This window comes from Hyaena hyaena, unplaced genomic scaffold (assembly GCF_003009895.1).
Source record: "Hyaena hyaena isolate Hyena2069 unplaced genomic scaffold, ASM300989v1 scaffold_17, whole genome shotgun sequence".
Classification (NCBI taxonomy): domain Eukaryota; kingdom Metazoa; phylum Chordata; class Mammalia; order Carnivora; family Hyaenidae; genus Hyaena; species Hyaena hyaena.
Genome location: NW_024080648.1, coordinates 5,917,904 through 6,062,082, shown reverse-complemented (window position 1 = coordinate 6,062,082; position 144,179 = coordinate 5,917,904). Strand labels below are relative to the sequence as shown.

General features: G+C 41.3%; 5 protein-coding genes across 6 annotated transcripts; 3 read left to right on the top strand and 2 right to left on the bottom strand.

The window, feature by feature from the left end:
* Positions 1–33,498: 33,498 nt before the first annotated feature.
* On the bottom strand, positions 33,499–57,726 carry DCTN6 (dynactin subunit 6). The gene is made up of 7 exons (XM_039220488.1): positions 57,647–57,726; positions 48,853–48,917; positions 40,768–40,873; positions 39,328–39,416; positions 37,828–37,875; positions 36,320–36,462; positions 33,499–33,765 (listed from the first exon to the last, which is right to left on the bottom strand). The coding sequence occupies exons 1-7, from the start codon at positions 57,667–57,669 to the stop codon at positions 33,667–33,669; spliced, it is 573 nt and encodes a 190-aa protein (XP_039076419.1). The 5' UTR covers positions 57,670–57,726; the 3' UTR covers positions 33,499–33,666.
* Positions 57,727–60,255: 2,529 nt separating this feature from the next.
* Positions 60,256–68,098, top strand: LOC120222634 (ghrelin O-acyltransferase-like). Its single transcript, XM_039220534.1, has 3 exons — positions 60,256–60,374; positions 64,110–64,334; positions 67,135–68,098. The coding sequence occupies exons 1-3, from the start codon at positions 60,256–60,258 to the stop codon at positions 68,096–68,098; spliced, it is 1,308 nt and encodes a 435-aa protein (XP_039076465.1).
* Positions 68,099–69,095: 997 nt separating this feature from the next.
* On the top strand, positions 69,096–71,857 carry LOC120222904 (ghrelin O-acyltransferase-like). Its single transcript, XM_039220932.1, has 2 exons — positions 69,096–69,114; positions 70,926–71,857. Exons 1-2 carry the CDS (start codon positions 69,096–69,098, stop codon positions 71,855–71,857), a joined length of 951 nt encoding a protein of 316 aa, XP_039076863.1.
* Positions 71,858–92,707: 20,850 nt separating this feature from the next.
* LEPROTL1 (leptin receptor overlapping transcript like 1) lies at positions 92,708–105,668 on the bottom strand. The gene is made up of 4 exons (XM_039220850.1): positions 105,547–105,668; positions 99,639–99,714; positions 97,945–98,131; positions 92,708–97,107 (listed from the first exon to the last, which is right to left on the bottom strand). Exons 1-4 carry the CDS (start codon positions 105,560–105,562, stop codon positions 96,991–96,993), a joined length of 396 nt encoding a protein of 131 aa, XP_039076781.1. The 5' UTR covers positions 105,563–105,668; the 3' UTR covers positions 92,708–96,990.
* A 6,284-nt stretch (positions 105,669–111,952) lies between these two features.
* SARAF (store-operated calcium entry associated regulatory factor) lies at positions 111,953–128,878 on the top strand. Of its 2 annotated transcripts, none has more exons than XM_039220967.1 (6): positions 111,953–112,213; positions 119,421–119,599; positions 122,296–122,713; positions 124,587–124,713; positions 125,394–125,488; positions 127,858–128,878. In XM_039220967.1, the coding sequence occupies exons 1-6, from the start codon at positions 112,111–112,113 to the stop codon at positions 127,881–127,883; spliced, it is 948 nt and encodes a 315-aa protein (XP_039076898.1). In that variant the 5' UTR covers positions 111,953–112,110; the 3' UTR covers positions 127,884–128,878. The 2 variants fall into 2 exon arrangements, with proteins under 2 accessions (XP_039076898.1, XP_039076889.1); XM_039220958.1 differs by having other exon boundaries at positions 111,954–112,213; positions 125,337–125,488.
* Positions 128,879–144,179: the final 15,301 nt, after the last annotated feature.

Genomic DNA, 144,179 nt, shown 5'->3' with positions numbered 1-144,179 from the left:
GATGGCCATGGAGAAGTGAGGGAGAGAGAGAGAAGATGAAGCATCAAGGCCAAGACAGCTGACCCTCTATTCCCAGAACTCACCACATGTCCTAAGATTTGAGCCTGCTCTCCTTGAAATAGAATGAGAGAGATTGAATATGGACTATATATTGGATAATATTATTGCATCAGTGTCAAATGTCCTGGCCATGACAATGGTATTGTGATTATGTAAAATGTCTTTGTTCTAAGGATCACATGCTGAAGTATTTAGGGACAAAGTTTTCTGATACCTGCAATTTTGAAGGGGTTCAGCAGAAAGAAAGGACAAGAAGTGGAAAGTTTGGAAGCAAATACGGCAAAACATTAACAATTGGTGGATCTAGGTCAAAGGTATATAGGGGTTCATTGTATTAACTTTCAGTTCTTCTGCAGACTTGAAATTTAAAAAATAATGTTAGGGGAAATGAATTACTGGTTCATGACAACATGAATGAATCAACATACTGATTAAAGATAAAACGAGACTCAAAAGAAACATACTGTATGATTCTATTTATTTGAAATCCTAGGACATGTAAAACTCTACAGTGGAAAGGTATCAGACCAATGGTTGCCTGAGTGTCTGTGTGTGTGTGTGTGTGTGTGTGTGTGTAGTGGGTGAGATGATTGGGAAGGATCATGAAGGGACTTTCTATATTTCTGTAGGGGGTTGGGTTATGCAGGAAGGAGGGAATATTCAAAACTGAGAAAATGTACACCTAAGATGTGTGCATTTAACAATATGTAAAATTCATATGAAAAAGGAAAAAATGGTTAAAAAAGAGTTGGGGGAAAACATTGAGTAAGGGTAGAGTGAGGTTTGTCTCGGAATTCTGACCTTTTGGAGATAATCCTCATCACCTTTCCCAGGTTTCCAATATGGCTGGACATATTTTGAATGCTTCGCTTTGAGGGTTCAGAAAGAATATACCATTGCTCAAATTTTGGAAGTTACCGGCATTCAAGCTCTCGGTCAGCCATGGATCCAATGATGCAGCTATATTGGTGGCTTAGCTCTGAGTACCGTGTGGCAGCCAGTCTCCAAGATGGCACCCAATGATCCTCACCACCTGGTTTTGTAGTTCTCTTATACTGAATAGGGCCAAAAGTATAATCAATAGGACACTGTGGATACAATGTGTGACTTCCGAGACTATGATGTAAAAGACACTGCAGCATCTGCCTTGCTCTCTCTTGGATCACTTTCTCTGGGCTCAGCCAACCCTATGGTGCCCGGCAAGGAACCAAGGCCTCCTGCCAACCACTAGGACCAGTACACCAGCTTTATGGGAAGCGGATCCTCCAGTCCCAGTCAGTTGTGTGCGTGATTGCAGCTCCGGTGGTTGTCTGCACTGCAACGTCACGAGAGATCCCAAGCCAGAATTATCATGGCAATTCACTCCTGAATTTCTCACCCACAGAACTCTGAGGTAATAAATGTTTACCATTGTGTTAAGCCACTAAGTTTCGAGGTTATGCACCAACAGATAACCTGCACAGGAAGTGACGCTGGGATCCTCAGAGGACACGACGGTGCCTCTAGGCAGGTGTGGCCTGCCTTCCTGTGGTGAACCATGGGAGCTTTCCCCACCGTGACCACAAACCTCCCCCTCCCTCCCGTTTTCATTCATAGCAGCCCAGAGAGAGACGGAGAAGTATTTTCTTTTGCCATTCTGACCCCACAGTTGTATTAAAAGTCATTAAACTTCTTCAAGGCTCTGCTCTCTAACACGGTCTCTCCCTCCCCCCCCCCCACCACAAGAGGAATTCATCACCTCACCTCACACTCACTTCAGGACCTCATAGTACCTCATAGCACCATCAACAATATCACCCCTTGAACCTGAAAGATCCCCAGTTCTCACAATTGAAAAGTTATTGCCGGGGCGCCTGAGTGTCTCAGTCGGTTGGGTGTCCAACTTCGGTTCAGGTCATGATCTCATGGTTTGTGGGTTCGAGCCCTGCATCGGGCTCTGCTCAGACAGCTTGGAGCCTGGAGCCTGCTTCAGATTCTGTGTCTCCCTCTCTCTGCCCCTCCCCCACTTGTATATGCACACACACTCGCGTGCTCTCTCAAGAGTAAATAAATAAACATTAAAAAAAAAGGAAAGAAAATTTATTGCCAACATCCCACCTGCATTTTCCTCACCAACCTCGAATCTCTTGTCTAAGAAGAATCTCTGCAACCACTATCAGTTTTTTTGACAGATGCAACACAAATGTTATTAATTTTATTAAAATGTTTTCTTCATAAAAGGTATATAAGGTCATTTTAGAGAAACTGTAAAATACATACAGCAATCACTGTTAAGAGGGCTGTGTGTATGTGCATGTGTGTGTTCTCAAAGCAAGTTCACAATAAATGATTTAAAAGAAATCAAGTGCTGGGATGCCTGGGTGGCTCAGTCAGTTAAGCATCCAACTCTTGATCTCAGCTCCGGTCATAACCTTGCACCTTTCAAGGTTCAAGCCTTGCATCGGGCTCTGCGCCAATGGCTGTTGGTGCAGAGCTTCCTTGGGATTCTGTCTCTCCTCTTTGCCCCTCCCTGTCTCATGCACGTGCACTTTCTCTCCCTCAAAATAAATAAATAAACTTAAAAAAACTAAAAGAAATTAAGTACTAAAGTAATTTATTTTGTCATAGCCAAAGCTTTGAAATTAAAATTAACAGATGTCAACCTGGAGGCTTTGTGTATTAAAGGCAAATTCTGGCAATCAACATCTTAAACCCTCTGGAAATAATACGGACACAGATCAAAGGCGGAGAAAGCGATCTTTGTGGTCTGCGTTCTGTCTGACCTGCCTGTCTGATTGGACTTTTGCCCATTGCCATGTACATGTGATCTTGGGGGGTATCACTGGACACCTCCTTGCCCCTCACAGCGAGAACTGCCGCCCCTTTCCGTGCACACATGCCAGGCTCTGCTCAGACCCGGCTTCCTCTGAGGCCACAGCCCACTGAATGTCGTGTACAAGGGCGGCCATAACCAAACACTGCGAACTGGGGGGCTTGAAACAACAGCAATGTGTTCTCTCACAGCTCTGGAGACGAGGAGTCCCACATCAAGGCGCTGGCAGGACTGGTTCCTTCTCAGGGACTGCGAGGGAGAGTCTGCTGCATGCCTGTCCCCCAGCGGCTGGTGGCTGCCAGCAGTCCTGGATGTTCCTTGGCTTGTAGGGGCCTTCCTCCAGTTCTCCAGTTCCTGTGTGTCTTCTCACCGCGCGCTCGCTGCGCGTCTCTCTGTCTTCTCATGGCCTTCTTACAAGGACACCCATCATTGGATTTGGGGCCCATCCTAATCTAGTATAGCCTCATTTTCCTGAATTATATCTGCAAAGACTCTGTTTTGAAATACGGTCTCATCCTAAGGTTCTGGGTGGATATGAATTTGGGGGGGACATCATTCAGTCCCATGCATGACGGTTCAAGCATTTTAGCCATCGGCAATGACAGCACCTTAGTAATCTCATGATTATAAATCATGAGAAATAAAGGCAAAGGAACAGATCAAGAAAAGAAAGGCCTTACGTTATTTATTTATTTTTTAAATGTTTTATTTATTTTTGACACAGAGAGAGAGCATGAGCAGGGGAAGGGCGGAGTGAGAGAGAGAGAGAGAGAGAATCTGAAGCAAGTCAGCACAGAGTCTGATGCGGGGCTCAAACCCACAAACCGTGAGATCACAACCTGAGCCAAAGTCAGAAGCCTAACCGGCTGAGCCACCCGGGTGCCCCTAAATGTTTTTTAAATGTTTGTTTATTTTTGAGACAGAGACAGGGCATGAGCAAGGGAGGGGCAGAGAGAGGGAGACAACAGAATCTGAAGCAGACTTCAGATGAAAGAAAGAGAAACAGAGTAAGAGTGGGGGAGGGGTAGAGATAGACACACACCGAATCCAAAGCAGGCTCCAGACTCTGAGCTGTCTGCACAGAGCCCAGTGCGTGGCTCGAACCCACGAACCATGAAATCACAAACTGAGCTAAAGTCAGACGCTTACCCAACTGAGCCACCCAGGCGCCCCAGGAAAAGAAAGGCTTTAAATTCGATTTTTGTTGAAACATTAAACACGTTTTCTGGAGGTCCCAGGAGGGCATGGGTGAAGCTATTGCTGTCTTCCTTGTTGCTTGGAGAAAGCAGAGGAGCAGTTTTCTGCAGGAGAAAACATTCTAAGACGTGGGGAACGAAAGCGAATCTTCAGGAAACATAAGGGCTAGATCACAGCTAATTTAGGCAAGAAAACAATGCATTGAATATTACAAAACCTAAAAAATTGTCTTAAGAAGAGTTCTTCAGGACACGGGGAGAGGCTCATGCTGTAAAGCTAACGAAGAGAGCCAGTATTCAAAATTGCATTGGCAGCATGAGCTCAACTATGCAATAAAGAGGAAACATTTCCAGAAAATAAGGCTGGTGCCAACTGTGAGGTGGAGAGATGGATGCAGAGGGCGATTGCTTTTTATTTTGCACAATTCTGCATTGTCTGAATTCTTTTCCCCAGTGATCATGTACTTTGTTAAAAAATAAACTTTAAATCTGAAAATAGGTTTAGATCTACATAAAAATTTCCAGGATAACACAGAATGTTCCCATAGATCCAGTATCTCATTTCCCTTGTTGTTAACATCTTATGTTCGTCACCAATAATGAACCAATACTGACACATGATTATTAACTAATGTCCGTTCTTTAATGGGATATAAAAGTAGTTTTGTAATGTCCCTTTCCTGTTCCAGGATTACATTTAGCCATCACGTCTTCTTAGGCTCCTCCAGACTGTAACATTTTGTCAGACCTGTTTTTGATGACCTTGACAGTTTTGAGGAGTTCTGGTCAGATATTTTATAGTGTCCCTCAGTTTGGGTTTGTCTGATGTTTTTCTCATTAGACTGGGGTTTTAAATTCCAGGGAACAAGAAACACACAGAAGCGAAGTGCCACATTCTCATCGCATCACATCAAGAGATATATTACTTTTTAATAAAACATACAATAAAATATACTTTCAATAAGGATTATTCCAGGGGAAAAAAACCGTGCTTAACTCTGAGTGTGGATTAGGAGGGTTTTCTTAATATTTTTCTTTATAGTCTTCCATGAAATGTACAAAATACATTTTATAATTAGAAAAAGAATGAACACAAAAAATCTGCCTGTAAATAACCAGGAAGATCTGCAGTGGCTGTGGGGACAGGGGACGGACGGAGAGGCCCAGGGCCCGTCTGGCGCGGGAACAGAGAGTGTCAGTGTGATGGGGAACACACCAGGGCCTGGCTGCGTGCTGGGAGCAGTCAAGATTACTAACGGCAGGACAGAAAGTAACAGCAACAAAAGCAAAGCGAGGGCCAGGGCTAGGAAGACAGCACTAATGAGAACATTGAGATGCATTCCAGGCGAAAGGGTAACCCAAAAATGTAAGCAAGCCTGGAGCTGAGATTAGTTATAGCCAAATAAGTCATGCAGGATTCAGAGGGTTGCAGGCAGCCGGGTGGAAACCCGGGCACCTCTACGTCTCTTGACTCCGGCAACATAATGCTTTGTATAAATACTGACTTTTTAGGGAAGACAGAGAGGAGCCTCTCTCTTTTTCCACTGCAAGGATTAAGAAAAGTTTATTGATTTTTAAACAGGCTGTTTCGAATCAGGGCTTCTTTTTTTAGATCTAATAAGGCTGTTATCATTATTTTTTTTTAATTGGGTGCAGAGAAGGGAATTCAATGTCAATATGGGTAAAGTATTTTTAATTGGTTTAGAAGCTGTTACATTGAAACTAAGATTGTAGCTCACACACGTAAGTCCCAGGGTGCTGGCCCCTTAGGGACTTTCTACAATCTGTACTTTGCCGCAGCTGTTGGTCTAGCATGAATATGGCTGGGCTTAGGGCGCCTGGCTGGCTCAACTGGTGGAGCATGCGACTCTTGATCACAGGGTTGTGAGTTTGAGTCCCGTGTTGGATGTAGAGATGGCTTAAAAATAAAATCTTTAAAAAATAATAAAGATAAATAAAATGGCTGGGCAGACGGGTTGGCATCCATATAATTGGATATATGGCCATAACTTTCAAAGAAAATCTCCCAGTCATGATTGGCAAACTTCTATTCATGTTTCCAGACCCAAATCAAGTGTTCTGTGAAGTCTTCTCAAATTCTCTCAGGCATAACAGTGACTTTGTCCTCTGTTTCCTCTATGGAATGTTGTAGTAATGTTCACCGTTGTATTTATCACACTGCACTAAATCATTAGTTTCTGCTTTCGGTCCCCTAGTAGATAGTGCTGCACAGAGAGCAGAGATGGTGACATACTCTCATTTTGTGTTATTTTCTCTTGCAAAGTAGCTCAATTACTAGAATACAGCAGGCGCTCAAATCCATTTTTGTTTTTCCTGAGTAACAGACTGGCTCTATATCTCTCTAGGTCTGGCTTGCCTCGATCCACCTTCCTATGTAACTGATTCTTGATCTACTAAACCTGTGGCAGTTGATTGTCAAGCACTTCCTATGGGCTTAAGTTCTGTCCTAGGATATAGAAGGTTATAAAAGAACTATATGATGTGTTCTTCCTGCTGTGTAGCCCTTACTCTTTAAAGAGATTCAATGGGGGGATGCGTAATTATGGGAAATTAATCCTGAGTGGCCTAATGTGCGCAGCCTCAAGATGGCTCCTGGTATGGGGGTGAGGAAGGGAAGGAAGATGGAAGGAACGAGGGAGCATGCTTCAGACTGAGAGAACAGCTGCCCGGGTCGGGTGGAACTCCAAGGAGAGCAGACAGTAAGGAGACCAGCCTGGAACTTCCCATTCGATTTCAGAGCCTTTGGAGTGAGTACACTCCTGACTCACCAAGAAAGTGCTGAAACCAGAAGCTGGGAATGAACTAAGTCAAACTGGGGTGAAGTTTGGAGCATCAGTGGGCAGGGTGGGGGTGGCCTCAGAAGCAGGATCTGGACAAACAAAGGGCATGGACCCAGGGCCATGTGCCTCTGGAGATCTGGCAGCACAAGTACCAGATCCCCTGGGAGCCATGGAATGTTATAGATTGATGTGTCCCTGCTACATTGACCTTTATTCCTGCTCTTTTCTCTAAGAGTTCTCCCTCAAATGTTTGAAGGCCCCATGCCATTCCTGATGAGTAAGAAGGAACAGTAGGAAAGGAGAAATATTTCTGAATGGTGGGAATTAAGGCAACAGTGTGCACTTGGAGAAGACTTGGATGAAAGCTACGATGCTGCTACCTGCTAGCACTGTGCCCTTTGGCAAGTTGCCTGATGTCCTGAGCCCTAATCTCATTTGTAAGACCCGATGCCCATCTGTATCTTGCAGTTGTCATTGGGGCATATAGCACATGAGGCACTTAGCGCTGCAAGAAATCCAGAGCCTGGCATTCACCTCAAGGATGTGGCGGATGGTGGCCAAGTTATTGTAAATATTTGTATGGCAACAGGAAGATGAGATCTCAGGGTGGCCCTTCCCAGCCTCATGGCAACCCAAGGGCAGACGCGGCGGGGACTCACTCCGAGAACCCGGAAGTGAGCCTGGGACCAAGAGCAGCTCTGGAGGCAGGGGCACCTCTCTGCCCACTCCAGAGTGCTTCAGTGCTTGCTTCTCTGCCGTTTCTTCACTCAGTCCCTCTTGAACACACACTGTGTGCCAGGTGCTGAGGACGCAGCTTTCCCGCACCTTGCTTGGTCTCCGTTTCTGTGCATCTTTTGGTTTCTGCCCCCTGAGTAGAGATATGTACACATTAGTCAGTATTCTTTATGTGTAAGTGACTGAAACCCAACTCAAAGTAGTTGAAGGAAAGGGAGCTTTAGTGGCTCACAGTGTAAACAAATCACAGAAAGGCAGGGAGGGGAGGGGAGGAGAGGGGAAGAAGAAGCACGCGAGGAGCTGGTCTCAGGGTTAACTGTTCAAGCTCACCAGAGAGCAGACTGGGATTTAAAAAGGGCTGCAGGGGCGCCTGGGTGGCTCAGTCGGTTAAGCGTTAGAGAGAGACAGAGAGAGGAGAGGGGGAGAGTGTGTGAACAAGTGAGGGGCAGAGAGAGAGAGAGAGAGAGAGAGAGAGAGAGAGAGAGAGATCCTAAGCAGGCTCTGTGCCGTCACCATGGAGCCCAATGCAGGGCTCTAGCTCACAAACTGTGAGATCAGGATCTGAGCTGAAACCAAGAGTCAGAGGCTTAACCGACTGAGCTACCCAGGAGCCCAGGATTCCTTTTTTCTTTTAATGTCTCTTTTCTTTTTCAGTTTTATTGAGGTGTGATTGACAAATAAAATTTGTATACATTTCAGTCGTACAATGTGATTTTTAAAGGACTACAACGTGATGATTTGATATACTGTATGGATGCTTTATGAGATTACCACAATCAAGTTAATGAACACTCCGATCACTCCCACAGTTTCCATTTTTGTGTGTGGGGTGACAACACTGAAGATTTACTTCCTTAGCGAACTGCAAGTATACAGTCCAGTATTGTTAACTATAATCCCAGTGCGGTGCTGTAGATTCCCATCTCATAACTGGAAGTTCGTAAACTGACCATCATCTCCCCATTCCCCTACCCCCGGCCACTGGTGGCCACCATTCTGCTCCCCTATTCTATGAGTTTGACTTTTCCAGATTCCACTTATAAGTGAGAGCATCCAGTACTCGTCCTTCTGTGTCTGGTTTATTTCACTTAGCAAAATGTCCTCCTGGCTCATCCCTGCTGCTGCCAGTGATGGGATTTCCTTCTTTTTATGGCTGAATAATATTCCATTGCACATATGCCACATTTTCTTTACCCATTTATCATTTGAAAAGGACTCCTTTTTCAGCTCCCAGATGTGCCACTTATTAACTGTCTGATAGCATTTATAACGTTGCTAGGGCTTCATCTGGTAAATGGGCATAACGATCACCTCCCTTTTTACCATATAAATGCCATAAAAGTGCCAGATGATATTATTATTATAAAAATATCTGCAAGTTAACAGTATGTGCCCATCTGCATGCTAAGTACCTCTGCACAAAGACTCTCATGGGAAGAAAAACATTGATCAACATTCACAATCGATAATTCAAGCTATCTGAATTCAGGATGTGTGGTTTCCATTCCATGTTCTTGACTTTCTCTACCAACTGCTCATAGCTGGGACCACTGACTTCACTGACCTCTATCCCTCAATGCAGGTTGCTGAGCCAGGGCTCAGGCAATAAGTAATTAAAGAGTTTAGGGGTGGTCACCTGGGTGGCTCAGTTGGTTGAACATCTGACTTCAGCTCAGGTAATGATCTCACAGTTCAGGAGTTCGAGCCCCATATGAGGCTCCATGTTGCCAGGGTGGAGTCTGCTTGGGATTTTCTCTCTCTGTCCTTCCCCTACTTGTGCTTTCTCTCTCTCTCTTTGAAAATAAATAAATAAACTTTAAAAAGAGAGAGAGAGAGAGATTTAGAGGTGCCTGGGTGGCTCAGTCAGTTGAGTGTCTGACTTTTGATCTCAGCTCAGGTCATGATCCTGAGGTGCTAGGATCAAGCCCCATGGAAAAAAAAATTAGCAGTCTCCCCCACCTTCCTGTGAGAAGCTGTGCTTGGTAGCCTATGGGATGGGGCAGGAGGGGTGGTCCAGAACCTCAGAGAAAGTCCAGAGCTCCATCACCTCGGAACAAGGCTTCTGAGTGGCTCTCAGTCTCTCTTCTCAGAAGCTGGAATTCTGGACAGCGCATCCAAGATCCAGACTCTGTATCCCTGGATGCCTAGATTTCTGGGCTGCTTCCTCCTTTCTATGTGGGACCCACTGCCACCTAGAACCTAAATGATGGTTGAGAGCTGACCCTCTCCGTTCGTGGCCAAACACATCTTTCCCTCTCCTGTTTCACATGGTGGGCTGAGCCTAGACCCTTTCCAACCCACCTGTCATTTAAAAAAAAAAAAGTCCCGCTTAGGTATTATCAGTCTTAGGTTTTAACATGCTGCATTACTAAGTTGTTTTTTGTCTATACCTATTTCTCCATTATACCTCGCCAAACTTCCAGGCCCACTAATATCTCAGTAGTGCTCTACTCTAACTTAGAATCTCTGCTCTCATCTCAAATTTATTGAGGACCTATATAATGATAAAAACAATAAAATAGACCACATCCGTGGGGAGTGACTCAGTTGGTGACTCAGTTGGTGGAGCATATGACTCTTGACCTTGGGGTTGTCAGTTCAAGCACCATGTTGGGTATAGAGATTACTTAAAAATAAAATCTTTAAAAAAAAATAGCGGCACCTGGGTGGCTCGGTTGAGTGTCCGACTTCAGCTCAGGTCATGATCTTAAGGTTCATGAGTTTGAGCCCTGTGTTGGGTCTGCACTGACAGCACAGAGCCTGGAGGCTGCTTCAGATTCTGAGTCTCCCTCTCACCCTGGCCGCCTCCCACTTGCACATTCTATCTCTCTCAAAAATAAATAAACATTAAAAAATTAAAAAAAAAAAAAAAGACCCACATCCCATGTGTGCAGTGCTGAGTTAAGTGCTTGACACCCATCCTATGAGGTCCCAGCTATTAATCAGGTCCCTCCTGATTAGTGAAGACACAGAGACTCAAGATGTTAACCCAGGACAGAGAGCGGTGTGTGACAGAACTGAGATTTTGACCAGAATGGCCTGATCCCATGCCTGCGCTCATAGCTCTGACGTGCCAGGTGAGTGGCCTACACAGGTATGGAGACTGCTATGGAGCAAGAGGAATCACAGCTGAGTTCTCGCTACCTCTAGGAGTAGGGTCATGTACTTTTGAAGGTTTTATTAAATTTCCGAGTTACATCTGATTTTTTTCCTCTAGGAAACCCAAAGGGCCCGTGTCCATTCTATCCCATCTTCCCCCGGGGTTTGCCATCCATACTTGAGAGCATTCTGCTAGGAAATGTGGCAAGTATAAAGGAAAACAGACATCGCTCTGCCTTCAAAGGGCTTTAGTATAGGAGACGATTGGGAGATGCAGTTAGGTGCTGAATGAGGCTTTAAGCGAGTTTCTTCCCTGTTTCCTCTTGCTGCCAGAAATGGCATGTTCAGGTGATGCTGCCCAATAGCTCAAATTGCTGAAAGGCTTCGAATTCAACAGCTAATGGATGGGTTTTAGGAATACACTTTTTATTTTTTTTATTTTTTATTTTTTTTTTAAATATTTTTATTTATTTCTAGGAGAGAGAGAGAGAGAGACAGCGTGAGCAGGGGAGGGTCAGAGAGAGAGGGAGACGCAGACTCTGAAATAGGCTCCAGGCTCTGAGCTTGCAGTTAGCACAGAGCCCGACGCGGGGCTTGAACCCACGAACCGCGAGATCATGACCTAAGCGAAAGTCGGACGCTTAACCGACTAAGCCACCCAGGCACCCCAGGAATACACTTTTTAAAAAAATGTTTATTGATTTTTTTAGAGAGAGACAGACAGAGCATGAGCAGGGGAGGGGCAGAGAGAGAGGGAGACACAGAATCTGAAGCAGGTTCTAGGCTCTGAGCTGTCAGCACAGAGCCCAACGTCGGGCTCAAACTCACAAACCACAAGATCATGACCTGAGCCGAAGTTGGATGCTTAAGTGACTGAGCCACCCAGTGCCCCAGGAATACACGATTTTTTGTGTGTTTTACAGGGCAAGGAGAAGACTTGGAGAATGGGTGACGCTGTTACCATCACTTGCCATGAAGCATTGCAATATTGTCCCGGCCCAGGGATTTAGGGGAGAATAAATTTTAAATCTGGTCACCGTAGAAGCCATTCCACTTTCTAGTCCTTCTGACTGCCTTGGAGCTATTGTTCCGTTCACTTTACCAAAACTTTATTTTTGGCCCACCAGGACCTAGATAGGATGTGAGGAAAGGCAGGGCATGGGTGTGGAGTTAAAGTTGCAAAGGGCATGGTCTCTGACCTGGAAGGATTTGTCACTGAGATAAAAGGATGGATTTGTCAGTAAAAGCTGGCTGAGCATTTTTGACCAGGCTTACTTGGTCTTTGCAGTTCCCTCAGCCCAGTTATTGCTGTCACTTTGACTTACATGCTTAGACACGTATGAGGGATTAGGCTATGACGTTAGGTGGTGGGGGTCCTGACTCTGGGAGGTTTTACAACATCATTTATTTTTTAAAGGATTTTATTTTTATTTTTTTTAATGTTTTATTTCTGAGAGAGAGAGAGAGAGAGAGAGAGACAGTGTGAGCAGGGGAGGGTCAGAGGGAGAGGGAGACACAGAATCTGAAACAGGCTCCAGGCTCTGAGCTGTCAGCAAAGAGCCTGACATGGGGCTCGAACCCACGAACCATGAGATCATGACCTGAGCTGAAGTCGGACGCTTAACCGACTGAGCCACCCAGGTGCCCCTAAAGGATTTTACTTTCAAAATAAAATTTTATTGTTAAAATCTGAGTGGCTCAAATTGGTTAAGCGTTTGATTTTGGCTCAGGTCATGATCTTGCAATTTGTGATTTCAAGCCCTCTGTCAGGCTCTGTGCTGACAGCTCAGAGCCTGGAGCCTGGTTTGGATTCTGTATCTCTCTCTGCCCCTCCTCCTCCTCCTCTCTCTCTCTCTCTCTCTCTCAAAAATAAATAAACATTTAAAATTTTTTTAAAGATTTTATTTTTAAGTAATCTCTACACACAACATAGGGCTCGGACTCACATCCCTGAGATCGAGAGTCACACGCTCCACTGACTGAGCCAGCGAGGCTCCCCACACCACTTTTTCCTTTTAATGGAAACATGTTTTCCTCCCCCGTCCCCCACCTACCCTTCCCCTGCTAGGCTCCAGGTTGTCCAGAGGAAGACCCTGTACCCACGGGATGGGAGATTCCTGTTCCTTCAGAAACAGGCTTCCTGGGAGAGTTTCCTTATAAGGGCTTATTCTTTGCTTCTAGACGTCATTTCAATAAATATCTGTCAGATTAGACTCTCATTTAAACAGTATCTGTGGTGAGGAGAGGAGTAATTAAAATGTAATGAGACTGTTAGCAAATGGATCTGAGACTTTTCAGCTTTCTTATTCTGGTGAAATCAAAACCAACAGGCAGTTTTGAGCACCTGACCTTCCAATGCATCACACAAGGGAGCGGAGCCTGTTATGCGGATGTGTAAAATAGCCCAGTCCTGTCCTCCAGGAGGAGGGTCCACAGGCTCAGGGGAGCACAGGGGAGAATGGCTGAGTGTGTCCAAGGGAGTCGGGATGCTTGTGTCTGAACTGGTTTTTTTTTTTTTTAAATGTTTCTTTTTGAGAGACAGAAAGAGATAGAGCATGAGTGGGGGAGGGGCAGAGAGCGAGGGAGACACAGAACCTGCAGCAGGCTCCAGGCTCTGAGCTGTCAGCACAAATGGGGCTTGAACCCATGAGCTTCAAGATCATGACCTGAGCCAAAGTTGGATGGTTAACCCACTGAGCCACACAGGTGCCCCCAAGCTGGGTTTTTAATTAAGCAGATGTTTGACAGGCAAAGGCAAGGACATTCAGAGCTGAAGAGATCGCTGAGGAGACAGCGTGGCCAGTAGTGGCATGGGGCATGGGAGGAGGTGGCGCTGGGACCAGCAGAAGTTAGGGTGGCTTGAGGCCTGGGTCCTTGGGGAGCCAACAGGAGAGGCAGCTGATAAGGTGGCCTGAGGGCACCAGTCGCCAGAACTGGGCAGTGCTCACAAGGAACCAGAAGTCACCAAATGTGTGCAGGCCAGACAGTTCATGTTTTAGGAAGGCAACTCAGTGAATGAGAGAGAGGAGACGATGACAATCAATCTGGAGGCTGTTAGAAGACAAAGATGATGAAAGCCACTTTAGGCAGAGGGATGGAGAGAAAGGGACTTGTCAAGAGAGGTTTCAGAGGTAGAACCGAGCTGAGCTGAACTGAGCTTTCTGAGGTAGACCTGATGGTACAGGAAGCACAAATCTGATAGAAAGCTTGCTGGTTTGGGAAAATAGGCGCCTACCATGCACTATGCTAGGGTACCTGAGGAATGCTAACGCTTTTATATAAACTGCCTTCTGGTATCATCACACGCGAATCTAAGAATGGAATCGCCTAACGACGTGGCAGAAGGCAAAAGGAAGAGCTGAGAGAGGGCATACGAAGAAATGTTTGTTCTTTGCACCCAGATGGAATCTGCCAGTTTTTCTAAGGTCTGCAATTGTGCCGTTGATGCCAACCACTGTCTGCTGTGTAAAGTGGGATTCACTCCGGACTCCCACATGAGACACTTCTGGGAGACCCATCAGATGAAAGTACATGACAAACGCAAAGCTAGAAGTACATGGCAGGGGAGCTCTCTAGAAAGCATCTGGGGCCTGGATATGGGGAGCCAGATGAGCTGGAAATCCAGGCTGCACATAATTAGCATCCAGAGGCAGTTGAAGTCACCCGAGGAGGGCCCAGGACGGACACCCCAGGAGCGTCGGCACTCAGGGGAGAGCTGAGGGTGGCGGCTGTGGAAACTGAGGCATGAAGAGAACAAGGAGAGAGCAGAGGCTAGGAATCTGCCTTGTGATGGACTAGCTGGTTACGGGCAAGTGGAGCCTGTGGGGAGAGGAAGCAGGCACAGCAGGAACAAGGGGAATATGCAGGAGGTGGTATGTGGGCCTCTATCGTGAGTCAGGCACTTACATCTGGCGAGTTGTGCTGCTGTGTACTAAGTCCAGACCCAACTTAGTTTGCTCTTGGTCCACAGCTCATGGCTCTCAGGGAGGCTGCCAACTTGACCTTTAGGGGCTCAGGCTGCTGGGATCAGAGGTCAAGAAAGAAGGGTCTCCTAACTTCCCTTCACTCGCCACTGGGCCAATGCACTCTCTCGTTTTGCACTGAGGGAAATGATCAGCGTAGATACCATGCTAAGATATTTCTGAGCGTGGCTTTGATCTTGCGGTAGCAGCATTCCAGGAGAAAAATAAGAAAAAATCTTAAGACTCGGCTGCTTGATGGCTGAGAGATTGGGTGTTGTGCTGACTGACGAACATTCCAGCACTCAGCAGTTCGGGGGAGAAAGCAGGCCTCCCCCATTAGGAGAACTGCATGTGTGTTCTCATCCTGGAGAGCCAGCGGCTATCTCCGTGGTTAAGCACCTCTAATAGTTACCATGTGTCAGCTGGAAATTCTACTTAACCAAAGTTAAGTAACCAACAATACGTCACAGCACCAGGGTTTCTGCACCTATGTGCCATCACGAGCGAATCACATGTTAGAATTCTATGTGCAAACAGATTTTTTAAAATAATTTTCTTTAAGTTTCATTATTTATTTTGAGAGAGAGAGAGAGACAGAGAGACAGAGACTGAGAGAGAATCCCAAGCAGGCTCCACACTGTCAGTGCAGAGCCCAATGTGGGACATGAACTCATGAACTATGAGGTCATGAGGTCATGACCTGAGCTGAAACCAAGAGTTGGACGCTTAACCGATTAGGCCACCTGGGCGCCCCACCTCTGAAGACTTTTAATATAGGAATGTGTTGGAACGGAGTTGAAGAACATGATGATGATGTAAAGGTTCTACAAGTCAAACTGTTCTCATAATCACACTGCAGCAATACATATATTAGTATTAATATATATATGTATTAGTATGCTGATACTTTTTTCTTTGGTTAAATAAAAATTGCAATGGACAGGAGATAGATTTTAGAAGGTTTTAACCACAAATGAAGCAAGATAGAGTAATTACTGGCCTGAGATAAATCCAAGATTACATTTGTTTTGGTGGATTGGGACCAAATGCAGATTTTTCAAGGAAATTATTTAACCCATAATTTCTCTTTTTAGAAAATTAGTGTTTTTTATTTGATTACTAATAGAAATTGGTCATGTCCACATTCCCTCCTTTCCTCTTGTCTTAGTTCAGAAAATAGAATGTATTCTGTCTGCTTTCATTCTCCGCACCCCACATCTTCTCATTCTCATTAAGGCAGAGTTGCTAAATAAAAAGTTGTTAAGAGTTTCTGACGAGAATTGGATGATTATAGAGATTGAGGAACATGCCACACACATGATCAAAGGAGGAGGCTGTGTATAGGCGAAATCTGTGAAGTCTCTGACAATTTTGACAACTTATTCCCCTTTAAAAAATTTTTTTTTCTGGCCTGAACTTGAACCATTAGGGTCATTATTATTCTGGATGTTTTTTTGTTCTTATCTATTTATGTACTAGTGCCTAAGGTCTGCAGCTGTCCTCTGGGGCCGAGCACTGCCTTATACGTGGGACTCTCACCCCAACCCCCCGCACAGATGCCATTTCTGAGAGGCTCTCGGGGACCTCACTGGGCCTTGGGCTCTACGAGTGGGCTCTTGAGAGCAGGGAATCTCAGATCCAGAAGAGGGATAATAGGAGAATCCTGTCCGGTTAGATTCTCCAGTCTCTCTTACCTGCACTAGGAGTACGTTTTGAGAGGCTTCTAGTTGACAGTGTCTACTCCATGTATGAGAACAATGTAACTTACTCTTTTTCTTACTTGTCATGGCTGCCAAGAATCACAGAGATGTTTTTCAGACCAAAATACTGGGGATCTTATTGTCTCAAAGTTTTGAGTCAGAGATGAAGGAGCTAAACATATGGCAAAAGCACATTGCTAGTTTAATCCTTCCTTTCTAATTCTTAAAACAAAAGACTCAAATGATTCTGGGTTAGAAGAGCAAGCCACACACCATCCAGTAGAGCTCGGTGCTGGAATGGATTAGAAGATTCTGATCCAGTGGCATCTTGTTACAATATGAAAGCCTTAAAAATCGATGTAGCTGCAAGCTCAGGGGGTGAGATAACATGGGTATCTGAGATATGTGAAACTATGAATTATAACATTAACCACCATTTATTAGCCCTTCTGTTGCTTCAGGTTTTCTATTTCCTGCTATGTATACCTGCTCTCAAAGTCAAATCCAATGATCAATCACGGTAGTCAGCGGTTCCTCAGGGTAGCACATCTGCTTCTCCTCAGGTCCCTGCTTGCTATGTTCTTTTCTATTTTGTTAACCTGGATACACACACATTCTTTATCTTCAGACTTCTTTTGGAAAGAAGCAGAATTCTGCAGACAGTTTTGGAATGATTAGTTTCTAAAGAGTAATTACTTGCGAAGGCTTTAGTTTATCTTAAATTCTAAATAATCAATGGATTGATTACCTGGCAGGAAGACAACAGCCATTCTTGTTAAATTATTCTGCTAACGTTTACTTTGTAAGCAGTGGTATTTTATGCAAACAAAATTGGAAAGCCTTGCTTTGGGCCCTGTACGGGCAAAGGACTTTCTTCTATTACTAAGTATCTTCTGGTAGGGCTTGCTGAGGGAGCTTTGTCATTTCCACACCTGGTTGGATGGGGACACGTGAGCTGGGTGGTCTTCTAGAATGAAGTCTGACTCTCCTTTTCAGTATAGATAATCTGTATTCATATACACATAATATTTACACTTGTACTTTGTGAACAATTTATATGCCTGCATATATAGTACATATGTGATCATTTCTCTAAGCTGTTTCGTTTCTACCTGAGTGGCCCTCCATAATTAATCCAGAATACTTTTGCACAATGACCTAATTGAAATATAAACTAAAAAAATAATTTAGATTTCTAGAGAGGAAGACAGTTGCGCATTGACAAGGACTCTAACCCTTGGCAAGCGGATTCTGAGGGAGCTGTCAAAAACCTAAGAGGGATAATGAATACCTTTACTCAAGGGCAGCAGAAGTCACGTCCAGGTGGCAGTTCACTGCCATCACCTGGCGGTGCTAAATTAGGTGGCTGCTCCCTCTGGGGCTGGGATTCCATTATTTAAAAAAAATTTTTTTAATGCTTATTTATTCTTGAGAGGGCAACAGAGCGTGAGCGGGGGAGGGGCGGAGAGAGAGGGAGACACAGAATCTGAAACAGGCTCCTGGCTCTGAGCAGTCAGCTCAGTGCCTGACATGGGGCTAGAACCCAGTAGCCACGAGATCATGACCCGAGTCGAAGTCAGATGCTTAACTGACTGAGCCACCCAGGTGCCCCTGGGATCCTATTATTTAATCCCACATACACTGCCTTTCAGAGAAGCTTTGGGCGAGTAGGGAAGAGACATCAGGTTGGGTTGTTGCTCAGAAATCAGTATTGTTGACTCCAAGATCCTCTCAAGAATTTCCAGATGAATTCAAGCATGGTTTACCTGAACTATATAACAGAGCAAGTGGTCCAGAGAATCTGAAGGGAAAGGCGGTTCTAAGTCGCTCTTTAAAAGGGGAGATTTGCTATTAAAAGAGCCCTAATCTGGTAAGCCTCTAAGGTAAAACCCACAAATTCTGATTTGATGTTTTTGTATTTTAATGTTTGCTCTGGTGAGTTACTATTTCCACCCCCTGGGGGTAAGGGTGGGTGAGGATGGGCCTTAAGACAAGGGAAGGATTTTAACTCCTTATTTTCTACCTGTATTGCCTGGAAAATGCTTTGGTTATAGTGTCAACAAAGGTGTACAAAATAAAACTAAACAGTCTTGTGTATTTACTCTGGGCTTTAGTTACACAAAAATATGGATAGGTAAAACATTAGTAGAAAATCTTAAATTAACGCACACCAGTTCTTGTCTCTTTACGTTGTGGTTGTAAAAGTTTACTTTTGCTTTTCTTTTTTCCAATTTTATGTACTAAATAAGATACATATATATAATGAAACTGAAATCTGGGGCGGGGGGGGAATCTTGGCCTCATTTTGCAATTTATACCACACATTTTTGCCAGAAAAATTCCACCAAATGTAACTAACAGACTTCAACCTTGGGGGTATGTGTCACATAGGAAGCTTTCAAATTTGTCAGGGACTGTGAGGTCTAGTAGGGGTACTGAGGCACAGTCAAGGTTGAGGACCATTGAGCTGATGGTTTCCACAGACTTTCTCAATAATCTGGGTACAACCCTCCTTTGGGGTCCACGACAAACAGAACTCTAGACTGGAATCACTGAAGCTGAAGGGACTGTCTGCAGCCACCACTATTGTGAACAGTGGGTAAGAGTGGGGCGCTCCTGTGAGCACCCATTTGAACAGGATTCCCACTGAGATTTCCATGTCATTTATTAGCTTAATGGGAACTGGAAGACAGTTAAACTTAATTCTTAATGCAATATTCATTTAAATTCATTTTTTAAAATCTCCATTTGAGAGAGATTGAAAGAGTGCACACATGCACAAGCAGGGGAGGGGCAGAGAGAGAGACAGAATCCCAAGCAGGCTCTGCGTGGTCAGAGCAGGCCCAATGTGGGGAGTGAATTCACAAACCGTGAGATCATGACCTGAGCCAAAGTCAGATGCATAACTGACCAAGCCATTCAGGCAGCCCCATTTTTCTTTTAATTGTTTATTATTTTTGAGGGGGGTGACGGGTAGAGTCGGGGAGAGATACAGAATCTGAAGCAGACTCCAGGCTCTGAGCTGTCAGCACAGAGCCCAGCGTGGGGCTTAAACTCATGAACTGTGAGATTATGACCTGAGCCAGAGTCCCATGCTTAACCAACTGAACCATCCAGGCACTCCTAAATTCATTTTTCAAAAAATGGCAGATCTCCCAGCAGGCTTGGAAATGGGAGAGGGTTTGTGAAATAAAATATATATGGGACAATAATGTTGGGATTCACCTCTTCAGATGATTGATATTAACCAATAGATCAACCATGACACCTTTCAAGCTAAATAGTGAGAAAGGCATCTATCTTTGTAGCTAATGTGTGTGGGTGGATGGATGATGGTGTGGCCATGGTAGTTAATAGTGATCAGGATCTAAAACTGTAATATGAGAAGTGACACAAATTCCACGTTTGCAATAAAGGTAAAAGACCTAAATGAACATAAGGGAGATTTCAATCTAGAAGTAAGATCGGTTTTATGTAAAGTCTTCTCTCTTAATTATCTCCATAGGAAAAGAGAGTATTTTCAGATTCTAGAGACTATAAATGAAAACCTCCTGAAATTCAGGCATACAGACAAGCAAATTCACTTTCAATGGAGTGCACTAGGAGACACAGATGGGGTGCCTCTCGGCCTCTGCTCCCCTTTCTGGGAGTTGCCTGTGGTCACACCCAGCGGCCGCACTCACACTTGCCTTCCTGCCTGTGTATGACGAGATCAGCAGTGGGTCTAGCAGAGTCTCCGTCCTGAGAGTTCTGAATGGGGCACTGTGAGATGCTGCGTCGTCATTTCCATGTGAAACCATTTCCTGGTTCACTGGGCCAGTGAACCAGGGGACGTGTAAACCACGGAGTGAGGGCAACCGCGGTGGGCCAGGCCACATGCACGTAAAAGCAGTGATTGCTGTTCTGCTGAGAAACCAACACAGGGAACAATGTGAGAGAAAACTGGAGTGAGGGAAGCTGACTGCCGGCTTCCTGGTTCAGTCCTCTGTGGGCCCCAGCTCTGCTTGATGCCCTTGGATTTCATTAACCATGTCAAGAACCTTCCATAAAGGCCTTTTGCTTAAATTAGTTTTAAGACTTTACCTTGTGAGCCAAAAGTCTTGACTAGAAAATATGGTAACCAAAGCAAACTGTGTAATGTAACCAGTAATTAACATTGAGAAAGAAATGTAAATAGAAGCAAAATTAGGAATGTATTAGTCATTTTTCCCTGCTGAAAATTTTAGAGCAGTCATTCTTAGCTTTTTTTGGGGGTAGTGACAGAATTCTTTAAGAAACTGATGGAAGTTATAGACACATTTTTAGGAGAAAAACACTTTTTGCATATAAGCCATGCACCACTGGATAAGTACTTAGGTAATTAGTGTTTTTGTATATTTTTTTAAATCTTTATTTTTGAGAGAGAGACAGAGTACAAACAAGGGAGAAGCAGAAAGAAAGGGAGACACAGAATCTGAAGCAGGCTCTAGGCGCTGAGCTGTCAGCACAGAGCTTGACATGGGGTTTGAGCTCATAAACTGTGAGATCATGACCTGAGCTGAAGTCGGACGCTTAACCGACTTAGCCACTCAAGTACCCTGATTAGTGTTTTGATTTGAGCCTTAATAAATGTACGTCTATATCTGTCATTCTCATTGTGCCACCCATTTAGGTTACAAGCTTCTTTCTGAAGGATAAAACCAGTTTTCTCTGTAAATTTACTTCAGTTCCTTTAACTTGATGGCTCAATCAGAATTATTCAATTGTGTTGAATATACTATCTATTAAATTATGGGATATACATTGTACCAAAATACTTTTTTTTAAAGTTTATTTATTTTTTTGAGGGGGGGGGGGAGAAGGGCAGAGAGAGAGGGAGAGAGAGAATCCCAAGCAGGCTTCATGCTATCAGCACAGAGTCTGATGCAGAGCTCAATCTCACAAACCATGAGATTATGCATAACCTGAGCTGAAATCAAAAGTCAGACACTTAATCAACCAAGCCACCCTATTAAAACAGGTTTTCATAATATTTAAAATACTTTTTGAATGCAAATCCTGATCTGTGCCCCAAACATAAATGTCTTATTAAAGTAGATTAGATATACTTCACTTTGAAATTGAATGCCCTCTTTGTAGGCTACGCTTTTCTTCCCTGTGTTAAACTTGTAATTTATCAAAGGGTCCAGGTAGCTATTAAGTCAGACGGTCTGTATTTGAATCTAGTCTCTGCTACTTACTATATAACCTTGGGCAAATTATTTAGCCCTTTGAGACTAAATTTCCTCATTGGCAAATGAGGTCAACAGTGGTACCTAATCATAACATTTTTGGTAGGTTTTAGTAAAACCAATTTAGGGCACTTAGCAGAGCCTAACATGAGGCAAGTAAAAAATAAATATTAATTTCTTATCTAGATGAATTGACATAGAAACTTAGTCATGATATACTGTTAACTTGCTTCTCTTAAAGGCCTTTTCTCCTGATTTGTCCTGCATACCTACACTGAGAGAGTAAGTATCTAGGCCAGGATTGAATCAGGTTCAAGGTCCATTCAAGGCTTTCTTCCTCTGGGAACCTCCCTCCCTCTTCTAGACAGAACGAGTGACCTGTTCAGGCTTCCCTGGGTAGTCCTCCACACTGAAATGGACTCAGCTGTGTAGCTGGGCTCTGCCTCCAGACTCTGGGATGGAAACTGTGTTACTCTCCTCCTCTGTATGCCATGACACATTTTGTTGAAAAGATACAGGAGTTATGAAGCAGAGATTCCTGCCTTTCCCTCTCATTGATCAGATCCCGAGGGAGAGCCTGGAAGAGGTTACAGAAGTGGAAGAGGTTGGGGCGCCTGGGTGGCTTAGTTGGTTAAGCGTCCGACTTTCACTTGGGTCATGATCTCGCGGTTCGTGGGTTCGAGCCCCGCGTCGGGCTCTGTGCTGACTGCCAGCTCGGAGCCTGGAGCCTGTTTCAGTCTGTGACTCCCTCTCTCTCTGACCCTCCCCTGCTCACACTGTCTCTCTCTCTCCTGGAAATAAATTAAAAAAATATATATAAAAAAAAAAAAAGAAGTGGAAGAGGTTGCTAGGAGAAAAAGAAGGATCCTATCACCTTAGGGAAAGATGGATTGTTCTGTAGCCATGGTAACAAGGAGCCACTAGAGCTGGTTTTAAATCTCTTCAATCTATCAGCGACAACTAGCTGAAGTGAACACACTTCTGCAAACCAACCAGTGTTTGCTCTTGCAGGAAAGTCAGGCAATAAATAAGAATGTCGGACCCGCTCTGGTTAAAAATGCTCCTGAGCACCTGCAAATCAGTATGTCTCACCTGAGCAACCACACTTCCACAGATGACGTCAACCCATTCACACTTCTGAAAGGCCACCAATCCATGAATTCCACACTTCCCAAGAACCCTACGTGAGATCAGCAGTCTGCTCTGCTACTGGAGACCATGCCTGACAAGCAGTTCTCCCTTATCAGAGACTGCCATAAATTCAGTTTTGTCCTTTAGTATCAGTTATGGGGAAATAGTCTCATCATCCTTTCCCATTTCTGAAACAGAAGATTTTTATATCTAGATAAATTTCATGTAACATAATTCACCACCTTAAACATTTTAGAGTGTACATACAGTTCAGTGATTTTTAGTATATTAGCAATATTGTGCAACCATCATCCCTATTTATTTCTAGAATACTTCCTTTAACCTAAAAGGAAACTCTGTAGTTCCCAATTGCCCTTCTCTGTACCACCCATCAACTACTTATCTACTTTTTGTCTTTGTAGGTTTGCCTATTCTTGATGGATCATATGAATGGAACCATACACTGTATGGCCTTTTGGGTCTGGCTTCTTTTACTCAGCATGTTTCAAGTTCATCCATGTTGTAGGATGGATCCATATTTCATTCCTTTTTATCACCAAATAATATTCCACTATATGGGCATACTACATATTTTTTATCCATTCTTTTTTTTTTGACATTTATTTATTTTTGATAGACTGAGAGTGAGCAGGGGAGGGCAGAGAGAGAGGGAGACACAGAATCTGAAGCAGGCTCTAGGCTCTGAGCTGTCAGCACAGAACCCAACATGGGGCTCGAACTTAACGAACTGTGAGATCATGACCTGAGCCAAAGGTGGCTGCTCAACCGACTGAGACACCCAGGCGCCCGTATCCATTCTTCTGTAAATGAATACTCGGATTATTTCCACCTTTCGTGAATAATGCTATGAACACTGGTGAACACTGGTGTACAAATACCTGTTTGTGAGGACCTCTTTTCAATTGGTTGACAATTTTTTTCAGGACTTTAAGTATACCACCCTAGGACCACCTGGCCGGCCCAGTCATAGGAGCAACTCTCCGGGTTGTGAGTTCAAACCCCACACTGGGTGTGGAGATTAAGATAAAATCATAAATTCACAGTCACAAAATAAATACATACATACATACAGAAGTCACCCTACTGCCTTCTAGCCTCCATGACTTTTAAAAAAAAATTTTATTACTCAAAAAAACTTCACTTTTTTAGTTAGCTTTCTGACTGTGCTATGCCTCCAAAACTTTCACTCACAACGATTTTCTGGTCATCAACAAGGAAGGCATGCTTGGTGCTGTCACAAACACACTTAGCTCACATGGAACCACCACAGGCCCTGCTGACATGTTCTTTCATTTTAGATGACCTCAGAAGAACTCTAGGTGTCTCAGCACGAGCTCCTTGAAGTCGGCCTGGGCACACGCCACATGAGGAATTGGATGCTCTCCCAACCTCCTTGGTATAAAGACAAACGGTTCTATTACCAGGGGTTCGGGACAGCCTAGTTTTGTTCAAGGCTGTCTCGTAGGACAGCCTATGATGATATGTCAAACACTAGGCCCTTCTGAGTGCCTATGGATGCCATCCCCAGAAGAAAAAGCTGGCCTCCATGATTTCTGAGGAGAAACCAGACATTAACTTTATCATCACATTCTATGTGATGAGTTGCTTGTCTAGAACAGGCAAATCCAGACACTGAAAGTAGATCAGGGGTTGCCAGGGTTTGGAGGAAGAAGGAATGAGAAAGCTGCTCATGGACATGGGGTTTTCCTTTTGGAGTGAAGAAAATGTTTTTTTTTTTTTTTTTTTTTTTTAAACGGAAATTAGTAATGATGGTTGCATGAATGCATAAAAATCCTCCAAATTGTGTATTTTAAGAGGATAAAATATGTCTTGAGCTGCTATAGAAAAATCTAAATTGGATATCTCAAAGGCATCTCAAAATCACTGTGTCCAACATCAAATTCTTCCTACTATAAAACCCTGTCTTCTTCCTGTGCTCTCTGGAGCTCAGTGAGTGGACCACCACCCATCTACTTACTCAAAATAGAAACCCTAGGTCATGCTCACCACCTTGTCTCTCCCTTCCCCCAATATTTCGTCCATTGCTCATTATCATCAACCTTATTCCTAAACGTTTCTTAAAGTTTTCCACGTGTCTCTATTTTTAACGGCCCATCCCAAAGCCACCACCTCTTGTTAACAAAACCTCTTATCTGGTCTCCTTGTGTATGCATACTTCAAGTTGCTGTCCCTGACAGCACCTGGCAGTGCTAGACTGCTCAACAGTTAGACCAGGCACATACTGACTACATCAGCAAAGCAGGCCACTTAAAACTTGAGGTGGGGTGGGGCGCCTGGGTGGCTCAGTTGGTAAGCGTCTGACTTCAGCTCAGGTCATGATCTCACGGTTCATGGGTTCCAGCCCTGGGTCAGATTCTGTGCTGACATCTCAGAACCTGGAGCCTGCTTAGGATTCTGTGTGTGTCTCTCTCTCAAAATTAAATAAACATTAAAAAAAAAATTTGAGGCAGGAGTGCCTGGGTCCATCAGTCAGTTAAGTGTCTGACTCTTGGCTTGACTTTGAGGCCAAGTCACAGTGCCGAGCCTGCTTGGGATTCTCCCTTCCTCTCTGTCGCTACCCCACTTGAACCCCCCCCCCCAAAATCAATAAGTAAACTTAAAAATTTTTGAGGCAAAAGTTCTTGAAAATTTTTAATATTTTTTATTACTTAGGATATAAAATTATCTGTTAAGTAACAGAAAACCCAGCTCACACTTGCTGAGATAATGGGAAAATGTATTATATCTTACCTAACAAGTCCAGAGTGAAGTAGGCTCTACGGTTAAGCTCAGCCGTGTCTTAGAGCACTTACATCTTTTCTATATCGCCATTCTGCTGTCTCCCCTCACGGTGGTAAGGTGGCTGCCAGCAGCAAATAGGCAGCATGTCCCCTTATTTACATCCAGTGGTAGAAGGAAAATCTCCCTCAATGACAAGTTCTTCCTTCAGCTTATACTAGGCAAATTTAAGTTATAGGCACACCTGTGCACCAGGAACAGGCTCACACTCATTGGCATGGACTGATTAAGGTTCACCTATGGAGTGGATGGACAGCCAGGTAAACTTGAGGATTGTGGAGGAGGAAGAAGAGGGGGATGGACGCTTGCCCTTGATCTAATAACACAGCTCTTCTTTTGGGCAAGGCTTGAAACATACGGAAGGGCCCTAACATAGTATAGAAAGAGGAAGCCAACTTTAGCAAAGTACCATTTACAGTACCAGTTTTTCCCTTTCATAGTTCAGTATTCAAAACTCAAATGCATTTGATTTTCTGTCATCTGGTACAAATTTAACAATTTATCTGTAACCAGTAAAAAGCTTTCCAATTTTTCTTACTGCATTATAATAAAGTTCAAATGTAAAGATTATCATATGGGACCAAGTGTGGGTCATTCTTTTTCCAATTATAAAATATACTGAGAACAGTGGCAGAAGTTCACTAACTACAGGGGAAAATACAGAGTCAAAGACCTCCCTTTTGGGCTCTACGCATTTAAGCAATACATATTGCATGCTTACCACTGTGCCAGCCAGCCTTAAGTGAAAAACATATTTTAGACAGTTACACAATAAGCTAAAAGACCTGAAACCATTCCTTCAGCCAGTAAGTCTAGATATATTACAGGTAATTAAGTTCTAAAAATCTGATGTATAAAAATCAAGTGCATTTAACCCAGAGATAAAGGGTTCTGTGTGTTGGGTAATTCATGGGGTGCCTGGGGGGCTCAAGTCAGTTATGTGCCTGACTTGGGCTCAAGTCTTAATCTCACAGTTCAAAAGTTCAAGCCCCTTATCAGGCTCTCTACTGTCAGTGCAGAGCCCACTGTGGATCCTGTCCCCCTGCCACCTCTGCCCCTCCCCCACTCGTGCTCTCTCAAAAATAAACAAACATAAAAAAAAAAAAAGAGGTTATTCATTCAACAGTATACTATGTCACTAACAGGTACTGAGGTCCATCATTCTGCTACCTGTGTGTGGTTGGCCAGCTCCTAGAAGTCTACAGTAGAAGCTCTCTTCCCTCAGTTGTCTGGATCCATAGCTGGTCAGTTAAAGTGGAGAATCACAAAATTATAATAAATATCATTAAAATGTTATTTTTAATTAAAAACATACAAGTCCATTCATCCACCATTCCTTTGATAACGAGCTGAAAGGCCTTTTCTGAGTGGAGTCTACAGACCGGGGCTGTACAGAGGACATTTGTTAACATGACAAGCAGCACTGTCAATTGTAGTTTCAGTGGACTGAGGACTCAAGACACTTGCGAAGAAAACTGAGGGCAGAATTCTGCTGGATTTTCACAACCTTTCCTCCACCCAAACATGTACATTTCTTTTGCCCATATCTAATTCCACAGCAGTTTTTCTTGAGAAAGACAATCCTTTAGAGCTAGTTCTGGATATCTGATAGATCTTCACCAGGACCTCCCAAGTATTCAACTTATTTTCATAGAGATCACAACTCTCTTCATGCTCCTATTTGTTTGATTTGGGCAATATTAAATTAAATTATATGATTACCAAGTACAACCTGCATAAACAAGTTTGGGAACAAATGACTGATTGTTGAGAAGCATACAAGTCAGTTTGGAAGAAGCGATTAGCCCATCAGGGACGAGCCTACCTACTAGTTGTAAAAATTGTGTGGGTCTTCAGCATCAGGAATATTTTTCACACAGAATAGAAACTGGTTCAAAGGTCTGAACCGCAGGAAAGCTGAGTTGGTTTTAGAAACAGAAAATCTAAATTCAGAAACCTAGCATTCAAATTCATATGAAGCTATGAAATCTCTTTTGAGGGGAATGCTAATGAGTAAGATTTGACCAAACCCTTCTTTACTAAGCCGCCAGTAGGGCCAGGAGGGCACAATGCTGGGGTCTCCCGTTGGATGTGTTTAGTGTCACTGGGTCGATCTTGGTGAATGCTCTAGAATATTAAAATATATCTCTTTGAAGAAGGCAGGAAAGGAACTGTTCCTAGCTTATGTTGAAGAAAATATCGAAGTCTAGCTTTTGACTTTCAGCTCCGAAGAGGCCAAGGTGCAACTATCTTTGGTCGTACCGAATCTGGGTTCATCTGACACCAGCCACCTCCAACATGCCACCTAAATTAGACTCCAGCAAGATCAAAGTTGTATAGCTGAGGTGCACTGGTGAGGAAGTTGGCACCACATCTGTCCTGGCCCCGAAGACTGGACCTCTGGGTTTGCCTCCAAAAAAGGTTGGTGATAACATCGCCAAGGCAAGAGTCTGAGGCTTACAGTGAAATTGACCATTCAGAAGAGACAGGCCCAGATTGAAGTGGTACCTTCTGCCTCTACCCTGATTACCAAGTCCTCAGGGAAGCACCGACAGAAAGAAGCACAAAAACATTAAGTACAATAGAAATATCACTTTAAAAAATTTTTTAAAATTTGGGGCCTGGGTGGCTCAGTCAGTTGAGTATCCGACTTGGGCTCAGGTCATGATCTCACGGTTTGTGGGTTCAAGCCCTGCTTCGGGCTTTGTGCTGACAGCTAGCTCAGGGTTTGGAGTCTGCTTTGGATTCTGTCTCTGACCCTCCCCTGCTCACACTGTCTCTCTCTCTCTCAGAAATAAATAAAACATAAAAAGAATTTTTTATTTTGAGAGAAAGCATGTGTGCACGGATGAGCCCAGGCAGAGGGAGAGGGGAAGGGAGAGAGAAAGGGTAAAAAATCTTAAACAGGCTCCATGCTCAGCGCAGAACCTGATACAGGGCTCAATCCCATGACCTAACCCAAAGTCAAGAGTCAGAGGCTCAACCGACTGAGCCATCCAGGCACCCCAGAAATATCACTTTTGATAGACTGTCAACATTACCCGATAAATGTGGCACTGATCTTTAACCTGAGAACTCTCTGGAACCATTAAAGAGATCCTGGAGACTGCTCAGTCTGTGGGCTGCAATGTTGATGGCCACCACCCCCATGACATCACAAATGACATCAATAGTGGTGCAATGGAATGCCCAACTAGTTAAGAACTACAAAGGAAAATATTTGACAACGAAAGAAAAGAGAAAGAAAGCAGGGAACATGGAAGGAAGGAAATATTGGTAGCTTTAATATGGGTCAGATTATTAAGGATAATTAAGCCGCCTGAGTAGCTCAGTTAAATGTCAGACTTCAGCTCGGGTCATGACCTCGTGGTTCGTGAGTTTAAGAGCACAGCATCAGGGTCTCTGAGGTCAGCTTGGAGCCTGCTTTGTATCCTCTGCGCCCCCACCCACAATTCTCTGCTTGCTCCCTCTGCTGCTTGCTCTCTCTCAAAACTAAATAAACATTAAAAAATAAAATAAAATTCTTCAAGGGAACCAATTTGCTAATCACTAAGGGGAAAACTATCCTGTTTGCTGGTGCCCCCTTGTGATAAAACAGCAGGTCTACAGTGGGGATTATAAAGCTTTAAGATTCAAGTATCTGAAGGAGATCTTCATTTACTTTCATTAATGGTTGGACTGTACACTGAGAACTAGCTACCAAAATGATAAAAGGAGTTAAAGCAGTGATGTTTAAGGGTGGGCCATAAAATTCTCAGTATTTCCTCCCCAACCCCTGAATCATCTAAAATGAAATTATATTACGAAGTAAAAATAACAAAAACACTACTATTTACTACCACAGTTAATTAATAATAAGCAGAACTAGTTTAAAGTTTTTGGACAGAATGACCTAGAGCCTCAACATGATGACCTCTCTTTTAGTAAATTTTTTTTTTCCAATAGTTTATTTTAAGTGATCTTTACACCCAGTGTGGGGCTTGAACTCACAACCCAGAGATCAAGAGTTGCATGCTCTACTAACTGATTCAGCCAGGCATCCCCCTCTTCTAGAAATCCTTATTGAATTCAGGGGGAAGCCCAAATGATCTTTAAGTTTTCCTATTATTTTGTCTCATGCTGTTTAAGAACTTAAAAAAAAAAAAAAACCCACAAAGATTAATAAGCAGGCAAATCCACAACTGTTTTCCTAACTAGCATTTAGGAAGCCTGCTAAATTATGGAATCTCTAAAAAGGTTTAACAGATATTCTAAAAGGCAGTATTGGGGTGCCTGGGTGGCTCAGTCGGTTAAGCATCCGACTTTGGCTCAGGTCACGATCTCACGGTTCATGGGTTTGAGCCCCATGTATGGCTCTGTGCTGACAGAGCCTGGAGCCTGTTTTAGATTCTGTGTCTCCCTCTCTCTCTGACCCTCCCCTGCTCACACGGTCTCTCTCTCTCTCTCAGAAATAAATAAAAACACTTAAAAAAAAAAAAAAAGGCAGTATTGAATGGGGGGAAGATCATGAACTCTGGAGCCAAATGCCATTTACTCTCCAGTGACCTGAGACAGTTACTTAGCCTGTCTGTGCTTCAATTTCCACAGCTGTATAATAGTGATAGTATTACCTGATTGTCAAGAGAATTAAATGACTGACTGTATAATTAGTTAAGTGTAAACTGCTTTTAACAGTGCCTAGCATGTGTAGGTTGTATACACATTTAATAAGTTAATGCAAACATTTTTAAATGTCAGTGAGTTTACTAAGTGTTATGTTAAGAAGTTTTTGTAGGGATGCCTAGCCGGCTCAGTTGGTGGAGCATGTTGACTCTTGATCATGGGGACATGAGCTTGAGCCCCATATTGGGTGTAGAGATTACTTAAAAATTCAAGAAAAAAAAAAAGAAGAAGAGTTTTTGTATAATATTCATTCTCTTATTCAACATTCTTACCCTTCAGGATTTTTACTAATAATTATTTCTACTAAGCCTAAAGAAGTTAAACTTATGGTTAATTAAGTATATATTTAGGGAGGAGTAAGCTAAATTTCTAAGAAGATGGTGTTTAGAGAAGTTTATAAGATGATCTCTGATGATGTCATATGCCATGCCCATTAAGAAAGAGTTCTTCCTGAACCCATCTTCCCCTATATGGAGCCTTGAGGGATGCTGACTGTGGTCTAGTGAGGAACCCGGGTATAAATGGATGTGTGTATGGTTTTAGAATATGAACATGAATTCTTAGATGCTCCTCCCTTCAAAAGGTGGAGCTTAATCCTCTCCTCATTGAGTGAGGGATGGACTTAATGACTTGCTTCTAAGAAATAAAATGAAGCAGAAGTGACAGTGTGCAATTCCAGAGACAAGGTCCTTCCTCACTTGGATGTGAAGGAGGCTGAGGGAAGGCGTCTGCCATGTGATGAGGAGACCCACCAGCCCTAGGGAGAGGCTCACATGGTCCATCTGGTAAGTGGACCATCCAGCCCCAGTCAAGTCTTCAGATGACTGCAGGTCTGATTGACTGAGAAACATCATGAAGGCACACTGAGCCAGAAGCACCAGTTGAAGTACTCCTAGATTTGACCTGCAGAAAGCATGTAAGGTAAGAAATGTTCACTGGATTCAGTTGCTACATCTTGGGATAATGTTCTACATAGCAGAGGTAAGTATTATAGTGTGTGTTCATGGATCATTAAGAGAGCAGTGTAAAGTACCCTTTGTGGACCTGATACTATCCAACCGGTGAAAATCTATCATCTTGTCCCAAGAGCTATCACCACATTGCAGTAAGATGCTGTGATAAAATGGTTTCTTTCTTCTCCCTGCCCTGTTGCGACTATTTTTGTCACAAGCATGTCCGGGTTTGTCCTACCATTAGCATAATTGCCTAGAATGCCTGTGATGAAGCTGGAGTGCAGGCTCAGTGCGAGACTACTGGTAAGAGAAGGTGGCAGCCTGGCTATGGAGAAACCCAACAGAGCGAAGTTTCATAATATACTGTCCGTGCTTTGGTTCTTTGTCCTGAAGTATCAGAAACTGTTATTTCATCAGAATATTCAGAATTCATAGACTAACTAGACAGACTTGGGGGCCAAACTATACAAATTAAATTCACATGAGACTAATGTATAAATCAAAAGCTTCTCTATATGTAGAGGCGCATGGGTGGCTCAGTCAGTTAAGCAACCAACTCGATTTCAGCTCAAGTCATGATCTCAGTTTGTGAATTTGAGCCCCACATCAGGCTCTGTGTGCTGACAGTGCAGAGCCTGCTTGGGATTCTCTCTCTTTCCCTCTCTCTCAACCCCTTCCCCATTTGTGTGCGTACTTTCTCTCTCTCAAAATAAACAAATAAACATAAAAAAAAAAAATTTGCTACATGTAGAATGGAATTCTGGTACTCTCAGCCAGAGTCCCTCCCTTTCCTGAATGATAGCTTGGAGGTCAGATGAGCAAATCAGAAGGTGGTTCAGTTAAGCTTGTAATTAGAACCCAAAGCTGTGAGTCTCTAGGTATGTTCTCCTCAAGCCATGGCAAGTCTTGATAAACCGATACTAGCTAAAGAGAACACTTCCGGTCACTAAACTGCTCACATGTCTTGGATTCAGTACCTCCCTTCCAGGGAGAACACTATATGTACACAGTCATATTGTTTCTCCAAACTCTTGACAAATTGACTCTTTCTGATCACATTTTCTCCTCAAATGAGATAGTATCACTTAAAAACCACAGTGTACCTAGGAAACACAGGTTTACCTCCCCACATGCTGACTTAATTAGTTTAACTCTCTGGGGTATCCTATTACCAAATCCTTGGGAGGTGTCTCACTGTTGTCTTCACGTATTACCTGTACAGTTTGGAACAGAGGACATTTATTAGCATGTCAGAGCTTGTCCAGAGATAATATTTTAGAACTGGTATAGCCTCTGAAAGGCAGTTTTGTAATATTTGATCTTTTATCTAGAAAATTTCCATGATCAACAAAATCCTAACCTGAGATTACCAGGGGCAGAAAAACTAGTAAATCGCAGTTATCAAAAATAGGGCGTTTATGTGTTGTTATTATCCTTTTTTCAATCCACTATATGCAGTAGTACAATTTTCTAACTTGAGTCATGAGTATTCATACCAAATTTAACCATTCAAACTTGGAACAAAGGCTAATTAATTTGTACCTGTTCAGTTTCAAAACTTCAAAAATAGTTTTTACTGTATAATTATTTAATTTCAATAGGAAATATTTTAGTCTTTAATGTCTTAGTATTAACCAACAGCTACTGATTCAGAAGTTAAAAAGTATGTTTCATCAAATGTACACATTTGAATTATTAAAAAAACTTAGGATTACAATAAAATCCTCAATATGTTGCCATTATGTAAGTAGATAAATAATAAGATCAATAGTCATTAGTAATGTGTCAAAGTAACTTCATACATTTATAAATATATCAAAATCTTTTAGTTTTATTATCCTCAGAAACTCAGGACTACTTAATGGTTATTTACTTGTCATTTTCATCAGAGATCATTGTGATTTTGTTTGTATGCTACTGAATACATCTTTTTCTAGTACTTGTTTAACTAAACTGAAAATAAATTTTTTCTTGGAAGCAAGATGAAGTCAAATGAATTCAACAGCTGCTGAAATTTCACCTGAAATTTTAAATAGCTCTAAAGCCACAAAAGGAAAAGATAAACATGTTAGCTTTAATATGGCTAGTACGCAATAAAAATTAGAAGAGCTATTTTGGCAAAGTTAACACAAACAGAAAACGTGATCAAAGTATGTTCACTAAAAGTCCCGTCACTAGCATTTTTATTTAGTACAGTATATGCTAGAATATAAATACATAAGAATATGCCCTTTCTTATCACAAGGAGTCTTTTATACAACTAAAATCACGGCCAACATTTTATATGACAAAAGAAAAATAAACCAAACCTGTAAATACTCAGAAAAGGAGCAAGGATATAGGAAAATAATTATGTTACAGAGGACAGTTACAATGAAAATCCATTACTTTCGTCTCTGACTCAATTTTATAAAATAAAGTCAACATGTATTAGTCTATGAATTGCTAAGAGCACATAAACAGTGTGGCTCTTTCAAAAGACAGTGGTCAAAGACAAACTGTTAACTTGATGTCATATATTGTTCTTAGTTCTTAACTGGAGTTGAGCTTCCTTTCATAGTCTTCTTTAGGTGGTGGTAGTTTGGCAAGATTTTCATCAGGAAATCCAGCTGTAGTGTCTGGGGCTAAAAAGATAAGAGAATTAAAAACTGACAAACAGAAAGCAAGAGTACCAGGCAGAAATAATTACCACTAGGTCAGGGAAATATAGGTGATTTTCACTAGCTGATTTCTGCTTTTTGTGGAGTTTTGTTTTGTTTTTTTAATTTACAATGAATATACACTAAGTTTGGAAATATGAAAAAGCCAAAATATTTTACATATAAAAATATACATAAAGGGTGCCTGGGTGGCTCAGTTGGTTCAGTGTCTGACACTGGATTTCTGCTCAGGTCATGATCCCACGGCTGTGCTGATGGCAAGGAGCCTGCTTGGGTTTCTCTCTCTCCCTTTTTCTCTGCTCCTTCCTTGCTCAAACTTGCACTCTCTCTAAATAAACTTTAAAAAAAAAATTTACATGACTCAGTTTTCAACCCTGCTTTTGTAGACTTTACCCTGGCCTTGAAAAAGTTAAAAAGTTCTAATCACAGATAACAACCTAATTAGAATTCTTGGAACGCACAGTTTTCCATGGGCCCTACAATCACACCACTGCACTCCTCGCCGGCTCTTCACTAGTCAGCACTGCCCAAACTTCCCAAACTTTCCTTGTTGCAAAACTCACTAGGGGTACTTGTGACAAATAGGGATGATTAAGTCTTTGCCCCAGACACTGGATTCAATAAGTTCTTTAATAAGGACTGTGATCAGTGAGATGTGGAAAACTGTATTAAACTTCAGGTATTCTTACTCAGTTCTAGTCTCCTTTAACCCAACTCCAGTTTCTTTTCTTCCTCTTTAATCATTTTTGCTGTTATGCAGAAAAATAGTGAAAAAAACCCTGGTTTGTTTTACTGCCTTTTTCGTCTATCAAAGTAATATTTATTTGCATATAATAATAATAAAAGCCAAACATTACAGAAACAGAATAAACCAAAGAGAGCTGGAGTTTCAACATCTGATAAAATATGGCTAAGAATCAGATGCAAAATGATAGATGCCTTGAAAAATATTTTCTTTTGGAGGAGGGGAAAGAGGCTGGCTAACTAAAGAATATATTGTGTACCAAGCAATAAGGTTCAAAACTTCAACCAAAATGTCTTCTGTCCAGGAGCGGTTGGGTGGCTCAGTTGGTTGAGTGTCCGACTTCAGCTCAGGTCATGATCTCACGGTTCATGGGTTCAAGCCCTGCGTTGGGCTCTGTGCTGACAGCTAGCTCAGAGCCTGGAGGCTGTTTCAGATTCTGTGTCTCCCTCTTTCTGCCCCTCCCCTGCTCTCTCTCTCTCTCTCAGAAATAAAAAATTAAAAATAAAAAAGAATGTCTTCTGTCCCAAGGAAGCCACAAATGCTCTACCTCCTATATGAAACTCTAAATACACATGCTTAATTATTCTTGGTTCTTAGTAGAAGGAGGTACTTTCTCATAAACCAGGAAAATATCAAAACACACTTACATATTTACAAACTGTGTTTATTTTCAAGTCAACTATGATGGTAAACTAACAGACCAAAGTTGGGTGGCCAGTATCAATTTGGTAGGATCATTCCTTATCCTTGAGGATTGATATTTTAAGAGTGAATCAACAGTTTATAAAGTTTGGTGATACATCTTCAGTGAAAATATACAAGATCACAAGTAACATCTCTGGATTTTCTTTTCTCATTATCAATTTGTCATTGTCATCTTTGTACATATTTTTGACAATAACTTAAAGACTGAATAAATTCTAGTTTTAGGAAGGTTTCTCTGATTTTAATCATTTGCTTTTTATTTAAGTTTATTTATTTTGAACCAGAAAGAGGGAGGGGGAAAGAGTAGGACAGAGAGAACCCCAAGCCGACTCCATGCTGTCAGTGCAGACCCCAACACAGGGCTTGAAATAACAAACCATGAGATCACGACCTGAGTGGATGTCAAGAGTCAGGGGCTTAACCACCTGAGCTACCAAGGCACCCCTAATTTGCTTCTTCTTCTTATTTTTTAATGTTTATTTACTTATTTTGAGAAGAGGGAGGAGCAGGCAGAGAGAGAGAGAGAAAGAGAGAAAGAGAAAATCCCAAGCAGGCTCCAAGCTCAGCGCATTCCCTGAGACGAAGTCAAGAGTCAGACACTTCACCAGCTAGGCCACCCAGGCACCCCTCTCATTTGCTCTTTAAATGGCAAAGTTGCTGCCCCATTAAAACAATTATGTGGTATTTTTCTGAAATTAGTAGCGCTAGAAAGAAATTTTTTTAAATTAAAGTATAATTAACATACTTCAAGTGTTATATTAGTTTCAACTGTACAACATATTGATTCAACAATTCTATACATTGCTTGGTGCTCACCATGATAAATGTAGTCACCACCACAACCATACATTATTACAATTTACTGACTATATTCCCTGTGCTGTACTTTTCATCTCTGTGACTTATGTATTTTGTAACTGGAAGTTTGTTATGTCTTAATCCTCTTGATCTGTTTCGCCCATCTCCCCTACCCACCTCCCCTGTGGCAACCACCAGTTTGTTCTCTGTATTTAAGTTTTTCTTTGTTTCTTTTAGAAAGAACTCCTTTTTAAAGACAAGTTCCAGTACCTGTGGTCGCTCAGTCTGCACCCGACGAAGGCAGTCTGCACCATAGATCACTGTATTCTCAGGGATGACCTCAAATGTATTCAGGTTACAGCAAGCCCCGATGATGCAACCACTTGTCAAGATTACGTTTCTCCCCACATATGCTGCAGTAAAACATAAAAAGAAGTGCAATTTAAGACAAACGATTAGAATATTATTTTTCCAAAATATCTTAAGTATACAAACTAGCCTTAAGAAAAAAAATTAAAGAAAATACTTCAGTTCAGAGTTTGTAAAGCATAGAAGCAGGCACCAGACCAGTATTAGATGGATTAAACACAGAGCTCTGCTGCTGACTAGTTGTGTGACCTTAGACAAGTCACTATAAATTCTGAGAAGCTTATCTGTGAAATGGAAAGATCAACCTACCTATGACCTGTTGTAAGGAATAATGAGATATTAAACGGAAAGTGCTGAGCCCAGCTTTGACACATAGTAAGTATATAATAAGTAAAAAATAACAATGATATGGCAATGAGAAAGAATGAAATCTGGCCATGTGTAGCAACATGGATGGACCTTGAGGGTGTTATGCTGAGTGAAACAGTCAGGCAGAGAAGGACAAATATCATGTTTGCATGTATAGGAGGATTAGGAGGAACTTAATGGAGGACCATGGGGGAGAAGAAGGGGGGGAAATAGTGGGGGAGAGGCAGAGAGGCAAACCATGAGAGACTCTTGAATGCTGAGAACAAACTGAGGACTGATGGGTATGGCGGGGGAGAGAGGTGATGGGCATGGAGGAGGGCACTTGTGGGGATGAGCACTGGGTGTTATATGGAAACCAACTTGACAATAAACTATTTGTAAAAATAAATAAATAAATAATGATAATAATTGGTTATCCAAATTAAAATAAAAACCCATTAAGTAGATTAACAAAAAGTCTAATTTTAGTATTTAAAAAAGGAAGCATTTTCTTTCATGTCAATTAAGACCAACAAAGATAAATCATTATTCTAAAGACATCTCTTTGTTCAGGTTCTTTCTGGACTTTGGTGAGACAGCCTCTTGGAGGCTTTCCGGTAGTGTGGTGACTTCACATGACCTCCCGCCCAGCTCCGCTTATGGTAAGTTGCTTATATTTGTTCCTGACTGGCTAGGTAAAGTAGTCCTGAAATTAAAGGAAGCAAACTGTTACAGAAAATGATTTTTTTTCTTTAATTCTGCAATTATATTCATCAACTAAATTATCACTGACACTAGTACTTAGCAGAAATCTTTTTCAAATCTTTCATCTGAATGTTATGGTTTAATCCAATCCCAACTTAAATGTACACAGCTGAATTTTTAGTTCAATGTATTAAACACATTATTAGGTTCCTTAAAGGAAAAGAATTGGTCTCCTAACTGTTTTAGTCCACTTTCAATCATGGCTTCCTTCCACTTTGCCACGGGTTGCTTTCCAGGACACCACACAGAGAAAGGAGGTAATCACTTTTCACAATAAAATTCTGAATATAGCTTACCTTTTGATTCAATAACATTATTATCTCCCATTTTCATGGCTTGGGAATCTGTAAGCCAGAGTTAAGTAAACACTGTAAATATGTTCATCTTTTTCCTCTACCAATTCACTATATCCTATTCTGCTCTGGGACAGAAGGTAGAAGCATGGGGCAGGGCCCTACAGGCTCAGATACTCCTTGCTCAGGGCAGCCTGCAAGTAAAGTTTTAATCTTTAAATCTAAGTATCTCTAAGTAGATATAAGTTGCCTTCTATGTTTCTTAAGGAAATGAGCATCTTTTACCCCAATTCTATGAGTAATGTATTTTCACGACTGTCTGAGGAAAATTAAATTTACCACACAATTGCTTAAAGATAACACTGTTAACAGTTTGATATATCTTTATATAAATACATATAATTCCCTTTATATAACTGGGACTCAAACTGTATAAACTTTTACAGCTGACTTTATTTGGTTCAATTAAATTTGCACTCATTGTTCCATACCATTAAAATCTTTAAAAACATAATTTAAAATGGCTGTTTAATGATCTTAATAGTCCATTTTGTGCTTGTAGCTTAATTTACCTGAATATGCTAAATATTTAGATTTTTTTTCCCCTCTAAGTTTCTCTATCATAAAATTATGTTTTGCTGACAACATGAAAAGATTTTACTAGCTTTTTAGAGTACAAAAATCAAGGAAAGAACTAGTGGCATTCTGGGGGGAAAAAAAAAAAACACAAAGAATGAAATATTTCCAGGGGTGCCTGGATGGCTCAGTTGGTTAAGTGTTTGACTCTTGATTCCAGCCCAGGTCATGATCTCATGGTTTGTCAGCTCAAGCCCTGACATCAGGCTTCGCTGTCAGCTTGGGATTTTCTCTCTCCCTCTCTCTGCCTCTCCCTCCCCTCTAAATAAATAAATAAAATAAACTTATAAAAAAGAAAAATATTCCTATCCCCTTTCACCATTTTTTGCATCAGACAACATACTGTTAACCTAAACTATATAGGAATCAAATGGATAGAGCTGCGGTTCTTAAATCAGGACAAAAGCCAGGATTCTTCCATTTCTGAGTCTGCTGTCACTCAGTCATTGCTACCTGTGAACAAGCTGTAGCAACAGGAGCAGTGTGTGTGTGTGTGTGTGTGTGTGTGCGCGCGCGCACGCATGTTATAATATACTTGATATAGGGGCTCCTGGGTAGCTCAGTGGTTAAGCATCCGACTTCAGCTCAGGTCATGATCTCACGGTTTGTGATTTCAAGCCCAGTATTGGGCTCTGTGCTGACAGCTCAGAGCCTGGAGCCTGCTTCAGATTCTGTGTCTCCCTCTCTCTCTGCCCCTCCCCAGATCATGTTCTGTCTCTCTCAAAGATAAATAAACATTAAAAAAAACTTTTTTAAAAATAAACTTGATATATTTGACAGGTAAAATATGACAGTTTCTATGGAATAGATTTTGGATACTAAGAGCAGCTGGGAAGAAGTTTTACTTTAAATCACTGTAAAGGATACAACAGCCAACTTCAAACACATTATTGGTGCCAATGATCATAGGTTTTGGTTCTGGATCTTCAGTATCAGGGGTGATATTATCAGGGTGACTGTAATAAGAGACAAATCATCAAAGTCAATAATGCAATAAACATTTCTCTTGTTTTGGAATTTGGGTTCATTCTGTAAATTTTATCTCCATTAAGCTTAAAATATGTTACTACATAAGTAATGTCTTAATCCAAGGGAATTATTTATCGGCTATGCAGAAGACTTGATTCTGAGTTGAAAAACAACTACTAAAAGACAAAGAAGTCACAGCTAGATACAGAAGGTCAGCCTTCCTTTGCCAATTTTTATTTTATTTTCTTATTTTTATTTTTTCCTTTGCTTATTTTTAAAGCTAATTGCCCAGGGGGCCTTTGGCTACAATCTTTAGCTTATTAAACTGGAATCAAAATCATGCCTGGCTTAAAAAATTTCCATTCTTAATAACCATTCAAGATTGTGAAATGTAAACAGATATTCACATAAAATAATTATTTTATATGCTCTTAGGTAGTCTGACATATTTGGAACATAAAATGTTTGTGGTCTAGGAGGAAGCCATTTTTTAAATGGTGCTTTATCTCTGACAGCTGATTTACTGCAGAATATAGCTGTTATTAACTGACTTAAAATAAAGGTGCCAAAATAGATTTTAAAAAGAAACTGCTTAATATAGTAAGAAACTCCCAAATCCTAAGTAAGTGTTAAGACAAATCAATCTCTTTATCACAGTTAAATATTTTCCCAAGGTCTTTCTTACAAATTCCATACATTGTTGCTATAAATTAGGTATAAGCTTGAATTTCCTGCCAAAATTTTATCTAGAAAGCTTTATAAATGCTTATGGGAATTTCATAGGTATTATAGTCTAGCTCACTAAGATCATGTACATGTTCTAATATTTTATTATTTTTTTTTACTCTTTAAAGTTAAAAATTGCCCCTAAGAGCCCCAAATTTTCAAATATAATTCTGGGTGCTACCCCCTCAAAGCATATGAAAACATGTATCAGAGTTAAGTGCATGTGTCTGGGGAGGAGTAGTAACAATTCAGCCAGAACTGAGAAATCCAACCAGAAGACTCTCTTCAGGGTGGTTGGCACAGCACTTGGTCGCTGGAGTCAGGAAACGTTTGATTGCTGCACAGAGGAGGTCGTGATATGTAAGGGGAAGATTCCCAGACTGAGGGGAGGAGATTATTCTAGTCAGCCACCAACGAGTTATCTCACCTTCACCCATCTGGTCTCTGGTTTCTTCATTTACTAACCACCTGTGAAAAGATCCTTCTTGTTTCTCTAGTACTAAAATAGTAGCCTTTCCAGATGTCTACTGTAAAAGTTCCTATAGATAGCTGAATTAATAAAAACACAATCTGCGGTACTTAGTTCAGGGTATCTGTAAGTATCTTACTCACGCATTTATGATAAGCGCCTGTTCTTCTATCAGGTTACCTTCACCAATTACTATTGGTCCGGCTTCTGCAATAATCCGTGCTTTAGGGTGGATCACTGTCCTAGGTCCTGTTAAAAATACAGTGACAAGAAATTATTGGTGGAGGTTATGTTCCAATGGGAGGGGAGGTGACGGGGGGGGGGGTCGTGAGGCTACTGGGAGGAACATTTTGTAAAGTACGTGCCAGGCACCACACTAGGTGCACTTTACAAATGTTATCTCCTCAGCTGTTATCAATTGTAGCTAGTGCCAAATCTCAAGGCAAGGTGAGCGGAGACAGGACAAGCTGTGGAGCCAGACAGCCCTGGCTAACCAGCTGTTTGGAAGCCTCTGTTATCTCAGCAGTGAAATGGGGGTGGGGAGAATACCATCTTACAGAGGCGCTGTAAGGGTTAGACGAGATAATGTTCGTAGACACGGTATTCTGGCACACTGTTGGCAAGAACATTAATTCCCTTCCTTGCTTTCTCTCATACAAGTAAGGCTCTTCGCTTACAATGTTGGGCTTTCTCATGCAAGTGAGCCACATTCACACTTTCTCACGCTAGTGTACTACAGAGTTAGTCTTCCTATTAAGTGGCTAAGAGGAAATATGGGTGGAACGGGAGACAAGAAACATGGAAACTAACCTTATCTTTGTTACTGTGTTACCATCCCAACACCAAGCCTAACCACTGGAAGGAGGCAGAGATACTGTTGTGTCTGGTCTAGAATATGATTTTAACCAGTGAAAGGTTGTAAAAGGTTACAGGGAGGCGGTGGAAGGAGCAAATGTAATTACTGGAACCAAAGACACTGATATAGGCAGACTGAGGGGATGCCTCCTACCTCAAATTGAAAGGAGCAGGAAGGGGTCTTACCACATCCATTTCACCAGCGGGTGGAGGCGGCCCTGCACTGCTTAAACAGGGACATACTTCTGGAGTGCTAACACATTCCCGCCCCTGCTTCTTAATTTCCCAAAGGCCTAGCATTTTGGTGATAATGAAACCACTCCTAAGAAAATATAACCTCATTTTCACCACTCCCTGTAACACTAGCCCCACCCCCACCGCCAATGCCATGGCTATTTTTATTGGTAAATAAGTGGACATGAAGTAACCGACTCTGAAAGTAAGACAGGGTGGGCAGAAGTGTTGACAAGAGGTGGGGAGGTGGTCAGGAAGATGCCACTGTCCATGTAATTCAGTACTCAATTGTGTAAATTAATTTATTCAATAATCATTATCTGCATAGGACAGGCAAGATACAGTGCTACACGTTAGAGGGAAACAAAAAGAAATACTAGCTACTTTTGCCCTTTTGAGCTTGCTTTTCTGTTTTGTTGATCTTGAAAACTGGAAATACTTAACACTCACACACAAATGTATTAAATAAGGAGGTGTTCCTGGTGCCCAGAAAATTGGAAGGAACCTCAGTGTAGCTTTAATTTTTCCCCCCTAACAATGAAGAGCTGGGCATTGATAAGGAGGGTGGGGCCCAAGACAGGATGCACAGTCAAAAGACGCACAGTCTGAGAAGTAACATGAGAGGGGCTTTGTTATTTCTATCACCTCTGGCTCCCCAAATCCTCAGCTGCCCAAGTAAAATTGCTCTGGCAAATTCTCCTATTCAGGATAGAAGATGGGATCTCTTGAATCTCTGGGAAGATGACTGTGAACATGTGTACCTTTTTTCTGTTAAAAAATACACACATTTACAAAGGTAATACATGCTCATTATAAAAATTCAAACAAAGCAAAAGTGAAAGATCCTCTCTTTATGCTAATCCTATTCCCAGAGGTAATTATTCTTAAAAGTTTAGGGTATATTATTCCAGACTTAAGTTCCACCGTACACTTCAGACCTATAAATATCACTGTATATTAAATATATTTCACCATGAAGTTAAAAAAAAAAATAGAATATAATTTAAAGGTGGAAAAATATGAATTATAAGCACGTAGTTGATTTTTTTTAAATCAAGGAATAGTAGGGGTGGCTACTGGGTGGCTCAGTCGGTTAGGAGTCCAACTTCGGCTCAGGTCATGATCTCACGGTTTCTGGGTTTGAGCCCCGCATCGGGCTCTGTGCTGACAGCTAGCTCAGAACCTGGAGCCTGCTTCAGATTCCATGTCTCCCTCTCTCTCTGACCCTGTCCTGCTCACCCTGTTTCTCTCTCTCAGAAATAAATAAAACATTTAAAAAAAGTTTTTTAAATACATCAATCAATCAAGGAATAGTACTTATTATTCTGCAATTTGCTTAATTCACCTAAAAAGTCACGGTGATTTTTCCATAAAAGTACATTTAGCTAGCTCTTCTTTTCAATGGCTGAATAGTACTTCATATCATATTAACATAACAAGCCCTTACTGATGGGCAATTAGATGTTATCACTTTTGAGGGAGAGGTGCTAAATGATACTGAAACAAACACTTGAATCCTCTGAAATGAGAAATTTCTTACAGGTCTTTCAGCTGTGTGAACCAATTTACATCTATAGTTTGCATGATACTAGATTTGCACTTAACTTAAAAATGTTCTGTGATAAAAGGGACAAATCATTCTATTTTAGGTTCTCTGTAATTAAAGCCCCTGCCAGCACCCCATTCCTTGTCTAGAAAGTGTACATTCTGCCCTCTACCACTTAAAGGCTATATGCTTAATCTCTCAAATGCCTGTTCTCTCATCTGTAAAAAGATGAGATCCAGAATAACCTATTGTTGTGTTGAAGTGTGGATTACACGAAATAAGGTCTGAAAAGGAGATCGCAGGACCTGGCCCATAGGTGTTAAAAATGGGAAGCTCATCGCTCTCTGTCACTATGAGCTAACAAATAACTATCAATAAGCAAAACAACTCCTTCTGGTCTGAGAAACAGAAAAACTCCTCTCCTCCACTCAGGTTATTAGGGTGGTAACTCCTTTTAACCAGTGGGGGTAAATTCACATACTACTTTAAGATAGTAAAAGAAATGAATAAAGGGATTTTCTATACTAGCATGAAAATCTTAGGGAAGAGATCACCAGGCTGTGAAAGAAAGCAGATCATCTGCCGCGGCTCATAGATAAGAAGCCAGAGGCACGAGGTGTTCTGCTGGTCCTTAGCTGCGGCTTGGACGACAGGCAGACTTAAAAGAAGTTACCGAGAATGGACGAGCATGACAAGGTTATCACTGAAACCTTTCTTTAAAATTTCCTCTGAAGTAGCTCTGAAAATAATTGATATCTTCATTTTTCCCTTTCAAAAATGATCTAATATATGTTAATTTTACAAACACAAATTTTAAAAAATGAAACTAAACCCAAGTGCCATGTCTTACAGAATTTTTAAATATAATGCCTGAGCAATTTTTTTAATGTTTATTTATTTTCAAAAGACAAAGACAGAGCACGAGCAGGGGAGGAGCAGAGAGGGAGACAGAATCCAAAGCAGGCTCCAGGCACTGAGCTGTCAGCACAGAGCCTGATGCAGGGCTTGAACTTCCCAACCCCAAGATCGTGACCTGAGCTGAAGTCAGATGCTAAACCGACCGAGCCACCCAGCTGCCCCTAATGCCTGAGCTATTTTAAGCAGGTGTTTTATTATTGTTATCATTTTTATCATAATTAAGAAGTCAGCAAGAAGATAACTGGAAATCTGATTATATATCCGAGGGCCCTTGGGATATAATGCAGGGTCACCAGCTTACACGAGATGCCACCTCCACCTGGTGGCAGCACTGCCAAACTACAAGTCCTTGTGTTTCAGGCCTGAAATAACTCGAAGGATCAACGCTGAATTGTAGTGTAACAACAAAAGTCATAGCTGATAATAAACTAAACAGTTCCCCTAAATCTCTCGTACAGAATAGGTGGGGTTAGTATACATGTACTTCAGTATATGTGACTACTAAGATTTTGGTTTCTAGAACTTGCTACAGGGACATTCTGACTCAGGTGTGTAATCTGCACAGTGTGGGCTTTGCGTCTGCACAGTTTTGTGCTGGAGGTTGGCACGAACAGGCCCAGGAATCCGAGTGGTATTCCAAGGCCGGGCAGCCACAGTGCACTGAAGGGTAGGCCCAGACTGCTCCACCCTCTTCTACATGTAAGAAGCACTTTTACCTAGAATGGGTCTGATTTCAAACCAAGTTTAAGGGTCTTGAGGTTAAAATGCTTTAAAAATAGAAATCTGTCGCCATAGAAAGTCTTTTTTTTTTTTTTTTTTTTTAAAGGCTGTTGTAAACTTTCTTGGAGTTCTTACTGGCAGGGTACTTTGTATATTTTCTTACCAAATGTGCTGAAATCCTATTTGGCTTATCTCCTTGTTTGGATAAATGTGTCTAGAGTTGGAGTTGCCTTATTGGCTGATGAATTATTTTTCTAAATGGTTGGCGGGGCTTGATGCAACACAGCCAGAAAGGCATTCCTTGCATCAAATTTCCATTCCCCTCGTTTGGTAAAGGACATTTTTCCTGTCTGTCTTTGCCACAGGAAGCTATCTTTGTGTACATTTTCATATGTCAATAAATAGTTCAAAAAGCCACAAGTGCTCTTTGGAAAGTTAAAACAATTCCTTTGACCTGTAAGCTTAAGTACCTGTAAGAAATGCTTTATGTTTGATGAATTTCAAGTCAAAGCCACTGTTCTGCCTTATTAAGAAAGATTTCCACAGTAAAGGGGAGCTTTTGATCTGTTAAAAACTCTAATGGAGAGAAAGACAGAATAAATGGGACAAAGGGCTTCCGTCTCAGTTTCCCGCTGGGTGGAGTCCTGCCTTCCTACCTAGTACCATGTCCCAACCAAGCCCTGTCCTAAGACCGGGAGACTGACTTTCACCCTATAATGGGACTACAGAAAAGGGGCTCAGAAGTAACTTTCTGAAATGCTTTTCAGCTTTCAAAACAAAATGTAAGGAAATAATGGTGGCCCAGGAATCAAGGCAGCCTGATTAAAAACAGGCTGGATGCTATGAAACCTTGTTTACCCACACTGTAATTAACAAGAGAGCTGTTATTTTTCCCAAGGTCTGTTTCCTGGCAGCCTCTAATGAAAGGGGTCAGGCTCCAGCAGCGCCTCCAGTCCTAGGGTTTCTGCTTAACTACAATGCTTCAAAGCTTCAGACTAGTTTCTTTGATAAACCAAATACCTGACTTTCTAGGAGAACAGATCAGGTTTAAAGTTCTACTACACTACTGAAACATAGAGAAGGAAAAAATTACTTCCTTTCTGAAATATTTCAGAATGGAATAATTTGGTAACAGTATATCCAACTAGGGGATGGAAAGTTATGCATAACATCCTGAAAAATCTATTAATTCAACTACACTTAAGTTTATTGCTACTTACTGAGAAACCGGGGCATATTGGTGTTCAAATCTCTATGTCCATAATATAACAGAAAAAGACTTTAGTCTGATAAATTAAGCAAAAACAACAAAAGACAAAAGCCATAAATTGGGGAAAAAAATAATGGTGGGGAGAGTGAGTTTTAATCAGATAACTTATCTCTACTCTCCCATGTGACTTAACTTCAGATCTCCCTGGTGCTGTTTAATCTGATGTATTGCATCAGAGAAGTGAATTAATAGCAGTCAGAAGATTAAGGATATCGTATACCAAATAGAACAATGATAGAAATGGCTATCTCAATACTGATTCTGGAATTTTTCCATTCTTATAGATATACTTAAACACAAACAACAAACCAAACAAAATGGTAAGAAACACACATAATGAAAATGAGATAAGAATTATAAAAGACTGAACACTGGATAAATATATCACTTCTGAATCTTTTCCTTAATTTTAAAAATTGAGATGTTTCTGTAAAGTGAGCAAATTTTCTTGTTTTAAAAAACTAGGTCAAAAGTAAGCATAAAAATATTAATTTAGATCCACTGAATGATAAACTTCAAATCACTAGTTTAAAAATTATGACCACTTCTTATGCTAAAAATCTGTGTTGTGGGGCACCTGGGTGGTCAGTCGGTTAAGCATCTGACTTCGGCTCAGGTCATGATCAAACAGTTTGTGGGTTCGAGCCCTGCGTTGGGCTCTGTGCTGACAGCTCAGAGGCTTCAGCCTGCTTCATATTCTGTGTCTCCCTCTCTCTCTCTCTGACCCTCCCCTGCTCACGCTGTATCTCTCTCTCAGAAATAAATAAAACATTAAAAAAAAAAGAAAAAAAAAAAAAGAAAACCTGTAAGGTGGGCACTCCTATTTTGCATGTCACAAAACCTGTTAATTGCCACTAGATATCCGGTCTTCCCTCTTCCTGATAGCTGAATCCCACTGGATTGGGGGCAGCAATGCACCCAGTTCAGACTGTATCTCCCAGCCTTCCCTGCAGCTAGCTGTGTCCATGAGATTAAGTCCAAGGCATCCGACGTACAAAGAGAGAATGTGTGAAACTTTCAGGACGACTATGTAAAGGAAGCTGATCCAACTGGGAGGTACACCCTTTTGTTTCCACTCCTCCCCTTTCTTTTTTTTTTTTTAAATGTTTACTTATTTGTGTGTGTGTGAGAGAGAGACAGAGACAGAGCGTAAGCAGGGGAGGGACAGAGAGGAGAGAAAGACACAGAATCAGAAGCACGCGCCAGGCTCCAAGCTGTCAGCACAGAGCCCGACTTGGGGTTTGAACTCATGAACCGTGAGATCATGACCTGAGCTGAAGTCGGATGCTTAATGGATTGAGCCATCCAGGCGCCCCAACTCCTCCCCTTTCTTATCCAAGATCACTTTTAGTACTTTAGTTATCACATTCTGGCCTAAAAGGCTGGAGCTCCTGGACGATCAACTGACCAGGCCTGAAATGCCTACCTCTAGACTTACTTATACAAGACAATAAACCTTTGTGTATTTAAACCACCACTATATGCAGCTGAACCTAATTCTAATACACATATTTACACAGATGGGGAAAATGAAGGTTGGTAATGTTAAGTATAAGTAGTATGTTCAAAGTGAAACACCAGGTAAAGAACAAGGATGCTAACCCAGGTGTCAGACTCCATGGTCCACCCTCTTACTAACTACCCCGTAGTAAATAAGCTCCATGAAGGCAATACCTTTGTCCGCTGTGTTTGTCTCTGTGTCTCTAGTGCTAGCATGCTGCACATAGTAGGTACACAATAGGTATTTCTCAAATAAATGAATAACTTCATCATATTGCCTCACTCCTTTATCAGATGGAAGTTTTCAAAATAGAGAGTCCATCTGGGTGCCTGGCTGGCTTGGTAGAGTATGCGACCCATTTTTGTTTTTAATGTTTTTTTTCATTTTTGAAAGACAGAGACAGAGCACAAGCAGGTGTGGGGTGGAGAAAGAGAGGGACAGAGAATCTGAAGCAGGCTGAGCTGTCAGTACAGAACTCAACTTCGGGCTCGAAGTCACAAACTGCAAGATCATGACCTGAGCCAAAGTTGGATGCTTAACCAACTAAGTCTCCCAGGTGCCCTGGAGCATGTAAGTCTTGATCTCAGGGTTTTGAGTTTGAGCCCCACACTGGGTGTAGAGATTACTTAAAAATAAAATCTTGGGATGCCTGGCTGGCTCAGAGGAACATGTGACTTGATCTTGGGGTCATGGGTTTGAGCCCCATGTTGGGTATAGAGATTACTTAAAATAAATATTTTATTAAAAATTAAAAAATAAAATCTTTAAAAAGTGCCTATCTGGGGCACCTGGGTGGCTCAGTCAGTTAAGCGTCCGACTTCGGCTCAGGTCGTGATCTCACGGTTTGTGGGCTTGAGCCCTGCGTCGGAAGCCAGCTCAGACCCTGAAGCCTGACTTCGGATTTTGTGACTCCCTCTCTCTTGCCCTCCCCTGCTCACGCATGCTGCCTCTATCTCTCTCTCAGAAATAAATAAAACATTTAAAAAAAAATTTTTTTAAAGTGCCTATCACACTTAATTCTTTTAGAAATATTAAACACAGGAGAAATATATTATTTTGTCAATAAAATTAGAACATCAGTGAGACAAATATATAACACCTAATTAATTGTAGAGGATTGAAATAAATTAAATTACATAAATTTTTGAGAAAAGAAAAAAAACACTAATAAACGATTTTCTTACCTATGGTTACATCACCCCGGATTTCACTTTCTACACATACAACTGCTCCAGGAGCAATCTTCACACTGTAGGAAGAAAAAGGTAATATTCACCATGGGTAAGTTTAAAAAATATTGTTATAGAAGCTATCTAGACACTTCAGTGAGAAAAAGGTTTAAAAAACTGATTTAAAAAAAGAAATTATAAAAAGGTAAGGTATTTAATATACTATAAGTTTCTCAGGGGGCATACTGTCCATCAGGCTAAAATCATACTGATGCCTTATTAAATAAAATGCTTGAGAAAAGAGACTTTGGATTCTTTAAACACCAGCATTTTTTCCAAACAGCAAAAGGCTGAATACAACCTAGATATCCATTAGTAAGAGACAGGTTAGTAAACTATGGTACACCACAATCTAATACACTGTCATTAAAAAGAATGAATAATCCTTTATATAAAGATTTGAAACAATTTCCAAGCTCTATTAAGTCTAAAAAAAGTAAATGCCAGAAAATGAACAGTATATAATACACCATTATTTTTGTAAAAAGAATGACTATTCAAAATCTTTAACAACCAGCAAGGTAATATTAATATAGAAATCAATGTAGACATTCAAAATTAATAAACAGTCCTATTTATTGTCTATTTATACTATAAATTAGCTTATAGTATCAAACTTTAAGTAATTAGCTTATAGAATCAAGTAATAACTTTATATCAAGTGATATAAACTGGAGAGCAAACTGTTCAAAAATTACTAACTTCCAAATAATTTATTGATGCTTTTTGATATTCTGTGATATCCTGTTTGACACAGCCAAATCTAGCTGAACACTGCCCTAGCTGAGCCATGAGCTGACGTGAAGAACTGTCCCAAACGACTTTCCCATTAAACTGACAATCATTTGGTAACTTGTTCTCAGTATTTTTCTTAGTAATAATGATATTATTCATGGTTTAATGTGTACTCGCTTCTATAAAATAACAATACCATTTTAGACATTTTGACTTTATAATTCTATTTAGATTTTTCAAAATTTTTTATTTCCAGTTGTTCACTGCAAGTATACAGAAATACAATTCAATTTTGCATATTGACCTTATATCCTGAAACTTTGCTAAACCCACTGAGTTCAAGCAGATTCTCTAGGATTTCTCACATGAACAGACAATTTTATTGTCTGTGAATAGAGTTTTTCTTTTTTTCCAATCTGTATGCATATTATTTTTCTTGCCTTATTGCCCTAAGACTTTCTAGTATGATGTTTAATATCCTTAACCTGTTCTACTTCTAGAAGATCAACAAAACCTATCAAACTACTTTTCTAAGCCATGAATTATGAATTTTAATGTTTATTTTTGAGAGAGACAGAGAGAGACAGAGAGAGAGACAGAGTGCGAGCAGGGAAGGGGCAGAGAGAGGGAGACACAGAATCTGAAGCAGGCTCAGAGAGAGTCATAGAGCCTGACACAGGGCTTGAACCCACCAACAGTAAGATCATGACCTGAGATGAAGTTGGACACTTAACTGACTGAGCCACCCAGGTGCCCCAATTATGCATTTTAAATAAACTATTAAAGCCTGGTGTATAAAACAGTTGAAACTTTCTTGACTAAAATGTTAATACCTTGATTTATAAGTTTTCTAAAAACTTGTTTTCAAAAACTATAGCAAATGTTTTTCAAACAGTAAGAACCAGAAATGTAGAGTGCAATGATCACTCAATATTAATTTAAGTTCTAAAAATATTCATGTATGAAAATGATTTTTAACTGATAGTAGATAGTATAAAAATGTCAGTAGTGCTTTCTATTTGTTTTTCATGTCTTTTTTTCTTTGACATTTCTTTGATAAAAAAAAATTGTTACTGCCAGGTTTTATCTTTCCAAATATATTACTGTGAGATGGATTCATTTGTTTTTTTTATGTTTATTTCATTTTATTTTTTAATGCTTATTTATTTTGGAGAGAGGGAGAGACAGAGTGCAAGCAGGAGAGGGACAGAGAGAGAAGGAAACACTGAATCTGAAGCAGGCTCCAGGCTCTGAGCTACCAGAGCCCGACATGGGGCTTGAACCCACAACTGTGAGATCATGACCTCAGCTGAAGTCGGATGCTTAACCGATTGAGCCACCCAGGCGCCCCTCATTCACTTTTTAAGTCTGTCTTCTTGGATGAATGCAAGTTTTCATTATATGTAACAGGCTTGCCAATATTGCCATTCTAATAAATTATACTTAAGTCTTTCTTTAGCACATGCAGTTTCTCTGATATAACTTTTGAGCATCATTTACAACTGATGCAGCCAATAGTGCTGTCCTAATGTGTAACTGCTGAGTATCTTATTTGCTTTAATATTTCCAAACTATCTCTGGAGGGACAGATAAGGTACTAATAATATCCACTGCCTTCTGAGAGAGGAGCTGGAGAGCAAGGACACAATGGTGATGGAAGAGGTTTTTCTTTACATGCCCATTTTTTAACATGTTTGCATTTTGAATCCCACAAATACATTACCTATTAAATAAATAAATAAATAAATAAATAAATAAATAATAAAACAAAACAGAAAAGAGATTGCTAAGATTTTCTCAACACCAGGTGCCAGGGAGTCCTGGATTCATTTCTATAACTAGGTTGAAACTTTATCCCTATTTCCTTAAAAAAAAGCCTCCCTCAAATCATGATCCTTATATCCCCTCCCCTACTTTACCTTTATTTTACCTAAAAATACTTTCTTGAAACTCTTAAGCATCATTTAATGAATTTTAGACTCCTAGTTTCCCTTTAAGACCATTTTTTTGTTGTTGTTCTTTAAATCATTGTTCCCATTGCTTCAGCAATAATCCTTTGTAACCAAGAATAAAATTATTATTCATTAGTAACACCCTCATTACTTCCAATCTTCAAATAATCAACTATCACAAATATAACCCTATCATGCCAGATTCACAATGGCATTGGTTATAGTATTTCTAGGCCACTGTCTGTTACTGTTCTGTGTCATATTACATGAAGGATGCTTGATAATGTACTAGTAGAAACATGACACAACTCAATATAAGTAAGAAATAAACGCCTATGTTATGAAATAAATGCAAATACTTGGAATATACAGCATAATCATATTCCAGTCCATTTCTTTTTTTTTTTGTTTGTTTGTTTCTAGGAGAGAGAGAGAGAGAGACAGACAGCGTGAGCAGGGGAGGGTCAGAGAGAGAGGGAGTCACAGACTGAAACAGGCTCCAGGCTCCGAGCTGCCAGTCAGCACAGAGCCCGACGCGGGGCTCGAACCCACGAACCGCGAGATCATGACCTAAGCGAAAGTCGGACGCTTAACCGACTAAGCCACCCAGGCGCCCCTCCAGTCCATTTCTTATATTAGTTTGTTCAGGGTAATGAGGTGTTTTTGCTTTTCCATTTATTTTGGCTATTAAATGATGCACCTGTAATTTAACTGAAACACTTGGACACTTTTGATGACAATTATCAGGATACTTCTAAGAAAATACTGTACCAATATACATCAGGAATCAACATAGTCACAATGTTTGACCTAGGACATCTATTTCTGGAGTTCTAGCATCAAGAATTCAACAGAAGGAAAATATATGCACAAATTGGCAATGTTATTTAGACTAATGAAACCATAAAAGGGGAGAAGTAATGAAATAAAATATAATCATCAACTTACTGGAATACTATATACTCCCTAACAATAAAAACAAGGTAAAATTACCTTTTTATAGAAAAAGTTTGCCCCTCCCTGCAGCACTGCACTCAAGACATCAGGCCCAAAGGTAGGTGATGATGACAGGAAGGGCAACCGTGAGCCCACCATCTCCTCTTCCCCTATGTGCCTCCCTATCCTCATGCGTAATTTCAGGCAACAAGGGAATAGATGAGGATTCCTAAAGAAACTACCAGACAACACGAGTTCTTCAATGAGAAGTTCAGCTTTCTGCCTGATTTGCTCCACGCTGAGACCTAATGCGTATATCTGCAGCTTCCAGCTATTTAGTTCTCATCCTTCCTAATGGAGAAAGAGCCAGAGATGATCAGATAAATTAGGAAAGCCTACAACTAAAAAGGAAAAAAGCAAAACAAAGAGAAAAAAATAGTCTGAGGAAACACTGATAATTCAGGTAGTAAACATAAACTTAAAGTATAATTCAGAGAAATAAGAGACTACTGCATAAAACAAGACAGAAGTCTATGAAAAAGGTACAGCTCTAAGAAAGAGCTCCTGAAAATTAAAAACATAACCAAAATGTGAAATTGCTAGGAGTGACGTTTAAAAAAAAAAAAAAAAAAAAAAAAAAAAAAAAAAAAAAAAAAAAAAAAAAAAAAAAAAAAAAAAAAAAAAAAAAGAGCTCTTCCAGAAAGTAGAACAAAATGCAAAATAAAATAAAATTCAAAATAGGGCAGAAAAAGTGAGAAAATTAGAGAACCAACATACGAGGTATAGAATCCAAATAAAACTCGGGGCACCTGGGTGGCTCAGTCATTTAAGCGTCTGACTTCTGCTCAGGTCCATGGGTTCAAGCCCCATGTCAGGCACTGTGCTGACAGCCTGCTTCGGATTCTGTATGTGTCTCTCTCTCTCTCTGTCCCTCCCCTGCTCATGCTCTGTCTTTCTCTCTAAAAAATAAATAAACGTTAAAAAAAAAAAGAATCCAAATAAAAGGAGAAAAGAATTTGTGGAAAAACAAAGAGTAGTACAAGAAAATTTCCACAGACTAAAGGATATTAATCTCAATTCTAAAACAATGTGAATGCAAAAGGCCCATGCCAAGTAATACTATCTTAAAATTTCTGAATGCTATGGGAAAGATCCTTAAAGTTTTCATAACAAAAAAAAAAAAACAAAAAACAAAATCACACACAGGGGTTAAAATAATCAGAATGGCATCAGAGTCCTCAGTATCAACACTAGAGTCTAGAAGACCAGAAAACAATCTCTACAGAATTCTAAGTGAAAACTATGTTCAAACCAGAGCTATCAACCCAGCCAAACTAGCAATCAAGTATGGACAGAGAATAAAGACTTGCAAAAACTTAAAATTCTCTCTCAAGTACTCTTTATTAGGAAGCTGCCAAAGGATGTACTAAGCTAAATAAAAGTAAGCCAACAGACAAGATAGATTCTAGAAAGAGAGGCTCCAGTGTGTTAGGACAAAGGGAAATATCAGGACAACAGCCATGCATCAGCCTCAGAGAGCAAAGATGATAGAAGATTTCATGGGAAGATCTCCAAAAAAGAAAAAAAAAAGAAGGATTGTGTGATGATTACTAGATATTTTATATATTTGATATATCTGATATATCTGTTTGAAGACTTGAAAATCATCAGTACATAGAAAAGTAAGGCAATGAAAAAGCGAAATTATTTTGTTAAAATTTATATTAATTCAGGTTGAGGGTCCACAGAAAATTCAGGAGAAAGACCCAGTAACAGGGGCGCCTGGGTGGCTCAGTTGGTTAAGTGTCCGACTTCGGCTCAGGTCATGATCTCACGGTTTGTGGGGTCAAGCCCCGTGTCCAGCTCTTGTGCTGACAGCCAGCTCAGAGCCTGGAGCCTGTTTCAGATTCTGTATCCCCCTCTCTTTCTGACCCTCCCCTGCTCATGCTGTCTCTCACTCTCTCCCCCAGAAATGAATAAAACATTTTAAAAAATTAAAAAAAAAAAAAAAGACCCAGTAAGAAAGTGAAAACACAAAGCTCATGAGAGTTCTAGATCAGAAATAAAGCTCTAACAAAAATGAACTACTGGGACCTCATCAAGATAAAAAGCTTCTGCACGGCAAAGGAAACAATCAACAAAACTAGAAGGCAACCAGTGGAATGGGAGAAGATATTTGCAAATGACATATCAGATAAAAGGTTATTATCCAAAATCTATAAAGAACTTATAAAACTCAACACCCAAAAAAACAAATAATCCAGTGAAGACATGGACAGACACTTTTCCAAAGACATACAGATGGCTAACAGATCCTCAACATCACTCATCATCAGGGAAATACAAATCAAAACTGCAATGAGATACCACCTCCCACCTGCACCTCAAACCTGTCAGAATGGCTAAAACTAACAACTCAGGCAACGACAGATGTTGGGAGGATAAAGAAAAAGAGGAACCCCTTTGCACTGCTGGTGGGAATGCAAACTGGTGCAGCCACTCCGGAAAACAGTATGGAGGTTCCTCAAAAAATTAAAAACAGAACTACTCTATGACCCAGCTATTGTACTACTAGGTATTTATCCAAAGAATACAAGAGTGCTGTTTTGAAGGGGCACATGCACCCCAATGTTTACAGCAGCGCTATTGACAATAGCCAAATTATGGAAACAGCCCAACATCCATTGACTGGTGAATGGATAAAGATGCGGGGTATATATATACAATGCAGTATTACTCAGCAACCAAAAAGAACAAAATCTTCCCATCTGCAACAACATGGACAGAACTAGAGTGTATTATGCTAAGCAAAATAAGTCAGTCAGAGAAAGACAAATATCATATGATTTCACCCATGTGGAACTTAAGAAACAAAACAGATGAACATAGGGAAGGAAAGGAAAAAATAAGATAAAGAAAGGGAGACAAACCATAAGAGACTCTTAAATACAGAGAACAAGTTGAGGGTTGATGGGGGGTGGAGGAGAGGAGGGATGGGCTAAATGGGTGATGGGCATTAAAGGAGGGCTCTTGCTGGGATGAGCACTGGGTGTCGTATATAAGTGATGAATCACTAAGTGCTCCTGAAATAAAAAATTAAAGAGAAATATAGCTCTGAAAGCCAGCAGAGTACAAACTCCTTAACATGTGTCTCTCCATCATTTACATTCCAGAATCTCCCTAAGTATTCCCTAATAGAATAAAAAATATACTTCTTAAATCCCACCAACTTCCCTGATAGGGAAAACTAAAAAAAGGAGACATACACAATTTTTTCTTCTACAAATTTCAGTGAACAAACCTTCCTACCACAAAGTGTTTTTTAAAGCTCTAAGCAAAAAGAATCTTCTACCAAATACAAGAAAAACTCCAGTAACATGGAACAGAGAGGAGAAAATGGTCTGACCTTCTCATCTTATGGATGAGGAAACTGAGGCCCAGAGACTAGAAATTTCCTGAAGCTGTTTGTCCCTGGGGTATCATTATCCTAATACCAATCATTTCTTTTCTGTTGGTTGAAAATTTCTTGGAAACTTCCTGACATGTTGGATATTTTTCCGGTGAGAGCTGAATGACGCTGTCCTTGAATGGCTCACCATTTGTAAATGCTAGTCCTCTGAGGTTTTTCATTTTAGAGTGGGTTTGTGTGTTAAAATAATGCAATCTTCATAAAATGCATCTTGTTTTAGACCTTATTTACCATTCCAAGTTTCCACTCCCTCAGCCTCCCTCATATTTTTTTAATGAAAATAGCATTATCAAACATATAACTTGTCCTAGGATAAGAGTAAGGATAGAGTGATTCCCAAGGTCCCTCTGTCCAGTTTTATGCCTAAGGGAGAGGACCCAAGTAGAGTTTGTGTCCCGATCAGCATACTTCTCCATGAGGCAGAAAATAATTAAATTCATCACCAGACCAACTAAAACATGATCCAATCATCTCCATGTAGACTCCACTGCAACTCCGAATGATGGGGCTGAGGGGGGGAGGGTAAGGCAGCTGGGGGGAAACGCTTAGCTGAGCAGCTATTAAAATAACAAGCCATCTGGGGAGCCCTGGTAGCTCCATGGGTTAAGCGGGGACTTTTGATTTCTGCTCAGGTCACGACCTCACAGTCTGTGAGTTCAAGCCCCACACCAGGATCTGTGCTGGCAGCTCGAAGCCTGCTAGGGATTGTCTCTCCCACTCTCTGCCCCTCCCCACCTCTAAATAAATAATCTTTAAAAAAAAAAAACTTTTTAAAAAGGCAATATCTTCATCTCCACTGTACACGGCTATATACTGCACACAATTTTCACAGTAGCTGATCCTCTTTAGCTTATGAAAAAAGATTAGTTACCTGTCTCAATGGGGGGGAAAAAAACCACCCTAAATTGTAATTTATTCCAACAGAAACAAGGTGTGTCGGTTTCCCGTTCAAAGAGAGGCAGCAGAGGATGCGCAACGCCGCTGCTTTCCGAAATCGTTAACTAAAGCATTTCTCCCGTCCAAGCTGTTCCCAGCAGTGAAGGCTGTTGGAGCCCCCACTGCTGTCCTCACACATTTACAAAGCAGCTCAGCCACCCGAGCAGAAGGTCTCACACTGTTCTAGCCCAGGCGCAGCCCCCTTGTGACGAGCGACAGTGATGGGTTTACACACACAATGCGCCGAACGGGCAAGAGGGGTGCGGTCAGCACGACCGTGGGCGCCTCGGGACGCACGGCAGAGAATACTGCCACAAACCGCCCTCGGAGGACAGCCGCACCAAACAGCCGAATTTGGGGGCTGGGCGCGGTGAGGGAGGGGGTCCCTCCGGGTCCTGAGGAAGCAGGCGACGCCATTCTCTCCGCGCAACGCCTCTCGGAGACCCCTTCCGCGCAGGCGCGTTCGGGAGGAGGACGGCGGGGTGGCGGCGGAGTCGAAGAACAAAAACCTTCCCGGCACCGACTCCTCATCCCTTCCCGATCCTCCTTCATGCCCACTTCGTCGTTTCCTCCCTCAGCGGCCGCCAGGGCGGGGCTTTAATAGCCATCCAGGCCGAGCGCCCGGGATAAGACATCATCTTAGTCCCTACCGTTGGCGACCAGGAGCAGATTCCACTCCTGCGGAGTGTAGAAATAGGCTTTTCTCAGACAGCCGACTCACCTCTTTTGAGCCTTCTCCGCCATGGTTTGGACTCTGTCTCCAGTTGGAGCGGAGATCGACACAGCCGCCTGGGTCCAGCGATGATCTCTACAAGCGATTGGAGCGCCTGGCAGGGTCGGGAGGGGGCGGGGCAGGCCTGCCCGCAGGGGCGGAGCCTCCCGGGGCTAGTGGTTTCGCCACAGCCTGAAAGGGGATGATTGTGCGAGGTGGCCTTGGCGTGGCGCCTGGCGTATATTTAGCGCAGTCCAGGGATGGATAGACTCGGATATGAAACAGCCGTTTAGTCCAATCCTGCACACATCGTGATGACCTCATTATACCCCACCACTCTTTTTCAGTCTGCTTTCCCGTCTCTGCCCCTTAAGATTCCTCCCAGGGCCTGGGCCCTTTCGCGTTCAGTGTGAGCTCAGCTTGTCCTGGGTGTGCTGAACACTCCCAGAAGTACCTTCCTACCTGTTGACTTTTTCGGGTTAATATCTCTAGTTCTGTCGTCTTTACCGAGCTTCACACCTGGTTATTTCACTGCATCCTCCACGTGGATGCCTCAAAGTCGTATCAAACCTAAAACGTCCAGGGCAGAGCTTTGGATTTACCCTCAGTTGTTGCTTTGCTCTCCGCCTCAGTAAAGGGATCCACCGTTCACTTAAAATTGCTCAAGCTAGAAACTCAATAGGCATCTTAGACTTTCCTCACCTCCCCGTATGTAATTCGCATAGAATTCACCGGCAAGACTCTGCCACCTCTCTAATGCAGTCTCAGCAGCCATCTCTCCCAGTGTGTCCCCCATCCCTTCCAAGACCCCCTCATTGAAGCCATTCTCCTGTCGCTAAAATCATCCTTTATTTTTTTTCAATGTTTTAATTTTTGAGACCGAGTAGGAGCAGAGCAGAGGCAGAGGGAGAGGAAGACACACAATCCAAAGCAGGCTCCAGGCTCTGAGTTGTCAGCACGGAGCCCAATGAGGGGCCTATACTCATGAACCTCTGAGATCATGACCTGAGCCAAAATGAGATGCTTAACAGCCACACAGGCTCCTCCACCAACATCGTCTTTTAAAAATTAATCCAATTATTGTACTTCCCATTCTTTTCCATTTTTCTTCCTATCTCCTTTCCGTGACCTACCTCTGGACCAGATCCAGCCCCTGCCTACTTCTTTCTTAATGTTAAGTTTCACTTCCTCTTTCTCTAATCACACTTTCATCCTTTGAAACTGACTCTCTGCCCCAGATCACTTCCACCTGACCCTGCTCTCCACTCTGCCTTCCTCTGATGGTTTAAGTCTCAGATGTCACATCAGTCAGGGTTCAACCATAGAAACAGAACCGCTAGGAGATAGATATTAAGAGGTGTACTGCAAGGAATTGGCTTACACGATTGTGGGGGCTGGCTAGGCAAGTCAGGAGTCTGTAGGGCAGGCTGGAACTCTCAGGCATGAGATGTAGCTGCCGTCTGTAGGTGGAGTATCTTAAGAGAAGCTTCAGCCCTGCTCTTGAAGCCTTTTAAATTGGATCAGGCCCACCCAGATTGTCTAGGATAATCTCCCTTCCTTAAAGTCAACTGGTTATGGACCTCAAGCATATCTATAAAACATCTTCATGACATCACCTAGATTGGTGTTTATTGACTAGCTGGGAACTGTAGCCTAGCCTAGCTAAAGTGATAGAAAAACTAACCATCACACTCAGAGAAACTCTCTCTAACCACCCAATCAGAAATAGGTCATTCTTGCTCTATTGTTGGTTTTCTCCTTGGTATAAGAAGAGGACCCAACCACCCAGGTGCCTGGCTGAGCCCCACCTTGAGGGTAGAGTTTACTTTTTTAAAAAATGCAAAAAAAAAGGGGGGACCCATCAGCAGCTGTAATTGTTTATCTTATTATTTCCCCCAAAGACTAAGTTCTTTGAAAGTAGCCACACAAATTTGTTCCCACTCTTTACTCAGCACTGACCACAGTATCTGATATAATTGATACTAAAAAAAGAAAATTGTTGAATAAATATATGGATGAATTTAGAACATTCTATCGTCCCCAAGCATATAAGCCCTGTTTTCAAGCAATGTCTGTCTAAATTAATTTGAAAGACTTCCATGGCATATGTATTAACCACAGTTCTCCAGAGAAACAGAACCATGGGAGATTACACACATACATACACGCACACATTTATTTTAGGAATTGGCTCACATGATCATGAGGGCTCCCTTCCTTATGCTCACCTCCTTGATCCCCCTTCCCAGCCAGCCAGTTGTCTGTCCATAACTGGAAAATGACATTTTGCTTTAACTTAGTGAAGAAAATATGGCAGTCAGATGACTGGAAAGGCAAATAACGCAGTGTGTAAACTAAATGAGAATTCTGAAAGCAATGTTTTCGTACATTGTTAATATCACACCAAAAACGCATTTTGGTTTCTATGGTGCAGTTCCCTTTATCAGAAAGCCAGCTTTGATGCTGCTTCTCGCCAGTGCTTTTGTTTGCTCTTTATTCACCCAGGCCTTCCTGAGCCATATAAACAGATTAAAGAGAACCTGGTTGAGGTTTTACTTGGGGAAGGAAGGCACCTGTTAAAGACTCTGGGAGGGACAGTATCTTTGTCCCAGTTCACAATGGATTGGCTTCAGCTGTTCTTCCTCCATCCTGTATCACTTTATCAAGGGGCAGCTTTTCCTTTTGCACTTCTGTTTAATTATCTCTGCACTATGGATTCATTTTCCACTTCTGCCAGGTAGGTTTAAAGGCTAATTTTGCTCTTACATCTATGAATACCATAGTAGGTCAAAAAGCATGGGCTGGCCTGAAGACATGAAGATTAAATAATTAATTATATGGGGGCACCTGGGTGGCTTAGTTGGTTAAGTGACTGACTTCGGCTCGGGTCATGATCTCGTGGTTCACGGGTTCAAGCCCCGCATCAGGCTCTGTGCTTTGGAGTGTGTATCTCCCTCCCTCTCTCTGCCCCTACCCTGCTCATGCTCTGTCTCTCTCCGTCTCTCAAAAACTGAATAAGCATTTAAAAAAATGTTAATAAAAATAATTATACGGTTGTTTTTAAGTGATTATCATTACCACTGATTATTGATTGCTCGATCATTGATATCTCTATTAGAGTGAAATGGGACTGGAAATTGACATCATGTTTGCATTGACTCAGTTTGGTAGGTGTACGTTAAATGGGAAAAGGGTGAAAACTCTGGAGAGAGATGGATGTTGAGATAGTACAGGAATTCCCCAAACAGATATACCTATACCCCCACCATATGTCCTATACTCTTGGCCAGTCCTAATTTCATGGAATTTTATCATTTTCAATAAAATTAAATTTTATTAAATATGTAACTGATTTTTTAAATGCCTTTGTATGATTTCTCAGAGAAATCGCATAAGTCAAAACAAATTATGTGAGATTAGCTAGATCTCAATCTGAGATTCAAAAATTATTATTAGAGATTTGGTAACTTGATTACAATGATCTTTGTATAGTTAATAAATCATTACTTTTTTTATTTGAAAGAGAGCACAAGCAGGGGAGAGGGGCAGAGAGAGAAGGAATCTCAAGCAGGCTCCATGCTCAGAGCAAAGGTTGATGTGGGGCTCTATCCACAACCCTGGGATCATGACCTGAGCCAAAACAAAGAGTCAGACTCTCAACCAACTGAGCCACCCAGGCACCCCTGTATAGTTAATAAATTATAGACATTAAAGACAGCCCCCGTTTTTAAAGAAGTTTGTGGAATATCCTCATGTAACATGAAAATCCATTGCCAGAGGGCTACCTCCTAATGATTCACTTATTTTGGAGATTAAGATTTTTATACACTGGGGACTTTTAATTTAAAATCTAGTTGTATCTAATAATTAGAATTGCTGAGTTTGACTAACCTGTGGTATATTACATGTAGTTCACACGGGTTGATGGCCCTTACCCTCATTTAGGAGATGGGGAGGAGAGGTTGTAAAAAAAGTGTCCTACTGAGAAAGAATCACAAACAATAAAGCAAAACAAGTGCAAAAACAAGGGTTAATTCCCACAGGGTTAAGATTGCTGGCTTTGGGGCACGTGAGTGGCTCAGTAGGTTAGGTGTCCCACTGTTGATTTCAGCTCAGGTCACAATCTCACGGTTTGGTTCATGACTTTGAGGCGACGTGGGGCTCTGGGCTCTGCACTGACAGCATGGAGCTTGCTTGGTATTCTCTCTCTCTGCCACTCCCCAGCTTGTGTGCGCGTGCGTGTGCATGTGTGCTCTCTCTCTCTCTTTCTCTTGCTGCCTCTCTCAAAAATAAATAAACTTAAAAAAAAAATTAGAAAAACTAAAAAAAAGAGAGACTCAGATTGCTGGGTCCAGGTCTCTGCAGAGATTCGGGGTCAGCCTGGCAGGTCCTGGGTCCCTCGCTTCCTGAGTGTCCTGTGTATGTGAATAAATTCTCTCCAAGTTGATCTGTGAAATGAAAATAATAATGCCTATCTCGTAGGGTTATTTTAAGGATTAAACAAAGGCATTTCTTATAAAGAGATTATTATCACAACACCTAGAATAAAGTAAGTACTCAATACGTCATGTAGTCTACATGTACATAGGTAGACATTTGAATGTTTATAAAGTCTCAGGGCAGTTGGCACTTCAGGCTTCTACTTCTGCTGTGCAGGGACTACATGTCCCCTTATTTTTCCATGGCAGTGAAACACAGGAGTGGCCCAGGCCCTGCGTGATAGAGCACCTTACACGGCGGGCACCTGTCAGTACCCCCAAGAAAGACATTCTTACCAGTGCATGTGCGTCACTGAGCCACGATATATACCCTGCGACGGTCAAGAAAATGTAGGCCTCTTTTTTTTAATCTTTTTTTTTTTTAATGCTTATTTAAGTTGAAGGGAGAGGGAGAGAGAATCCCAAGCAGGCTCTGTGCTGTCAGCGCAGAGCCAGACATGGGGCTCAAACTCATGAACCATAAGATCATGACCTGAGCCAAAATCAAGAGTCAGATGCTTAACTGGCTGAGCCACCCAGGTGCTCTGAAAATGTAGGCCTCTGTGATTCAATTTTCCTCTCCCTGACCAGTCAGGACCTATTTTTCACACCTCTTCATTCAGATTTATTAATTTGGCACCAATTAAAACAAACAGAGGCACCCGGCTGGCTCAGTTGGGAGAGCATGTGACTCTTGATCTTGGAGTCATGAGTCTAAGACCCACATTGGGTGTAGGGATTAATTAAAAAAAAAAAAAAAAACTTTAAAAAGTAAACAAACACACCAACCTCCATATACTGTGGAAAGAACTGAGTCTTCAGAATGTGAGATTTCCCAGGTCTCTGCACAGCTTCAGGGCATCTATCAGCTACTGAGGGAGGCAGTTTGCACAAACTGCTTCACTGATGTGGGTCTTTAACAACATTAAGAAAAACCACCAACTCCTAAGATCTTGAAAGTGCAATAGGGAAGATTAAAAGCACATATAAAGATTTTCTAAAAAAAATAAAATAAAGATTTTCTAATTGAGTTTTCAAACACTTAGCTGAGAGAGGAATGGAGTCCACTTTCTGGAATGGTGCAGGCAGTGCAACCCAGCAAAGAGGAAAGAGGCGCATCTGCATGAGATGATGTCTAGAAAGCTGTCCTAGATCTTTGACACTAGCTTCACATCACTTTTCAGTCAGTCAGCAAGCCACTAGTTGTTGTTTTTTTTAATTTTTTAATGTTTATTTATCTTTGAGAGGGAGAGACAGAAACAGAGCACAAATGGGGAAGGGCAGAGAGAGAGAGAGGGAGAGAGAATCTGAAGCAGGCTGTAGGCTCTGAGCTGTCAGCACAGAGCCTGATGCAGGGCTCGAACTCACAAGCCGTGAGATCATGACCTGAGCCTAAGTGGGACGCTCAACCAACCAAGCCACCCAGGTGACCCAGCAAACCGCTACATTTTTAAAGATGTCCCCACTAGGGGACCTTCCAGAGCCGTCACCCACAGGATTGTCAGGGGCGGGTGTTATTCCCACTTGAACAGTGGGAATGAAAATTTGTTTCCTGAGGTAGGTACTGTCAAATGGACTCTGGCTTTTTCTCCCTCAGAAAAACAAAAGGAAGGGGCGCCTGGGTGGCTTAGTTGGTTGAGCGTCCGACTTTCACTTAGGTCATGATCTCGCGGTTCGTGGGTTCGAGCCCCGCGTCGGGCTCTGTGCCGACTGCCAGCTCAGAGACTGGAGCCTGTTTCAGATTCTGTGTCTCCCTCTCTTTCTGACCCTCCCCTGCTCACGCTGTCTCTCTCTCTCTTTCCTAGAAATAAATAAAACATTTAAAAAAAAAAAAAAAAGAAAAACAAAAGGAAGCCTTTGGAGTGATAACAGTACGGCTCCTTGAGGTGTCACACGGGGCTTACCTCCATTGCATTCTCCAGAATGACATGTGAAGTGACTCGTGACTCACTGACCCAAGTCAGTCTCACGCTTGTCCACAATTCTTCTTCCAGGTACCTCTTGCTCCTGGCCGGAGGTGCGGCCCTGGCCTGGGCTGCCATGGGTTCCTTCGCCATGCTTGTCCTGGTCCCTGCTCTGGGCGCCGGGCTTCTGATTTCCTCTCTCGGCCCCCAGGATGTCCACAGGTGGGCGTTCGGCTTTCAGATGAGCTGGCAGACGCTCTGCCACCTGGGCCTGCACTATACTGAATATTACCTGCAAGAACGTCCTTCCGTGAGGTAAAGCAGCCTGTTCGCTTGGCTTGTACTAAAACCAGCCGAGGCTTGGCTTGTGCCATGGTGGGCGTGGAGAGCCCCCGAGTGCTGAGTTTGAATCCCAATTCTTGCACATTTGAGCAGTGTGACCTTAAGCCAGTCATTTAACCTCTCAGCCTCCATTTCTTTTCCTAAAAAAATAAGTGTGAGCGTATGTGTATATGTATGTGTGTGTGTATGTATATGAATGTATACCTTTTATGTTAGAGATAATGCATATAAACGTAATTATACGACGATAAATAACTACCATGTGTTGCCTATGTAGCCCAGTGTCTGGCACTTAGCTGTTCTTAACTGTGCCTGAAAGGACGTTGAACCAGGGGTCCCAGGGCCCACGGACGAGGCCTGCCTGGAAGTGACTAAGCACAGTTTGCTGAACTGAGAGTGGGTGGTTTAGACACATGGCCAGCAGCCTCTCCTCCGCTTTAGCGGGACCAGGAAGATATCAACCCACTGTGAACCTTTGCTACCTTCCCATCAAAGCTGCCGTGCAAGAGTTTTGCTTTTTTTCTTTTTATGTGTATTTATTTATTTTGAGAGAGAGAGAGAGAGAGCACACGAGCAGGGGAGGGGCAAAGAGAGGGAGAGAGAATCCCAAGCAGGCTCCACACTGTCAGCGCAGAGCCCAATGCAGGGCTTGAACTCACAAACCATGAGATCATGACCCGAGCTGAAATTAAGAGTCGGACTGAGCCACACAGTTGCCCCCGAGAGTTTTACTTTCATTGCGACTCAGCTATTCCATCCTCCCAGAAGGGTGGTCACCCAGTGTAGGAAAAAGAACTAACTACAGTCTAAAGAAGTATTTTCGTGAGTCCGTGAGATCACTAAGATTAGAGCTATGTCTATATACAGGTATGCCTGTATTCTTGAGGCCTGTGGTCCCTGGCTCCCTACGTTATCACAGGTGGCGTGGGTAAATGGTCACTAAGAGAAGAGGGGCTGTGACCTGTCGAGGCAGGTCACCTGTCTGATTCCAGCTTGCCATTGGTTCACTCATTTTGTCATCCCTGCCACACCCAGAATCCTTTCCTTTGTCCTCACTGTCTTCACCAAAGGCTTTAGGGTTTGCTTCCCAGAAGATGATGGCAGCCTGTAGGGGGTGGGGAGTACTGACTCGGGTGCGGTGAATTAGCATTTCCGTAGGAAGTGGGACCTGATAGGGGCCAGAGGGGCAAGTTAAACAGAATCTGGTGGATGGGAGGAAGGCTGAGCCAAAGCTGAAATGGGAAGGTGTTCTAATTTGCTCTGGCTGTCATAACAAAGTACTGAAGACTGGGTGGCCTCACACAACAGAAACTTACTTCCTCTGGGAAGTTCAAGATCAAGGTGTTGGCAGGTTCAGCTTCTTCTGAGGCCTCCCTCCTTGGCTTGTAGATGACTGTTTCCCCCTGTTTCCTTGTCTGGTCTTCTCTCTGTGTCTGTGCCCTAATTTCCTCTTCTGATAAGGACATCAGTCATATTCAATTAGGGTTTACCCCAATGACCTCATTTAAAAAATTTTTTTAATGTTTACTTATTTTTGAGAGAGAGACAGAGTGTGAATGGGGGAAGGGCAGAGAGAACTAGAATCCGAAGCAGGCTCCAGGCTCTGAGCTTTCAGGACAGAGCCAGACATGGGGCTTAAACCCACAAACCATGAGATCATGACCTGAGTTGAAGTCAAACCTTAACGCAGGTGCCCTGATGCCCTCATTTTAACTTAAACACCCCATCTCCAAATACGGTCACATTCTGAGGTACTGGGAGTTGGAGCTTCAACCTATAAATTTGGGGGGAACACATTCCACCCACAAAAGGAGTGTGAACAGGGGTTGGTGGCATCTGGAGGCAACTTTCCTTACTGTTGGGACATGTCAGATGAGGTCAGTCGTCCTTAAATCCTCAGACTCACAGAAAGAAACAGCAGCACTTGGGAAATAGTGCCATTGGCACTCCACAGGACAGCATCCCTGATTGCAGAGTGCGTCATATAATTTTCATTAATTTTCTCCGTAATAACCTTGCCAGTAGGATCTTCTCTGCCTTGTGACACTGAAGCTGGAGCGCTTCAGGTGACTGGTTAAGAACACACCTCAAATTGCTAGTGACTCAGTGCACGGCCTGAACCCTTAGCTTGGCTCACTGTTCCTCAGCACAGAAGCCACAGCCTGCAGAATCTTACTAGCAGGGACCAGTTCATATTTAAAATCTATGTCTCCCTGTAGTCTCTTCAATACTAAATTTTTGTTTCTTCCATGGCAAATTTCTCCCAGGTCCTTGATCCTAATCTGTATAGGCTATTCTTAGAAATATTATAATCAATATTTCCCTATAATATTCCTTGTCATTCTTTTTTTTTATAAAAATTTTTTAACATTTTTATTATTGAGAGATAGAGAGAGATAGAGCATGAGCAGGGGAGAGGCAGAGAGAGGAGGAGGAGACACAGAATCTGAAGGAGGCTCCAGGCTCTGAGATGTCAGCACAGAGCCCGACAGGAGGCTCAAACTCCTGAACTGTGAGATCATGACCTGAGCCCAGTTGGACACTTAACTGACTGAGCCACCCAGGATCCTCGATTTCCACATTTACCTCTTGATCCTGCCCAGAGTAGCCTGTGGCCTGAATTAATCCAACAGTCTTTGTGGGGTCTCTGCAGGCCAGGCCACCCGTCTTCATCATTCAGAGCTACTATGTGCTGTGGGGTCACGTGTGAGGGACCGGACTGGGATGAAATAAATATGGGGAGCGTTTTTACATTTAAATACATCTCTTTCAGGTTCTGCATCACTCTTTCCTCCCTCATGCTCTTGACCCAGAGGGTCACATCCCTCTCTCTGGACATTTGTGAGGGAAAAGTGAAGGCAGCATCAAGAGGCATCAGGGGCAGAAGCTCCGTTCCTGAGCATCTGTGGAAGACACTGCCCTATTTCAGCTACTTGCTCTTTTTCCCTGCTCTCCTAGGAGGCTCCCTGTGTTCCTTCCAGAGATTTCAAGCTCGTGTTCAAGGGCCGAGCAGTGTGGGTCTCAGGCGCTCTGTCTGGGCTCTGACCTGGAGGGGTCTGCAGATCCTGGGCCTCGAGTGCCTAAAAGTGGTCCTGAGGATGGTGGTGGGTGCAGGAGCGGGTCTGACTGACTGCCGGCAGCTCCAGTGCATCTGTGTCATGTGGTCCACGGCCGGGCTCTTCAAACTCACCTACTACTCCTGCTGGCTCCTGGATGATGCCCTCCTCCATGCAGCAGGCTTTGGACCTGAACTTGGTCAGAGCCCTGCTGCGGGGGGATACGTCCCCGATGCGGACATTTGGACACTGGAAACAACCCACAGGATATCCCTGTTCACAAGAAAGTGGAACCAAAGCACAGCTGGGTGGCTCCGACGCCTCATATTCCAGCGGGGCGGGGCCCGCCCGTTGCTGCAGACGTTCGCCTTCTCCGCCTGGTGGCATGGACTCCACCCAGGACAGGTGTTTGGTTTCCTCTGCTGGGCTCTGATGGTGGAAGCTGATTACCTGATCCACACCTTTGCCAACTTGTCTATCAGATCCTGGCCAATGCAGCTGCTCTATAGAACTGTCACCTGGGCCCACACCCAGCTCATCATTGCCTATATAATGCTGGCCGTGGAGGTCAGGAGCCTCTCCTCTCTCTGGCTGCTGTGTAATTCTTACAACAGTGTCTTTCCCATGGTGTATTGTATTTTGCTTTTTCTATTAGCAAAGAGAAAGCATACATTGAACTGATATCTTTCCCCAGCCTTCATCTTATACATCCATGAAATAGAGTTTAAAAAGCACTGGGGGCGCCTGGGTGGCTCAGTTGGTTAAGTGTCTGACTTTGGCTCAGGTCATGATCTCACAGTTCGTGGGTTCGAGCCCGTGCTGACAGCTCTGTGCTGACACAGAATCCAAAGCAGGCTCCAGGCTCTGAGCTGTCAACACAGAGGCCGACACGGGGCACAAACCCCCGTGAGATCATGACCTGAACTGAAGTCAGAAGCTTAACCAACTGACCCACCGAGGTGCCCCAACACCTACTTTAACAAGCTATTATACTGGTACTGAAGTCCCTCCCCACTCCAAAAGAAAGAGAGACTAAGACATGGTTTCTTCCCTTAGGGCTTACACTTAAGGAGTGGAAACAAAGTTATATAGGTAAGGGGATAGATAACAACATTAGGTACTATGAACCAAATGACAAATGGTATACACATGGACACCTAAACATTGAGTGTCCAGTTGGTCCACTTGAGCCTGGACTGTGAGTTCAGCAAGACAAAAACAACAAAAACAGAAACCAAAGTCAGGGATGCCTGGCTGGCTCAGTCAGTAGAGCATGGGACTCTTGATCTTGGGGTTGTGAGTTCTAGTCCCATGTTGGGTGTAGAGATTAGTTTAAAAAAAAACAACAAAAAAACACCCTCTAAATCATATAATTGTGTTGCTTTGTTACATGAACCAGAGACTCATCCTGATCCATAAGTAATTTGAAAAATTTGGTCTCAAAATGGAAAGGCTGATATTATCTCGGAATATGTTAATAAACTGAAAATCTGGCTGAGACTTGATACTTGTTAAGTACAAAATTGACCCATGAAACATGTCCTACAAAGAGACCAAAAACAAGAAGTAAGCCCTATTCTATTACAACATTGAGGGTCTGGTTCCCTTTTCTTGGCAAATCCTAAATAATTGTCTCTGTTTCTTCCTCTGTTGGGACTTAAAATACCCCAAGAGAAAGATGTCAAGACCTCCAAGTGGTAGAGAAGCCACAGTCATGTAACGGTCGCTTTCACAGTGCATCTGTGGGCCACCTGGCCAGTTATATAATTACAATTATATTAGGTGTCAATTTTAACTCAGCTTACTTTAAAAACTTACCTTCTTTCTAATCAGTAACATTGGTGAAAATTGAGTTTAGTGTATTAATTATATTTTATTCTCATAGTCACTAAAAGAAATACATACAAAATGTTTGTGTCCTGCTTAAAATCATCTACTTCATCTGTTGCACCATGGGAAGCATTGTACAGCATCTAAGCTTCCCAAACTAGCCATTTTCGTTCTTTCCAAAATTTAAAATTGCAAGTAAGCTTCTAATCTTTAAAACCTGACAAAAATTAGGCAGTTAGAAGTTAGAGATCACTTAGGGGCGCCTGGGTGGCTTAGTCGGTTAAGCGTCCGACTTTCGCTTAGGTCATGATCTAGCGGTTCGTGGGTTCGAGCCTCGCATCGGGCTCTGTGCTGACTGCCAGCTCAGAGCCTGGAGCCTGTTTCAGTCTGTCACTCCCTCTCTCTCTGACCCTCCCCTGCTCACACTGTCTCTCTCTCTCTCTCTCCTAGAAATAAATAAATAAAAAAAAAAAAAGAAGTTACAGATCACTTAGAAAGTTGTGTTGGGGCACCTGGGTGGCCCATTTGGTTAAGCCTCTGATTCTTGATTTCGGCTCAGGTCATACATGATCTCACAGTTCGTGAGTTCGAGCCCTGTGTCAGGCTCTGCGCTGTGTCAGCGTGGAGCCTGCTTGAAATTCTCTCTCCCACTCTCTCTGCCCCTACCTACTCATGCTCACTCTCCCTCCCTCCCTCTCTCTCTAAAAATAAATAAATAAGCTTAAAAAAAAAGAAAGAAAAGAAAGGTATGTCAATATCACTCACTAACAGCAAACAAACAGCCCAATCTGCACACAGAGAACATAACACAACAAGCAGTGAGGGCCTTGAACATGGCATGAATTTGTAGTGGTCTTAACCAGCCAGGTTTCTGCTCCTCTGACTGGTTAAAACCAGGACATCTACTTCCTTCCCTTTCTGTTTGCATCTTACAGAAATGTTTTCATTTATATTGCACAGTATAAAGTACAATGTGATTTGAAGGAATTACTCTAAGGAAAAAAGTCAGAGCCAGAGATGTAGTAGACTCGGGAGCCATCCGTCTACACAGAGGAGATCCTGGGATCCAAGAGCAGAGAACAGAGAATGTATCTTCTTCCAATCCTCATTTCCTTTGTTAGGACCTAATTTTAGAGTTCCTGACTCCTGCCTCAGCTGCCCCCTCAACATTTGGCAACTTTAGCTTCCCTTTCCTTCAGTCACTGATTGTCACTCCCAAGACCCTGCCTATTGTCTCCCAAATTCCCTTTGACATATTCACCTCTGTCATTATTAATTTCATGGCTCTGACCTTGCTTCCAGAACTAGACATGACATATTTCTTCTTTTGTTTGATCTAGAAGTGGCCTCCAGGCCACCCCTGCTTTCTGTCTCATTTTGTCCTATTTATAGGCCCAACCAGAATAGTGTTTTGACAAATCATGCTTATCCTCTACAAATGTAAGGGAAGGGCCAGGACCTGCAGTCCTGAAGGCAGTATCCTGGACAAGTGAATTAGAGTCTCAGGGCCAAGTACTAGAGCTAAGTAACCCATAGAAACAGCCCCCAGGGGCGCCTGGGTGGCTTAGTCGGTTGAGCGTCCGACTTTCGCTTAGGTCATGATCTCGCGGTTGGTGGGTTCGAGCCCCGCGTCGGGCTCTGTGCTGACTGCCAGCCCAGAGCCTGGAGCCTATTTCAGAGTCTNAGAGGGTCACATCCCTCTCTCTGGACATTTGTGAGGGAAAAGTGAAGGCAGCATCAAGAGGCATCAGGGGCAGAAGCTCCGTTCCTGAGCATCTGTGGAAGACACTGCCCTATTTCAGCTACTTGCTCTTTTTCCCTGCTCTCCTAGGAGGCTCCCTGTGTTCCTTCCAGAGATTTCAAGCTCGTGTTCAAGGGCCGAGCAGTGTGGGTCTCAGGCGCTCTGTCTGGGCTCTGACCTGGAGGGGTCTGCAGATCCTGGGCCTCGAGTGCCTAAAAGTGGTCCTGAGGATGGTGGTGGGTGCAGGAGCGGGTCTGACTGACTGCCGGCAGCTCCAGTGCATCTGTGTCATGTGGTCCACGGCCGGGCTCTTCAAACTCACCTACTACTCCTGCTGGCTCCTGGATGATGCCCTCCTCCATGCAGCAGGCTTTGGACCTGAACTTGGTCAGAGCCCTGCTGCGGGGGGATACGTCCCCGATGCGGACATTTGGACACTGGAAACAACCCACAGGATATCCCTGTTCACAAGAAAGTGGAACCAAAGCACAGCTGGGTGGCTCCGACGCCTCATATTCCAGCGGGGCGGGGCCCGCCCGTTGCTGCAGACGTTCGCCTTCTCCGCCTGGTGGCATGGACTCCACCCAGGACAGGTGTTTGGTTTCCTCTGCTGGGCTCTGATGGTGGAAGCTGATTACCTGATCCACACCTTTGCCAACTTGTCTATCAGATCCTGGCCAATGCAGCTGCTCTATAGAACTGTCACCTGGGCCCACACCCAGCTCATCATTGCCTATATAATGCTGGCCGTGGAGGTCAGGAGCCTCTCCTCTCTCTGGCTGCTGTGTAATTCTTACAACAGTGTCTTTCCCATGGTGTATTGTATTTTGCTTTTTCTATTAGCAAAGAGAAAGCATACATTGAACTGATATCTTTCCCCAGCCTTCATCTTATACATCCATGAAATAGAGTTTAAAAAGCACTGGGGGCGCCTGGGTGGCTCAGTTGGTTAAGTGTCTGACTTTGGCTCAGGTCATGATCTCACAGTTCGTGGGTTCGAGCCCGTGCTGACAGCTCTGTGCTGACACAGAATCCAAAGCAGGCTCCAGGCTCTGAGCTGTCAACACAGAGGCCGACACGGGGCACAAACCCCCGTGAGATCATGACCTGAACTGAAGTCAGAAGCTTAACCAACTGACCCACCGAGGTGCCCCAACACCTACTTTAACAAGCTATTATACTGGTACTGAAGTCCCTCCCCACTCCAAAAGAAAGAGAGACTAAGACATGGTTTCTTCCCTTAGGGCTTACACTTAAGGAGTGGAAACAAAGTTATATAGGTAAGGGGATAGATAACAACATTAGGTACTATGAACCAAATGACAAATGGTATACACATGGACACCTAAACATTGAGTGTCCAGTTGGTCCACTTGAGCCTGGACTGTGAGTTCAGCAAGACAAAAACAACAAAAACAGAAACCAAAGTCAGGGATGCCTGGCTGGCTCAGTCAGTAGAGCATGGGACTCTTGATCTTGGGGTTGTGAGTTCTAGTCCCATGTTGGGTGTAGAGATTAGTTTAAAAAAAAACAACAAAAAAACACCCTCTAAATCATATAATTGTGTTGCTTTGTTACATGAACCAGAGACTCATCCTGATCCATAAGTAATTTGAAAAATTTGGTCTCAAAATGGAAAGGCTGATATTATCTCGGAATATGTTAATAAACTGAAAATCTGGCTGAGACTTGATACTTGTTAAGTACAAAATTGACCCATGAAACATGTCCTACAAAGAGACCAAAAACAAGAAGTAAGCCCTATTCTATTACAACATTGAGGGTCTGGTTCCCTTTTCTTGGCAAATCCTAAATAATTGTCTCTGTTTCTTCCTCTGTTGGGACTTAAAATACCCCAAGAGAAAGATGTCAAGACCTCCAAGTGGTAGAGAAGCCACAGTCATGTAACGGTCGCTTTCACAGTGCATCTGTGGGCCACCTGGCCAGTTATATAATTACAATTATATTAGGTGTCAATTTTAACTCAGCTTACTTTAAAAACTTACCTTCTTTCTAATCAGTAACATTGGTGAAAATTGAGTTTAGTGTATTAATTATATTTTATTCTCATAGTCACTAAAAGAAATACATACAAAATGTTTGTGTCCTGCTTAAAATCATCTACTTCATCTGTTGCACCATGGGAAGCATTGTACAGCATCTAAGCTTCCCAAACTAGCCATTTTCGTTCTTTCCAAAATTTAAAATTGCAAGTAAGCTTCTAATCTTTAAAACCTGACAAAAATTAGGCAGTTAGAAGTTAGAGATCACTTAGGGGCGCCTGGGTGGCTTAGTCGGTTAAGCGGCCGACTTTCGCTTAGGTCATGATCTAGCGGTTCGTGGGTTCGAGCCTCGCATCGGGCTCTGTGCTGACTGCCAGCTCAGAGCCTGGAGCCTGTTTCAGTCTGTCACTCCCTCTCTCTCTGACCCTCCCCTGCTCACACTGTCTCTCTCTCTCTCTCTCCTAGAAATAAATAAATAAAAAAAAAAAAAGAAGTTACAGATCACTTAGAAAGTTGTGTTGGGGCACCTGGGTGGCCCATTTGGTTAAGCCTCTGATTCTTGATTTCGGCTCAGGTCATACATGATCTCACAGTTCGTGAGTTCGAGCCCTGTGTCAGGCTCTGCGCTGTGTCAGCGTGGAGCCTGCTTGAAATTCTCTCTCCCACTCTCTCTGCCCCTACCTACTCATGCTCACTCTCCCTCCCTCCCTCTCTCTCTAAAAATAAATAAATAAGCTTAAAAAAAAAGAAAGAAAAGAAAGGTATGTCAATATCACTCACTAACAGCAAACAAACAGCCCAATCTGCACACAGAGAACATAACACAACAAGCAGTGAGGGCCTTGAACATGGCATGAATTTGTAGTGGTCTTAACCAGCCAGGTTTCTGCTCCTCTGACTGGTTAAAACCAGGACATCTACTTCCTTCCCTTTCTGTTTGCATCTTACAGAAATGTTTTCATTTATATTGCACAGTATAAAGTACAATGTGATTTGAAGGAATTACTCTAAGGAAAAAAGTCAGAGCCAGAGATGTAGTAGACTCGGGAGCCATCCGTCTACACAGAGGAGATCCTGGGATCCAAGAGCAGAGAACAGAGAATGTATCTTCTTCCAATCCTCATTTCCTTTGTTAGGACCTAATTTTAGAGTTCCTGACTCCTGCCTCAGCTGCCCCCTCAACATTTGGCAACTTTAGCTTCCCTTTCCTTCAGTCACTGATTGTCACTCCCAAGACCCTGCCTATTGTCTCCCAAATTCCCTTTGACATATTCACCTCTGTCATTATTAATTTCATGGCTCTGACCTTGCTTCCAGAACTAGACATGACATATTTCTTCTTTTGTTTGATCTAGAAGTGGCCTCCAGGCCACCCCTGCTTTCTGTCTCATTTTGTCCTATTTATAGGCCCAACCAGAATAGTGTTTTGACAAATCATGCTTATCCTCTACAAATGTAAGGGAAGGGCCAGGACCTGCAGTCCTGAAGGCAGTATCCTGGACAAGTGAATTAGAGTCTCAGGGCCAAGTACTAGAGCTAAGTAACCCATAGAAACAGCCCCCAGGGGCGCCTGGGTGGCTTAGTCGGTTGAGCGTCCGACTTTCGCTTAGGTCATGATCTCGCGGTTGGTGGGTTCGAGCCCCGCGTCGGGCTCTGTGCTGACTGCCAGCCCAGAGCCTGGAGCCTATTTCAGAGTCTGTATCTCCCTCTCTCTCTGACCCTCCCCTGCTCACTCTGTCTCTCTCTCTCTCTCTCCTAGAAATAAATAAAAATATTTAAAAAAAAAACTTAAAAAAAAAAAAAAGAAACAGCCCCCAGTAGGCATACACCCCCTGGCCTCTGGCATCCTACCTTTTATCAGCCAACTTACTCTAAAGAGTTTGGTAGGAGGCTTTACCGAGCCCCCTCATCCAATTGTTAGAAAGTATCATTGTGTGAGATTCTGTTGATTAAGAAATCTCTGAAAATGGAATAAGCCATTAATAGACATGAAAAAATGCTCAACATCTCAACATCATTCAGCATCAGGGAAATACAAATCAAAACCACAATGAGATACCACCTCACACCTGTCAGAATGGCTAAAATTAACAACTCAGGCAACAACAGATGTTGACGAAGATGAAGAGAAAGAGGAAGGCTTTTGCACCGCTGGTGGGAATGCAAACTGGTGCAGTCACTCTGGAAAACAGTGTGGAGGTTCCTCAAAAAATTAAAAATTGAACTACCCTATGTCCCAGCAATTGCACTACTAGGTATTTATCCAAGGGATACAGGAGTGCTGTTTTGAAGGGGCACATGCACCCCAATGCTTATAGCACTGCTATCAACAATAGCCAAAGAATGGAAAGAGCCCAAATATCCACTGACTGATGAATGGATAAAGAAGATGTGGTACACACACACACACACACACACACACACACTGGAATATTACTCAGCAATCAAAAAGAATGAAATCTTACCCTTTGCAACAACGTGGATGGAACTAGAGTGTATTATGCTAAGTGAAATAAGTCAGTCAGAGAAAGACAAATATATGACTTCACTCATATGTGGAATTTAGGATATAAAACAGGTTGACATAAGGGAAGGGAGCACTATATAAATAGGGAGGGGGACAAAACATAAGAGACTCTTAGATACAAAGAACAAACTGAGCGTTGCTGAAGGGATTTGGGGTGGGGGGGATGGGCTAAATGGACAAGGGCCATTAGGGAGGACACTTGTTAGGATGAGCACTGGGTGTTACATGCAGGGGATGAGTCACTGAATTCTACTTCTGAAATCAGTATTGCCCCATATGCTAACTTGGATATAAATTTAAAAAATAATAAAATAAATAAAAATTGGATAATCCATAATAACCGAAAAGCTCAGAATATTGGCAAAGCTTAATTAGAAAATATTTAACAAAAACCTGCAGAATTTGCCTTCCTAAGAGGACCAAGGAACTATAGATGCCATCATTTATCTATTGAAATGGCATTGCCTCGAAAATGTTCCTTGAAAACTTCAGTTCACCTTTCAACCTATTTTAGGTAAGGCAGGCTCACAGGGAAGCCTTGTCCCCCTGATGCACATGTAGCCACTCACCCACCCTGGCCTCTTTCTTAATCTGTTGGCAGCTACCATGACCAATAGGCAGCCAGTGGCTCTAAATGGGTAACTCTGGTTTAGGGATCCATCTCCATTGTTAAGCTTCTCCAAAGGAGACAATCCAACCTTGGTTTTTTCTATCCATGTAGTTTTATAAAGCAAACCATAGGGAGACATCACGGACACACGCCTACCCAGTTAATTCATCAATCCTTGATTCATCAATTCCATGAGAAAAAGGAAAAGGAGGCCCAGGTGGAGAGTTCTGAGGAGTTCATCCTGGCAACCATTAGTAGATACTTCAAGACAGAAAAGTACTAAGAAAGCCAAGTTCTATCTCTGCCCAAATGATGCCACTCCGCCCACATGACTCATCTTTGGAGGCGATGAACTCTCAGGTCACCTGAGGGGCTCTGGCAGCCAGCCTGCCAACCCTGGGTGAAGAGGAGGGGTCAAACAATGAGGAACAGGTTGATGGTGAGGCAGATTCAGCAGGTGTGAAAGAACAGGTTTGACCCATGTATTCCTATAAGCACTATAAGGACCACTAGATTATGAGCATTGCAATGCCCAATTGCTGTAAAATAATTAAGTAGCAATCATTAGTAATAATCCGGATTAAAATGCCAACAATTAGACTGTAGATTCAAATCACTTCAACAGATTCCTTTCTACAGTTTTTAATAGTTTATTTTTGAGACAGAGAGAGACGAAGCATGAGTGGGGGAGGGTCAGAGAGTGAGGGAGACACAGAAGCTGAAACAGGCTTCAGGCTCTGAGCTATCAGCACAGAACCTGACGTGGGGTTCAAACTCACGAGTTGAGAGATCATGACCTGAGCCGAGGTCGGACACTTAACCGACTGAGCCACCCAGGCGCCCCTCTACATGTTTTAACATAACAGAAACTTGATTCCCTATAATCCCAGAGTTCAGCACCGAGAAGTAAAGGGTTAGTGGTTCTATTTTATGTGAACTTTGTTAATGTCACCTGTTTCCAAAACAAAAATGTACAAAAATGTTGAACAGACACTTCACAAAAAAACAGATACTTAACTTTTTGGCTATTATGAATAATGCTATTATGAACATTTGTGTTCACAATTTTGTGTAGATATCAGATTTTAATTCTCTTAGGTATATATCTATGAATGGAATTTCTGGGTCACATGGTACCTATGTTTAGCTTTTTGAGGAACTTCCAAACTGTTTTCCACATCCGCTGTACCATTTTACATTCCTACTCACAATTTTTCCTCATCCTCGTAAACCTTTGTTACAGATGTCTTTTTCATTCTAGCCATTGTAATGGATATGAAGTACTATCTCACTGCATTTTGACTTGCATTTCCCTAAATGACTAATAATGTTGAGAACTTTTTCATGTAATTATTAGCATTTGTATTTTTTTGAGAAATGTCTATTTATATGCTTTGCCCATTTTTATTAAAAATTTTTTAAATATTGGGGCGTCTGGGTGCCTTAGTCGGTTAAGCGTCCGACTTTCGCTTAGGTCATGATCTCGCGGTTTGTGGGTTCAAGCCCCGCGTCGGGCTCTGTGCTGACTGCCAGCTCAGAGCCTGGATCCTGTTTCGGTCTGTGACTCCCTCTCTCTCTGACCCTCCCCTGCTCACGCTGTCTCTCTCTCTCTCCTAGAAATAAATAAAACATTAAAAAAAATTAAAAATTTTTTAAAAATATTTATTTATTTTGAGAGAGAGGGAGAGAGAGAGGGAGATTGAGAGTCAGGCAGGGGCAGAAAGAGAGCCAGAGAGAATCCCAAACAGGCTCTGTGCTGACAGCACAAAACTGAACATGGGGCCCACTTCCACAAACTCTGAGATCATGACCTGAGCCGAAATCAGGAATCAGACTTTTAACTGACTGACACCCAGGTGCCCCACTTTGCCCATTTTTAAACTGGGTTATTTGGGGCCTTCTGCTGTTGAGTTGTTAAGAGTTATTTAAATATTTTGGATACGTCATCCTTATCGGATATGTAATTTGCAAATATTTTCTTCCCTTCTGTGGGTTGTATTTTCACTGCTTTCTTGGTAGTGTCCTTTGAAGAGCAAAATTTTTTTAAATTTTAATGAGCATGAACTGTACATTCCCCTTGGTTGCTTTTTGCTTGTCATATCTCTGAAACCATTGCCAAACCAAGGTCATGAAGATTTGCACTTATGTAAATCTTAGACTTACCTTTTACATTTAGGTCTATGATGTATTTTGAGTTAACATTTGAATATAGAGTGAGGTAGGGCCCCAATTTTTTCCTCTGCATGTGGATATCCAGTTGTTCCAGCCCATTACTGAAAAGACTAGTCTTTCCCCCTTTGAATTACCTAAAGTTGATTTTTTTAAAAGAAAAGAACCAGGAAGAAAGAAAGGAAGAAAGGAAGAAAGGAAGGAAGGAAAAAAGAAAGAAAGAAAGAGAGAGATAGAGAGGGAGAGAAAGAGAGAGACAGAGAGGGAGAGAAAGAAAGAGAGAGAGAGAGAGAGAGAGAAAGAAAGAAAGAAAGAAAGAAAGAAAGAAAGAAAGAGAGAGAGAGAAAGAGAAAGAAAATTATTGAAAAACTTGTGGGAACAAAACCTTAGATCTCCACTAGAAATTCTATATTTTAATACAGAGGTCAGAAAGTTTCCAATAACACCCACAGGTTAGGGAACCACTGTCAAAGTCACATATTCCCTGCATCTGCTTAAGAGCAGTAGAGTGCCGTCTTGTCAACCCTTGAGAAAACTCTCATCTGCTTAAGTCTACACACCACTGTTGGCAGAGGAAGAGCATCTTTTGCTCTCCTCGGGTTTCCAAAAAGCATGGCGAGTGTATTTAACTAGCAAAATAGATTAAACACAGGAGCCTGGAGGCAAGGGAATCTGGAAAATCTAGTTCGGAGACTTCTGTAACAGAGGGCATGAATGCTGGTTGTCACTAAGCAATGTACAGCTTATCAACTAGTCACAGAAGGACAAATACTGCGTGGTTCCACTTATACGAGGTATCAAAAGTAGACACACTCAGAGAGACAGAAGGCAAAACAGTGGTTGCCAGTGGCTGGAGGAGAGGGGGAAATGAGGAGCTGCTATTCAATGAGTATAGAGTTTCAGTCACACACAGATGAAAAAGTTCTAGACATCTGCCATACAACAATGTACGTATAAGCTAACAATACTAACTGCACTCTTTAAAATATATTAAGACAATAAATCTCATGGTTTTTTTTCATATGTATGTATGTATGCATGTATCTATCATCTCACTGAGGGCTCATTCAAAGGGTTATTTTGCTCTTTTTATATTCTACAACCAAAATAATATCACATAACCTCTGTTGCAGTGTGGTGACATTTCTTATTCCTCTATTTTTTCCCAAATGTCCAGGGACATCTGGATCTACCCTATTCTTTTTTGTTTTCTTAGAAAGTGGGCATCTATTAACATATTTTCCCTCACTCAAAATCTGCTTCAAAAGGGTGAACTCTTTGGACCCTTTTTTATAACCTTGCCTAGGGCAAATACAATTGGTAATAATGACAATTATTTATAAATTTATTATTTCATTTGAGGTGGCTTCATATGCAACATTAAAAGTAAATTGGCATCATTTCCTCAAGAAATTTGCAAGGATTACATATTTGCAAAAAGCAAGATTTAATTTTTTGAAAAAGTTGCATTTTTCAATATGTAATCTTACTTTCAATATGTATCTTACTTATGAACACCAATTAATAGTCATCTCTTTTTAAAACTGCTTCTGTTGTGGTAAAATATGCACAACATAAAAGTTACCATTTTGACCAGTTTTAAGTGTACACTTCAGAACACTTAAGAACATTCACATAGTTGTGGTACCATCACCACCATCCATTTCCAGAATGTTTTCATCATTCTAAATAGAAACCCTGTACTCACTAGAGAGTAACTCCCCATTTCCCAACCCTCCCCCCCCTCCAAGTTCCTGGTCGCCACTGTTCTATCTCTTGTCTCTGTGAGAGTCCCCATTCCAGGCACTTCATATAAGCAGAATCACACAGTATTTGCCATTTGTGTCTGGCTCATTACACTGAGCATAATGTCTTCAAGGTTCATCCATGTTCTAGCACATATTAGAATTTCATCCTTTTCTAAAGCTGAACATTGGGTTGTTTCCACCTTTTGGCTACTGTGAATAATGATGCTATGAACATTGGTATAAAAATATCTGTTTGAGTTCCTCCGTTTGGCTCTTTTGGTCATATACCTAGAAGTGTAATTGCTGGATCATAGTCAATGTTTAACTTTTTGAGGAACTGCTATGCCATTTTCCACAGTGGCTGCACCCATTTAACATTCCCACCAACAGTGCACAAGCATTTCAGTTTCTCCATATCCTTGTCAACACTTGTTTATTCTGGTTTTGTTTAAATACAATAGTCATTCTAGGGGTGCCAGGCTGGCTCAATTGGTAGAGCATGTGACTCCTAATCTCAGGGTCATGAGCTCAAGCCCCATGTTGAGTATGGAGCTTACTTAAAAAAGTATATATATATATATATATATATATATATATATATATACACACACACATACACGTGTGTGTGTGTGTGTTCTAATGGTGTGAAGTGGCATTTTTTTTTTAAGATTTTTATTTTTAAGTAATCTCTACTCTCAACATAAGGCTCGAACTCATGAGCCTGAGGCCTAGAGCCACATGCTCTGCCGCTCTGCAGACTGAGCCAGCCAGGTGCCCCTCATTGTGGTTTTGATTCGCATTTCGGTCTGGTTATTGATGTTGAGCATCTTTTCATATGCTTATCAACCTTTTGTATATCTTCTTCGGAAAAATGTCAGTTCAAGTCTTTTGCCCATTTTCAAATTGGGGTGCTTGGTTTCTTTTTTTTTATTGCTGAATATAGGAGTATTAAATCATTTCTTACTTTAATATTTTTTTCTGAAAGAGAAGAATAATGAAAGATATAGTTAATACCATGGGCTTTAGTCCAATATTGGGCAATTTGACAAAGATATCTTCAACCAGTATTTCCCTGGAATTATTGATTTGCAAGGAAAAGAAAGATCTTTTTTTAAAGGTGTTTAGGTAAAATTTGTAAGTCATTCTCAAACCATCATGATTCATTCCCTATAACTGTTCACATAGCCCCCAAAACAAAATGTATTTTTTAAAAATGTGTATTTATTTTTGAGAGAGAGAGAGAGAGTCAGCAGGGGAGGGGCAGAGAGAGGCGGGACAGAGGATCTGAAGCAGGCTCTACACTGACAACAGAGATCCCCATGTGGGGCTTGAACTCAGCAACTGAGAGATCATGACCTGAGCCGAAGTCTGATACTTAACCGACTGAGCCACCCAGGAGCCTCAAAATGTGTTTCTGCTAGCAATAATTAAGAGAGAAATAGCTGTGGGGTAAAGAAACAACAGTATCTTCCTCTTGTACTTTGTCTTCATTGTTAAACATTTTTCTTAAAGAATTTAAATCTTGAGTATAACGACAGAATGAAAAATACCTGGGACCTACTTATCTGAATATCAGTGCCCCCAAATACTGCCAATGCGTCTGCCTCCGTTCCATAGACTCTGGCCGTTGCCGTAGTTCTTATCCCTTTCAAGACCAGATTTGCAGTTTTCCCATAGATTCTGTGAACTGGTCCATATTCTTCCTATATATTCCTATTGTTGTCATTGCTTAAATTACAGAGAATTTTCTGTTTTATTGTACAAAACTGTACAGAGACAGTTATATAGACAGATGTTTGGAACGACAGTCACCTAATGTTAATATTGGTCATTTCTGGGTAGTAAATGGGGATGGGAATGATTGCATTCTTTGAATTCTTTATGAAACCGCTTTATTTGAAACCCTATTGTCTCAATAGGGTTTAGATGTAAGCAGAAAGATTTAGGAGTCCCCTGAAAAAGAAAGACAAGACATAGCTTTGGTGACACAAGAGAAGTCATTGTAGGCCCCCAGCTATTTACTGTGATCTGTGCCCGGGTACACTGATGGCAGAAATTCGTAGGTGTCAAAATCACAAAGAAATGCAAAAAACCTCAGTAGTTAATGATTTTAAGGGAACAGAGGGAATTATAAAACAAAAAACCAGTCTGTACCAGGCCAGGAAATAGTCCAAGTTCAGAGACAAGAAATCAATGGTATAACTCCCCAAAGTAAAGATTGACCTAACGCCCATTCTTGAGTTGTTTCTGCAGGATTGAAACTGTGACCCGTAGGGTTAATGAGTTTGAAACTAGCAGAAAATTTAAAGCTTGTTTTTCAGAGAACTGTTTCTCCCTAATCAACTATTGTTTCTTTTCAGACCCACCAACAAATAGTCTGTTTCTGGAAAAGCCTGGACTCTGGGTCAACAGATTTGATTTCAGCCTGTGAACAAGCAAGGCCCTGCATTCCTTACAAGGAGTCCAAGACCCCACCTAGTTTCCATCTGCTCTCAGAGCACACCCAGAGCCCCTTCCCCTAGTCTGATATTTACCGCTGCTTCTTTATAATGTTCAAGTTTCCACCCTGGGAGGAACACAAGCTTCATTAACCTAACAAAGGACGCCTGTGTAGCATTTGTACTGTAATGCCCAGATCGCGATCTCCCCAAAATCCCAAGACCACCAGGGAGACCGAGTCACGTATGCAAAAGCAAAGGACTTTATTACGGGCTTAAGCTCGGACTGCCAGACTTCACCAGCGTATGGATCTGTGCTGAGAGCCTCGAACAAGGGCAGAGTAGGGTTTTTGTGGGGTTTGAGACGGGGGTTTGAGACAGAAGTTGTGACATGGGAACAGTGATCCAATCATAATTATTCAACATCATTGACAGCGGGTTTGACCATACACATTGTCTAGAGTATTCGTTACTTTTGGCGGGATCCAGTTACAACGTTTAGAGTACCTTTAAATTCAACCAATCACAGAGCTAGCCTAGGGTCTTGTTCGGCAACTAACAGGTTAACTTTAACATTAGGTAACAGGGTCCTATCTATAGTTTCTATCTCCAGACCTCTCCCTTAACAATGTGGAGGGTGGTCGTTGGCCTTTCTGGATTGGGTGTTGCAAGGGTGGTTACTCCTGCCTTGGGCAATGTGTAACTACCTGGTAGTTTCGGGAAAGCCGAAACTCAGGCCTTCTAGTTTAAAGGGGAAACTTAAAGCCTGTCATGGAGTCAGTTTGGTTTAGATGTTTAGACTTGTGGCCTTACAGTACCTGCCTTTACATGTGATGACAAAGCTTCCTTTTCTGAATGTGTATCCCAAACGTTAAATTAAAACAATCTGCTCTCCCCTGCAGGGGGAGTCATTGTGAGAAATAAGGGAGATGATTCATTTTCAGAAATACCAAGCAAAAGCTGTGCTATCTAGTTAACCGTAGGTTTACAACCTATTGGAAATACGTACCTCCCACCCGCTCCCAATGGAGCCCCAACCCTTAGATCCTTCACTTCCTGGTTCTTCTTCCCCCTCTTCATTTCGCCAGCTTATTTTTGTGGGGTTTGCAATGAGCATGTGCCAAAGAATAAAAGGAGGAGGGACTGAAAGTCTCTGCATCACCTCAAGGAATGGACATTTGTTCCAATCTGACTATTTTTTGCCTTATATGGGCACAGACGTCACCCCACAAGGCTTTAACCTCTGTAGTACTCAGCCAATGAGGAACCAAGGGAGGGACTTGCATGCTAGGAAATAAATTGTCTGCTGTAACTGCCCCCAGAGTGCCTGTCAGATACCTGCTCTTGCAAGAACATTGATTAAAGCCTCCCTTCACTGTGCTCCAAGGGTCCACATCCCTCCTTTGATTGGGTTGGTGGGCTTATTCCTCACAACATAGCTTTGTAAATTATTCCCCATGATCTCCTAACTTGCTGCAGATGAAGTTTCCTTTGTGTGACAGCTCACCTTGTATAATCTCTATCTGAAACTCACCAAGGAGTGAACTCATGTTAGTTCAGTTATTACATAGATAGTCCCCATATTTTGGTATTTAAAAGCCTAGTCTTTGTGGCACCTGGATGGCTCAGTTGGTTAAGCATCAGTCTAGATACTGGCTCAGCTCATGATCTCACAGTTTATGAGTTTGAGCCTGGCATTGGGGTCCGCACTGACAAGCAGAGTCTGCTTGGGATTCTGTCTCCTCTCTCTCTGCTGCTCACCCACTTATTCTCTTTGAAATAGAAAATAAATAAATACTTTTATAAAAGCCTAGTCTGATGTGGGAAACAAAGGCAAAAGAGAAAATTAGGTTTCCTTGCTACTTAGAGCCCATTGACAAGTCCTTGAAACAGACAGAGAGAGCTTCCTCTGGGAAGGTCCATAGATTTGTCGCCACCTTTGCCATTAGACACGCATTCAGCTCATTTGCTCTGCAGCCCTGATGACCTCTTTGCTTTTCTAGCTCAGGATGATGAAGCCAAAGCTCTCATTCTGGTACTTATGCCACCCAAGCTCAGGGAACACATGTCAAGTTCCCTGAGTGGTTCCCTTAAATTGCTTCTCCCTTGGCTTGAGGGAGGAAGAAGCAGCTTCTTTTCACATCCTTGGCAGGGGAAATGCCAAAGTGCTCCAGACTCTCTTCAAAAGGTTACCTTCTCTACTCTTTGATCCTCCATGTTTTACTTCTACAGGTAGGAAGTGAGTGCATATTTAATAGATGTGACAGCACCACATTTAGGACAAGGGGATAGAAATTGGGAACTATAGTATTTTTCTTGGTTTGGGGGATTTCAATTGAGATTGAAAGAACCCCATTTATCATATGTGTAGTAAGATCTCATTTTTACAAAAAAGCATTTTTAAAATTACTTAGACATATCTAATTACTATTTTGATATATTGTTATAATGACTATATGACTCATAATTAAGTCATATGTTAAAGTCCTAAGTCCCAGTACCTCAGAATGTAACTGTATTTTGAGATTGGGACTTTAAAGAAGTAATAAAGATTAAGTGAGGTCATAGCATGGGTCGTAGTCCAAGATGACTAGTATCCTTATAAGAAGAGGTGATTGGGACACAGACAACACAGACTGAGGGATGACACAGTGAGGAAGAAGGTGGCTTTCTGCAAGCCAATGAGAGACCCTAGAAGAAACCAACCTTGCCAACACCTTGATCTTGGACCAGCCTCCAGAACTGTGAGAAAATAAATTTATGTTCTTTTTATTTTTATTTTTTTAAAGTTAGCTCAATGCCCAACATGGGGCTTGAATCCATGACCCTGAGGTCAAGAGTCACATGCTCTGAGGCACCTGGGTGGCACAGTCAGTTTGAGCATCCAACCTTGGCTCAGGTCATGACCTTGCAGTTTGTGGGTTCAAGCCCCACCTTCAGCTTGCTGCTGTCAGCCTGTCAGTGCAGAGCCCACTTCGGATCCTCTGTCCCCCTCTCTCTGCCCCTCCTCTGCTGTGCTCTCCCCAAAACTAAAAACAAACAAAAAAAGAGTTGTATGCTCTGCTGACTGAGCCAGACAGGCACCCTGAAGTTTCTGTTGTTGAAGCCACCCAACTTGAACTTTGTAATGGGGGCCTGAGCAAACAAATAGAAAAACCTCCCAACTTTCCCTACATATACATGTAATATGTATTTATATACGTGTACTTACATATTCTCAGATTAGGATTATATTCATTTTGTATTTTCTAGCCTGCTAGTGATTAACAATCTATTATAAAATGTTCTAATGTCTGCTTTTACAAGGTGATTTTTGATAACTGCCTAATACATTCATGACTTAATCAATCTTCTGCTATGTGATTTTAACATTTTAAAATTTTTTACTGCTATAAATAATGTGATGACTATCTTCTATCTCTGATTAATTCTCTCAATTACTATTCAGGGATTAAATAGGTTAAATAGGTTAAATATGCATACCTGGAGGCTTTTAATATTTATTAGCATTTGAGTATTTTTTTAAAGTTTTTTCTTTTAATGTTTTTTAGTGTTTATTTATTTTTGAGACAAAGACAGTGCACGAGCAGGGGAGGGGTAGAGAGAAAGAGAGGAGAAACAGAATCTGAAGCAGGCTCCAGGCTCTGAGCTGTCAGCAAAGAGCCTGACATGGGGTTCGAATTCATGAATGGTGAGATCATGACCTGAGCTGAAGTCAGACTCTTAATTAACTGAGCCACCCAGGTGCCCCTTAATGTTTTTTAAAGTTTTTATTTATTTATTTTGACAGATACAGAGTATGAGCAGGGGAGAGGCAGAGAAAGAGCAAGAATCCCAAGCAGGATCCACACTGTCAGCACAGAGCCCAATGAGGGCTCAAACTCATCTCACAAACCTCAAGATCATGACCTCAGCTGAAGTCAGAAGCTTAACCGACTCAGCACCCAGACACCCCTCTTTTATTTTTTTTAATGTAAACCCCACACCTAACATTGGGCTTGAACTCATGACACCAAGATCAAGTGTCACATGCTCTACCAACTGAGCCAGCCTAGGCGCCCCACATTTGAGAATGTTTGTACCAGTTTATACTCCTACCAAAAATCATGACCTGAGCTGAAATCAAGAGTCAGATGATTCACCAACTGAGCCACCCAGGTGCCTCCATTTTCCTGTCTTCAAAATAATCATCAGGTGTCTGGGTGACTCAGTTGGTGAACTGTCTGACTTAGGCTCATGTCATTATCTCATGGTTCATGAGTTTGAGCCCCAAGTCAGGCTCTGTGCTGACAGCTGGGAGTCTGAAGCCACCTTCAGATTCCGTATCTCCCTCTCTCTTTCTGTCCCTCCTCCACTCACGGTCTGTCTCTGTCTCTCTCAAAAATAAACACTGAGTTCATAGCAGCACTCTCAACAATAGCTAAAACATGGAAAGAGCCCAAGTGTCCATCAACAGATGAATGGATCAAGAAGATGTGGTTTATCTATACCATGGAATACTACATGGCAATGAGAAACAATGAAATCTGGCCATGTGTAGCAACATGGATGGACCTTGAGGGTGTTATGCTGAGCGAAATAACTCAGGCAGAGAGGGACAAATATCATATGTTTGCATGTATAGGAGGATTAGGAGGAACTTGACGGAGGAACAAGCAGGAGAAGAAGGGGGGAAATGGTGGGGGAAAGGGAGAGAGGCAAGCCATGAGAGACTCTTGAATGCTGACAAAAACTGAGAACTGATGGATGTAGGGGGGAAGGGGGATGGGCATGGAGGAGGACACTTGTGGGGATGAGCACTGTTATGTGGAAACTAATTTGACAATAAACTATTTGTAAAAAAAATAAGTAAAAATAAAAATACAAAAAATAAACACTGAAAAAAATAAAAATAATCATCAAAAAATGTAAAGTATAACAACATGTCTGTGCTTCATGAAAAGTTAAAAAATTGAACACTGAGATACAACTGAAGTCCTTTTTGTATCCTTCCTTCATTACTTTTCTCCATCACTTCAGGAGAGATTTTATATATTTTTTAAAGATTTTTTTCTTAATGTTTATTTTTGAGAGAGAGAGAGAGAGAACAGGGGAGGGGCAGAAAGAGAGGGAGACACAGAATCTGAAGCAGGCTCCTGGCCCTGTGCTGTCAGCACAGAGTCCGTTGAGGGGCTCAAACTCACAAATCTTGAGATCATGACCTGAGCTGAAGTTGGACACTCAACCGACTGAACCACCCAGGTGCCCCAAGATTTTATATTTTAATGTCATAGTTTATTTATTCCAATAAAACAGTATGTTGTATTTTGGGGCATGTTTAAAACTTTATATAGATGGTATTGTCTGGTATTCTTTTGTAACCTGAATTTTCATTCACAAATCCTTGTCAACTTCATCCACGCTGGTGCATATAGTCCTAGTTCCTTCTTTCTCACTGCTGTATAGTATTCCATTGTGTGAATGTACCACAGTTTATTTACCCAGTCTCCTTTTTCCTCCAAGTATTTGTCATTAAAATAATTAGTGATGGGCATTCATACACGTGCAAACATGTTTCCTGGAGTACATGTATAACGGTTTCCCTAGGATATGTTCACAGAGCCGTTGGTTATGTTTACATATCTCCAATTTTGCTGGGTGTTGTCAAATATTACTATACATCCTACAAAGTGGTTGTACCAGTGGACACTTACTTAGCAGTATTTGGGAGTTTAATTTGGTCCATGTCCTTTCCAGTTATGGATATTGTCAAGATTACAATTTTTCTGATCTGATGGGTGGTGACAGGTCTTTAAATATCTTTTTATTTTGAAATAGTCTGACCTACAGAAGGTAAGTAAAAAAATAGTAGAGAATTCATATATACCTTTTGCCCAGGTTTCCCTAATGTTAACTTACATAACTATAGCACAATTACAAAACCAAGGAATTACTATCAGTACAATGTTGTTAACTACCAAACTATGACCTTATTCAAATTTCACCAATTCTCCCCCAATGTCCCTGTTCTGCTCCAGATCATATGCAGGATCCCACTTACATTTAATTGTTGTATCTCCAGAGTCTCTTTCCATCTGTGACAATTCCTCAGTTTTTCTGTCTTTCATGACCTTGAAGACTCTTGCCTTTCATGACTTTTGCTGAGTGCCAGTTGTTTCACAGGTCTCTCAAATTGGGTTTATTTGATGCTTTATGATTTGATGGAGGCTAAAACAATACCTTCATTCTAGATTAAAATAGTTGAAAGGATAATGTGCTTACTTATGAAGAACTCTGTCTTCTGTGGATAGAGTTGCATTTACTGCAGATGATGATATTTTGGAGCAGGGGGTCTGGACTCATGTGAGGAGACCTCATGAGTCCCCTCACGAGGGATTCAAGAATCCCTCCTATCCAGGGGAGGTAAAGTGCTACCTACAACCTGGCACAAAGGTAGGGAGAAACTTCCAGCAAGCACATGGTCAAGAAATTGTAGAAGACAGTGAACACAATGTTCAGTTTAGTTTTTTTTTTTGGGGGGGGGGGCGCAGTGAGGGTTGTGTAGTAATTCCTCTCTTTTCTGCAGGCCTTTGGTAAATTATTTGTTTAAACTTATAGCCTGATTTTAATTTTATTTTTAAGGGTTTTTTTAATGTTTATTTTTGAGAGAGACAGGGGAGGGGAAGGGAAGGGAGGGGAGGGGAGGGGAAAGGAGAGGAGAAGAGGGGACGGGAGGGGAGGGGTGGGGAGGGGAGAGAGGGAGACACAGAATCTGAAGAAGTTTGCAGGCTCCAAGCTGTTAGCACAGAGCTGACATGGGGCTTGAACTCACAAACTGCAAGATCATGACTTGAGCTGAAGTTGAAGTCAGATGCGTAACCAACTGAGCCACACAGGCACCCCTCAATTTATAGCCTGATTTTATTTTTTATTAAAAAATTTTTTTTAATGTTTATTTTTGAGAGAGAGAGAGACAAGACAGACAGACAGAGCACAAGCAGGGGAAGAGCAGAGAGGGAGGGAGACAGAGAATTCGAAGCAGGCTCCAGGTTCTGAGCTATCAGCACAGGGCTCCATGCAGGGCTCAAATTCACAAACTAGAAGATCATGACCTGGCTGAAATTGGACACTTAATCTACTGAGCCACCAGATGCCCCCACCCTGATTATAGATGTGCTTTTCAGGATCAAGAGAGAAGGGTCTTATCCATGGTTGGGGTGCAGGCTATAGGGAGAAGGGAAAAAGTAGTAACAAAGTGGTAAAAGGTGGCTACAGATAAGTGGAAGCCAGTTCAGTGCCAGAATCCGGCTTATCCGCTTAGGTACAAGCATGCTACATGTAACATGTAAACATTCCTGGGATTCCCAGAAATACTTAGGAAGACAATATGAAAATAAGAACATTAAGTATCACACAGGTTGCGGGCTTGAATGGGTTCGTTATCATCCTAGACCAAGATCAATCACCATTTTTTTTTAAATTTTTTTTTTTTTTACATAATCTCTATACTCAACATGGGCTCAAATCACAACCCGAAGATCAAGAGTCACATGCTCTGCTGACTGAGCCAGCCAGATGCCCCAACAACCATTTTCTTTCTGAAGCATTCTCTATCCTCCCTTCCCTTGGTAGGGAAGTCACACAGCTACTTGGTAGATATAATGTAGTACAGATCTCCAAGAAACTTGTTTGTTCTCATCTCACCTTCCATTTTATTTTGTAGTCCTGGTGTGTGATTCTAAAAATATCTATGGAATGAATAAATGCATACAGTGGGCTATGCAATATTTCAGGTGGGACTCCAAATCGTCTTGTAAGATGTGTAATACCAGCTATAAGCTTGTGCCTGCCTTCCCATCCAAGCAGACAGCAGGTTTCAGGTTCATGGTCACAGGACAGGATGTCACAGGGAGGAGAAAATGCTGTGGGAAGAGGTTCATCCATAATAAGATTATACTATGTGTCTTTGAATCAAACCTGTTGTGATATGAGGTAGAGTCTCTGAGGAAAAGCAAAGCAGTGGTCTTGGGGAATCTAATTGGATTTGGGTGTAAAAAAAAAGTAAAATGTTTGGTAACGTAATTTCATCAACCTGATTTTGTACACCACTTGGTATGTATGGTCTTTTGGATGGTTTCAATTCTCAAAATTATAAACATGGAGCTTCTTTTTGTTAACTGTTTCCTTGGTGGTAAATTCTGTGGACTTGTTTTCTTCCAGTGGGTACTCCAGAACTGCTTGTTTTTCCCCTGCCTAGGAACTCATCCTTGCTGAGAACCCCTGGGTTAGACCATCAGCTGCTCCTGCTTGTACAGCCTGACTAAAAGGAGAGGCAGTGTTTTCAGTAAGGGATTAAAAAGATGCCCAACTGAGTATGGTTCCTTGGTGGCTGGTCTTCTGGACTTGGGTATTCCCATTTCTGCCACTTCAGGAAATACGTCCACTTGTGACTGGAAGGTGTTGAGATGGGGATGGGGGTGTATGTGGAGATGCTTAATGATCCACTGGCTTGGCTGCTCTCACCTCAGCGCCCTCAGGAAACTGCTTCTCTGTATGTTGCCTGAGGCACCTCCTGCCTCTGGACGCCATCACTTGTGGTGATAAGGGCCTCCTTGGCATGACTCCTGTATTTTATGTGGTATCTTCCCATGTGCTTGCCGCCTGCGTTTCAGGATGCAGTTTCTTCTTCAATTTGATCATGTTTCCATTCTCTCAGGGATTTCTTAGTTTCAGAAACCCTTCTTGTTTCACCAAAACTTTCCCTTCTTGTTTCAAGTTTGGCAATGTAGCTCCCTAATCTTTAAGAAACAACAACAACAACTCCTCTATCGATAATTTTTCAGGTTTGGTGCAGGAGTGGGGGCAGGGAGGATCTTACACTGAATCCATCGGAAGCACATGTCACGGCGCCCTGCAGTGTTTTACTAGATAATCAACCGGTCTTCGTGATTACCTTGAACTACTGCAATGAAGGACTGGGAACCAGGTATATAGAGCATTTCCAAGAGATATTATGAGGCTGACGGGAGATTCTTGTTAGCAATATATTCTATTAAGATTGGATTATTAAAATGTTTTATTTTTTAAGTCTACTTACATGAGAAGAGGGAACTGCTTAGTGGTACAGAGAACTGGTAAGAAACAGTAATAGTACCTCCTAACATCAGCTGTGAGCCCTCTGCATGTCACATTTAAACATCACAGCCACTTTATGAAGTAGATGCTATTATTATCATCGTTTTGCAGATGTGGAATTGAGACACAGCAAGATTAAATAACTCACTTATGGTTGCACATCTAGTACAAGAGCGAGCTAGTAGCTTGGGCAGGGTGTACACCAGAGCTCTCGATGTAACCACTGCGTCAAGATGTGTGCCACAATGTCGACCCTCAGGAGTTTATAAAGTAGTTACAAGGTTCAAGTGTCAATAGAATGGTTTTGTCTGGTAAAGGTTTGAAACAAGGCAAGTGTTGTCACTTCCAGGTAACAAATGGGTATGATGAATCAGTAGTTTAGACATGTCGTCTAGACTTTACTGTTTCAACTCTCCCTCACTACTTCACCCTCCACCCCGACAGGACTATCAAAACTCTGGCAGTCACCTTTGACCCCTCTCTTTTTCTCACACAGTTCATCAGCAAATCGTCTTGGTCATTCCTTTAAAATCAATCAACCCCTCTTACATCTCCGTTGTATCTGGGATCCACATTGTGTGTGTGAGTGTGTGCGTGCGTGCACATGCGCCTCTCTATATATATTTTTTAAGTAGGCTCTATGCCCAACATGGGGCTCAAATTTATGACCTTGAGATCAAGAGTCACAATCTCTACCAACTAAGCCAGCCAGGTGCCTCTGTAATAATGTCTTTTTAAAAATACTTTTAAGCACTGGATTGTGAACAGAATTACTAGGCCGTTTATGCTTGTAAATGACAAATGTCGTTTCTAGTATGGAGTATGGCTTAAAACCATTTTTGTTTTAATCCTTGGGAGCCTAATACCCTATTCTTCACTGCTATACTCATTAAGTAAGTATTCGAGCGGGTTCTCACCTATGTTTTGGAAGCTGGTGATTCAGACTATGACAAAAGTGAACTGAAATCCATCCATCTTAATTTGATTCTAGGCAGTTCTCCAACTGTGAACACTTTTAGAGACAATCTTCAAATGTTCTATGTAAGTATATCCAGCTTTCAGGAAAACATCTGTTCTATTTTGGAGGTTTGCAAATCTACACAAGTTCACTGATTTCTATGTCATGACTATATTTATATATCACAGAATACATTGATCATCCAAAAGAGAAAAAGATACATGTAATATTAAATGCCACACTATAAATCAAGATAACTAAATTGTTAAACAGTAATGCTCTTACAAACAAATACAGAAATACTGTTTCATTCTGTATTATTCTGTTTGATGGCTTCTATGGCTGTGCACTGCAACAATTTTTTCTTTCACAGTATTAGCCATTCTACTGGTTTCTAAAACAAAAATTCCTGATTTTTCCCTGTGAGTACTGCCTCTAAATACAAACAAGAAATTAACTATAATCACAAAAGGAAAGTTTCATGGTCATAATTTCTCACTTGTGGAAACATTTTGGAGTCTGATGGTTTTATTCCCTCTAATGGGAATTTACAAGCCTAACAACTAATATCTGAATTGTGACTACAGGGCATGGTCCTAATCCCAAGATGCACTCAAATAATCTTCAAGAGACTAGAAGCAAAATATAACGTACAGATTGTCCGGTAAGAATAAACTGTAAAGTTGTCTTCATATCTGGACTTTTTGCAACTGAAAACAAATGGTGAAGAGAGATATATGCTCTGAGAAATCAGTTAGAGGCCTACGCAAGTACAAGTAACTCCTCAAGTTCAGAAAGTGGAACCATAAGGCTTCTCCTGAAGCAGAGCAAGTCATACCTCCATGTTCTCTGTCACAACCCCTCAGTGTCTGGTGTACAGTTTACCAGCTAGTTTTTTAGAAAGCCTTTTCAACAGGAAGACGACTCATCACACAGCCTTTCATTCATATATGAGGTGGGAGCACCTCGCTAGGTCCACTGAGGTACTGTGTACAAAAATGTTACATTACTGATTCAATCCACCTGGTTATCTCATTTTTTCCCCTGGCAACTTTCCATTCTTCCTAATGTACCAAAGATTTAGAAAATTAGAAACAAAAGAAGTTAAGGAGTGCAAGGAACAAACTTCAGTTGTAAGAAGCCAGCAAAAAACACGGTTCCAGAAAAATATCGGACTGGGGCCATTTAAAAGAAGGGGAAATAATTTATGATAACCCTAAATTGCCAAGGAAAACACAAAATACCTTAATATATCTGAAAAAGTACAAAAGTGTATGACCCATTTAATACTTTCACCAAAATAAATAAAACAACTGTCAGTTCTTTTTGTGATAAGCTTCAGTTATCTGGAATATTTATTTTACAAGATATATTCTCTTCCCTAGGAATGTCAGAAAATTAGGAAGCATTAAAATAAGAGCTCCTTAATCTTCACCAAGAGAAAGGATAACACAGGCTTAATGGAAGAAACAGGATTCTGAATTTCCCACCAATTTTATAAATTATAAAGCATACAGAGATGTAAAATGTACACATCACTTAACAATAATGTTGCATGGCTGCTTGTTAAATTTGATGTGCTGATTTAAAGTGACCTGAAACTTCTGCATCTTGTCACATTCAACGTAAATGTTCCAGAGTTTCGTCTAGAAATCTGGATTATTTTGACAATACCCCCCAAAATCATGTTAGAGCAAGCACTAAGAAACTATGATCTAAACTTTTTAAAATATATAATGAGATTAGATAATTAGGACAACCGAGGACAAGATTCACGTTTGATAAAAGAGAACAGTATTTCTCTCCCATTCACACTGTGCCACATAGATTTTTTTACCTCTATCTGAAAGGTTTGCAAAAAGCCAAATGCTCCAATAATGAATGGTAATAAATACACAATAAAACACACAGTCATAAAAAAGGTTCTGAAAATTTAAGAACAGGTACAATCTTGACTTTTGATTATCAACAGTCTTTTCAGGCCAACAGAATCCTCTATGGCTTTTTTGTAAAGGGCTAGTTAAAAATTCTACTAGGTTACCTATCTTTTCACCACAGCTCAAAATCACAGGGTTTCCTTACAATATTTACTACTACAGTTTCAATTCTGTTTTGGAAGTGAAACTTCTGCAAGTTTAGTATTAATGACTAATATATTGCATTATTAAAATGAATAACACACTTCAGGAGCTGAAGTGTGTAGTATATTTGCATTTCAAAAACACCCACAAACTAACATAGATATTTAAAATTTTTATTGTTTCATCATCAAGAGTTTTCTTTCCATAGAAGAGTGGCAATGCGGTATCAGTGCATGTTCTATGGAAAATTCACACCTCCAAGACCTAGCCTAGAGATCAGAGACAGCACTATGTCAAGCTAGTGTGCAGGATGAGAGACACAATGCTGCCAATGCAACCAGGATACAGAAAGGATATGCAGCTGTTAGAAAAAGAGTCTATGGCCAAGTGAATAAAACAGTCGCAGTGCACTGCACTGGTATTCTAGAACAGAAAACAGGAAAGGGCCAGAGTGTACTTCCTGCAAAAAAAAAAAAAAAACAAAAAAAAAACCAAGTAGATCACAGGCACTGAGTTCCCAACTGTATGGCCAGCTAATTCATGCACGCCTGTACCTTCCCCTTTAGGTCTACATCATTGCAACACTGCAAGCTGTTTTCAGCCTACTGTGTAAGTGGGACAGCCACATGCAGGTATCTCGTTCTGCTTCCCATCTCACAGCTAGTCACCACTTGGGCCTGGCAATAAAACCTGTGGACTTTAGGCATCTTAGTAAAAAACTGAACAAACCCAAAATAGGTTCCCATTTTCTTGAGAAATAGATTCTATATAAAAGCTGTCATGATCACTCAGTTTTATCTGAAGGCAAAACAATTTTTATGTAAGTATACTGAATAAACACAGAAACGTCCCAACAAAATACCATCAGACCAACTTGAACATTTTCATAACTAGCTCTTGCAAAAGGTACTGGTAATTGTTGAGATGCAAATGACCACTACGATTTAATCATGCCTGGTTACTGGGAACTTTTTGGTCAGGTTTGTGTCTGAAGCTGCTATACAGCTGGATTTGGCTACTTTGCATTAATTCACATAATAAATGCCATTTAAAAGGAAACAGATCTATCATGATGAAATAAAAATCAAAAAAGTTGAGAGGTATACAGGAAACTTGTCTTAAATATTTTTAAATTACATATGATATAACCTTAGAGAATAAGAACTACAATTACCATGGTCTAAATCTTAAATTGTTAATGCATGACTTAACTGCAAGACTAACCAGTTGCTTGTTAATCATGTCAAGGCCTTGCGGGGCAGGGCACTCTGCATGTATGGCATAGCAAGTACTTTCCAGGTGAGACAAACACCTCTAATTTAAAGAGTTATTAAACTATATTTGAAAAGTTAATTTACTTAATATATACAACGTATAAAATAAGTTAAAAGGAAGAAGCGGGGAAAGGTTTTCTGGTCTAAATGATGCACACATACAACTTTCCCTCATCAGTAGTAGTTCCACAGATGTCCACTTCACCCACAGTAAAATATCAAAGGCTGATAGAAGATCAAATATTTCACTTATAAATAGAAAGAGAATTAAAAAAATGGAATTTCAATGATGTTTCTTCCCACAATGCAACTCACTCTATTTTACCTATAATAGTCATAAATAAAAACCATCTCAAAAATCTGGTTTTACAAGCTTACCTTTCAGTTTAACAATCAATTCCTTTAACAACTGAGAAGAAAAGCACTCCTTTGTAGCAATTCCATAAAAGAATTTTCAATTCACAAAATGCCTGCTTACTAGCAAAACCAGCAACCTTTATGGAGGGCATGGGCATTAACACTTGGCCCCTCTGAGGTATAAATGCAGCTATATGTGTACTGAGTATACAGTCTATAAGGTACGCCAACAGTCTGCATGTTTGCATAAAATTGGGAGTGATGTCATCCTGACTGATTGAAAACTTTTTTTTTTAACTTTTCACAATGGAGGTTAAATAATTTTAAGACAAAAGATGTCCTTTAGCCCAGTAATAGCCAGCAGAAATCTAACTCCTAACCAATGCAAATGGTTATTACATTTTTAAAATGTTTAAGGTTGCATGTTGATTAAAAAAAAAAAACTAAACAGGGACATGTAAATACTCAAATTCAGCAGGACACTGCAGAAAGCATACTAGAGATATGTGTGAAATCAGTCAAGCTTTTCCAAAAGAGAAAATCCTTTTAATCCTTCAGCAAGTCTCTGTGAAAATAGTATGCTTACAATAAAAGTGAGAAGGGAGCACTGAGAATACCCCCAAGATGCTTGCTGTACCACTCAGCATTCCTGCCCCATCTCCTGTGCGCGTGGACGGCCGACAAATGACAAGAAGTCCGTTTGACAATAGTTCACTAATTCCTTCACCACTGCTGCCAGCTGAAGTCATCATTGCTTCCAAAGACCAAGAAAAAGCCCAGGATAGTTGCAAATATGACTGTGTTTCCTGTGAGAACGAGCGCACAAGCTCCCCACTCAATCTAGGGAAATAAGACAGATAAATGCTTAGTTAACAGATGTAGGAGAAACAGAAAGAAAATGAAAAGCAAATCTAGATTCTAGTTGTATGTCAATCACGATATGAAAACAAGTAAGATCTGTGATAGTAATTTTCACTCTATTTAACGCTTTTTTCCCCCACTCTATTTAACGCTTAATGGTCCTTCTATATTGCTGTTTTTAATTTGCTTCCTTTAAAAAGACAGGGAAGTCATGAAAATGATCATTAGTCAAAAGTTAGACTTTTGGGTGGCCAGTCCCTGGCTTCTCTAACTCCCCAGAGATGAAGGAGTGAATCTGACTGGTGAGTCTGGAAGGAAGACCAAGGATACAGAGCCCAGGGCCTTCTCTTTCACACTTTCCCATGCAAAGAACACAATACCTCCTCAGGCCTTGAAACAGTTACAGAGGGTGGCCTGTGGTTATTATGTGCTGGGTGAGTTGATGTGCCCAATTCTGAGAGTGAAGAACTAGTAAGCCAACTGTTGCTGCAGACCCCAGCCATGCTCTACAGTATCATCATTTTTTTTTTTTTTCTTTAAAGTAGGCTTCACGTCCAGCATGGAGCCTTATACGGGGCCTGCACTCATGACCATGAGATTAAGACCTGAGCTGAGATCAACAGTTGGAAGCTTACCTGACTGAGACACCCAGGCCAATATCATTTTTATCAGTTAACAATAACAAAAGATTATCTCTATCCTCTAAGATCTTATGTCTCTCATGTATGTTTCATGTCATTTAACAAAACCTTTTTCCTGAGACAATTCTAACATAGTCTAAGGTAAAATCGTTAACAGAAAAATATATACACTTACCAGATGTGCTCTGGCAAATACAATAGGGAGCCCAAAAGCTGAGACAACAATGCCTGTTGTAAGAAATATGGCAAGTTCCTTACAAGCATTACTCATAGCATCTGTATCATCCACTAATCTTCTTGCTATGCAGTATGGAATAGGTGAAAGGATGTAAAAAAACAGAACAAAGAGAGGCCAGTATTGGCTAGAAAAAAAAAATAAGTTAATGTAGTTTTTGCTATCTATGTCATTTTCCTACACATATGTTTTTTTAAAAATTAAGACCAAAGAAATATTACAGGCTACAAAACAAGACATAGTTTAAAAATAAATAACTGAATGCTGAAAAGAGAAATAATTAGAAACACAGTATTCCTAAAGTGAACTATGACACAATGATTAAATATTTTTTATATTGAAAGAAGATGCTTTATAAATTATAGCACTTGGAATCAAGGCTCAAAATTAAAAATATTTTTTAAATTTTAGGTTAGTTAAATTTTAGGTAGAAAATGAACTGAAAGTAATATTGAAGACTTTCAGTCAGACTATAGAAAACAGATGGCTTCTAATCAACAGTCTAGCTATTGTATCGTGTCAATGTGGTTTCCTGGTTTGGATAATACAACTAGAGTTACGTAGGACAGCCACTGGGGGAAGCGTGTGTGAAGGGTACGGGGAACCTCTCTTTACTATTTTTTTTTTTTTTTTTTTTGCAACTTCTTGATAATACATAATCGTTTCAACATAAAAAGTAAAAAAAATACAGAAGCACAAAAAGTGAAAACTCCAACCTGCCCACGTCTCTCTCTGCTTTCTCTTTCCTGCTTTCCTAACAAACTTCTTGTGGATCCTTCCATACAGATAAACTTTAACAATATGAATCATTGCACTTTTTCATTCAACAAGGTATCTTGAACACCTTTCTATATTAGCAGTCACAGCTCTTAGCCCCTCCTCATTCTTTTTAAGATTGCCTACTATTTCCATTGATGGACATACTATAATTTAGCCATTTCTCTTTTGATAGGCCTTTAGGATGCTTCCAGGTTTTTTTGTTATTATAAACAAGGCTGCTAGGTACATCCAGATTCTCCTCTCACTACACACACCTTTGTAAACATCTGCCAACAGATTTGTATGAGAAATTCTAAGGGGAAGGGCTAGTTCAAGGAACACATATATTTTAAGGGCTACAAGCCAACTGGCTTCCAAGATGATTGACTGCATGAAGCTATACCTCCACTCTATCATACATGATAGTGCCTACTTGAGGCTGAGTATATTTTCATGTGTTTACTATAATCTGCAGTTCCTTTTTCATATTTATTGTGCAGTTTTTCTATTTAGTTTTATTTTTCTTACGAATCTATCCTATTCATTTTAAAAAGTTCTTTCTATCCTATGGAAAATAATTGCTTACATAACTTTTTTTTTTCTTAGTCAACTATCTCTTGACTATGCTTTTGGTATTTTTTGCTGAAAAGGCATTTTAAATTTTCTTGTGTTTAATTTTATCAAGAGGTGCTCAAAACTGAGCATCAGTGCAATAACCAAAAAGTATTTTTTGCACTTTTAAAAAGGTTTGTCCTTGGTAAATGAACATTTCTCAGGATTACTTCTACAGTGAAAGCTTTTATTAAAAAAAATTTAAAGCTTTAAAAGTAGAAAAATTTTACCCTTAAACACAAAAAGACAAAAATTTTACATACTTGTATATTGGAAGGGCACATCCAAGCATCAAAAACATCAGCCCAATTGCTCCTCCAAAGGACAAACTAATCAAAGCTGCAAAGTAAATAATCAAATACACATATTAATTAAACTAAATTAAAATTTTTATCAATATTAATATTAGCAGTCTGAACATTACCTGTGATCCCAGAAGCAAAAAGCAAAACACAGAAAAACGAATGCATTAAAAGTGAATTATATTCAGGGGTGCCTGGGTGGCTCAGTAAGTTAAGCATCCTAAGGTCATGATCTCCTGGTTTACGAGATCGAGCCCCATATTGGGCTGTGCACTGACAGTGTGGAGCCTACTTGGGATTCTCTCCCTCTCCCCCTCCCCCACTCACAGTAAGTGCACACTCTCTTGAAATAAACAATAAAAAAATAAAAGTCAGTTAATTATTTTCAAAAGCGTGTAAGTTATCCATAGTCTCAAAATAAGTTTTTTGTGTCATCTTCAAGGCAACATAAAGCAACACTGATTTTCAAAGCCCTGACCTATTGTGAGCACCCCACCACATTCCCTCATTACTGTCTCCATTTCTTTTTTAAATTTATTTTTGAGAGAAAGACAGAGTGTGATCAGGGGAGGGGCAGAGAGAGGGAGACAGAGAATCCAAACAGGCTCCAGTCTTTGAGCTGTCAGCACAGAGCCCGACTTGGGGCTCAAACCCAAGAACTGTGAAATCATGACCTGAGCCAAAGTCTGACGCTTAACTGACTGAACCACCCAGGCACCCCACTGTCTTCATTTCTAATGAGTATTCTAGCCTCCCAGATCAATGCTCCTCTAGGCATTAGTGTTATATTTACTCCACAGATAATTACAGTTTGAAAAACAGGATGTGGAGAAACCGCATTCTCAGCTTTACTGGATGTTAGAAATCTTGTCGTATGGGAAAGTCTCTCATGATCAGATCCTGCTTCTTGCACATACACCCCCACTGTACTCAAAACGACTATGAAAAAAGTGTCCAAGGATACCTGTAGTTAATAATTTTAATCAACTAAGTTTGATATAGATCTTTACATAATTTATAAAACTATAGCTGGGTTTCCTCCCCTAATTTCCTACTTATTAGAAAATGTGCAGGATAATGGATGGGTACAAATCCTTCTTTGGTATCACTTTTTAAGATACCACAGGCTGTAGAAACATTCTACAGGTGAAACATCATTTCTAAAATTATACACACACACACACACACACACAGAGCATTATATTTTATGAAGTCTTTTCCCATATATTAGTGAATAGAAACAACTTTCTTGAATAGGCAGTTAATCAACGGCTTAGCATTAAGCAAAGATATAAATAATCAATTTATTTTGAGTTCTATATAACTTGTATTTCAGCTACTGCACTGGCTAAAAGTACAACTTAAGCGGGTTTTTTTGGTTTGTTTTTAATGCAGTCTATTAACCTTAACAGAAACATTAAAATCCAAAAGGGCTGTAGAAGGTCTAAAAGTTACCAAAACAAAAGCTAACATACACAAACCAAAATTAACAGTAGAGGGGTTAAATGCTTCCCAGTACTACTGATAGCCTTCTTTGAATTAAAATGGCAATAACTGGGTGCCTGGGTGGCTGAGTAAGTTAAGCATCTGGCTCTTGATTTTGGCTCAGGTCATGATCTCATGTTTAGTGAGACCAAGCCCCATTTCAGTTCTGCACTGACAGTGCAGAGCCTGCTCAGGATTCTCTCTCTCTCTCTCTCTCAAAATAAATAAACAACCATTTAAAAATAGATAAAATGATCACAATAAGGATATCGACTCACATGGTAGGTTGGCAGATTTAGTTTTCCTTTAGATCACTGATTTAGGTCATGTCAACCCTGAACACATTTACTTAGTCCTTATTGCCATTATATTTTCAATAACAGAAAAAAGAAAGAAAAAAACCCTGCACTTTTATTTTACAGCAAATGAGGAACCTCAAGTTTACAATGGAGTAAAATGTGAACTGTGAGGAGAATACGGAGTTTACCATTTGTTTTGTTCAGTTCAAAAATAGGTCCTCAGAATCTGGCCCTGCTTACTCCTGACACACTCACACCAGGCTATTAGCCCCCTGTTCTCTGCACTTCCATGACACTGGCCTTCTTTCCTCTCCTGGCAATCAGGCTCCTTCCCCCACATGGCCCGTGTGCCTGTTGTCCTACCTCAAGACATGTTTTCATTCATTCATTCATTCAAGAAATATTTGCTCTACATATATTAACTGCAAACCAAATACATAACAGGTGCTGGAGATTATGTAAATAAATCAGACAAGGTCCTTTCACACTCAGGGAGCTTGTATTCTTGTTCCATTCCCTTCCTCTTTCCTCCAAGTGAACTCCTCCATGTCCTTAGGATCTCAGCTCAATCATTTCTTCCTCAGTGAGGTTTTCCCAAACCTCCTGACTTAATCAAAATTCCCCTTACCTCATTCATTCATTCAACAAATATCTATTGAGCACCTAACATGTGTCACACACTGTTCTTGATACTAGAGATAAAGCAATGAAAAAAAAATCAAAGCTCTTGGTCTCACGAAGCTTACATTCTAACAGAACAAAATGATTTAAAAAAAAAAGTAAGCAAATGAATGTCAGGTGCTATGAAAAAAATCATGTAGAGTAAGAAGATGGAGGGCTTTTCGAGACACAGTGGGCTGGCAAGGCATCTCTGATGAGGTGACATCTGAGCAGAGGCTTGTAGGAAATGAGGGAGTGAATCATTAGGATTTCTGGGGAGAGCGTCCCAGGCAGAGGGCCATGCGTGCGCGGCCCTTTTGCCCAGTACACAACCCCTTTGCTCAGTTATCACAGCTATAATTTTATATCGGTTTGCATCTGTCTTTCCTTGCACCCTGTTAGTTCGACCACAGCAGGGAAAGAGTTTTTCTGTTGTTGATGCTCACACCCCAGCTCTCAACATTGAATAATAAATATTTGTAGAATACAGAAAAGGAACCCAAGTGGAAAAAAAGAGAGAAAAGGGACAAAAGGGAAGAGGAGGGGTAGATCACGCCAGAGGAAAGGCAGCACATAACTGAAAGTCAGGCGACAATGGGTCCGTAGACCCTATTAGCCACTTACTGTCTACAAAATTATATCTGAATGTCAGTTCTTTCTTCTATAAAATGAGACCGGGATTAGATCTAAAATGCGAATAATTCTCCAAACACTAAAGATGTTTGTTATAAGACATGCTGAAGAAGTAAAAAACCATCTCCATTTAAAAATAAATTTTAATTCACATGAATTTCAGAGAGCCATCTCTACTTTTTCAATGCAGCTGCCAAACAGCTAAATTCACCACTATAAATACTACATAGTAACAATTTATTTATCCAGAATATAATTTAGAATCCTGGAGGAAACAAGGGTCACTAAAGAGACAAAACAGATGTCACAAAGCGCATATGCTAAATCTACCATTCTTTATAAACAGACCCTTAGGGTCCTATTCAGCCGATGTTGCTTTATTCATTTTTGTGATTCAACTGCTGTGTGTGAATTTCAGCAGAATAAAAAAGAATTTTAAGAGTCATCTATGTTCACTTATAATATTTTTTCAATAGCAATTCCTATAGCCAGAACTAAATTAAGTGGAAAGTAACTTTCTCTACCCAGGAATGATCACTGTTACATGTAGCCTGTTACATAAAATTTTCTAAGTTTGATGATCTTGTTTCCCATATTGAAACAAATGAGAAATAGGAGGCAGAACTGCACATAAGCAAGATCTGCCCTCTGACAAGAGAAAGGAAACTGAAAAAAAAATTTAAATCAGGCAGATCTCAAAAAGCATGGTTTATAGTAATCCTGGCCAAAAGGCAAATAGCTTTACTACTTGATGGTCTCTGAGGGTAACTCTTTTATGACAGAGAACAATTATTTATGCTCTTATCAAAAAAAGGAAATCCAAATTTTTTGAGTACACTCTTAAAAAGTTAATGAAAGATTTCTTTTAAGCAAAAATTGAAAACAAGGTAAGACTCAAGTATCAAAAAATTTCATGTGATATCTCACGTCCCATTTGTACCGGATATAGTAAAAAACAAAAACAAAAACAATGGGGTTAAATAAATTGCTCAAAAGTGTTCTCAAACCTTGTAAAGTTTCTCTAGTCTTATGAAATCAGCAACTAGTCTGATTTATACACAAATTTCATCATTTGTGTATAAATGGATGTCCCCGATGACACATCAGTAAGTCAAGAATTTATACTGTAATCGAGTGATGAAACATTTGGAGGGCAAAACTTAGATGAGTCTAGTTTCTACTCCCAAAGCCTCTAGGCTAGGGATGGAACAGCCCAATTATTTAAACTCTCTGGAGACAGGGTGCTGATTCTGTGATTACAAAGAAATTAGAGTAGCAGGGACCAGTTCCCTAACCTGGGAGTTACTTGAAAAATCTAATACATAACCAAATAACACGGCTTAAGAAGTAAGTATTGGTCTCCAATGATAGCAGCACTCCTGCCTAATATAGACACAGGCCAACAGAAAGAAAATATCTTGATAAACAATCCTAACAATCAAAAAATCTTACTGAAACCAAAAGTGTAAGTACAATTCCATCTGAGGCACTTTCACCTGATTAATGTTTTCCTAGATTCCCAGAAGGAAATTACAGTTATTTTCCTACCACAGAGACGCCCTATGTTAATGACACTGAAAAAATGAGGAAGAACTAGGAAACTGGCAACATCCTTAAAACCACAGCATTCTACCCTGTCTTTCCATACAAGGATTCAAGAAGGCCTATTTACAGTTCAAAAACAGATCGAAAAATTATCTTTGTTGCTCAAATTACAAAGTTTCATATCGGAAATGAAATGTTCTCAGGCATTAAAAACAAACCAGAAAGCGTAAAAATGTGACTCTGGGAAAGTAGCTCAATAAAACTCCTGAAGGATACAAATTATGCAGAAAAAACACTATCAAAGTTCTTCACTTCCTGCTTGCTTGCCCGTTCTACAAAGCCGCAGGTCAGGAAATCAATGTAATTCGTGGTCAAAAAGTTGAAAACGCTGTCAATGCTATTTCTAATCACACTGACAAAATTACCAAACAACTGGAAAGATTGCAACCTTCCTTATTTCTAAAGAAAAATACGAACAAACGGGTAATTTTTCATGAAGTTTTAAAACTAGTTTATTATTTTTTAAAAACCCAACTAAAACTTTGAAACGTAAAAGCCTCAACGTGCAACTGTGAACAGGAGGGCCTCCGGGGTCGCTCCTCCGGTCTAACCCTATCGGCCAAACACCGTAAATCAAAACGCATCAGTTTCTGGAGCCTGTAAAGCTTCGAGCACAGGTCCTGAGAGTGGATGTGCTGGCCAGGGCTTCGTAAAGAACCGACCCCCAAGTCCTTCCAGGGCTTTCCAGATGGACTCGGTTCGGCTCAGCACCCCAAGATCGCACTTTTGCCTCTGAGTGGCAAATGACACTGATTTCCCGTAACCGGCATCTCTGGCGGCCTCAACACCCTCAAAACCACTCTCCGCTCGCCTCTCTCGCGGATGCAAACTCCGGCAAAACGTGCGGGACGGCCCGAGGCGCTGCGGGACTCCCGCCGCCCGCGGACCACTTCATTCTCTGTACGGGGGCCGATGGGTGGGAGAGAGGCTGCGGAGCTCAGCAGAGGGGCCGACGGTGAAGCCGCCGCCGCGCCCGCCGGCCTTTCACAGAGGACGCCGCGCCCAGCTCTGCTCCGAGGCTGCGAGGGCGGAGCCGGGGGTCCGGGGCTGGGGGGCGGCCGCCGGCGCGGGGATCCCGGGGCGCGCGCCCGGGCCGAGAAAGCGGCGTGCGGGGGCCGCGTGGGACCCCGACCCCCTCTCTCTCAGGCGGCCACCCAGACCTCCGGCGCCCTGCGCCCCAGGCCCACCTTTGATGCCGGCCATGGCGGTGACGTCGCTCCTGGCTCCAGGACCTGAAGCGGCGGCGGCGGCGGCGGCCGGGAGACCGGAGACGCGCGGCGGCGGCGGCCAGACAACACCCGGAAGTGCGCGACGCAGCACTTCCGCCGGCAACTCGCGCTCGCGCGGGGGCGCGGGGGGCGCGCCGGGCTGGGGGAGGTCGGGCTGACCCCTCCTTCCCTGCTGTGGGGAAGGAGCAGTGGGGCTCGCCGCTGTCGCAGGCGTACCGTCGTCGCCTCGGTTCGGGGCCCATATTCCCCTCAGGCTCGGGAAAGCTCTACACTGAAGCCCCCGTCGCGGATCCCGCAACCTCTCACATTCTTGGAGGATGAGGGAACGGAAGTAGCGCCGTCCTTTGGGAAGCATGGGTGGGGGGGGACTGTCTTTGAAGGATCATGTTATGTTCTTTAAAGCGCACCCTTTTCTCTCTTGTCCCTTGCCTTGGAGTGGGAGAAATAAGGCTAATTGGATCATCTGCCCTTGGCTCCCCGATTTCCGACGCAACTAGGGCTCTGGTGAGACCCACCTCCGGAGATAAAGAGCAGCGGGACCCACTAATTAGAAGTAAAATTTAAATACAAATCCGATCTCTTTGGGAGTCTGTGAGGACGCTGTTTTTGTTTTTGGTAGTAGCAGGGCTAGAGGGAAAAAGGAGAAAGCAGGATGACTTGTTTAAGTCATCCTACAAATTTATTGAACATGTACTATGTGTGGGGAACAGGGCTAGGCACTGCGGTGAGCGTAACTAGGTGCGGTTTCTGGCCTGAAGGAGCTTGCAGTTTCTAGAGAGACACAGAAAAGAAGTGAAAAAAAAAAAAAAAAAGTAAAATTGTGACTGATAATTGCTAGGAAGATGGGTAGATAGTCCTCTGAAAGCCTTTATTTAGATCAGAGAGATTTCCCCCGAGGGAGGGACGATGGAAGCCTGAACGGGTGCATAACTAGAAGACAAAAGGGAAAAACCGTTATGGAGAAGAGAGAATATGTTGGGGTGCAGGTTGGGGGAGTGGTTGGATGGTGAGCTTGGGAGGCAAACTGGGCCCCAGGAGCCTGGTCTGTTGAAGAGAGAAAAGGCCAGTGAGACTCCTCTAGGTCAGGGTAGGACAGCAGAGTCCTATGTTAGGAGATTCTACCCCCCCCCCCCCCCAGCAATAGGAATCTTTTGAAGGTTTTTTTTTTTTTTAATGTTTATTTTTCCGAGAGATAGTGTGAGGGGGGAGGGGCAGAGAAAGAGGGAGGCACAGAACCTGAAGCAGGATCCAGGCTTGAGCTGTCAGCACAGAGCCCAACTCCAGATGATTGTGGGGCTCCAACCCGGGAGCCATGAGATCATGACCTCAGCTGAAGTCAGATGCTGAAGGGACTGAGCCACCCAGGTGTCCTTTTTGAGGGTTTTTTTTAAAGGTACAGGTGGAGGTGCTTGACACAAGTTTGGAATTTTTCATTCTTTTCAATCACTGGAGTAAGAAAAACTGGCATGTAAAACTTTGTTCAGTGAATAAAGAGATGTTCCCAAAATGCTTTAAGATGAGAGGTACTGGGAGCTAAAGTATTGCTCTGCCCTGCTTCTCTCCATTACTTTCAGGATTGAATTATAATTTTTTAAAAAACAGGTCACTTGAGGCTTAATGTCCCCCAATAAATCTGTAGATATCTTATGGAACCGTAGATTTTTTTCTATTCAAGTTAGTGCAAAAAATTCTGGCGTCTTCTGTATCCTGAGGAGTTTCCATTTAAGGATTGTAGGAGCAAAAACACAAGGCACACTTGGAGCATACGCTATGGACATGTTGCTGTCCTGACAGTCTGTGAACCACCCGCTCCCTTCTCTAAACTGAAGCAGGTGTATGGGTCCTCCTCCCCAAGCATGTTGAAAGGAGTAAGTAAAATTCCTGGAGAAGTAAAGGATTCCATCCCAAGTAGTCATCGTTACCACTTTTCTTGTTTCGTTCCACAGTATTCATCCTTGAAAGCAGAGTGGTTGAGCGAACAGAGTAGATGGCTGATCAGTGGTGGTGGTATTGGTGGTGGTGGAAGTAATAGGTTCTTCTCTCATAGACTCCTAGCTTCTGGGGGAAAGACCACATTTTAGGAAGCCTTTCTTGGCCTTCCACAAGCCCCAGTAGCTGAGTTAAGGGATAGTCCCCTAATATTCTCTTGTGAGTATAAATAAATGGGTTGGTGATTGCAAATATTCATCCTTGCTGACATTAACAGACAACTAGGACTGTTCTTCACGTTAGAAGGATCTATGTTCTTTTGCTTCCATGGTCACAGAATCCTATGAGATTGTGTTCCTTTGATTCTTCCATGAGATCCACAGTGTTACGAGCAAGAAAAGACTCACTGCCCTAAGGACTATTTTTGATCTACCAATGTTGTCTAGAGGCACTTGAGACCCTAACAACAGTGTTTCCGCATATATTTCATTTTTTAAAATATATTTTTTTATTTATTTTTAGGAGAGAGAGAGAGAGAGAGACAGCGTGAGCAGGGGAGGGTCAGAGAGAGAGGGAGACACAGACTCCGAAATAGGCTCCAGGCTCTGAGCCGGCAGTCAGCACAGAGCCCGATGTGGGGCTCGAACCCACGAACCGCGAGATCATGAACTAAGCGAAACTTGGACGCTTAACTGACTAATCCTCCCAGGCGCCCCTCCGCATATATTTCAAAGACTACCTGCGACAGAATTCTTTGGGATGCTTCCTAAACATGCCAATTCATGGGACAGAGCCCGGGAATCTGAAATTTTATCAGGCACCCTAAAGATTTTCTAAGAAAATGAAAGCTTGAAAATAATTGTCTGAAAAAGGTAGAATGTCAGGGGTTTTCTTAATCAGTTTGCCAAGTGAATCCTAAACATTAGTTAATATTATATCCCTTAAATGTTCTCTACATGTCCTTACAAAACAGTTCATCTGTGTTACCTTACATAGTTTCAAAACTTACTCAGGTGGCTTCTGACCCTCTAAATTTGACTCACAAAGACTTGGAGGGGGTGAGAGGAAGAGAGAGAGAGCTGTTGTTTGTTGAGCAGCCGTTATGTGCCTGGTGCTTTAAATATGTGATTTCATCCTCTCCACAGTTTTATAAATTTGGAATTACTAACTTTTACAGATCGAGTCAGAAATTTTAAGGAAGTCTTTAGGTTTTGTTGTTGTTGTTAATGTTTTTTATTTATTTTGAGGGCACGAGAGTGGGAAAGGGGGAGAGGGAGAGAGAGAGAGAGAGAGAAAGAGAGAGAGACAGTCCAACGCAGGTCTCCATCCCAAGACCATGAGATCATGACGTGAGCCGAAATCAAGGGTTGGACGCTTAGCCAACTGAGCCAGCCAGTTTTAGTTTTTAAAAAATGTTATTATGGGGGCGTCCAGGTGGTTCAGTTGGTTGACTGTCTGACTTCAGCTCAGGTCATGATCTCCCGGTTTGTGAGTTTGAGCCCCACGTCAGGCCCTGTGCTGACAGCTTGGAGCCTGGAGCCTGCTTCAGATTCTGTGTCTCCCTCTCTCTCTGCCCCTCCCCTGCTCATGCTCTCTCTCTCTCTCTCTTTTTCTCTCAAAAATAAATAAAATCACTAAAGACATTAAAAATGTTATTATGGAAAAATTAAATATATAAAGTGGTCAGAATAGTATAATGAATTCCCTGTACCATCAACTACCTGCAAAAATGAGCATATGGTCAATGTTGTCTTGTCTATACTCTCAATCCTCTTTCCCCTATACCTCCTACATTATTTTCCCCAAATTATTTTGAAGAATATTCCAGACATGGTTTCATCTTTAATGTTTTAATATGCTTCTAAAAGTATCATTAAAAATGGCATAACCACAGTATGTTTATCAAACCTAAAAAACCAATTTTTTAACGTCATGTACATAGTCAGTGTTCAAATTTCCAACTGTCTCATAATTGTCATTTATTTTATACTTTGTTTGAATCAGGACCCAACTCAGGTCTACACATTCCTATTGCTGTGTCTCAGAGATGATTTAAGAAACTACCTCTTATCATTTCGATCTCAGCTCAAAAGGTAGCTTCTCAGAACTCTTCCTGGACATTCTTATTTATTATAGCACTTCACGTTATCTTCTTCTGTTTTCTTCTCTTTTTTAAAAATTGAAATGTAATTAACACGAGATGTACAACATCTTGGTTCAACAATTCTATACTCAGTGTTCACCATGATGGGTGTGGTGACTATTTGCTACTAAACAACATATTACAATATTATTGACTATATTTCCTATGCTGTATTCTTCATTTCTGTGACTTTAATTTTATAACCTGAAACGTTTTAATCCTTCTTATTTCACCCATCCGCCCAGTCACCTTCCCGCTGGCAACCATCATTTTGTTTTCTGTATTTAAGTCTGGTTTTGTGTGTATATGTGTGTGTGTATTACTCTGTTTCGTTCTCGAATGCACTTATTATTTACCTGAACTATATATTACTTGTTGTTTGTCTCTGCAACCAGAATGTGAGTTAGTACAACTTTAATGTTTTGTTCACTCCTCTCTAGAACTGTACATGGCAAATGCTGTGATCTCAAATGACAGCAATTCTCTTGTCAAGGTAATTCATGACCTCTACATTGCAAAATCCAAACATTGCTTTTTGCTTCAAGCTTTCAACAACAGTAGATACTGGTGATCTTTCTCTTTTTCTCACCTACCATATTGCTATTCTCCAAGCTTTTCTCATATCTCACCAGAGGCTACTTTTCAGACTCTTTCTAGGATCTTCTTCTGCCTGAAGTTCAAATGATAGTGTTCTATTTTTTTTCAAATTTCTTTTTTAATGTTTATTATTATTGAGACAGAGAGAAACACAGCATGAGTGGGGGAGGGTCAGAGAGAGACACACACACACACAGAATCTGAAACAGGCTTCAGGCTCTGAGTTGTCAGCACAGAGCCCTATGCGGGGCTCGAACCCACGAACCGTGACATCATGACCTGAGCCAAGTCGGGCGCTCAACCGACTGAGCGTCCCGATAGTGTTCTCTTAGTTTTAATCCTGAGCCTCCTTCTTTGTCATATCTAAATTCTCTTCTGATGCATTATACCTTTTCCCGTGACAATAAATACCATCTTCATTTTGATAACACAACTACCAAGTTTACTTTAGCTCTGAAATGCAGAGTTGTATATTCAAGTGTCTGTTGGACATGTCTATCTGGATGCTTATAGACATTGCAAACTTAACATGTTCAGAACAGAATTTTCTATTATCTTTATTATTCCAGTCTCTGTCTTGCTCTAAGCCCCCACTGTTCTGCCTCCTCCTGTTCTACTTGACCCCTAATTTACTTTGCTTCAGTTATAATGAACTTGTTTGCCTCTTCTGCCCCGAGTTTTGTTTTATTCACTATTGTATCCCCAGTGCCTAGAACAGTGCCTGATAGGTCCTGTTACGTACTGGTGGATGCTCAGTATATAAAGTTATTGGTTGAATTCACGACTGTTCCTCAAAACAAAAAGCTAGGGCTTGTGCATCCACTGTTCCCTAAGCCCTGAAGGACCTTTCCCCGACCCTTGTATGGCTGGTTCTTTCAAGTCTCAAACTTCAAAATCACTTCCGTAGAAAGGAAATGCCTCCCTAAAGTCACCTCTGTCTCTATTGTAACATCCTGTGTTACTTTCACCAATGCATTTAACACTGCCTATTATCTTTGTTTACTAATAATGTAATGCTGTTTGTCCTGTCCCACTTCAGTGTAAGGTCCATGAGTACGGGGACTTTGCCTGTATCCTCCATGCCTAAAATAGTGCCTGGCATTTGTTGAATGAATGAATGAATGAGAGAAATCTAGGCCTGTCAGACCTCAAAGATAATACTCCTGCACTCTTAGAACGGTTTTCTCTGACTGGTTCTTTAGGTAGTAGTTTCTTCTTCTGATATTTTGTAAATTCCTACTGCCTCCACGTACAAGAAAATAGGTAGAGGCTCTGAGCTTCTGAACCAGAACAACATATTTCCATGCTACGTTTCACCCCAATCTTAGCAAACCAGTGGGACGCGAGTCACGTGCCAGGCTCCATGTTAGGTGCTGGGGATAAAGTTTTCTAGTGCACAGCCATTTCCCTCAGGAAGTTTACGAAGGTTTCGGAAATGTATAACCTAACTGCACTTAGATTTCGCGTTGGTTTCAACCCCTCTAACCGCTGCACCCTCGCGCGGAATCTTGCGGAGCTGCAGACCAAACGCAACAGGGAGGGTCCGGATTTCGGTACCGCCCACAGCATCCTGCGCCCCGCCCAGGGCTCGGCCCCCTGCAACCCTGTTCTTCCCTTGGCCCCGCCTCCAGCCGCTCTAAGCCTTAGGGGCGGGGCCCGCGGCGTTTACTCGTGTTCTAACGCGCGACGCAGTGGCAGTGACGTAACACTTGCGCACCGATCGTCGCTGCGGCTCTGCAGACAGACCTTCCCTTCGCCGCCGTCCCTGTCGTCGCGCAGCGGCGCGCGGACTTCCGCAGCTCCGATTCCGGCCTTTGAGCGCCTGGCAGCCGTCCGCTCTCTTCACCCGAGCCATGGCCGCAGCCGGCGGGCCGGAAGCTGCTGGACGCTCTCTCCTTCCCAGCCTCCTCTTGCTTCTGCTGATCACTGGCCCCGCCCTCGGCTGGAACGACCCTGGTGAGTGCCGTCCTCACCCGCCCCTTTATTTTGAAAGCAGCCAGCGCCCAGAGGCCCAACAGGCGACCATTTCCGTTCGCCGCCGCCTGGGCCTTTCTATCCTAGTTTCTCATTTCCATCTTCTTCCCTAGTCATCAGCGTCCTACCTGGCTTTTTTGCTTTTCCCAGAAGTCTTGCGGGACAAGTGAGGACAGTTGGGAAGTGGGCGGGGCGGGACGACTCTGTATATTTAAGGTCCTCTCTCTCCCTTCCCTGGACTCCGAGAATTTGTCTACCTTCTGCTTCCTCGGACGACAGCCCTCCTCCCTAAGACTAACTGGAAAGCTCCATTCTCCCCTGCTCATTTTTCTTTGTTGTCATGACTGTCTGATGTCATCTTGGCTGCCTGTTGTCATGGCTGCCTGTTGCTATGGCTGACAGTTGGCACAGCACCGGCAGTCTGTGAGTCACACTTAGTGGACAGGGATATAAACCTTGCAGGCAGGTTAGCAGAATCACAGACATGTGAGCAAAACTCATGCTTCTTATTCTGATCACTACAGTTAAGTTCATTTCGTTACGTCAGCTTTTCCCATTGTTTTTCACCGAACACTAGAATTTAAAAGACATTATTATTTTGTGTGTGTGATGGTACATGATGGCACATGTGTTATTAGAATTTCTAATTTCTATTAGAATTTTCTGAAGAATTTTTGTGGGATAAATAATATTCTGTGTAATATATACATAAACATAGATTTCCATTTAATGATGCGTGCTGTTAAATTGGAATTATGTAAGAAATAATTTTTAAACAGTTAAAGCATCGTTTTTGGTTTGGGGAATGAAGATGTTAAGGTATTTAAAGTTTCAATATTGCATTTGTGACTTGGGTGATAGGAAATGCCTGTTTCTTAAGCAACAGATTTATTTCTGTAATTTCCTATTTTATTCCTAAATGCTAAAATGAGAAAGAAGGTGCTTGACTTTGAGTAACTCATTTGAATGTGGATGTTTTATTAGTAATAAAAGCCAAGTTGGGTTTAAATGTCCATGTAATTTCCTTATGTATTCCTGGAAAGTTGTATATAAAGGTGACACTTTGGTCAGAATTACAATTTAAAAACCAGATTGAAACAGTTGAATCTTCAATTCTTAAGTAAAAAAAAGGAAGTTTACAGATGAAGAATCAGGGGAATTAAAAAAAAGGAACCAAATTTAAATTAATGGTGAACTGCTTCTTGGAAATCTTAGTCTCCGTTCTCTATAAACTATTGTTCTGGAACAAAAAGCACCAAAATATTTTGCAGAGTAAACACAATTGATATTTATAAATCCTAGTTTACCTTAAATTTATTTTGAGGAACTGTTTTATGACAGCATTTTACTGGGTTAAGTTTTATCAAGCCCTTTATTAAAGCAATAATCACTCCCGCATTTTGTATTAATTTTTTTTTGGCTTTGGATGTACTTACTTTGTCTTTAGCTAACATAGAGCAGTGATTTGTCTGGAAAAAAATTGTATACCCATTCTAAAGAGATTACCTAAGACTTTTCAAAATTCTTTATGGAATTATTTTATATTTAAGTCACTTTTCTGGGTGTTGGGAATATAGCAGTTAACAAAACTGAGTGTCTTGGGGCTCCTGGGTGGCACAGTTGGTTAAGTGTCCAACTTTGGCTCGGGATGATTTCATGGTTCCTGGGTTCGAGCCCCGCGTCTGGCTCTGTGCTAACAGCTAGCTCAGAGCCTGGAGCCTGCTTCAGATCTTGTGTCTCCCTCTCTCTCTCCCCTCCCCCGCTTGCTCTCTGTCTCTCAAAATAAAGACATAAAAAAATTTAACAAAACAAAACTGAGTGTCTTGACCCCAGGGAGTTTACATCTGTTGACAAGAAATAGACAGTAGAGAAACTGGTAAGTAGCATGTCATATGGTGAAAAGTGGATTGGACAATGATAACACAGGGGAAAGAAGGTAGAAGTGGGATTTTCAAAATATGCATTGGTCAGGGAAGAAGCCACTGTTAAGGTGACATTTGATCAGAAACCTGAAGGGAGAAGAAGCATAAATGACCTGCTATGAGTTGTATTTTCAAGGTGAATTCTGTCTGTTCTGTGGAGAACAGACTGTAGGGGGTCCAGGGAAGCTGGGAGGCCAGTGAAGAGGCTGCTGGTACAGTGAGTTTCAGGAGTAGTGATGGTTTGGCCAGGGGAGAGCAGTGGAGTTGGTGAGAGTGGTTGGATTCTTACCTATTTAGAAGGTGGAGCTGACATGATATTTTGATGGATTAGATGTAGGGGTGGGAGGAGAAGATGAGGTTTTTTGCCTGAGTGGCTAGGAGCGTGGACTTACCATTTCCTGAGATGTGGAAGATTGTGGGAGAAGCATGTTTGGGGGACTTTGGTTTTGTTCATCTTAAATTTGAGACCTGTAAGTGGATTTCGATTTGTGAGTCTGTGACCCTTGATGGGTATAACTAGTGGAGGATGGGTGTGAGCATTTTGTTCTTAGACCTTGTCTCAGTTCCGGCTGTTATAACAAAATACTATGATTGGGTGGCTTAACCAACAAGCATTTATTTCTTGTTTTCCGGAGGCTGGGAAGTTGAAGATCAGGGTTTGCAGAAGGCTGTTTTGTTGTTATGTCCTCACATGGCAGAGGAGAGAGCTCTGGTCTTTTCCTCTTCTTATAAGGATCTAATCCTATCATGAGGGGCTTCATCCTCAAGCCTTTATCTAAAACTAACACTTCCCAAAGGCCCTGCCTCCAAATATCATGACATTGGGATTAGGGCTTCAACATAGGAATTTTTAGTGCCACAAAACCTAGTGACCTTTAGGATGTCCAGGGAGGAAAGCTGCTGTAGGGTTATGGTAATAATACCTCATGTGTATATAGCTCCTTAAACATCTCAAAAATATTTATTGTACTTGATCATCTATTATGTATCAAGTACTTGGCTGGATAATTCTAGTAAATTATATCTAAGTTTCATAATCTATTTTAAGGTTGATAAATGTAAGCTTCAGGACCAGTTTTAAAGTTGATATTATCTTCTTAATTTTACAAGTGAGGAAATTTCTGTACAGATAAATTGACTTGGCCAAAGTCATATATAGTAAGTTGGTGATGGGAATTTAGTTCAGTGTCCTTTGCTTTATCTCAACCCTGCTACAATAATTTCAAGTTATTGTTATTCCTGTTACTTACTTTATTTTTAAAAATTTTTTATGTTATTTAGTTTAATAATGTCTTATGACTTTTTAAACAATTTTTAAGTGTTTTTATTTTAGAGAGAGAGCATGTGGAGTAGGGGAGAGGGGCCGAGGGAAAGAGAGAATCTCAAGCAAGCTCCATACTCAGCACAGAGCTTGACACAGGGTTTGATTCCACGACCCTGGGATCATGACCTGGGCCGAAATCAAGAGTTGGATGCTCAACTGCTTGGGCCACCCAGGTGCCCCACCTTATGACTTTTTAAACCATTGAATACTTTCATTGTTACAGTTTTTATGTATGAGGTGATAGTTTGGGGTTAATATAGCATATTTTATTTTAATATGATTCTTGGAAATTTTAGTCCATATGGAATTAAGTTTTTATATAGCTGTAGGTAGAGTTTCTTCTAGCTGCAGTAGTCAGTTATGTTGGTGTCATTTAAGGAAGGCTTTTTTTTTTTTTTACTAAATTAGAAAGCCCACTTTATCTTATATTGAATTCCCACATGTATCTGGATTTATTTCTAAAAAAAATTTTTTTTTTAATGTTTATTCAGTTTTGAGAGAGAGAGTGTGAGCAGGGGAGGGGCAGAGAGAGAGGGAGACACAGAGTCTGAAGCCGTTTCCAGGTTCTGAGCTGTCAGCACAGAGCCTGAGGCTAGGCTTGAACCCATGAACTGGGAGGTCGTGACCTGAGCTGAAGTTGGATGCTTAACCAACTTGAGCCACCCAGGCACCCCTGGGAATGATATTTTAAATTTTAATGGCAGGTAATCAATCTTTGTATATTCCTTGTTTCCTTTCAACTCCATATTTAAGGTTGAAATATTTCTATGTGATTTTAGGCATCATGACAGGCCACCACTAAATCCTTCAATATGCTCCTCCCCTTTTTTAAAAGGAACTTTTACCCGTAAGGTAAAAGTAACATTAACCCCTGACAAAATTAATATTAATTTCTTAATGTCAACTAATTATCTATCCCATATCAGATATCACATTTGTGCCTAATATGTCTAAACTGGTTGATTCATTCCAAGACCCAGTCCAGGTCTGTGCATCACCTTTGATTTTATTCTCCTTTAAGTCTGTTTAAATGTAGAAATCCTTTTTTTATGCTGTTGCTTTGCTGAAGGGCTTGGGCCTGTTGTCCTTTATTTGGAATATCCTACCTTCTGGATTGTTTTTTTTGTGGCATTGTTTTAGCTTACTTTTTTCCTTCCCTGTATTTCTTGGAGACTGAATGGTAAGTCCGAAGGATTGATAAAATTCATGTTAAATACTTTCAGGGATTACATCGTAGTGGATGGTATATCAGTTTGTTCTACCATTATTGATGCTAAGATTAACTAGTGGATTAAAAATGGTTTTATTTCTTCCTTGTGAAGTTATATTTTTCCAGAAAGCTCTCTGTGTAATGTTACTTAGCCCCATATCAATATCTGATCTCTTAATGATTTTAAAACACATAAATCCTTGTCTGAATCTGTTTCTTTAGGGGTTATAAAGTGATGATTTTTTTTCCAATTCTGTCATTTCATTTGCATTTATTAGCTGTCATTCTTCAGTAAAGTTGAGATTTCCATTATCACCTGAGGCTATTTCAGGTTATAGTTCCTGATAGAAAGTCAGAATAAAAATTTAATTTTTAATCTTTAATTGCCAATTTTCAGGAAAAAGGAGGTAGGTAGCAACTTTTAGTGAAAAATGCGTTTTTTGCATTCTTTTTGAGCATTATTATGGATTTTGGATTTTTATAGATCGAACATAACTTGATCAATTGCAGTCTTTATCTTGCTGCTCAGTCTTTTGCTTTTGGTGTCTTAAGATTTCCCCATACCAGGATCATAAACATTTTCTTTGAGTTTTGTACATTTTTGTTGTATGTTTTATGGTGTAAGTTTTAGCCATTGTGGATTAACTTTTGTCCATCGTATACAGTGATCAATTTTTCTAATCCTGTGCCGGTACTGTACTGTTTATGCTACTACAGATTTAATAATATATTTCAATATATATAGTTCAAATTTCCTTTCTTTGTTGTTACTGGTATTCAGCTGTCTTTTCATTATTGATTTTATATGTTAGTATATATTTTATGTTATTATATTTCTTTCTTTTAAGTTTATTTATTTTGAGAGAGCGAGCGAGCATGCACCAGTGGGGGAGGGGCAGAGAGCGAGGGAGAGAGAAATCCCAAGCAGACTCCGTACTGTCAGCAGGGAGCCAGACTCAGGGCTCTATTCCACTAACTGTGAGATAATGACCTGAGCAGAAATCAAGAGTTGGACACCCGACCAACTGAGCCACCAGGAGCCCTGTATCATTATATTTCTAATTTTATTGCATTTTGGTGAGAGAGTGGCTGATAAATTTCAGTTTAGTCGCATTTATTAAGTTCTTTTTTTGGTAAATCGGTATAAATGAGATCTGTATCTGCTGATATGAGGGAATGCCCATGATGTATGATGTATGATGTATGTATGTAAGTGGAAAAACCATGTGAAGAATAATGTGGACTCTACGTTTCATTTTTTTATAAAAAATAAACTAACAATCAAAACAACCCCTGTATCTGTGTCTGGGTAAGCAAGTAAAAAGTACTTACCAGATTGTTAATTTGGGTTATCACAGAAATGTAAAATTGGAGGAAGAGTGGGTTTCACTATATTAAAAAATTATGAAGTATATCATATATAAAGATGAATAAATAAAACATACATGAATAGTTTAAAGAAGAAAAACTGAACATCATTGTAGCCCCATTTAGTTAAGAGAAAGAAAAGAGAATTCTGCATAATCCTTTCTAGGCACATTTCCTTTCCTGGAGGTAGCTACTTTCCTGATTTTTTTTTTTTTAAATGTTTTATTTATTTCTAGGAGAGAGAGAGACAGCGTGAGCAGGGGAAGGTCAGAGAGAGAGGGAGTCACAGACTGAAACAGGCTCCAGGCTCTGAGCTGGCAGTCAGCACAGAGCCCGACGCGGGGCTCGAACCCACGAACCGCGAGATCATGACCTAAGCGAAAGTCGGACGCTTAACCGACTAAGCCACCCAGGCGCCCCACTTTCCTGATTTTTGAATGAATACTTTTTTTACTTCAGTTTTTCTACTCATGTATGGGGTAAGACCCTAAAAGTTTTTAAAAAACTGACTAGCTCATTTCTTAGCGGTGTAAAAAAAAAAAAAAAAAAAAAAAGGCCTATGGCTTCAGGTTTCCTGAGATTTTAAGCACCCTTTCTGGGGAAATCACTGGGGAAAGTCATGGGAAACATAGGACTTCCTATAATTAAGGTATCTGCCAAAGACTGTAATGGTCCGATTTTGAACATTGGACAGAAATATGGTCAGAAGGAGTAGGTTGCTTTAGATCTTTCACTTCTAAGCTTCCCATGGTCTATCTGTTGCACTTAGGAATAGGGTAAAACCAGCTGATCCCAGTTACCAGGACATGGTGGGGAAGAGAAGGAACTTCATCAGCTGGAGGCCAAGACAGACCAAATACGGATAAAAACCAAAGCAAGGTTCACCTGGACATTTCTTTCCTTAGGTTTGAAAGAGATGGTATGGTAGCAGCAGGGAATTTTGCTGGCAGCCCTCATATGTCTTTTGAGCAGTACTCTTCCAGTGTGGACTTGGTGTCCTCTGCCTGGCCGTGGTTGTCCTATTCCTGTCTTCATTCATCACTCTCCTTGGGATTCCCTTTGTCCCTTTGTATGCCATTACTTTTTCTTTAGTCCTCTGGTTTTTATGTCTTTCTCTTTGTTTTGTTTTTTTCTCTTGGTGGTGACTATCTTTCATTATCTTACTGAGAATTGATACCTGGGAGGTAAATATTTTGAAACCTTTCAGATGTCTGAAAATTTCACCTCTTGGTTGAGTGACAATCTAGAATTCTATACCTACTTACTTTTGGAAGGATTTTCTATGACAAGTGTTTTATTAGGATGACCTTTTCTGTGTTTGACAGGATATTTACTACCTGTTCGTCTGTGTTCTTCATGTTTCAGACAGAATATTATTGCGGGATGTAAAAGCCCTTACTCTCTACCACGACCGCTATACTACCTCCCGTAGGCTGGATCCGATTCCACAGTTGAAATGTGTTGGAGGCACAGCTGGATGTGATTCTTATACCCCAAAAGTCATACAGTGTCAGAACAAAGGTTGGGATGGTTATGATGTACAGGTAATATTCATTATGTTGATGGCAGTCTAGTTGGAACTAGTGTAGTTTTTTTATTCAATAAAGTGTTTATTGGGATATTATTCAGTGTTTTTGGGAAGTGCATGTAGAAAATCTCAAGTTAAATATATAAATAAAAATCACTTATTTTCTGGAAAGACATCCTCCAAAGAAAACTGATTTTAAAGCTTGGAAATACTCATTGTAATTTTCATGCCATAAATTTCTCCTGAGACATTAGTAAATTTTCAAAACTTTATATATTTGAGATGGGGGTAGAGAATCTCTGCTGGTTATCATTTTACTGTCATTCCTCAAAAAATACCAACCTACTTTTGGGAAATAATGTTAATATGATCAAGAATTGTAGACTGTTAGGAATGTAGAATGGTACAGGTGCTTTAGAAAACTGCCTGGCGGTTCTTCATGACATGGAGTTACCGAGTCATTCCACTTCTAGGTATATGCCCAAAAGAATTAAAAACATGTGTCCACACAAAAATGTGTGCATAAATGGTTGTAGCAGTGTTATATATAATAGCCAAAAAGTAGAAACATCCTAAATGTCCGTCTTTGATGAATGAGTAAAGAAAATGTGGTAGAGCCATACAATGGAATATTATTGAGCCATAAAAAAAAATGACATAGAGATACATGCTACACTATGTGTGAAAACATGATGCTAGGTGAAAGAAGCTAGTCACATATTGTCTGATTGCATTCATATGAAACATCCAAGATAGAGAAATCCATGGAGACAGGTTGGTAGTTGCTGAGGGCTGGGAAATTTGGGGAGGAAGTAAGGAGTGATTGCTAATGGAGATGAGATTTCTTTTTGCAGTGGTGAAAATATACTGAAATTGATTGTGGCAATGGTTGCACAACTACGAATACACTAAAAACCATCAAAATGGGTGAAGGTATGATATAGGAGTCATAGCTCAATAATGCTGGTATAAAAAAAATAGCATATCTGAAATTTGAGAGAGGAAGGTAATTTGGCCAAAAACTTACAGAAAGGCAGAACAAACCAGATCTATTTTAGCTTGTGTCTCTTTAAATGCAGCTAAAGAAGCATATTACCTATTTAGCTCAAAATATAATTATGGAATTTTTAAAAAAAATTTTTATGTTTTATTTCTGAGAGAGAGAGCGAGAGCAAGCGCATGAACAGGGGAGGGTCAGAGAGAGAGACAGAGAGTCTGAAACAGGCTCCAGGCTCTGAGTTAGCTGTCAGCACAGAGCCCGACGCAGGGCTCGAACCCACGAACTGTGAGATCATGACCTGAGCTGAAGTCGGACGCTTAACCGGCTGAGCCACCCAGGTGCCCCTAATTATGGAATTTAAACTAGGACTTTTTTTTAAGGGGGAAGTATTTGAGGCTAGTGTGAATTATTTTTGCATTTTTCTAAAGATCTTAAAATTTAAGAGACAGGTTGCCTGACTGTCTCAGTTGGTGGAGCATGTGATTCTTGATCTTGGGATTCTGAACACAGGCCCCACGATGGGCATTACTTAAAAAAAAAGTTTTTTAGTAGATTACTTACAGGATTGGATCCTGAAAAGTTAGTCCGTGCTATTATAACATTTTTATAGAAAGTTTCTGTTTTTTGTTTTAATTTTTTTTAATGTTTACATTTGAGAGAAACAGAGTTTGAGTTGGGCAGAGGCAGAGAGAGAGGCATAGAGTCTGAAGCAGGCTCCAGGCTCTGAGCTGTCAGCACAGAGCCTGACACATGGCTTGAATTCACGAATGGTGAGATCATGACCTGAGCCAAAGTTGGATGCTTAACTAACTGAGCCACCCAAGCTCCCCTGTGTGGAAAGTTTTTTCTACAAGGTTATGTACTATCTCTGATGCTATATGTAGTTACCAGATATTCATGTATGATGCTGATTTTTGAGACTTAACCTTTAAATAACTTTTTTATCTTATTTAAAAAAATTTTTAATGTTTTTTATTTCTGAGAGAGAGAGACAGCGTGAGCAGGGGAGGGTCAGAGAGAGAGGGAGGCACAGAAATCTGAAACGGTCTCTAAGCTCTGAGCTAGCTGTCAGCACATAGCCTGACACGGGACTCCAACCCACGAACTGTGAGATTATGACCTGAGCCGAAGTCGGACGCTTAACCGACTGAGCCACCCAGGTGCCCCTATTTTTAAAGTTTTTATTTATTTATTTTGAGAGGGAGAGAGAGGGAACGAACAGGGAAGGGGCAGAGAGAGAGAGAGAATCCCAAGCAGGCTCTCCATGGGGCTCCACATAGAATTTGAACCCACGAACTACAAGGTCATGACCTGAACTGAAATCAAGAGTTGGACACTTACCTGACTAAGCCACCCAGGTGTCCCAAGAACCTCTATTTTTAAAGTAAACATCTTGAATTACAGTAGCAAAGGTTGACATTTAAAATTTTGCTTAACAGTTATATAAATTGTGGAATGCTTAATATGTACAAAAGAATTCCTCATGTGTATGTGTAAGGAATAAGGAATAGTAATAAAACAAACACTCAGGTACCTCCAACCTACCTTTGAAGCCCTTAGGTTGCCTTCTCCCCAACACCGAAGTACTCATTGTTTTGAATTTTATCATTCCCCAGCTTCATTTTATATTGTTATGATAGCTGTATAACCCAAATAGTATTTATTTAAAAACATTTTGATTCTAATAATCTATTTCTGTTTTTTCTTCACAGTGGGAATGTAAGACTGATTTAGATATTGCATATAAATTTGGAAAAACTGTAGTGAGCTGTGAAGGCTATGAATCCTCCGAAGACCAGTATGTACTGAGAGGTTCCTGTGGCTTGGAGTATAACTTAGATTACACAGAACTTGGTCTGAAGAAATTGAGAGAGTCTGGAAAAAACTATGGCTTTAACTCTTTCTCTGATTATTATAACAAGCTGCACTCCTCAAATTCCTGTGGCATCAGTGGATTGATTACCATCGTAGTACTACTTGCTATTGCTTTTGGAGTTTATAAATTGTTTCTTAGTGATGGTCAGGATTCTCCTCCCCCGTATTCTGAGTATCCTCCATATTCCCATCATTATCAGAGATTCACCAACTCAGCAGGACCCCCTCCTGCAGGCTTTAAGTCTGACTTCACAGGTATGTTTCCCTAGGTAATGGCAATAAGTAAGGTCGATGTGAGGTAGTGAATCTTGTGCTGGTTTCTGAAATAGAAAATGGTGACATTGGGAGACCAAAACAGATTTGTCCTCTCATCTTTTCTTTTTCCAACTTCTTTTACCTATTTTTCTGTGTAAGGATAATTGTGACCACTATTTTAAGGTGGCAGGGTTAAGTTATAAATCATCTTAATCAGAAAAACTTGATCAGATTTGGCAATAAGCATTTACCTTGAAATCCATGTCATACCATACACAAAAATCTATTCATTAAATATAGATCTCAGCATAAAAGGTAAAACATAAGAAAATATTTGTCATGACCATGGGATGGGCAGAAATTGCTTTGGATACCAAAAGTTCCAGCCAAAAAGATAAGATGGATAAATTCGACTTTATTTAAATTGAGAATGTTTAGCCATCAAAGACAACATTAACAGAGTGAAAAGGCAAGCCACAGACTGGGAGAAAATATTTGTAAAACATTATTTTCAACACAGGGTGTGTATCTAGAATATGTAAAAAACTTTCCCACAAATCTAAGGAAAGACAGACAACCCAATTTTTAAAATGGACAGAGACTTGAATAGCCATTTTATAATAAAAGAAGATATCTAGATGTCCGGTAACAATATGAAAAGGTGCCTGACATCATTAGTCTTTAGGAAAATGCAGATTAAAACCACATTGAATTCATTATTAACCACCATAAGAGCTAATATTAAAAAGGCACAGTGCCAAGTAATGACAAGGATGGAATCCATTGAAACTTGATGGTAGGAGTTAAAATAGAAAACACTTGAGAAAACTGTCACTGTCTACTAGAATTAAACATTGGCCTCTCCTATGACCCAGCAGCTCCATTCCTTAATGCATATGTAAGAGAAATGCGTGTATTTGTACACAAAAAGATATGCATGGAATATTTATAATAGTTTTATTCACAACAGCCAAAAATTGGAAATAGAATGTCCATAAACAGAAGAATGGGACAAGTTGTGATTTTTTTTTTCACGCAATTTAATACTATAGATCGGTTTTAAAAAGCAAAACCAAAACCTGATGTGTGCATTGGGGGGTGGGGGGGGTTGATTCTCATAAACTTAATGATGTGCCAGACATGGAAGAGTACCTGATATATGATTATATTTAGAAGTTCAGGAATGGGTAAGACCAAAGTATAGTGAGAGAAGTTGGGGTAATGCTGATCTCCGTTGTGGGTGGTTATCTATTGGGAATTGTCATGAGGGAGCCTCCTGGGGTGCAAGAAATGTTTTGTTGATGTGGGTAGAGGTTACATGCACGGGGACATATGTACAAGTTTCTTATGCTGTACAAGTGAGATTAGGACACTTTATGTTATACTGATGTGTTATACTGAGTTATTAAAAAAAAAAAAACTTCATCTGAGCAGAAGGTACTTTTTTGGTCTAAGACCTGACTTCCCACTTGATACAAATATCTGGCTGCCTCCACTTGGATTCCTGCATTGGGCACCAAGGACAGCTATCATGTGATGCTTTCATAGATGTTCATAATGCCGAAAGGAAGGACCTCCGACAAGTGGGGTCATCTTGCAGTAGCTGATCCTGAGCAGGGCAAATGTGACTCTGCAGGAGGTAACCCCCCTCCCTTCTAAGATGCCTTTTTTTCATGTCTGTGGGAAAGGGACTTCTCAGTTATAAATCAGTATTTTGTGAATACACTATTTGACTACAGCTTGTTTACGAGTAGACGGCTGAGTATTAGCAATAGATAGTGCAGATGAAATAACTGAAATGTATTTTTTTTTTGGTGTTGTAGGCCATGTTTTGTTTGTATGAGGATATATAATGAATCATTTTTATTTCTAGGACCACATGGTGCAACTTCTGGTTTTGGCAGTGCTTTCACAGGACAAGGATACGGCAATTCAGGACCCGGGTTCTGGACTGGCTTGGGAACTGGAGGAATACTGGGGTATCTGTTTGGCAGCAATCGGTAGGTTTTGCATTGACCTTACTTGCACTTTAGTTCCACTTTTCTTTGGAAGCTTCTTTGTTTTGCTTGCAATTGGACTGGATTTGGTTTTGTTGAGGAAAATAAATTATGGTGACATTACCCTGTTAAATCAGTCTCTGCTGTATGGGCTTTCATCGATACTGTATATGTTATTTTCTTTCATTGTGTTTTTTCTTCCAATGTCGTCATCATGGATATTATGAGTTAGGAAAAAGACTGTCTTCTTAATGCCTGAGAAAATGAGAAGATAGGAAAGGGCATCGTGCTTGAGGAACAGTTAGCCGTCAGGTTTGGTAGGGGAATGGGGGACGCAAGGCTGGGCAGGGCTTGGAGCCAGATTTTGGGATGTCTTCAGTGTTATTGGTAGTTTAATTTTAGATTTTATCTGAGTGTGAGTTCTGAAAGAGTCTCCTTTCCTTGTCACTTCCCTGCCATGGCGATGACCATACAGTATCAGAAGAACAAAATAGTATCTATTTCATGTTATACTAGAACACTGAGGGAAAACACTTGATAAAGATTTTTTTTCTGAGAGTTTAGAAATAGGATATTTAAAACTGAAGTCACAAGAAAATTCCTGACACGCTTTTGTGTCTTCATAGAGCAGCAACACCCTTTTCTGACTCGTGGTATTACCCATCTCCTCCTCCATCCTCCAGCACATGGAACAGCCGCGCCTACTCACCACTTCGTGGAGCCTCAGGGAGCTATTCGGAGTATGCAGGCTCAGAGACGAGAACCAGAACAGCATCAGGTGAGAGCGAAAGCACAGAGTTTCTTATCATATGGCAGTAAAGTATAGAAATAGTTTTGGAACTTAAGAAGATAATTAACTGGGAGCACCTGGGTGGCTCAGTCAGTTAAGTGCCTGACTCTTGATTTCAGCTCAGGTCCTGATCTCGTGGTTTGTGAGTTTGAGCCCTGCATCGGGCTCTGCACTTATAGCACCGAGACTGCTTGAGATTCTGTCTTTCCCTCTCTCTCTGCTCTCGCACTGCCCCCTTCAATAAATAGGGGTGCCTGGGTGGCTCAGTCGGTTAAGCATCCGACTTCGGCTCAGGTCATGACCTCATGGTTCATGGGTTTGAGCCCCACGTCAGGCTCTGTGCTGACAACTTGGAGCCTGGAGCCTGTTTCAGATTCTGTGTCTCCCTCTCTCTCTGCCCTTGCCTGCTTGTGCTCTGTCTGTCTCTCTCTCAGAAATAAACAAACACTAAAAACAAATAAATAAACTTAAAAAATACATTAAAAATGATAATTAACTGTATATTGGTAATCATAGTTTTATTTAGCATACCCATTGGAAATATTAATAGCACAGTTAACTGAGGCAAAATATAGTTCAGATTCATTTTTTCCTCTCACTTCTAAACATTCTTTCACTTCCAGCATTAACCAACTGGGATTTGACCTTCAGCCTTCCTGAATATTGGTTTCTACATATGTTTAATTCTGTGACCTCTAGAGTTCTTCTTAAGCTCTAAAATGGAATTTTCTATTTATTGAATATTCAGCAGAACTCAAAAAAATATGTATTGATCTATACTTTAAATACTTGTCTAAAGTATGGTGGTAATGTTTATTCCTACTGTTAAGAGGAAATTTTGGAAAAAGTAAGGATATAATATAAAAAGTAAAAAAAAAAAACCACTATTTGTTTTTAAACATCCATCTAATTAGGAGACCATGGGAGGCAATGGGTCATGAAGTAGATTGCTGTGGAATGGATTTGTCTTCAGCAGGGGAAGTTCTAGAAGAGTGGTTAATTCTTGACATTGATAGAAAACTGTGTTTCTCATAGCACTGGTGTGAATTGGCATTACCTACTAAATTAACCAGGAGCATATACTCTAGACCCAGCGGTTTCACTCTCAGACAAACAGCAACGGAAGTGCACACATTCGTAAACTGAGAGATAAGTATGAGAATGCTCATAGCCTCTTTATTCCTTTTTTTTTTTTGGAGAAAGAGAGCATGTACACTCAAGAAGGGGAAGGTCAGAGAGAGAGGGAGAGAGAGAATCTTAAGCAGGCTCCGTGCCTAGTGTGGAGCTTGATCTCATGATTGTGAGATCATGATCTGAGCTGAAATCTGGTTGGATGCTTAACCAACTGAGCCACTCAGGCGCCCCACATCTTTACTCCTAATAGCCTCCAAGTGGAAGAAACCCACGTATCCAAGAGCAGTAAAGTATATGAATAAATGGAGTTATGGCCATATGATGGAATGCTGTGCAACAAGGAGAGGGAATAAATAGCTGTATGCAATAATGTGGATAGATCTACCAAATATAAAAAGAAAAGAAAGAAGTCGGACACAAAGGAATATATATAAATATGATTACAACATTCATAAATATATGTGTTTAAAAACAAGCAAAGCTAACCTATGGAGTTAGATGTCAAGGTAGTGGTTACTTTTGGGGAGAAAAAGGAGGAGGTAGTCATTGGGAGATTATATAAAAATATAGCTACATAGGACAAAACATGGTAATAGGATACTCATTCTCATTGGAAACAGAAATTGTAAAAAGACATAAATCTCAACTAGAAGTGTATGGGACTTATATGAAGAAAATCATTAAACATTAAATAACCTAAAGGAAAACCTGAAAGAACATGGACTTTCCAGATGGGAACACTTGTCATCTTACAACCTGTTAGCGCGTGTGCATGTACATGTGTGTGTGGGTAACGAAGTTAACATTTACCATTGAGAGCCTGAAACTTGCCCCCACATGGTTTCTTTTTGCCGCCGGAGATGTGACAGATGGCAGGGCTTGGCTGGCTCCGTTGGCTTCTCTGCCTTTTGGCTTAGACGTTGAGTATTGCCCATACCACATTGCCCTCATCACGGAAGCCATCTTTAGTTTCCTGTCTACAAGCGATTCGCAGCAGCATGTCTGAGTTTAATCAGCTCGATGCCCGGATGACTGGGAGGACTATTGTGCGGGGCAAAGCACCGTCTGCATAGCCTTGGTCCCCCCACTCCCTCCCTCCCGTCTCTCTCTCTTTCTCTCTCTCTCTCTCATTTGTTAACAATAGATGTATTACTGTTGTCATTTTATAAGCAATGCCAGTGCATTTTTGAAAACGAATATAAATTTTACTCTTCTCTTTTTAGGATATGGTGGTACCAGAAGACGATAAGAAAGTAAAAAGTGGAAGTCAAACATCGGATGCAAAATTTCTGACTTTTCATCAGTTTCTTAAAAAAAAAAGTGCTACCTGCTAACAACGGGGGAAAGGGGAATATGCAAAAGTTCTGTGGGTTTTTTGTCCTGTGATTACTTTTTGTGTTCTGTTACTTGAGACTAAGAGTTAATACATGAGAAAATGCTTATGTAGAGAATTATATGCCAGTGTAATATGTAGTTGTGTTTGATGGTTTCTGAAAGTGATGATTACTATGGAAAGCTGAAAATGTAGTTTCTAAAACCTGTGCTGCCATTAAGACTGAGGCTTTGTTACCATTAGACCTTGCGTACACAAAATGTCAATCTTACGTGGTTTTAGTGTATGAGTCATTACCTTATGAAAATGATAGTAATCTATTTGGTATTTACTGTTTGATGTTTGCTCTTCTTCAAATATTTAAACCAGGCTTTGGACTACCAATTACATTTATCTGTGTTCTGATCACTTTTGAGCTCAGGAGCTTTGAACCCTTCAGTGGTGGTGGGGTACTACTAAGTGAGAATGACCTTTTTTGGGAAAAGTAGAAAATAAATATCTAGAACGTTGTTGTGAATGATTGTGTGCCGATGAAAATGTTCGAAACTTCCATATTCATTTCTTGAGAAGTAAAGTTTAAATGTTTCAGCAAAGGTCTTTTAATAGCAGAAGCATGCCCTTCTCTGTGAATCTCCAGTGTTATAGCAGTCTGTTTCCGTCTTACATTAAAATGACAGGAAACATAAAAACAAAGGGTTTAATTCTTATTTTTTCTGCCAGCCTTGACACAAATTGGTGTTAACTTTTTGTATCCTTCTTCCCCAAGGAAAAGGGGTTCACACAGAAGCTGTCTCCCTGATTTCCCCTGGTAGTCTTGTCTTAGCCACCAGTCACTTGGTGTTTTCAAAAAAGGAATCAGAAATGGTGTAGAAGGAGGCCTCTGCTAAAAAATGGCTTAAAAAAAAAAAAAAGAAATCTGCAGGCCCCTTAGCTCTGAGAGATTACATCATTTGTCTCAGTTAAGTTCTGCAACCCAAGAGTCTCATTTTTACCTTTTAGGAACATTTAAAAACAAACCAGTGTTTATTCTTTAAAGTGTGATTTAGGGATTGGTCGAAAGGGTATTGTGAACAGCACTGCCCTTTCCTCTCATCAGTAAAACTTTATAGAAATCTTAATTCATGTCACAGAGGAAACAGTTTTTATTGAGGTAATTGCACTAAATCGTTACCCCATTTCCCCTTAGTAAAGGGAGATGGAATAAAAGGAAATCCAGCTTATTGCCTTTTTCTAAAATTAGTGTTTTGGGTTTTAATTTATTTTTTGCGACAGGGTTCGATAATCTTGAATTTAAGTCTGTTTTATTTGGATAACAAAGTGAAAAAAATTATTAATTTAAAACTGATCTGTGTATTAAATTTGCTTTTTTTTAACAAAGTGATTAAAAAAATTTTTTTAATGTTTATTTTTGAGAGAGAGAGACAGGATATGAGCAGGGGAGGGGAAGAGAGAGAGGGAGACACAGAATCTGAAGCAGGCTCCAGGCTCTGAACTGTCAGCACGGACCCCGATGCGGGGCTTGAACTCATGAGCTGTGAAATCATGACGTGAGCCGAAGTTGGATGCTTAACTGACTGAGCCACCCAGGTAACCCGATTTTTTTTTTTTTTTTAATTGAAATATAGTTGCCACACAATGTTATGTTAGCTTCAGGCCCAATTTCTATTTTTGGACACATTATTTCAGGTCATTGGAATTTTAAGAAAATAATGAGTGAATATCAATTGGTGACTTTATAGATTACTTTCAGGAGCACGAGGGGTGTATTTTTTTTTTATTAAAAGATTTTTTTTTTTTTTAAGTTTATTTCAAGAGAGCAGAGGAGGGACAGAGAGGGAGAGAGAGAATCCCAGGGAGGCTCTGTGCGATCAGTGCAGAGCCCAATGTGGGGCTTGAACTCACGAACTGTGAGCTAAAACCACAGGTGACCTGAGCTAAAACCAAGAGCCAGATGCTTAACTGAGCCACCCAGGCACCCACTGAGGGGTGTTCTTTGAGGCTCTTTCAAAGACTGCTTGGAGGGAAGGAAGGGAAAGAAACGGCGTATAGGGCTCAAGAGTCTCTGTCCCCAGCCCCCACTAGGGTGCTTCTCCTTTATTGTTGTATGTTTACATTTCTTTGTTACTTGTGGAAAAGATTCTGAGGTATCTCCACCAAAATCTAGGACAAAGAATAAAAGACAGTACAATTGGGTCTCATTAGTGGGTTGATGGCCCACAGTCGGGGATGGCACCAAGGGAAAGAAGGGTACTGAAGTTGGGAGCTTGGTGAGCCTGGTTGGGTGAGCATGAAGGAAAGGAGAGGTGAAGGGGAGCTTTACAGTTTTACTCACATGAGGGTTCAACAGAATTTCAGATATTAGGATGGGATAGTTTCATGAATGCTTTTCTCTAAAGCTGCTGATCTCTTGGGTTCTGACCCCTGTCCTCCAAGACTGGGTTAAATTTATCTACTGTTCTTCCATAATACGTTGTATACACTTTTACCATTGTCCTTAGTACATTTCATTGTGATTATCTCCAGTGTAGATCTTTCTACTACTCTGAGCTTTTTAGGAAAGAGGGCCAAATATTACTTCTTCCTACCCCTTTCAGCTAGGGCATGGCCATGTGACTAAATTCTGTCAATATTTCTGTCACATGTTCCCTCCAGGTCTTTGAAGAAAATGGCACAAAGACCTCAGGACAATTAAGAGATTATTCCCAGCAGTGATAGGGTAGTCAAAGATTTAGTGGAGGTATTGGTGAGGGTCTGGTGGTACTTCCTGGGTAACTATATTAACTGGGTAGGTGCTGTGGTATGTCTTGGCTGGGTTGTGTGCTGCTTGGATGCCCATGTCTGGAAACCTGCCTCTTCCTAAACCTGGTTTTCCAGGCTTCCGGTGGGTTTTTTGAGCTAGTTAATACAAATGCTAATAAATTCCTTTTCTGCTCAATTTAGTAGTCATTTTCTGTTGTTTGCTCCTAAGAACCTTGTATGTATGGTGAATCTCCTAAGATTCTTTAATTGTAAGCAACAGATACTGGATAATTGTAATAAAACATTGTGATTGATTCCCAACCCCTGTTCCTCCCTGTTGATTTGTTCTCTAAACCAGTGGTTCTCAAACCTGAAGCAGCATCAGAATCATTAGAGGGCTTTAAGTACAGATTGCTTGCCCTTACCCTCAGAGTTTGATTTAGTAAGTGTAAAGGTCAGTTTTATATGTCACCTTGGCTAGGTTATAATTAGCAGTTATTCAAACACTATTCAGGGTGTTGGTGTGAAGATATTTTGTAGATGTGATTAACATGTACAATTAGTCGACTTTTAAGTAAAAGAGATTATCCTTGGTGATATGGGTGGGCCCGATCCAGTCAGTTGAAAGGCCTTGGGAGCAGAACTAAGATTTCCTAGAAGAAATTCTGCCTGGATGGCAGCTGCCCTTCCTAATGGCTTTACTCTATGGACTTTGGACTTGCTTAACTAGCCCTAACAATCATGTTAGCCAATTCCTTCCAATGAAATCTCCATATACATCGCCTGCTGGTTATATTTCTCTGATTGAACCCAGAAGTGATTCTAAAGAAACAGAACCTTGAGGATGAGTTTTGAAAATTGGTTCTGGGCTTTCTGGAGTATGTTCTCTAATTTGATTAATTGAAAGACATTAATGACTGTATCCAGTGGTCAAGAGAGTACTAGCAGTTCATGGTGTGTTGTGGCAGTGGAGATACACAATGTACCACATTTTGGTAACACATAAAAAGCAAGATTCTGGATGACCTTCCCTTAGAACATTTTAGTCAAACAAGGAGTGTAAGGGGACTGGCTGGTTGCTCCTAACTGAGCTGGACAAAGTAGAAAAAGAAAATGATGAGCTCAGTGCTTCAAATTCCCAGTTGAAGCTTCACATTAATGACCTGAAAGGTTTCTTTTTGTATTTTCTCTGGAAGAAACCCTTACTTACTTAGCCACAGGACTGAGATTTCTGAAAACCAAACCCAGAGTCTCATCCTGCAAGTGGGTGAATTACAACACAAATGACTTCCCAACCTCAAGGAGTGTCTGCTGTTAAACTGAGAGGATTGAGTGGGAAAGAATGAGAGCCTGAGTAGTGGAATGGGGACGTATGGGAAGATCCCAATAAAGTTGGAGCCATTGACCCCCTGATGTCTGCTGATTCTTTCATAACAGCAGAAGTAGCCCTTCAACTCCTGTCTGAGAACCTTAGGCCTACTTTGCCCGAAACATCTGATAGGCTCTCTAGAGTTGTTCCTTGCAAGGTATTATGGATTCTCCTCAGGACTTTGCTTCTAGAACTTTGCTTCTAGAACTGCAAGTAGACTCCTGTCCCAGCAGGTACGGAGGGGTAAAGTACAAAGTATAATCTATAAGGTGCATCACACGCCAAAAGAATTGCATAATTTTTCCAATCTATACAGATGGAAATCTGGGGATGATGTGGGAATGGATCTTAGGGTTGTAGGATAATTGTGAAAAAATAGAAAGTTGAATCAGGCCAAATTTATTGATAATGGGTCCACTAAACAGATTCTGGATTCAGTATTTTAGTTCAAGGGATTTGAAAGGGCTCTAATGGTTTGGTTGGTTGGCTGAACATGGACTCAAAAGTGGCCCACACTAAAGTCAAAATGCCACAACTGCCTCAGTAGGTATATTGTAGAGGAAGGGATCTGAAGGCTTAATGGGACTGGAATGTTAGGGTGGATTTATCGTGTAAGACCTACTCACCCACTCTGGGAGAGTCCAGAGAAAGACACCTTTCAGAATTTTACTTTCAGAAATGAATTTGGGTTTGGGGCCCCCCATCCTTAAGCTCTGTGGTAGCTTTTTGTAGGTCAGAAAATGCAGTGGGAACTGCTTCCACAAACGGGTCCCTGAATGCAATGAGGTTAATGTGATCCCAGGATAGCAGGGGCCAAGTGGCAATACTAAGTTGCCAAAGGCAACAAGGTCTAGTTACAGTAATAAACAGCAGGGTCAGAGTAACAGTTAACTCACAGAGACTTAGGGTGTTGTTGATTATGGCATACCTAGAAGAGAAGTAGGTGGGCTGTCTACTAAATTCTTCCTGGATCTGTGTAAGTGGAAGGGTTCTAGACTGAATAGAAGCCTAACTCTGCTACATTGCCAAAATTTATATTCTTAATCTTTTCCCCAAAGACTTGTTTCCCCTGAAGGACCTATGGCTATTTACTAGGGAGACAATGCACTGGGGAAAGGGGATTACTGGATACTGTCTCTGAGTTGACACTAATTGCAGGAGGTCCAAAATGGGACTCTGGTCCACCAGCCAGAGCAGGGGTTCATGAAGGGCAGGTGATTAATGGAGTTTTAGCTTACATCTTCTCTCAGTGAGTCCTGGGGGGTCCCCAAATGTATGTATCCTATGATCATTTCCCCAGCTCTGGACCGCATAGCTGGAACAGACCTACTCAGTCATGGCAGAATCTCCACATTGGTTCCCTGACCTGTGGTGTGAGGAATGTTATGGTAAGAAAGACCCATGTGGAGGGTATAGAACTGCCTCTACCTACAAAATTGAAAACCAGTGGTGGCTACAATACGGACATGGGATTAAAGGGGCCGAGAGGATGTGTGGGGACCCCAGCTGGAAGGAAAAACATCGAAGTTAGAAATGACCCTGGCTAAGAATAGAGTGGAAATGAGGAAATGGAGGGACACAGAAAACCCCTAGAAAAATGAGTTTGATATGTGTTATGAGTTGAATTGTGTTTCTCCAAATTTCATATATTGAAACTCTAACCCTCAGTACCTCAGAACATGACCTTAATTGGAAATAGTGTTGTTGCAGATGTAATTAGTTAAATTAAGATAAGGTTATACTAGATTAGGTGAGCCCCTGGTCCAATATGACTTGTGTCATCATAAAAAGGAGAAAGTTGGGCACAGAGCTGTATACACAGGAAGAATGCTGTGTGATGACCCCAGTAATGGCGCCATTAGCCAAGAACACCAGAGATGGCCAGCAAAGCACCAGAAGCTGGAAGAGACGCCGGGGACTGATTCTTTCCTAGTGCCTTTGGAGGTGGTGTGGCCCTGCCCACACCTCGATCTCAGGCTTTTAGCCTGTAGAACTAGTAGAACAGTGAGACAAATTCCTATTTAACCAAAGAAATACCGTATTTCTGGAAGGACTGCAGAACTTAGTGCCATCATCAAGGACTTGAAGGATGCAGAGCTGGGGATTCCTACCACATTCCCGTTCAACTTGCATTTTTGGCCTGTGCAGAAAGCAGATGGCCTTCGGAGAATTATAGTGAATTATCATACTTTTAATTAGGTGGTGACTCTAATTGCAACTACTGTTCCAGGTGTGTGTGTGTGTGTGTGTGTGTGTGTGTGTGTGTGTGTTAATGTTTGTTTATTTTTGAGAAAGAAACAACACGAGTGGGGCAGAGGAAGGGAGACAGGGAGACAGAGAATCCAAACCAGGCTCCAGGCTCCGAGCTGTCAGCACAGAGCCCCATGCAAGGCTTGAACTCACGAACAGTGAGATCATGACCTGAGCCGAAGTCAGACGCTCAACCGAGCCACCCAGGTGCCCTAGATGTGTGTGTGTTGTTTTTAAATTTTATTTAAATCCAAGTTAGTTAACATATATGTAATAATAATAGTTTCAGGAGTAGACTTTAGTGATTCATCCCTTACATATAACACCCAGTGCTTATCCCAACAAGTGCCCTCCTTAGTACCCATCACTCATTTAGCCCATTCCCTCACTCCCACCAGCAACCCTAGTTTGTTCTCTGTATTTAAGCGTCTCTTACAGTTTGCCTCCCTCTCTGTTTTTCAGATGTGGTTTCATTACTTGAGTACATTAATACATTTCCTGGTACCTAATATGCAGCACTTGATCTGGCAAATACTTTTCCTTGATACCTTGATAGTGACCACCAGAAGCAGTTTGCATGGCCAGCAAGACACTTGACTGTCCTACCTCAGAAGTCTATCAACTCTCCAGTCCCATGTTGTAAACATTTCCCTTCTACAAGACACCACATTAGTCCATGAGAATGATGATATTATGCTGATTGGACCTGGTAAGTAAGAAGTAGCAACAATTCTAGATGTTTTAGTAAGAGACGTGTGTGTCGGAGGGTGGGAAATCTGTGAAATTTCTGGAGGTCTTTTGGTGGGCAAAGCTGTTGGTTGGTCTCCTTCATTTGATTGTTGGCTTTATGAGGGTAGGAGTTATTTTTGGGTGTGTGTGTAATTTTTTCCTGTTCTGATCATGGCCAGATCTTCAGTGCCTAGACTAGTAGATAGAATCCCAGCAGGAAACAGATGGGTTTAATAAAGGGACTATTTACGGAGTTGTGGGCAAATGTAGGGAAACCACAGAGTGGTATAATACAACAGGGTAAGTAACAATTGGACTGTTGCACATCTAGGCTTGAAGGACTATTGAGTAAAGAATACAAAGAGGCATAGTGCCCCTTGTCATCACTGAGTAGCAGCAACTCAATTTTTCCTTGGGAGTTTGGATGAATTACCCAAGGCAGTATAGTGATCCTTTCCTTTGCCTGTTTGTTCAGTAGCATGAGGAGTTCAAACTCGTCAGGAGAGCTCCAGGTATCCAATTCACCGTGACAGTGTTTCCCGGTAGAAGCATTCCTGCCTTGGGCACCAGAACTCCCAGATTACTATATTAGTACCATCTTGTGAATGCTCTCAGATTCTGTCCTCTTCTTTTACTTGGTTGGTGTCTCACCCACACCAGGTCATTCCACTTTGAGCCTGGAATGAAACACATTACTGCTAGGTATGGAATATGGTTTCCTGAGTGGCTGCAAAGGGCCAGTTCATGGAACTCAGAAGTTCAGAGAATTAGCTCAGTGGTGGATGGTCCTTTCTGATTAGAAACACACACACACACACACACACACACACACACACACACACACACACACAGCATTTTTTTGGTCTAATATAAATGCTCACAAAAGAGCAACATGGGCAGGGGAGACTCTTACATGACATTTTGTATGGCTATTAGCCTCTTTCTTCAGTCAGCCTGATTCTTGTTCAGATGGTTTATGAACGAAATGGTGGTGGGGGTGAAGGTTATGTGTAGACTTAGCAACAAAGGTTTGCACTCACCAGAATTCATCCAGCTATAGTCACTGCTGAGTGCCCAGTCTCCAAAGGAGAGATCAGCACTGAGCTCTGGATATGGTACCATTTCTGGGGGGACCAGCCAGGCACCTGATGGCCTATTGATTACATTAGACCACCTGTTATGGTTTGTTGTCATTCGAGTAGACATTTACTCTGGGTTTGGATTTGCCTTTGCCACTCAAAATGCTTCCTGGAAAAACCATAATATGTGGGCTTACAGAATGCCTATTAAGCATCACAGCAGGTCATACTACATTGTTTCTAAGGAATTCATTTTATAGTGAATGAAGTGCAACACTGGAACTATGGCTACATAATTTCTAGAGGCCTCTGTTCTCTCCTGGATCCAAACGTAGTATACCTTCATGATTAAAAAAAATTTTTTTTAAATGTTTTATTTATTTCTGAGAGAGAGAGAGAGAGAGAGAGAGAGAGAGAGAGAGCGTGAGCGAGCATGAGCAGGGGAGGGACAGAGAGAGAGGGAGACACAGAATCAGAAGCAGGCTCCAGGCTCTGAACTAGCTGACAACACAGAGCCTGATGCGGGACTCGAACCCATGAACCATGAGATCGTGACCTGGGCCGAAGTCGGAGGCTTAACCGACTGAGCCACCCAGGCACCCCTTCATGATTTTGATAGCTCAGTGATGCCTTCAGGCAAATGTCTTTTCATATTTTGTTCAGTCTTGCTAGTTTCCCTGTGTGATAAGATTGGTCCAAATCATCTATTGCTCGATTACTTGAATGTAGAATTGCCCTACTTTACCTATTTGAAGACAGCTCTGTCTTTGACCAAGGTAAACATCCCAAACACATTCCATTATTTCTTACTTTACCTAGATTTTAGGTTCCTCTGCCATGTGGTCATCATTCTAGGCTTGATAATATTTGTCTTTTTCCCCCATCACAGTCTTTTTCTAGTTTTCTTATAATATCAGAGGAGAAAAGACAAAATTTTTTCTCTTGACCTTAAAGCATTCACTAGTAAGAATATTTATCAAGCTAAATTATTTATTTTATTTAAATTTAAAAAAATTATTATTGTTTTTTTAATGTTTATTTTTGGGGGAGGAGAGAGAGAGAGCAAGCATGTGTGCATGAGCTAGGGAGGGATAGAGAGATGGGGAGGCAGAGGACCCAAAGTGGACTCCTTGCTGACGGCAGAGAGCCCCATATGGGGCTCAAACTCAGGAATTGTGAGATCATGACCTGACCTGAGCTGAAGTGGGCCATTTAACTGACTGAGCCACCCAGCCACCCCTATTTTTATTTTTTGAGAGAGAGTGAGAGAGTGAGCACGTGCAAGCTGGGGAGAGGCAGAAGGAGAGAGAGAGAGAGTCCATAGTTTGTACAGAGCCCGACATAGGGCATGATCCCACAACTGTGAGATCATGACCTGAGCCAAAATTGAGTCAGTCCCTTAACTGACTGAGCCACCCAGCCACCCCTATTTTTATTTTTTGAGAGAGAGTGAGAGAGTGAGCACGTGCAAGCTGGGGAGAGGCAGAAGGAGAGAGAGAGAGAGTCCATAGTTTGTACAGAGCCCGACATAGGGCATGATCCCACAACTGTGAGATCATGACCTGAGCCAAAATTGAGTCAGTCCCTTAACTGACTGAGCCACCCAAGCGTCTGTAAGCTAAATTATTTAAATAAAGTTATATTTATCTAGATTAAATTAGTGAATTTGCAACGAATAACTTTAGATTATAATCATGATATACATATATTCCCTAATTAAGAAATAAAAGTAGGGGGACCTGGATGGCTTAGTTGTTTGAGCATCTGACTCTTGATTTTAGCTCAGGTCATGAGCCCAGGGTCATGGGATTGAGCCCTGAGTAGGACTCTGTGCTGAGTATGGAGCCTGCTTAAGATTTGCTCTTTCTCTCTATCCCTCTGCCCTTCCCCATTCTTTAAAAAAAAAAAGAAATAAAAGTAATACAAATTCTTTGTAAAACATTCAGTTTAGAAGGGTATAAAGAGAAAAGAAAAGTCTGCATCTGCCCTACTCCACATAGCCCTTCCTCCCCTCCTCTCAATGGAAGTAATCTGTGCTAACAGGTTTTGGCTATTGTTCTAGAAATAATACATGATATCAAGAATTTTTTCCCCTAAATAATAGATCTATTTTCTTTTAACATCTATATGGTATTCCATCATATGGATATGGCATAATTTAATCTGTCCATTCCTTTATTTTTATTTATTTTTTCATGTTTATTTATTTAATTTATTCTTTAATTTACATCCAAGTTAGTTAACATATAGTGCAACAATGATTTCAGGAGTAGATTTCTTTTTTTTTTTATTAATATTTATTTATTTTTGAGAGACAGAGAGAGGGTCAGAGAGAGAGGGAGACACAGACNCAATGATTTCAGGAGTAGATTTCTTTTTTTTTTTCTTAATATTTATTTATTTTTGAGAGACAGAGAGAGACAGAGTGTGAGCAGGGGAGGGGCAGAGAGAGAGGGAGACACAGAATCTGAAGCAGGCTCCAGGCTGTCAGCACAGAGCCTGACGTGGGGCTTGAACTCACAGACCGTGAGGTCATGACCTGAGCCGAAGTCGGATGCTTAACCGACTAGAGCCACCTAAGTACCCCTCAGGAGTAGATTTCTTAATACCCTGCACCCATTTAGCCCATACCCCCTCCCACAACCCCTGAAGCAACCCTCTGTTTGTTCTCCATATTTAAGAGTCTCTTGTGTTTTTATCCCTCTCCCTGTTTTTATATTATTTTTGCTTCCCTTCCCTTATGTTCATCTGCTTTGTATCTTAAATTCCTCATATGAGTGAAGTCAGAGGATATTTGTCTTTCTCTGACTAATTTCACTTAGCATAATACCCTCTAGTACCATCCATGTAGTTGCAAATGGCAAGATTTCATTCTTTTTGATTGCCAAGTAATACTCCATTATGTGTATATATATACACCACATCTTCTTTATTCATTCATCTGTCTATGGACATTTGGGCTCTTTCCATACGTTGCCTATTGTCAGGCTGCAAACCTGATCTGTCTTCCCTGTAGGTTGAGGACTTTTTTTTCCCTTGCTGCTTTCATGATTTTTTCCTCACCTGAGTATTTTGTGAATTTGAATATGGCTTGTTGATGGTCAGCTTTTGTTGAATCTAATTGAAGTCCCCTGTACTTCCTGGATTTTGATGTCTCTGTCTTTCCCAGGTTAGGAAAGTTTTCTGCTATGATTTGTTCACGTAACCCTTGTACCCCGTTTTCTCTCTCCATCTTCTGGGACCTCTATTCTGATGTTTTTTCAATGAGTCACTGATTTCTCAAATTCTTCAATTGTGCTCTTTTGCCATAGTCTCCCTCTTTTTTGTGTGCTTCATTATTGTCCGTAAGTTTGTCCTCTATATCACTGATTTGCAGCTATGCCTTATCCACCCTTCCTGCCGTGGCATCCTTTCAAGATTGCTGCTCAGTTACAGCATTTTTTATTTCATTCTGACTAGCTTTTACTTATTTTAATCTCTGCAATAAGAGATTCTAATCTATTTTCTATCCCTGCTAGTATTCTTATTGTGATTCTAAATTCTGGTTCAGACATCTTGCTTGTATCCCAGTTGATTAAGTCCCTGGCTGTCATTTCTTCCTGCCCTTTCTTTTGGGTGAATTCCTTCATTTCGTCATTTTGAAGGAAGAAAGGGAATTAATAAGGTAAAAAAAAATTAAAATTAAAAATAAAAACAATGCATACAAAAAACCAAATAAATGATGCTAGATCATAGGTGTGTTTTGGTTTGGTTGTTGAAAGGTGCTTGATACATTAGAGAAAAACAGGAAAGATAAAAAAAAAAAAAGAAAACGTTTGAAAATTTGAAAAAATGAGTACAATGAAATAAATAAAATGAAATGATGGAAGTAAAATAGAATTTGAAAAATTTACAAAAATAAATATAGAAAAAATTAAAGAAAAATATTTGAAGTTTTTAAATATTTATTCTTGAGAGGTAGATAGAGACAGAGCATGAGCATGAGCAGTGGAGGGGTAGAGAGAGAGGGAGACACAGAATCCGAAGCAAGCTCCAGGTTCTGAGCTGTCAGCAGCACAGATCCTGACGCGGGACTCGAACTCACAAACGGTGAGATCATTACCTGAGCTGAAGTCAGACACCCAACCCACTGAGCTACCCAGGTGCCCTTAAAGAAAAATATTTTTAATTAAAATTGAAAATAAAAATAAGATTTTCTCTTTCTGTATGCAAGAAGAAAGGAAACAAAAAAATTTGAATAGATGGACCAGCAAACAGACTGAAATATGATTGAAATCACATCTATTTTCCTTAGAAGTCAAACTATGAAGCACTTTATAGTCTGTAAACTAAGCAGGTGGAGAGACTTGTGGTTTTCCAGAAGAGCATTGTTGGCCCAGTTGGGTGGGGCTTAGTGTAATGGCTCTGTTCTCCACTAGATGGCGCTACTTAGCTTAGATGGCGCTACTTAGCTTAGATGGCGCTACTTAGCTTACCGAGGTGGATTGTTGTGGCACTTGTAGGTGTGTATGCGCATGCATGGGAGGGGTGAAAATGGCATCACCCCGTTAACCAGTCTCTAGTTTTCGGAACTCTGTTCACCCCAACAGGCAATCATGCACCCATCCTTTGTCTCCGGCTTCTGTCCTCTCCCTGCTTTTGTAGTCAGTGGCCAAGCCATCAGGCTGCCAGGTGGCACCTCCCTCCTGAGTTTTATCTCAGATGTGGCTGTTTCCCAACCCCTCACTTCTGAGGGACTGCAGCTTTGACCCGGCCTGACCCTCTGGGGGAGGGTCTCACCCAGCAATGGCTGGGTGCCAGCCATACCCAGGAATGTTTACGAGACTGTGTTGCTGCCGATGCCCAGAGACTGCATCTGGGAGCAAGCCCGCCCCAGAAAAAGTTCAGGTGATCATGTAGCAGGGTTTCAGGGATTATGATAAATCACAACACACATTTGGCACTAGACGTCTCCCTTAACGTCCTTGTCCCAGCACCAGTGAATGTGGTTGTTCTCCAGAGTCCAGTGGGACCTTTGCCTGTTGGGTGGCCACACAACCTCTATGAAATATCCTCCCAGGTGGGGAACTGCCTCTCCCCGTGTGGCCTGAGGACCCCGAGGACCTTGCCCTCTGCTCCTGGGGATTCGCCTGTATCACCAGAGCACTGCCAGGTATGGAGCTGTGGAGTTTCAGACTCTGTGCTCCCCTTGTTTATAGAGTCTTAATGGAATTTAAACCCTCTCCTTCTCCTTTCTCCCTTTTTTTGTTCAGTCTCTGTGGCTGTTTCCACTTTTCCACTTTCTCTCCAGCTGCTTTTGGGGGGGGAGAGGTGCTTTTCCCGCGGACTCTTCCTGTCTCCCTGCAAGCAAAAACAGCTCCCTGCCCTCCTCAGCTTCTTTCTGCCCCAGTGTAGCTCTCCTTGTACCTGCTGAGTTCTGTGGTTCAGGTTGTACAGATTTTAATCCTCAAATCAGTTTTCTAGGTGTACAGGATGATTTAGTGTTGATTTGGCTGCATTTCAGGGATGAAAAATCTTCCATGCTGTTTTGCCATCTTGGCTACTCTCCTAACAGCAGACTTTTCATGCTTACTTGTTTTTGAAGGAGAGACAAAGCGTGTCTCTCCCCACAAAGGGGTAGGGGGCAGAGAGAGAGAGAGAGAGAGAGAATCAGAAGCAGGCTCCAGGCTCTAAGCTGTCAGCACAGAACCTGATGCAGGGCTCTACCCACAGACTGGGAGATCATGACCTGAGCTGAAGTCGGATGCCCAGCGGACTGAGCCACCCAGGTGCCCCTGTCCATTCCTTTATTTTTAAATATTTACCATGTCTGAATTTTCTTTTCCTATTTTCAAGAAGGCTATAATGAACAAACTGAGATACGTTTAGCAAAATGTTTAGCTTTCACTCTGCAATGAGAGGATGGACCCCCACTCAAACAACAGAATCACTTCTTATGTAGTTTAGGTCATACACACACGTTTAGATTTGTAAGACATGTTTCTAGAGTGATACTATCCAAGCTTAAATGTGGCATCCAGACTGAACTTAGGAACTGGATATAAGAGGAACTGCTATTTAAACGTGGCCTTCCATCTTTCTGCATGCGTGGATAAAGTGAGTCACTCTGAAGCAGATCTTCTTTGTTCTAAAATATTCTCTTTGTGATCTTTCGTAAGTAACTAAATATAGGGTTAGTAGGTTAGTAGATAACTAAATATAGGGTTATTGCTCTTGAGGAAGTATATAATAAGACTTTAAAAAGTGGCTTGATGAAGCCTACTTTTTAAAATATTTCTTAGTATGTAGAGGGGACCAAACGTTGCTTAAGAGGAACTAATTTTCTTGGAGACCAAGGAGACTATTGGAAAAGAATGTAGCAATATTTTTTGCCCCTCTCTTTTGGAATTCTTCATGAATTTTACCTCCTGGATGATTAGAGATAGGTCTTACTGAAGAAGAGAAGAATGAATTTAGACTGGGGATTCTAGCTTACTACGAACTTCTAGATGGTCTTGGGGGAAATCTGGTTCTGAGTTTACTTAGCAGCTATATCTGGAGCTAGACTTGCCCCAGATCTTACAACAGGACACAATGAGTGTGCTTTGAAAAGAATGACTAAAGGTGTGGGTCTAAACCAGAGAGCTGTACACTGAGAAATCTAGGAGGAGGGCACCATTTTGGTCTCCACAGGAATAGAGACTGAAAAGGACCGTGGAAAAGAATATATCAGACTGGGCTGTTTTCACAATGTGGAAATAACAGTCGTTGATAATCTGGGCAGCTGGGGGATGGGTCAGATTTTCCAGATTGCTCTCCAGAAAACATTTAAGAAACATGTTCAGCCACTTTGGACAATGTCCTTGCGATTCTTGAATGAGTGGGGTTGGAGGGAAGAAGTGAGGTAATAATACCTCAAAATGTATTATGCCTCCAGCTAATCTGTAATATTGGAGAGGCGCCTGGCTGGTTCAGTCGGTAGAGCATGTGACTCGACTCTTGACCTCAGGGTCATGAGTTTGAGTTCCACATTGGGCATAGAGATTACTTCAAAAAATCTAAAATATTGAGGTTCTGGCCCAGTTTAATTAGGAAAAAAATAAGATATGTGACCATATTTGTTCCTCAAGTGGATTAAATAAATCATGTACAAAGTTCAGGGCATATATTGCTTCCTTGATGTGAATGAACATTTTATTATTGTAGCCTTTTTGGTAGCTACATCTCTCTACTACTTCTTATTCAGCTTATGGAGAGGATAAAGAAAAAATGCCATTCTGTTTCACATGGACTGAAGGCAAGAGATTTGCCATGATTCTGCACTTATGCAATTGACTTAAAAAACAAAACTCAAAAAAGTAAATTCAGGAATTTCCAGTTAGATTCAGAAAACTTCATACTCTTTTTTTCTTAATGGAAAACAATAAAACATTTGTGTTGTGAATATCAGTACGAATACTACTAATTTGTATACCTTCACTCACTAGCCCTGGTACTTTAACCAGTGGATTTCAGGAGTCTTGTTTTCTGGAAAATTATGGATAACTTTGCAAAGCAATGCCAGATTTTATCTTCCCTAAGACAGAGGTGCTCATACTATCTCCTGATCAAAAGTTGTTATAAAGTAGCCTGTCATGGCACAAAGAGAGCCCATAATTTCAAAATGTGTATTTCTCATCAACAATGGTTACCATTTCCTGGCTTTTTCTAAATTCATTTTTTTCTTTCATCACTAGAGGGCAATAATGCTCCATTAATCAAAGTACAGTGGGCAATGAAATCTTTTTTTTTTTACTTGTAATATTTAGTGAGTTGTTTATGCTGTTATAGACCTATTAGATGGATTATTTATTTCCTCCCAGACTGTTACCAGAATATAAGGGTTGCTTATATTAGAGTTGTTTTCATGCATTATGTCTCTGTCTTACTGTTAGAACCACTGTGATCTGGTGTCAGTGGTCTCACATTTTCACTGATATAGGACTTAACTCTTCTCTTTGTAAAAATATATCCCGATTCTGATGACTTCTCATCTTTTCCACTATTGCCACGCAGGTTCGAGCTACC

Excerpts from the sequence above, each read along its gene's own strand:
- SARAF (XM_039220958.1), top strand. The coding sequence starts at position 112,111 with ATGGCCGCAGCCGGCGGGCCGGAAGCTGCTGGACGCTCTCTCCTTCCC. Across the intron at positions 119,600-122,295 it reads GGGATGGTTATGATGTACAG|TGGGAATGTAAGACTGATTT; the intron begins GTAATATTCATT and ends TTTTCTTCACAG. Across the intron at positions 122,714-124,586 it reads CTTTAAGTCTGACTTCACAG|GACCACATGGTGCAACTTCT; the intron begins GTATGTTTCCCT and ends TTTTATTTCTAG.
- DCTN6 (XM_039220488.1), bottom strand. The coding sequence starts at position 57,669 with ATGGCGGAGAAGGCTCAAAAGAG. Across the intron at positions 48,918-57,646 it reads GCGGAGAAGGCTCAAAAGAG|TGTGAAGATTGCTCCTGGAG; the intron begins GTGAGTCGGCTG and ends TTCTTCCTACAG. Across the intron at positions 37,876-39,327 it reads TGTGTTTGAAGTTGGCTGTT|ATTCCCAAGCCATGAAAATG; the intron begins GTATCCTTTACA and ends TCTGGCTTACAG.
- LOC120222634 (XM_039220534.1), top strand. The coding sequence starts at position 60,256 with ATGGATTGGCTTCAGCTGTTCTTCCTCCATCCTGTATCACTTTATCAA. Across the intron at positions 60,375-64,109 it reads TCATTTTCCACTTCTGCCAG|GTACCTCTTGCTCCTGGCCG; the intron begins GTAGGTTTAAAG and ends TTCTTCTTCCAG. Across the intron at positions 64,335-67,134 it reads CAAGAACGTCCTTCCGTGAG|GTTCTGCATCACTCTTTCCT; the intron begins GTAAAGCAGCCT and ends CATCTCTTTCAG.
- LEPROTL1 (XM_039220850.1), bottom strand. Across the intron at positions 98,132-99,638 it reads TGTGCCCTTCCAATATACAA|CCAATACTGGCCTCTCTTTG; the intron begins GTATGTAAAATT and ends TTTTTTTTCTAG. Across the intron at positions 97,108-97,944 it reads TATTTGCCAGAGCACATCTG|ATTGAGTGGGGAGCTTGTGC; the intron begins GTAAGTGTATAT and ends TTATTTCCCTAG.